This window comes from Coregonus lavaretus, assembly GCF_964263955.1.
Source record: "Coregonus lavaretus genome assembly, chromosome: 30".
Taxonomy (NCBI): Eukaryota; Metazoa; Chordata; class Actinopteri; order Salmoniformes; family Salmonidae; genus Coregonus; species Coregonus lavaretus.
In genome coordinates, this window is record NC_140017.1 from 12,149,530 (window position 1) to 12,289,929 (window position 140,400).

The 140,400-nt window shown below is 43.0% G+C and overlaps 6 protein-coding genes across 12 annotated transcripts; 5 read left to right on the forward strand and 1 right to left on the reverse strand.

The window, feature by feature from the left end:
- The first annotated feature begins 1,241 nt into the window (after positions 1-1,241).
- On the forward strand, positions 1,242-36,577 carry LOC311105458 (exocyst complex component 3-like protein 2). 2 transcript variants are annotated; one of them, XM_084147615.1, is made up of 13 exons: positions 1,242-1,335; positions 11,714-12,194; positions 12,312-12,532; positions 22,847-23,522; positions 23,870-23,984; positions 24,675-24,785; positions 26,900-27,000; positions 27,342-27,455; positions 27,953-28,088; positions 28,981-29,103; positions 29,315-29,470; positions 30,652-30,773; positions 35,282-36,577. In XM_084147615.1, exons 2-13 carry the CDS (start codon positions 11,734-11,736, stop codon positions 35,562-35,564), a joined length of 2,619 nt encoding a protein of 872 aa, XP_084003741.1. In that variant the 5' UTR covers positions 1,242-1,335; positions 11,714-11,733; the 3' UTR covers positions 35,565-36,577. The 2 variants fall into 2 exon arrangements, with proteins under 2 accessions (XP_084003741.1, XP_084003740.1); XM_084147614.1 differs by lacking the exon at positions 1,242-1,335 and adding an exon at positions 7,699-7,829.
- A 2,486-nt stretch (positions 36,578-39,063) lies between these two features.
- Positions 39,064-49,369, forward strand: LOC311106033 (tubulin-specific chaperone cofactor E-like protein). 4 transcript variants are annotated; one of them, XM_084148309.1, is made up of 11 exons: positions 39,064-39,258; positions 39,663-39,719; positions 41,173-41,291; positions 41,745-41,809; positions 42,923-43,156; positions 43,345-43,484; positions 43,680-43,861; positions 44,140-44,396; positions 44,629-44,755; positions 45,511-45,627; positions 46,156-49,369. In XM_084148309.1, exons 3-11 carry the CDS (start codon positions 41,287-41,289, stop codon positions 46,538-46,540), a joined length of 1,512 nt encoding a protein of 503 aa, XP_084004435.1. In that variant the 5' UTR covers positions 39,064-39,258; positions 39,663-39,719; positions 41,173-41,286; the 3' UTR covers positions 46,541-49,369. The 4 variants fall into 4 exon arrangements, with proteins under 4 accessions (XP_084004435.1, XP_084004432.1, XP_084004433.1 ...); XM_084148306.1 differs by having other exon boundaries at positions 42,983-43,156; XM_084148307.1 differs by having other exon boundaries at positions 41,221-41,291; positions 42,983-43,156.
- A 4,628-nt stretch (positions 49,370-53,997) lies between these two features.
- On the forward strand, positions 53,998-94,719 carry LOC311105459 (ubiquitin carboxyl-terminal hydrolase 2-like). 3 transcript variants are annotated; one of them, XM_084147618.1, is made up of 13 exons: positions 53,998-54,275; positions 56,358-56,475; positions 74,237-75,027; positions 89,062-89,112; positions 89,814-89,940; positions 90,065-90,176; positions 90,711-90,821; positions 91,040-91,104; positions 91,554-91,657; positions 91,779-91,938; positions 92,865-92,969; positions 93,058-93,178; positions 94,152-94,719. In XM_084147618.1, exons 3-13 carry the CDS (start codon positions 74,281-74,283, stop codon positions 94,234-94,236), a joined length of 1,788 nt encoding a protein of 595 aa, XP_084003744.1. In that variant the 5' UTR covers positions 53,998-54,275; positions 56,358-56,475; positions 74,237-74,280; the 3' UTR covers positions 94,237-94,719. The 3 variants fall into 3 exon arrangements, with proteins under 3 accessions (XP_084003744.1, XP_084003743.1, XP_084003742.1); XM_084147617.1 differs by lacking the exons at positions 53,998-54,275; positions 56,358-56,475; positions 74,237-75,027 and adding an exon at positions 83,961-84,589 and having other exon boundaries at positions 91,782-91,938; XM_084147616.1 differs by lacking the exons at positions 53,998-54,275; positions 56,358-56,475; positions 74,237-75,027 and adding an exon at positions 83,962-84,589.
- Positions 94,720-106,020: 11,301 nt separating this feature from the next.
- On the forward strand, positions 106,021-109,318 carry LOC311105868 (TLC domain-containing protein 3A-like). Its single transcript, XM_084148088.1, has 5 exons — positions 106,021-106,315; positions 106,961-107,044; positions 107,882-108,098; positions 108,280-108,378; positions 108,510-109,318. The coding sequence occupies exons 1-5, from the start codon at positions 106,197-106,199 to the stop codon at positions 108,807-108,809; spliced, it is 819 nt and encodes a 272-aa protein (XP_084004214.1). The 5' UTR covers positions 106,021-106,196; the 3' UTR covers positions 108,810-109,318.
- Positions 109,319-109,391: 73 nt separating this feature from the next.
- LOC311105869 (gem-associated protein 4-like) lies at positions 109,392-112,874 on the reverse strand. The gene is made up of 2 exons (XM_084148089.1): positions 112,783-112,874; positions 109,392-110,097 (listed from the first exon to the last, which is right to left on the reverse strand). The coding sequence occupies exon 2, from the start codon at positions 110,004-110,006 to the stop codon at positions 109,647-109,649; it is 360 nt and encodes a 119-aa protein (XP_084004215.1). The 5' UTR covers positions 110,007-110,097; positions 112,783-112,874; the 3' UTR covers positions 109,392-109,646.
- Positions 112,875-112,936: 62 nt separating this feature from the next.
- Positions 112,937-119,514, forward strand: LOC311105514 (tapasin-like). The gene is made up of 8 exons (XM_084147688.1): positions 112,937-113,272; positions 113,459-113,644; positions 113,760-114,038; positions 116,080-116,409; positions 116,691-117,026; positions 117,934-118,032; positions 118,183-118,199; positions 118,926-119,514. Exons 1-8 carry the CDS (start codon positions 113,227-113,229, stop codon positions 118,938-118,940), a joined length of 1,308 nt encoding a protein of 435 aa, XP_084003814.1. The 5' UTR covers positions 112,937-113,226; the 3' UTR covers positions 118,941-119,514.
- Positions 119,515-140,400: the final 20,886 nt, after the last annotated feature.

A 140,400-nucleotide genomic window follows, 5' to 3' on the forward strand; every position in this document is an offset into this window, starting at 1 on the left:
CATGTGATTAGTGAGCAATTTGTCTGTCCCTCATTTTAAAGTCAACCCTGTTACGTGAACTGAACTCTCGTTTTAATGTGGTGAAACTATTCCTTTTCAAATATATTTTTTCAAAATAAACATTGAACATCTAATAGTCAAACGATAGTGTAAAAGCAGGTGAGCTGGCTCTACTCTTTTTGGCCATGCTCTGGTGTTTTGTGGTGGAAAAATGAGCGGGTCGAAAATAACATGTCAACCCTGTTACCCATAGTTAGACAGGCTATAAATAAAAAAATCTAACACATTTGTGAAGCTTACTTTCAATTGACCCTCCCTGTTGCACACAACAAACTTCCAATCCCCCCATCACAAGGGGATTTACATCTGTTTTAAGATGAAATCATAGACCCTGTTACTTAATAGGCACTTACTATAGTCATTTTTATTATTTAACCTCTTGAGATGGGAAAACACATTTTTTATGAAGTTGAACATGTGCTCTTTATGACAGAATGTTAAACTTAGGTGAAATCCAATTATTATAATTTTTTACCACGTTACGCTACTCAAAAGACAGGGTATTATGTAGGCTGGACAAACAGTATACAGTAAAGGGTTAGAATTCCAAGTGCATTGTTCCACAGCATCAATACATCCTAAAGTCTCACAGACGCTCAAAGCACATAAACAAACATGGGCCTCAATCAAAGAGCGTACACATGAACTCTATGACCACATCCGTGTGTAGGTGTGTTCATTGCAGAATAAGTTCATAAACAAAGTGCAAGACAACAAGGTAACGGGAGAATTCTCCAAAACAAATCCTAGATCCGTTTCAGCTCCATGTGGGCTCGCTTCCATCCTGATAGCCGGTGGATAGGGCATAGGGGTAGCCTAAGGTGGGAGACTTAAAATAGATCATCTCTATGAGAGGGGTGATTCAACATACATATGGGTCTAAAGCAAACAAATAAATTAATAAACTAAATGAAAGTCTAGCCACAATAACTACTCCCCTTCTCTCTCTTAAGGCAATTAGTATAATCTGCCTCTCTCCCTGAGGGGCCTGTAGCTCGCTGTGGAGGAGGAGGCGGGGGGGGGTGGGGGGCAAAAATGGGATGGCCCACTTCCTCAGGAAAAAGCATCTTGCGCTACAGCCAGGAAATGGCCAACGCCAGCCCTGGAGATCCAGACGAGCCTCTGGAACAGAGAAGCAGGCATTACTTCTGAGCTCTCGGACCTATAAGGACACAGCCACTCACGCACACACTTCGACCAGTTACATGCCCGTGTGGCCCAGGGATGCCACTGCTGTGAGAACCACAGGGATCCTCTTCTTAACAACGTAACAAGGTAAGAGCTGGACTCTGGGCCTGGGTGACGCCATTTTAGACTTTTCATCTCAGTTTGATGTTGTCCGGGCGCCCCTGGTTTGGTTGGGATCCAGTCAGAGCTCCCCTCAGAGGCATGTGTCCTCACCCACTCATAGAGAGCAGGGCTTGGGTTCTGTATTGGTCAGAGCGGAGACCAATGAGAGACAAGTGAGCGGCGGTATTCAGTGGATAACATTCTGTTTGTTTTCTTCATATACCACTGTTGTTTCATGTATAGTCTGTATGGTATGTTTATGCATCTGTTGTTGTCTCTACTATAGCCTATAGAATAACATCATTTAAATACAACTTCTGCCAAGATCAGCATTTGTTAGCATGTATTGCAGCACTTTAAAATACATACAGGGCTCCAAAGCCTTGTGGATCAGGAAAAGCCATGCATAGGTAACTACATGAACATACATATACAGAGTGGATTTACTTAACTTTTAATCCCACATAGTGGACTACCCACAGTTGTTAATCTGTTGCATGTTTTTATCTTGCTCAGGACATTTTTTTTAAAAACTGAATTTCGTGGGTGAAGTTGTATCTTCGGTGCCGTTTTAATCAATGTTTCAATGGTATAAAAGCCTTGTTTGATGAGGTGTACTAAATTTGAACTACACTGACCAGTGTTGAGGGAGTAGCAGTCTGATGATTCATTGATGGTTATCGAAACGTCCATCAGGGAATCTCTGTTGTCGTCTGTATTGTTTATCCCTGCATGTTTGTGACGCACGCACAGTCACGGGAAAATCTAAAGAACTTTTTCTATAAACATTAGAGCAACAATGACAAAGTCCAAAGATTAATCATATGAACAGTAGCTTAATATAGGCCTACAGTGCTATGGCCAGTATAAGCCTTACTGTGAGATGTCTTATAGTGAGGCACCATGTAACCAGGGCACCCATTGTTCACTCCTTAATACAACTGTGGACACAGGTACACCTAGGCAATTAAAGTTAGGACAGTTCAAGGGAACAAGACCTGTTCCCACTATAATGTAAGAGTTTCTGTCTAGCCTAAATGATGCTACATGGTGTGATATAACATAATGCAGCAGTCAGTACAGTAATACAGTAGTTACAGCAGTCACAGTTCCTTATGAGAGATCATACCATGTTTTCAATCTATAAAGTGTGTTAAGTGGATAACTACACTGTTAAAATGGAGCGCTTTGCAACACCAAAACTAGTGGCAACTGAGCTGCCATCAACTTGAAGGAGACGGAACCTTAACTTTGCTGGAGTATTGAACACATAATCCTGAGATGTTTTGAAACAGGTGTGTTGTAACATCACTTAATCAGGTATTGAGCAACACCTTGCCAGGAGCACGACCATAAATGGTTGAAAACACTATTTCCGTGTTTAGTGCAGAATTAGATACCTTCTCTTTTGGTGTCGTTTCCTTTCTCTAATACTTCTTAACACCATTATGTTGTTTCAAATCCTGTCTAGTGCAGAATTAGATCACGTCTTCTGGAGTACTTTAATGTTTAACATTGATTTATGTATTTAATCATTTGTAAGTGTAACCCATTTTGGTAGGCATTGTTGACCACAGTGCTAAATTCTCCAGCAGTAGCTAGAGGTTTTACAGTAAGCATTGAAGGATACTGTATTTGCCTCCACCATTTGAAGTTGGAAATGTGGGAATGGGTCGTATCATCATTGAACGTCAATTTGCCTGACGGTTCTGATATCCATTCATCATGATTCATTACCCCTCATGGTACAACAAGCTGCTTAATAATACTAATATAGAAATCTAATTTTATTTTTTCAAACATGCATACAACATTGTGTATATAAGAATGTCAACATGTTTTGAATTACCCACAATTCTCTAAAAACAGAGTTATGTGGCAAGATAGGAAGTGCAAGCAGATTAAACCAGAGACTTCCAATGAGTTCAGTCACTCCATTTTCTCTATCTTTGGTTATCCTCATAAAAGATACTTACATTTTGAGCAACATATTAAGTTGGATTTATTCTTAAATGTTTTGGTAAAATAACATTCGCCCCAGAATCATATTTTTACAGTGTGGCTGTGTAGTTGAGTATGTAACATTAAAATGCAATTCCAATGTGTTTTGATGCTGCCTTTTACATGCACTGAAACCCCATAAAGTGTTTTCACAACCCTCTCTTAAAAACACCAATATTCTGATTGAAGAACCACTTTGGGTGTTTCAGAGTACTTCCATTCTGTTTTAAAACACATTCTGTGTATCATAACACTTACATTGGGTTTACATTCAAGCACCCTCCAAACACCAGATCTCAGGTTAAGTGCACTACTTTTCATGGTTTCATTACACAATCCTGGTGTTTTGAGTCTTTCTATTTTGACAGTGTACTATGACCAGTAAACAACAGCAACCATTACAAACATGACAAAAAATAGCAACTTATTTATCAACATTAGGGACAGGTATGGGCGGCAGGTAGCTTAGTGGTTAAGAGCGTTGTGCCAGTAACCGAAAGGTCTCTGGTTCTAATCCCTGAGCCGACTAGGTGAAAAATCTGTCGATGTGCCCTTGAGCAAGTCACTTAACCCTAATTGCTCCTGTAAGTCGCTCTGGATAAGAGCGTCTGCTAAATGACCCATTTATTTTTATTTTATATAGAAATGCCTGCCAAACTGAGGACATCATGGTCATTTTGCCAAGGTCAGCGGAACCAATGTCATGATTGCAAAATAGTTTAACTCAGGAAGGAAAAGCTTAGGCAGAGAGAGAAACATGGGATGTGTGGTTTGTCACCAAGCCATAATTATGTCACCAAGCCATTACAGCATACCCTTTGATGACGAAAATTGTTCTGTCAGATGCTTTTTTATCCACTTTTTCCTACAGTCTACATTACAATTGACTCGCCTGCTGAGTGATAAGCTAGCTACCTTCCTCTGCCGTCCACCTGAATTAGCATTGAATTAGAACGCTCTGAACCTCTTCAGGTCAGGGAACGAGTTTGACGTCTATCCGCTCCTCAGATGGTGAATCGTGAAGGCACCAGGATGCTACCTACTGCAGTCAGCGCAAATAAAGGATAACCTTAATTCCTCCTGTACTGTTGACTGTGTGTGTTTGAGTGGGACAGGAGACAGATTGATACACTGAGACTGATGAACCGAGGGCATTCAATAGGGGCCCTTCACTCAGTGAGGGGTGGTAGAGGTGCTCCGAGGGGGCTTCCCGTGGCCCGTGTGGGGCGATCAGTGCAGGATGCAGGCAGGCTATGATTGGAGCGCCCCCCGATGACCCCACACACAGGTGCTGCCTTGGGGAAGGTTACATAACCATGGCGACAAACAAGGAAAATGTCCTGATTGGCCAGAGAGGGTGACATGGTGATTTTTTCTGTTGAATTCACATTGAATTCACGTTAGTTAACAACTCAATCCAATGTAAATCAAAACTAGACGTTGAACTGACATCTGCGCCTTGTGTCATCCAGCCTTGAGTGGTTTGGCAGTGGTTCCAGGGCCATACCAGTGGTCTGTGGTTTTGGAGAAACACACACAGCCTGGGGTTGTGTGGACAGAGTGGTTTCTAAAGATTTTTTTTTAGTATCTTTTGGCTTATCTGAAGCAAAGTGTTACCTGCCCATTTGTCAAACATGTGAATGCAGATGCCACTGCATAATATGCATGGTTTGAGAATGTGAAAGTTAATGCAGATGATGGAACCCTTTTCTAATCACATACAATCTTGTTCGTTTAGGAATTCCTGAACCTCAGTGGTAGAGCTGATAAGTATTGAGCAACTAGAACTACCCTCATTGTGTTGCCTGTCTTTTCAATCTGCTGAGATGAGAAAGATTTGGAATCCATTCCACATTCCTAAAGATAACTCACTATCTAAAACCAAAATAATACTACCGCTGGCCCTTTAGGATCCAACATGAACCAACAGGTCTGCTGGGGGCCATTACGAAACCGTTGAAACTCTGCCAAGGTGAACTGATGTGACAGCTTGGGGAAAAGGATGGAGAGACAGAGAGAGAATGTTGCACTTAACAATGAAGAAGACAATCTTATGCAGTGCTATTTCCTGTTCCCTAAAACCTGAAATACACTCCATTTGCGGGCTCCTCTATATAGAAGCCAAATCACGCAGTGAAATAGCCACTCTGTATTCATAGCACGTCTTAGATGTGCTGCCAGTGGCTATGTTTCCTGTCCCTCTCACCACCCCCATGCCAATTAACAGGAACAGACCCGACTAGTAGTGTGCTCAGTGTTTCCACTCAGATAGATGCAATCTGTAATTGATTAGTTTGGCTGTTTGGGACAGGACATGGGAGGACTCACTCAATGGAATGCTGAAAGGTGTCAAAGATGATATCTTTCATTCCAACTCTCATATCCATGCAGTACATCGTCTCTTCTTACAACCACTGGAGCATGCAGAGCACCCTGATTCTGGCCAGAGAGACTATACAGAACTGTATCACGTTTGCATTTTAGTCAGTTAGCAGACACTCTTATCCAGAGCAACTTACATAAGCAATTAGGGTTAAGTGCCATGCTCAAGGGCACATCGACAGACTTTTCACCTAGTCGACTCGGGGATTCAAACCAGCGATCTTTCGGTTACAAGCCCAACACTCTTAAACGCTAGGCTACCTAACGGAAATGGTGTGCAATGCATTTAGTGACTTTCTCAAATATCTCAGCGAGGGTAAATCCATGCTGTAGTGCACAGGTGTCAAACTCATTCCACGGAGGGCTGAGCGGCTGCAGGTTTTCGTTCCTCCCTTGTACTTGATTGATGAATTAAGGTCCCTGATTAGTAAGGAGCTCCCTTTACCTGGTTGTCTATGGCTTAGTTGAAACCAAAAACACCAGGCCCTCCATGGAATGAGTTTGACACCCCTGGTGTAGTGTATCTTCATGCAACTCATTGGCCCTGACAAATAAGTTATGGCATTCCACCATGACTTGAGTACACAACTGTCCTTAAAGAACTGCATGCTAAGGTGACTGGTAGTGGCTACTCATTATTTCGGTTCAGAGTCTATGTCCGGCGGCAGCTCAGGTTAATCAGTATCACCATCCATTTTCAAAGTCAAAATCACTAAAAGTTGTATGCTTGTTTGGTGAGCGTTGTGCAAAAGACACTTACGAGAAACTATTGCTATTCTAAAGTGTCCACCAACTATAGAGAGTAAATATTTGTAATTCATGTGTATTAGACTCTCTGACTTGCCCCCATGACTTAACCTTGTAGAATGTTAAGATGGTTTCCAGGTCAGCCAGGCCGAAAGGGCACTCTCGGGACCATCCTTTGTTTATACATCAATACATCAGTGGCTAAGCTTTTCCCCAGTTGTTTACCGTGCTCTCAGCCTCCCAGGCTCAAACTGATTTCTCAATGTTTTACTGAGTGCCAGAATTTAGAGAAAAACTGGAGTTTGTGTAGTCTGTGGTGTTTCGTCGAACACGGCTCCAAACAATGGCGTCCTTATTGGCTGCCACAAATGAAATGTATCCTGCCGTGACGCATTCGCGCACAACTCCTATTGTATTTTTGAGAGTGAACTAATATGTATTTGAGTGACTTCCTTTCAGCACGTGCTGAGGCCGTTTGTTCTGTACAACTTACAGGCCAGTGAGTCCAGACAGAAGGGCAGAGACAGGCCATTGACCTGTTGAGGGATGTGTTCCATTCGTTCAGAAGGCACAAGGTGAACTTTTGCATTCAATCTTAATGGACATTTTCTCTTGGCAAAATATGTGTAGGGAGCCTATTAGGATTAAATGATAACTCTATGGCACCACCTACCCTACAATATCCATCATGGAATTTTGCCATCAATGCTCATTATGATAGCATCCTATTTATGTAGACTGCAGAGGGTGTCACTCTCACAGAACAGACAAAGGTAGGCTTGCATAACACAATAATGCAATGCATAACACATAATAACATTTCATCATGCATCTCTTTTGTGAATAAACTGTCTACATTCCTAATAAATCATCAGTTGGGATGACTGCCAGAAACTCATGACATTGGCTGATCATGGGTCATAATGTGACAGGTGAGGTAGCCTACTGTAGCACCGTAGCACCTGATTGGAAATTCAAGGGGAATCCCGTCTGTTTATTTTCTTCCATTACGCGGAAGTATACTATTTACTGGAAACGCGCAGAAAAGACAGCGTGGCATTACAAGTCTGTAAGAGAAAACGTATTAACTTGATTCTAACAGCAACTCTAGAGACCTTTGCGCGATGCCAGCGCTGCTGCTGCGAGTGACAGCGATAGGCGAGGAGTCCAGAAGCCAGCCCACAGAAAATAAAGGGTGGAAGCTTTACGGAACTTTCAGCAACGCACTGAGCTCAGCACTCTCTCACCTGACGAGACAACCTTATCTTGGTTTGTGACTAGTTCTAGGATTTCACTTTTATTTTGTATTTTTGGTGCATGTTTTTAATAAGCGAGCAATCATGAATCATGTAAGTAGATTAATCTGTTGTGAGTTTCTCTAACTGTTATTGGATATTCATGATGATTTTGTTACTAATGGACTGACACTGATGACATTGACAAATGGCATTAACCTACAAACAGTAGTGTCTAGGGAAATGTGATACATTTACAGGTTGTTATTGTATTAATTATTTTTCAGTGTTGTTATGTTGTGTATGATGAAACATAAAGTGCTATATTTTAATTGAAAGGTATTTGCAGAGATTACCTCCGATTTTCAGCTTTTGTGTTATATTTTTGTGGCAGTAGGCTATGACAAACTCTGGTCTGGGATTAGCTACAGATTGTAATACTAGACAATTTAACAAAACAAATGTTAAATCACATTATCTGGTGTTACAATCTGTAGCTAGTTTGGGAAGTGGCTCATTCCTGAATCTCTTGAAAATTATTGAGTTTATAAAGAGAGTCAAGTTCAGGGTTCTGCATTAGAGACTAATCTGATCAGTTAATACATAATATTTATTCTACAAAGGTTTGGCCTGAGACAACCTTTGCAGAATAAATATTATTTATTAACTGATGAGATTAGTCTCTAATGCAGAACCCTGAGCTTGACTCTCTTTATAAACTCAAGCATTTTCAAGAGATTCATGATTTATTCCACTCTCAGGAGAATTGAACTCTAAATGAGCTGACTGTGACATATTTTATTCCTGCAGAAGAAAATCAGGAAAGTTCACTTCTTTTTTGGAGGATCCCTATCCCCAAACTGTAGTTCTGCTCACAGACAGCCCTGTGTATTTAGTCATGGGTCTACCAGAGAACAGTTAACAATTTACTGCCCTAAATATGTTGAAATAAGGGACGTGTCATGGAAAAAACACAATCTTTGCAGAAGTCTTAAAGGGCACACATAGCAATTGTGTTAACTGTTGCAACTACTGAACAATGCTGAAATGATAGTGAGCTGCATTGCTTCATCCCTTAATATGATCCTGATGACTGATAAAGTATTAGAGCTCATTGTTCAAAGCCAACACTGAGATTGGAAGCCTTGATTGAGATGAAATCTGGCCCATCAAGGACATTGAAGGGCGAAATCACCTGTTGATTCATTTTTCCTCGTAGATGAGGAAATAATTGAGGAAAAAAACAGTCTTTCCAATGTAATCGTACTTACCCCTACAGGTATTTCCTATGCCGCTAACATGTTATATTGCATTCACATACCCATGTCGCCAGTCTCCATAACACTGTCACTCTCAGGACAGTTTCTGTCCTCAAGGAAAGTTATACAAGACCTTATGTTTTTGGGGACCTTCCAACAATATCTCCTCTAAGCACTGGCCTCAGGCCAGGATGGAGCCGGAGCGTAGCCCCTCATATCTGCCACATCTTGACGGCAGGCCTGGTCTCTCTGCAGTAGCCTGATGCCCGCTCTTTCCCTTCTGACCTTCATAGAAGAGACAAGATGTCTGCAGAGAGGGGACTTTGGACCCGGTGAAGTCTTTAATTACACACTATTGTGTTCAGTTCAACAGTTCAAACTTATTAAAAGCCTTTTTCTTAGTCTCTGGAATGTGAAATAGCTAGAGGTCTAGCCTGAGCGTCGGCTTACTCAAGACATGAGATTAAAGAGGGTTGTTTGTTGATATGGCTAATAAACAACACATTGGCATCATACATATCCAGCCAATCCAGAAGGACATGGTGTATAAGCTTTGGAAGTTTATCTTTGTCAAGAGAGATGAGACCTCCGATAGTGTGCGTAAACAAAACAGATATGGCTGGCCTGGCTGGTGAGTTGTGCCGTTGGCCCGTTGCAGAGGTGGAGGGGAGGGGACCTGTCCCTTTTGTCCGCTACTTGGTCCTGGACGAGACAGGAAGTGGAGTTAGTCTGGGAAAGTGGTCCCCGTATCTCCCCCAGTGATCTAACCGCTGCTTTCATAATGGCTGCTCTGATTAGGTTATAATTAGAGCAGGAATTGCAGTGTGGCTTTAGTAGCTGAGTAGATGAGGAGGTGTGGGAGAGCAGGGATACACAACAGGGAGGGCTGTCCATTGGACCACTTGTTACAGCGCTCTCATAAGCTTATCAGACATCCGTGTCACTGGTGTCACCAACTGTCGGCAATGCCACATGCTTACATAACTCGGTTTGTCAACATCATGCTTCATGTTGACATCCCTCTGTGAACATCTGTGAAATTGGAAAGCCATTGTTCATGAGGCTCTGTGTTTTCTACCAAAAGTAAAGGAAAGGCCTATCATTTGCTTTGCAGAACTATTCAGCATCTTTTTTGTTTCCTTGTTGTCATGCCGCTAGTTGGGCTTGATTCCTGTTGTTTGCTCATATGCGTTTTCTGAAAGTCATGACCTCATTAGTAAGGGTGTGTAATAACACATTTATAACCAGAGTCATGTACAGGCTTATTCGGTCACATCTATTAGACTCATATAGCCATTGTATTGGCTAAGTCCATGTTGTGTAGACAAAAATGAAAGGGTTCACTGTAATATCCCTTTCCACAAACCAGTCATCAGTTGAATGTCTCAGTCATAGCAGTTTCCTTTGCCCAATGGTTACATACCCTCTCTAGACAGGTGGGTCTTTTTCCAAGCCAGCGATCTGGTCTAAATAAGTTCAGCTGTGTATAACGCTCTTATACAGTATCACAATATTCTCAGTGTGGTTCCCCTGGAGGTTGGCTCTCTGATTGCACAGGGAAACCTTGAATGCTCAGCCCCCCACATGGAAAAAGCATCCAGACGCATTGTCATTCTAAAACACTCAGGCAAGCCACAAAACAATAGTTCCATAATAATTTGTGTAAAGCAAATCACGTTATTGTGAAACATCATAAATCAAGTATTTTTTAAATCTAATATGGAATGTGTTTTAGAATATGTTATATCCAAGCTTATCATTCATAATGTCTGACTTCGTTTTTAGTTTACCCAGAATTCATTCATGAATTTTCATTCATTAGAACAAAATCAATACGTTTTATGTTTGTATCAAGTATCAGTAGGAGTAGGTAGGAGAACATTGTAAATTGGTGAGCATAGGAGGTCTCTGAGTTTTCAATTGATCAGTTCAGGACTTCCCACTCAAATGTTCTCAGATGCCACTTTCAATTTCCCCAAAATAAGGCCACGGAAATAGTGGTCTCCATCATTTTCCCAAAGCTTGTTGAGCACACACACACACACACACACACACACACACACACACACACACACACACACACACGCACACGCACACACACACACACACACACACACACACACACACACACACACACACAGGAAGTGATTCAGCGTTGTCCCTTCCCCTTGTCATCAGCCGTAAATATCCCAGGGCGCTCGGTGTGGCAGGAAGTCCATTGAGAGGGACAAACATGTTTTCTTGAAAAGGGTCAAAAAAGTAGAACAAGGATCTGAAACCTAATAAAATAGGCCCAGATCCTGGACCTCAGCCACATGACCATGATAACATAGCACAATATTCACAACCGCCTTCCCACCCAAACGGAAGAAGGGTTAGAGTTTCCATGGTGATTCCTGTTTGGGTGGTAAGGCGGAAGGTTACCTGTTAATGTTTTATCAGATATACTCTTTATATAGAATGATTGCTGTTAACCATCCGATATCTGAACTCTCCTGTTACCCGACACAAGGGTGCGGCAGTAACATTGGGTGAACAGATGACTGTTATCTTAAACTGTATATCTGAGTTACTTTAGTAACTGTCCTCGTTATCTGTGTCAGAAGAAATCTAATCAGGTAGCCTACTAAAATGAACAAAGACAGATGTGTCACATACTGTACTATTATGGAAGCATCTCTTGGAAAGGTCCCCTGTAATCATTCCACATCTCTCCCTCCCCCTCTCTCTGTTCCTTAGTTTAACCCCCAAGTGGAAGCATGCCCATCCTCAAGAACCTCCCAGCGCGGCTGAAGGGAGGCAGCAGGGTGAACGGGGAGTTGGAGAATACGCGTGGCGAACTGATCCTTTGCAAGATGAGCCTGAACCTGAAATCCAGCCCCTTTGAGGTGCCCAGTGACAATGAGGAATGGGCTCAGGCAAACTCAATCCTGGACGGGGGCGCGCCACGAGACCGTAACCCCTTCGAGGACGAGGAGGATGAGAATGAGGCGAACGAGGGGAGACGTGGCGGCTCAGGGAAGAGTTCGTTCAAGGGCACCCTGGAACGCATCCGAGGCGTCTCCCCGCTGAAGACTCTGGGCAAGCTGGGCAAGGGGCTCCGTATGTCAGGCCGCAGTAAGGGCACTGCCACCCCTTCCCCTCAGGGGTCCGTAGCAAGCACCCCCACCTCAGAGAAGAAGAAGAAGGGCCGACGGAGCTCAGAGGGAAGCTTACTCAGGTACGAGAGGTGTAGAGAAAAGCTGTTGAGGAGTGGTTTAGTAGAGGATGTTGAGCTCAGCCCACATCTCCTATAACCTAACCCCTTAACCCTTAACTCACCCTCTTCTCCACACAGATTTGCAGGGAAGTGCAGGGAGAGCCTTCGCAAGGAAAGTCTGCCCAACGGGGAGCTCTGCTCAGAGAGCGAGGGGGGCGACTCTTCCAGCCGCCGGCTCTCCTTCATGAAGATGGTGGGCCTGGGCAAGCTGAAGAGGGAGTCCATGGCCGACCACTCGTCTCATGAAGAGGAGATGGTGGAGGTGGTGGAGGAGGTGAAGCCAAGGGAGCCCCTCTCAGGTAAGGACAGCTCTCAGTGGAGCGCTGGGCTACTAAGGATCAGCCAGTATGCACTGTGATCCACTCTGGGGTCTCATGATGACTTTCATTGACTGTTGATTGGTAACAGTAAGGTTATGCTATCTCACCATTACATTTGAGGAGGTAAGATACTGGTAAAATGAATGGAGATCGTGGCTGATAATAACCCAAACATTTAAACTGACATTTTGCCGTGGAATATATCACTAAATCACATTTTAACCAATGAGTAAAACCACAACAGACAGGGAAGCACTCTATGCAGGAAGTTAGTTGATAGTTATGGCCAAGGTTTACTTCAGTTCAGCTGGGCATTCCATGTGTCAGCCCCCTTCCAGTAAACAATAATTCCCGCCATAATCTCTGCAGTATGTTACTATTTTCACAACAGAGATTATGTTATCAATGTCTGGGCTATTTTTGGACACTTGGGAAACAATGGGAGAAAGATGGCGCTGGGATAGAGGAGACCAGGTCCAACTAGGCCACTGCTGAGAGATGCTGTCCATCCCAATGCAGGAGGACCAACCAAAGGGTTTCCCACACAAATGTTTAATGTAAGGTGGGGCTGTTGGGGCTTTATTCACTATTACTCTGGCCTTCCTCACCATTAAATATGTTCCGTTCCCCACCTTTGTTCATTAAATGGCATCTCCGGTATGAAAGAGTACAATTAACACATAAACCACATCGTGGGGTTGCTGGAAAATGGACTCCATTCTGCTTAGAATATCCAATGTTGGAAAACCATTTTTTTATTGAATGATTATTATACACTAATCATTTTCTAATGATAGGTCTACTAAATATGTGTAACGCACAGAACTTGATTCGGTGAGTCTGAACTTAACAATCTAGAGCTTAATGGTCGGGATAGTGTGTGGGTACTCAGTAATGGTATTCCACCATGTCAGCATGGCAAGAGATCAGCTTTCATGCTTATTACTAACAGGTTCTGCCTGTCTCTCGGTGTGAGGAGTAAAGATAAGGGTTATAGTGGTGGAAACAGAATAATAATAGAATGCAGAGGGCCATTAAACCAGCTTTACAAACAGCACATATAAACTGCTGAGAGCTCAGGATCAGACATGTTCACTCTGTGTCCTGGCCTTTCAGTAAGCAAGCAGTCCAAATACCATCTTATCACGCTCAAAATATCACTGAGATGTGTTGTTTACAGGCTGTTGTCTTCATGCCTCAATTGCTATGACCCAGAGGACACGTCACGCATTCGGATAGATCTTTAGATAGATGCTGCTTCTCCATGTTCATGCCATTTTACCTGCACCCCTTGGCCCCATGATGGATCTGAGACTAGTGAAGCAGGACAGAATGGCCTGATCGCCTTAGAAATTCAGCCATACAGGCTCTCATATCAAAGCTTTACACCATTACACCTCGCCCCGGGGATCCATGCATGAGTGCCGTACGGAGAGTGATGAAAGAGGGATCCACGGAGGAGGAATGGGATGCGTGCTCCACTCTGTGTGTTTCAACAATGTGTGTTATTTCTTGGGTGAACCCCCTAGCTGACCCACAGCGAAAAGGCCTTTTATTTGTTTATTTGACTGTGTTTGATAGGGAAAAACACGGCTCTTTCTGGCATTGTTCTCTCAGCTGTCAGCACAAACTGTTGCTGGTTTTTAGCAACCCCTTAAACCACAAAGACATGACCAGTAGGGAACTCTGGTTTCTTTCAGTCATAGCTTGTTAGATTAATTTCCTCATGCCACAAAACTGAAACTTAAAGGTCTTTTCAGGGTTATGTTGAGGCTGGTAAATATTTACACCATCATTTTCTTATTAAGACAAGATGGTTTAATAGCAGTAGCACAAACATTCTCACCAGGCCATTCCCCTGTAAAGAGTTGGGCCCTCCTTCAACATGGAAAAAGCCTTTGTTCCTTGAGGCTGTTTGTTTCTGGACTGGTCCTAAAAAAAGAGCCATGAGCTAAGGAAACAGAACGGACAGTGTATGTTTGCAGACATCGGTATTGTGGCGTTCATTACAGAAAGAAAACAGTCTGTGCTCGGCTACGTAGACTGTGTGGCTGTGCTTAAGTGTCAGGAAATACCTCAGTAATGGAGAGTGAGTGACTATTCAGACTATTTGCCTACTGTTTCATGATCTTCCAACCAAATATGCAGTGTGCTAATACTAAATGATTCAAGACAGAATATAGAAAAGGGAATACAGACATGAAAGATACTGAAACTAAGGACACATGTAATCATATGCGATACCACAGCACATCTTGCAACCCATCCGTGCCTTGAAAGTAAAGCAGTTAAATCTGTATGGTGTGAAAGGGCACAAAGCTATAGCAACCTCAACACTGCTCCCTGTACCTTCACATGGAATTTTCCCTTCAGTGCTCTTCCAATCAGATGAGTGTGGCAACCAACCTGGCCTCAGGTATTCAGAAAGCTAGGGTCGTATTACAACATATTCTGACCAAGCACTCAGCCCCTGTCCCAACCCAGCTCCCCCATCATCATCAGCCCTAGCTGGTGACCCAGCTAACATTGTAGCCATAATCTCTATGTGTCATAACCCTCTGATTGGCTGGGTGGGTCCACTTTGGGTTGAGTTTATAGCGGCCCAGACGGCATCCGAGAGCGCCTTGATAACAGGACCATATAGGAGGTGCAGGCCACGGCCTAGTGAATGATTTCCAGCCCTTGCCAAATGACAACCCCAAGGCCCCTGGACCATAAAACCATAACTAGCGCTGGCTCATGTCCTGCAGTAGCTGCTGTGAAAACTGTGTCCACATTGGGATCCTAGCAACAAATGGCTATATTAGCCGTGATGAAATGCATGCTGCTTCCTCTCATATTCAATATATGACCTTGAAACACACCAGTTGTAACACAGTCGGTTTCAAGTGTCCGTGTGCCAAAAGTGTTTTCATAGAAAAACAGTATGACGAGCAATCAGTTAGTCAAATAAAAAAATTAAAATGAAGCTGGGCAGAGCTGCCTTTTCTGCCAGAGTGACAACCCAGGGAGTGCACTTTTCCTATGATCTGATTAGTGTTTGTTTTGTTAGTGTCAGTCGAATGTCCAGAGCATTGAGGAGAAAGGGGAATCTGAGTGCAGTGAACTACTGACTCCCAGGATGAGTTAATGTGATCGGTCCCAGCCCTGCCTGGGTGTGTGCTGACGGGAGGGAGTGGCTGGGGAGGAGGCCTCTCTGTCTCTGGGCTTCCGCTCACTTCACATAGACGCCATGTCACTCTCCATCCGGAGGGACAACCAAGGCCTGGAGGGCTGGCCCAGGACCAAAGGCTTTCTCAGGACAGGGCCAGGATAGGGCCAGGCTCGCTTTGTTGTAGCTGAGCTTGGGATTGTGGAGAAAGGGATGGAATGAGAGGGTAGGAAGGGAAGGGGGGAACAGATTTGACCCAGCTGTGCCTGCAGAAATATGGGGGAGTTTGGTGAAGCTGTGGGGAAGTTGTTGGATGCTCCTCTGCTTATTTTATTTTTTGCTTTTGGAGGAAAATATTTATCTGCCTCACACACGCTGAGATGTGAAGGCAGGCAGGCTGCCTCTAGCCTGGTCCCAGATCTGTTTGGCATTGACAACGAACATAGCAGTTGGCTTTACTACAGCACAAACAGATAAAGGCTGAATAGGTACCAGAGAATGGGAGATGTTGAGGTTCTACAGCTCAGGTGTCCACATACAGTACCCATAGAAAGCCTGCAGAGGACTGAGGAGGTGGTGGGTGTAGATGGGGGTCTTGGATCTTAGAGATACAGTTTAAGGGGAACATGTGACGCTGCTTTGAATTCACTGGAGAGAGAACTGTGGCTTTGCAGTCCAGGAAGGAGGCTCATATTTTACTTCATGCTTGGCACCCCTGGACAATATAACCCTCTGTGCTGCTAGGCTCTGAACAGCATGACTGGAGAGCGTCTCGATGGCAGTTCTGCAGGTGCGTTCTTACCCTGCACAATTTGAAAAGAGAGTACACTACATATCTTGCTTAGTCAGTGCTTTTGTTTGAGTGAAGAATTTATTTGACTCCTTTTGGGAATAAAAAAGCCCAACATTTCCCCCTAAGGTCCTCAAGGTAAAGTTACATAATATGTGCCATAGCCGCAGCCTTCATAGATCCCATAGGCGGCCCTCGCAACATTATAACTTTTTTGGTTTGCACTGAGGAAGGGTGGTGCCACTGCTATACATTAGCTGTGTATGTTCCTTATGACAGGCTTAGGGGGAAAGTGCCTTGGAACAAAAGACCAGTGTTCCCATGTACTCTTTAGCTTAGCTAAGCGTCTGTGGAACTGCCCATTCCAGGCCAATCTGTGCTTTTAATGACTCCTGAATAGGCCATCAGATCTGTGCAGAGCCCTCAAACATCTGGCAATCCAGATCTGGTGTTGTTTCAAGGGGATACGTTATAGGTCTCTAAAAATCCTCCCATTTCTACTAAAAGTGAGGGCCACTGACTTCTCACCTTAACGTGGTGATTGCGGGCAGGCCGAGCCACAGCTTGACTAATCGTCCCAGTGGGTGACACGGTTATACACCCTCTGTGATGCGTCACCACCAGCCACGTCATGTCAGGTAACGCCCAGGCTGAGGGCTCTGTCTGGGGGGAGACAACCATCATGTGGAAGACGTGGTGTCTTCCTATCACAAGGGAAGGAGAACAGTCATTTTCCACCTCCCACTCTCTTTAAGGGAGATGTGCCTGGCTGCATTGTGTTTTATATTTAGATGTCCTTCCGCTGCATTGGCAGGCAACTTTGGCCATGATGGAGTGATGTTGGGGGGGACGGGTATGGGCGGTGCCATGGCGTCGCTGGGCGCTACTTCTCTTCCTCAAGCGGGACAGGGAAGGATGAGCAAGGTGGCAGGCCGGCAGCGGAGCGCCCCCGCATCCTCTAGTTCCTTTATGGGGACGGGGAGAAAAAACGGACAACTCAGCACTGCGGTGGAAGCCGTACGGTGCCCCGAACAGAGAGGGATGGTTATTTACACAGCTGATCTGTGACGCACCATAGCAGTGGTGCGATGTGCTTCGTATTCCTATAAGAGAGTCCCCAAAGTGGTGTCATGTCACCGCCCCAGACCCACACCTCCCTGCCCCTTTTCCTGGGGTCGTTGTGTTCAGTCACCACACCAATGAACTGTAGGAGGGGGAAATGACATCATTTCCTGCCATGCTGCTGGGCTGTGCAGGACAACAGCATGTGAATTGCTATCCGGCTGTCCAGAGACACAAATGACTTATGCAAGCAGATCGGGAGCCTTATTGGTTTGCCACCTGATGCTGAGACACACAGCAGCCCATTCACTAGCCGACAGTAAACAGACATGGCTGACTCCTCCTGCTTCTCATCCAACAGCTTCCTTCTCCTCCCAGTGCTGTGCTCATGCCCCAGTCACCTCACTTGGGCTGGGCGGTATGCAGATACAAGCATCTCCAAACACTCTAGGACACAGTGATTCAACACACTGACCTCTCTAATCACATCGTGTAATGACTGTAAAAACCTGACCTATTCCCTTGCACTTATCACACAGAATGTGTAAACAACTCTTTGAGTTTTCTTTTGAGTAAGCTATTGTAACACAATACCATTCCATGCATGTTACACAAGCAAGCATTCAATGCATGAATGTTTTTTGACAAACTGTAGTTAGTTGCTTTGAGTGGAGGGTTGGCTTTATAAAGGTGTAGTTGCACCGTACTCTGATAGCTTGGGCCAACAACTAGCTCACCGTCATAAAACTGAGTGGTTTATTGGTGCGGTAAAACCTGGAAATATATACCTTGACGTGTTCCTTGACGTATAGAGCTTAGAAGCTTTAAATATGTCTGTATTGAAATATGCATACTACTAGCTTTATTGCTTTGTAGATATGATTGGAGAGCTTCCTCCATCCACCATTCAGTTTCAGGTACTGGGAACACTTTCAGGTACTGGGAACACTGTTGATGGCTGATCTTTGGATTGGTCAGTTAATGAGCAACTTAGAATGTGAGACCGTTTTCCATTTGTCCTAATGTCCTCTTGAACTTCTGCTATGCTTTTGTTACCCACCAGATCCCACCATGCGGATAGAGGCACTTTTGCCAGCCAACTCCCATAACCACAATAAGTTAATCAACAAGTGTACTTTGCCATCAGATGAAAGCTGACTGAACTTTGGTCTGAAATGCCATCATAGTATACAGTTCATTGGGCCCTGGCATGAAGAGCATTTCAAAGCTCTCTGCTCTAGAAAACCATAAACAACTAAAGGGGTGTATTCCTGTAAAATGATGGTTTTGTTTAGCACATAAGACTGTTTATTGGAATGAACTATGTAAATGAATCCACAAAATCCCTAAAAAAGGGTCTGTTCCATTTTACACTTGCTTTCAGTAAGTGAGGTCATTTGAAAGGGACTCAAGGAGCCAATTACATTAGGGCAGCAAAACCACGGACTGAACCAAAGACATAAAGTTGGGCTTGGTCTCAAGGGCGTCATGCACCCATTATTTTAGAGGTGTCACGAAGTACGTGAGGTTGGAGGGGTGGAGAATTTTGCATTTTTCAGAGTTGCTCCCCTCCTCAAGTAACCAACACTCGACCCCTCTGACATCAGAAACTACAGACCGGTATTCCCCTGCACCTCTCTGATTCAGAGGGGTTGGGTTAAATGCGGAAGACACATTTCGGTTGAATGCATTCAGTTGTACAACTGACTAGGTATCTCCCTTTCCCTTTCTTTGAAGCTTTACAAAACTCTTGAGCGTGCTGTCTCTGACCAACTCTCTCACTATCACTCTCAGAACAATCTTCTTGACTCTAACCAGTCAGGCTTCAAGACTGGTGACTCAACCGAGACCGTTCTCCTCTGTGTCACGAAGGCTCTCCGCACTGCCAAAGCTAACTCTCTCTCCTCTGTTCTCATCCTCCTAGATCTATCCGCTGCCTTCCACAACGTGAACCATCAGATTCTCTTCTCCACCCTCTCAGGGCTGGGCATCTCAGGCTCTGCACACTCTTGGATTGCATTCGACCTGGCAGGTCGCTCCTACCAGGTGGCGTGGAGAGGATCTGTGTCTGCACCACATGCTTTCATTACACTCTTAGAAAAAAAGGTGCTAAGTATAACTATAAAGGGTTCTTCGGTTTGTCCCCATAGGGGAACCCTTTTTGGTGCTAGGTAGAACCCTTTGCATATATCATAAGGCCTTTCTTTGATGGCCTAGTTATACCCTAACACAGTGGCGTTAGGACACTGCTGGTTTACAGGCCACATCATGCCTGCAAGTCACATTAAGCTGGCTTGCAAAGTGATGTGTAATTCCTATTGGAATCCAGCCAGAGTTAGGATATCCAACAATTGTAACTTTTAATCACCCACAACCTGCATTCAGAATGACTGCCAGGGTAGGGAAGATTGAATACTGAGTCTATCTTAATCATCTAAACTGGAACAACCATCTCAGTAACGGGAGCAATAAGCCCAATTACTAACAGATTGGATTAGTTTAGAAAAATGTATGTTATTTACCTTTGTGTAGCATACAATTATTCAACCAATCAATGTATATGCAAAAACACAGATATTAAAACAAACAATTCTGAAAATCACCCTGCAATAGAGCATGCTGGGAAAATATGATATACAGCTATGGTTCTATGTACAACCCTTATTGCCTTCCAAAGTACCCTTCTTGCCTTCCAAAGAATAATTAAAACATCCTTTCTTCCAAAAATGGTTCTTAGGATGTTCTAGGTAGAACCCTTTGCCTTACAAAGAACCCTTGTCTTCCAAAAATGATTTTTCAGATCAGAATATTTTTTGGTAGAACCCTATCCCTCAGCAAATAACCCTTTTTTCTAAGAGTGTACTCTTTTCTCTCTACACTAAGTCACTCGGCTCTGTCATATCCTTACGTGGTCTCTCCTATCATTGCTATGCTGATGACACTCTCTGCGTGCCTGGCAGACATCTCAGCTTGGTCCACAACCTCAAGCTCAACCTCGACAAGATGGAGCTGCTCTTCCTTCCGGGGAAGTCCTGCCCGCTCCAAGACCTCTCTATCACGGTGGACAACTCCACGGTGTCCCCCTCCCAGAGTGCAAAGAATCTTGGCGTGACTCTGGACAATACCCTGTAATTCTCTGCAAATATCAAAGCAGTAACTTGCCCCTGCAGGTTCATGCTCTACAACATCCACAGAGTACGACCTTTCCCCACACAGGAAGCGCCGCAGGTCCTCATCCAGGCACTTGTCATCTCCCGTCTGGATTACTGCAACTCTCTGTTGACTGGGCTCCCCACATGTGCTATCAAACCCCTACAACTTATCCAGAACGCCACAGCCCGCCTGGTGTTCAACCTTCCCAAGTCACCCCGCTCCTCCGCACACTCCACTGGCTTCCAGTCGAAGTTCGCATCCACTACCAGACCATGGTGCTTGCCAACGGAGCAGCAAGGGGAACTGCCCCTTCCTACCTTCAGGCTATGCTCAAACCCTACATCCCAACCCGAGCACTCCGTTCAGCCGCCTCTGGTCTCTTGGCCATCCAACCCCTATGGGAGATCAGCTCCCACTCAGCCCAGTCAAAGCTTTTCTCTGTCCTGGAACCCCAATGGTGGAACCAGCTTCCCTCTGATGCTGGGACAGCAGAGTGCCTGCCCATCTTACGAAAACGTCAAATAAGACCCTACCTATCTTAAATAAGACATCTCAGTCAGTCTTATTTCCCAACCCTTACTGACTGTAAGTTGCTCTGGAAAGAGTGTCTGCAAAATTACTCAAATGTAAATGTAAACTTCATGAAATTGCTAGGTGGCTAGTATTACAGAAAAACAACAAAACATTAGCATTTTATTCATTCATCAAGGAATCAATCATTGCTCTGTGGTGCACTTTTGAAGGAACCACTTACTAGGGAGAATAGGGGGGGATAACTCTTTGCCTGGTTCAGTCAGTGTGCCCCCTCCGCAAAATACCGCTGACAGATCTTTTTTTATAAATAATTTCGATAAAACGTGGGCTTCAAAATGAAGTTAAGTAATTAATTTAACATCAGAAAAATCTACAAAAACTGGACAAATCTGAGGGCGCACATGCCCTTGTGCCCCCTATGGGTATGACGCCTCTACTTGGTCTTATCCTCTAGTTGACAAACATACTTCTCTGTGAACTGAATCAAAAAGGGCTATTAGACCTAAAGTACAGGCTTGGTTTTATCCTCTGGTTGACAATCAGACTTCATTGATTTTGACGGGCTGTGTTGCTCCTCCCAGTGTCTGGTGACTTCAATGGGAAATGGTCGACTTCATCACTGCTTTTAGTACTAATTTAAAAACTTTCTCTCAGACCACATCAGAGGAAGAGATGATGAGATCACCTCAATGGGTGAGGCTGGGCTCTAAAAGTCTACATGCACTTAAGGGAACTCTCTGAAGCCAAGATGGAGTTCCACAGGAAATACAATTTCTCCACTTCAATGCAAAGCACTATGTACTTTTATTATATACTATTCCATAGCTATGCTAGCCGAATAAAAGGCCTCAACCTGATAGAGAAGCGTCTAAGGAGAGGACAGTGAGTGGACACACGATTAGCCATTCTGTGGGAATCTAGGATGATTTATTTTTGGCACCCACATGTCGCTGATGGGATCTTTTGAAGTGTGCAACTGAAGTAGAGATGAAACTAACCCACCTCCAGAGAGATCGGTCTAACCATGTCCAATCTGCCCAGAAACAACAAGCCAAAGGGGACAAACAACATCTGTCTTTCAGGCCTCTGATACGGATAGGACCTGATGTGGGAACCTGTGTCGGAAGTGACACCGTGGCTCAGCCTTTAGCTTGACGCAAAAACAAACATAGCTCTTTGACACGTTTGTGTAGGTCTTGGATTTACATAGGACTTGATCCATTTGACCAGGTCGTGTGTTGTGTAGCATAACAGATAGACAGGTGAGGGTGCAAGACCACCGATCTTTCCATTAGGAAAGTGTCTCCATTCTACCTTATGACTTAATACAGCTGTATTGTCCCCTGTAGCTCTGTTGGTAGAGCATGGCGCTTGCAACGCCAGGGTTGTGGGTTCGTTTCCCACGGGGGGGCCGGTATGAAAATGTATGCACTCACCCTGGATCGGGGGGCCGGTATGAAAATGTATGCGCTCACCCTGGATCTCCAACACTCTGTCGCTCTGGATAAGAGCATCTGCTAAATGACTAAAATGTAAAATGTATTGCATATGCATGGTTTATCATGTGGAGTTGTATGATGCATTTTCCTCCTCTCTCCTTTAGTTCTAGAAATTCTGCAGCTGGTGACTAAGAGAGACCTGCTCCTGGCTGACACACACATCCTGGAGCTGGAGCAGGAGTGTAACGAGGCGGCCGCAGTGGCCCTGCCTTCATCGCCAGCAGGTGGTGCTGTCCCAGAGGACCTCACCAGCCCCGGGAACAAAGACGGCGGCAGGCGCAAAGCCAAAGACGTGGAGCTGCTGTACGAAGCCCTGCAGAAGGAGCTGTGGGCGGTGGTGCGTGAGTCGCTGCGCTCCCCCACGGCGGGGCCCAACCTGGGGCTGGTGGTGCAAGTGCTGCAGCAGGAGGAGCAGGCGGACCGGGACTGGGCGCAGGGTGAGGGGGCGCTCCCCGGAGGACCCAGACCCAGGCAGCTGAAGCAGCGGTGGAAGGAGGCGGTGGCAGAGGTAGCAAATGGGAGCCTGCCCCAGAGGAACGAGGCCCAGGGCGGGGAGCTGGCGGACTACCTGGACAGGGTGCGGACCCGGGTGGTGGAGGACCTGGGGGCGGCCAAGAGGAACGTGGTGCCAGTGTACCCAGAGGAGTACGAACCCTTCCAGGTGTACCTACAGAGCTACCACCAGGCGGTGGCCCGCAGACTGCAGAGTATCACTGACGACCAGCTGATGATCACAGATATCTACTCTCTGCTGGACTGGCTCTACAACATCTATAACAGGTGGGTGTCCATCCTAAAGGTTACTGCGTGTAGACTATTGAATAGCTCATTCAATAATTGTGTATTGCAACTTGTGATTTTACACATATCAGATTCTGGAAGTAGTAGAATTGAATAAAAAACAAGAAATTAGCAAAAGTATATAGCTAAATGTCAGGTTGTAACAAACTTGCATAAACCACAAACTTGTCAGAAATGGACGCATGTTACAAGGTTGTGTGATGTTATTATACATAATACTGTACATAAATACTGTTGATTATACTGTACATAAACAACAGTTTATTAGTTAAGTGTTACTGTATGAGTATGCCACTGACTCTGTCCTCCTACTGTAATCACTCCAGGGACGTCCTTGGAACAGTCAGCATGACGACGTCCTTCAACAGGTCCCAGCTGGGGCCGCTGTTGCCCTCGGAGACCGTGGACAAACTGGAGCTGGACTGCCTCAACTCTGTCAGGGTAAGGGCCGACCATTCACCCCTCACCCCCCGGCCCCCCTCATTTGGTGCACCCCGCGTCTCCCTACCGGCCTGAGGAAAGGGTGCACCTATGGTCCTTCCTGTCCACCTAAAGGGAGGGCTATCACTCCGACCAGTGAAGCCAATCAGTGCGCGGCGTCTCAGGGTCAGCTCGTGATTTTCCTGTCTGTAATGACCACCACACAATGGAAGCCAGACAACAGGCCATTTAGCTCAGGTCATTACGCAACTCACTTGCGAGTCAGGTCCAGGTGGGCTAAAGTACTGTAATGTGGGTTACTCTGTTCAGTGTTGGAGATCCAGGGTCCATGCATATAGACATAATAGTCCACAAGTAAATCCTGCAGAGGAAAAAGAGCACAGGGGTTATTGGCAGCGTGGCCTGTGGGCTGGCAATCAATCATGCCCCTGCGCGGTCACCCACCAATGGGAGGAAACCTTCACTTAAAATATAGGGGGCTGTTTACAAGGGGATAGCTGTTACTGGGGATATAGATCATAACAAATGAAGTCAGACCTACAGTATTATCTGTGATTCTACACCTTTTTCCATCTTGATGTCTTGATGGCATATTTTGATGGGAATATTTTGATGCTTTGTGGCTGTAGAGCTCACAGTGGTTCAGTGCATGGTTGAGTTGTGTCTGACCGCGGTCTGGTTGCGTTCCAGGAGAAGGTGACCACAGAGCTGTCTCAGGTGCTGGATGAGGAGGAGAAGCGTTGGATGGAGACGCTGCACATCGAGGAGTATCAGATCACACTGGCTCGCACCGTCATCCAGGTACGCACACACACACAGGGCTAGATATCAGGAGCTTATGTAAATAACTGATTTCTTCCCCTGATTTTGATGAGGCCGGTCAGGATTGTTTTGTATTGCATGCTAAATGTGGTCACATTGTATTTTGAGGATAAGCTCATCCATCTGGTGGAGCATAGAAAAACATGTTTCAAGCAGCAGCCAATACAGACACTTCTCTTAGAATTCCGTCACAGCTCACTGTTTGAGAGTCACTTGACTGGCCTCTAGTGGCCATTTTTTATTTATTTTTTATTTCACTTTTATTTAACCAGGTAAGCCAGTTGAGAACAGGCTCTCATTTACAACTGCGACCTGGCCAAGATAAAGCAAAGTAGTGCAATAAAAACAACAGAGTTACATATGGGGTAAAAAAATAAACATAAAGTCAGAAATACAACAGAAAATATATATACAGTGTGTGCAAATGTAGCAAGTTATGGAGGTAAGGCAATAAATAGGCTATAGTGCAGAATAATTACAATAGTATTAACACTGGAATGCTAGATGTGCAAGAGATTAGGTAGTTGGGTGGGCTAATTTCGGATGGGCTGTGTACAGGTGCAGTGATCGGTAAGGTGCTCTGACAACTGATGCTTAAAGTTATTGAGGGAGATAAGAGTCTCCAGCTTCAGAGATTTTTGCAATTCGTTCCAGTCATTGGCAGCAGAGAACTGGAAGGAATGGCGGCCAAAGGAGGTGTTGGCTTTGGGAATGACCAGTGAGATATACCTGCTGGAGCGCAGACTACGGGTGGGTGCTGCTATGGTGACCAATGAGCTAAGATAAGGCGGGGATTTGCCTAGCAGTGATTTATAGATGGCCTGGAGCCAGTGGGTTTGACGACGAACATGTAGTGAGGACCAGCCAACAAGAGCGTACAGGTCACAGTGGTGGGTAGTGTATGGGGCTTTGGAGACAAAACGGATGGCACTGTGATAGACTACATCCAATTTGCTGAGTAGAGTGTTGGAGGCTATTTTGTAAATTACATCGCCGAAGTCAAGGATCGGTAGGATAGTCAGTTTTACGAGGGCATGTTTGGCAGCATGAGTGAAGGAGGCTTTATTGCGAAATAGGAAGCCGATTCTAGATTTAACTTTGGATTGGAGATTCTTTATGTGAGTCTGGAAGTTGAGTTTACAGTCTAACCAGACACCTAGGTATTTGTAGTTGTCCACATACTCTAGGTCAGACCCGTCGAGAGTGGTGATTCTAGTCGGGTGGGCGGGTGCCAGCAGCGTTCGATTGAAAAGCATGCATTTAGTTTTACTAGTGTTTAAGAGCAGTTGGAGGCTACTGAAGGATTGTTGTATGGCATTGAAGCTCGTTTGGAGGTTTGTTAACACAGTGTCCAATGAAGGGCCAGATGTATACAAAATGGTGTCGTCTGCGTAGAGGTGAATCTGAGAGTCACCAGCAGCAAGAGCGACATCATTGATATACACGGAGAAAAGTGTCGGCCCAAGAATTGAACCCTGTGGCACCCCCATAGAGACTGCCATAGGTCCAGACAACAGGCCCTCCGATTTGACACACTGAACTCTATCTGAGAAGTAGTTGGTGAACCAGGCGAGGCAGTCATTTGAGAAACCAAGGCTATTTAGTCTGCCAATAAGAATGCGGTGGTTGACAGAGTCGAAAGCCTTGGCCAGGTCGATGAAGACGGCTGCACAGTACTGTCTATTATCAATCGCGGTTATAATATCGTTTAGAACCTTGAGCGTGGCTGAAGTGCACCCGTGACCAGCTCGGAAACCGGATTGCATAGCGGAGAAGGTACGGTGGTATTCGAAATGGTCGATGATCTGTTTGTTAACTTGGCTTTCGAATACTTTCGAAAGGCAGGGCAGGATGGATATAGGTCTGTAGCAGTTTGGATCTAGAGTGTCACCCCCTTTGAAGAGGGGGATGACCGCGGCAGTGCTAGTACCATGATTGGTACTAGCACTTTCCTGTACATCATTATCAGCATTCATGCATCAGTTGATGTTTCACAGATGCCATAAAAGAAAAAAGGAAGTGTCTGTTACACTTCACACATAATACACATTTGCCAACATTGTGTGTGTGTGTGTGTATGTGTGTATGTGCAGAGGCTGCAGGTAGATCTTGAGCAGTCAGCTGCCATTAACAGAAACCTGAGTTCCCGTGTGGCTCAGTGCAGTTTGAATGGTCTGGCCGACTTCCTGTACAGGTGAGAGGAACACACACTGTAGCATTACATACTGTAGAAGTCCTAGAACACACTGTATCATGACATATTACATACTAAGGCCTAGAACAAAGTCTCTGTCATCATTCAAATAATTAAACAGTATTACACAGGACCTAAGGCCTAGAACAAAGTCTCTGTCATCATTCAAATAATTAAACAGTATTACACAGGACCAAACCTATAGTTTTCTCACTGCCCGCTACATTTTATTTTGCAATAATGCTAGAATATATCAACGGGAATCAACCAGTTCAACTGGAATATCGAAAGGAACATCTCTATGAGACATTCTAATACTGTTAATATTGCTTAACTTCCAGCTTCCAAAGGAAAGTGGAGATGTTCCATGAGGGTCTGGTCAACATGGTTGGGGATAACGAGGATGGATATGTCTCCAAGACCATCGCCCTGGTCAACTGCTGCCCCCCTTTCAGGTAGGACTGTTGTAGCATTAGTAGGCTAGCCTGCATTGTGTTACAGTTGGTCCATTTCCCCAATAATGCCTGAAATTAAAATTCCACCCAAAAACTCTCTTTTGGTATTTGTTTTGCAGCTGGTATGATGCGTTTTGCATCATATGGTGCAAAACGCGGCATCATAGGATGCAAAACGCATCACACCGGTTGTATTTCTGTATTTTGAAAGTTATATATCTTGAAGACTTGACTGCTGACATGCAAAACATTTTGGGACTATATCAACAACGGACTAATGAAACAAATACCAGAAGATATGTTTTGGTGGAGTTTTCCTTTAAATACTATACTCAAAAACAATCCCCCCAAATGGTACATGTCAGCATTCAACTTTTCAAGTACAGAGCAAAAACTGCCTTGATGATGTGTTTTGCATCATAGTGTTCCTTAGAACATGCATAAACCATGTACGTGTACAATGTAGTCACTAGTCTGCTGTGACTGTGTGTGTGCAGGGGTTTTGTCCAGCGCTGTGTGCAGTGCGACCCTGCCATCAGTGAGGACTCAGCCAGGCGAGCAAATACTTCCCTGGACAGAATAGTCAACCAGGGAGTGAAGGTGCTGAGCGACAGACTGTATGAGCGCATAAGGGTGAGTGTTCTTAACACACACACCACATACACACACTCACACACAGGATTCATAAACACACCCATGGTCACAGCTTTCCAACACAACATGTAAACAACCTCACCCTCACACACACACAGCTATATCTTACTATACTTGTGAGGACTTTTTGGGGACCAACAATTGATTCCCATTCAAAATCCTATTTTCTCTAACCCCTAACCCTAAACCTTAACACTAAATCTAACCCTTACCCTAACCCTACCCCTAACCCTAATTCTTAACCTAACCCTAAACCTAACCCCTAAACCTAAAATAGCCTTTTACAAGTGAGGACCGGCAAAATGTCCTCACTTTTTTCCTCACAATTTTAGTTGGTTTACTATTCTTATGATGACCTCTGGTACTCACAAGTATAGTAAAATGTTTACACACACACACACACACACACACGCCCTCAAGCGTCCCTCTGTCTGCCATGTGTCCCAGAATATAAAGCACATCTTATCAGTGTTCCCCTCATGGCTTGCCCTCAAAGTTCTCAGGGATGTGCTGAGCATTTGAGGCACTAAAATAGCCTTTCCAATGTGACAAACATGGTTAAATAAGATTAGATTGGCAGCATGCCACATAGTTACTGGCAGGCTATGCAGTTCTGCTCCTCTTCAATAGCTGCCATAGAGACGGGCAGTGCCAGTCCTCCAGGGGCATAGAACCGCATGTCGCATCCTCTTGACCGAGCTGGGGATTTTTATGCTGTTGTCGTCGGGTAGGAAGTCACAATCTGTGGAAATCTTGGTCCAAACGACCCACACATCCTGATAGGAAGACACAAACCCAGTCGGGTGATTCAGTTAGCCATAAAACAGGGATCTGATCTCTCTCTCTCTCTCTCTCTCTCTCTCATATTTAGCCCTTCTTTGACAAGCTGGTGAAGAGGAAGTGGCTGAACAACACAGAGGCCTATGAGCAAATCGAGTCCCATATTAAAGAACACTTCAAGAAGTTCCGCAGGATGGACAGTCCACCCTATCAGGTACATGGCAGAGACAGCAAGTATGAGGGACGTGCTAAGATCCTCTGGCACAATGTATACTAATAACTCAAAGTTCTGTTACTGTTTTTAATTATAAGCAACAAAACAAGCAGTGAATGTTCAGGAGAAAACATATTTTTAATCGATTGACTGAATGGATGATTGGTTGATTGATTGATTGATTCATTTTATCTTTCCCTTACTCTCCCAGGTCCTGGTGGGAGAGGTGCATAGACGGGTTCTGATGGAATACCTGCGCTCCATCATGAGGGGGAGGATAATCTGCACGTCACTCAGAATGAGGAAGAGGCTGGTGGGACGACTGCGCGACGAGGGCAAGCAGATCAAAGTGCTCTTCAAGGATCTGGTGAGTCATTCTAGAACAACTATATCAGAGAACCGTAGTCAGATCAACAGTGCTGCCTGTGACACGACGCAACGAACAGTGTGTGTGTGTGCATGTGTGCATGTGTGTGTGCATGTGTGTTTGCACTCATGAGTGTGTGCCCATTACTCACGTTTGACTGGTATGTGGCCTGTCTGTGAGAGTTACTGAAACAACTCCAGATGAGTTCAAACAAAGGAGACAAGTGAAGAATGGGTACTGTAGCCAAGATAGAGATGGATGACCAGGCAGGCCGTATGCACAAGGGGGCAGTCACCTCACCCCTCACCCCTCACCCCTCACCCCAGCCCACTCCCTATCCTTCCCCCTGTGGCGTCCGCCCATTGCTCTAGATAAAATATCAGTTTGTCACCTCTCTTGACAACAGGATAGTGTTGTTTACAGACGAGTGGTCTGGCATCCTGCCCAGGGCCTTAGAAGCCCTGACCGGCCTTTGGGGTCGAGTGGAGGACCGGGATGAACCTCTGGTCGACCACACGGTTTAGTCCTCTCAGAATTACAGGGTCACTTTGATGCTCAGGTAATTGAGTTTACATGCTCAATACTGTCACTCTACTTCTAACCTTGGTGTTTTGGGTCTATGTTATCTGATGGTTCCCGCCAGTCAAACGAATGCGTGAACATCACCATTCTAGTTGTAACCATTAAGGCTTGAAATCACTTAATCTACTTCTGGGTTTAATCCGTTGCCAAGGTCATAGATTCCAAGGCATTGAGTCGGAGAATAGCCAGTTGACTTGTCATGAGCTGCAGAACTAGTTGAACATGAATAGCCCTGTTTAGACTGTTGTATCCTAATTTGTGCTGTGTAGATTATCTGTTATCACATCTCTCTCTCTCTCTCTCTCTCTCTCTCTCTCTCTCTCTCTCTCTCTCTCTCTCTCTCTCTCTCTCTCTCTCTCTCTCTCTCTCTCTCTCTCTCTCTCTCTCTCTCTCTCTCTCTCTCTCTCTCTCTCTCTCTCTCTCTCTCTCTCTCTCTCTCTCTCTCTCTCTCTCTCTCTCTCTCTCTCTCTCTCTCTCTCTCTCTCTCTCTCTCTCTCTCTCTCTCTCTCTCTCTCTCTCTCTCTCTCTCTCTCTCTCTCTCTCTCTCTCTCTCTCTCTCTCTCTCTCTCTCTCTCTCTCTCTTTCTCCCTCCCCTTTAGGAATCTTCCTCCTCCTGGCTGGACAGTGCTATCCCACACCTCTCTGAGATCATCCTCCTGGAAGACATCCCCTCCATCCAAATGGAGGTGGGGGTCCTGGTGAGGGAGTTCCCAGACATTCGGTAAGGAGCACAGGAGGCAGCGATCATCTATGCAGAATGATAGTCATATTTTCAGGACTTCCGTCGAGCGATATGAGTGCCAACATTTCCAAAAGCTTAGGTTGACTGAAACACCCCAAAAACAAACATGGCTACTGTTCTGTCTCGATTGTGGATGGCAAATGGTGAACTTGTTAAAAGCAAACAAGAGCTGAGTCGGTTCCTTATTTTTATGGGGAGCTGTTTGGCCGTCGCTGGCACACATGAAAGGGGGGAGGGGGTCTTGTCCGTTTATCCATCTCGGGTCCTGGGCGAAGACGAAGCAAAAACACGGACTTCCTGCCCAGGCGTGACAATGGTAGCTGTGTAGCATAACCTGGCATGGGCAGTCAGCTACTAAAGAGTCCCGTAGGAACACACAGGCATGAGGAGGCAGTCCTCAATGGAATCTTTTCTAAATTATGATTTGTCTCCATCCATAACTCATAACAGACCCGCATGTATTGTTTGGAATCTTGACTTGGATCTGGAGAATGTAACCGTTGACCTCTGGGTTCTCCCAGTTCCTTTTGAAAACAGAAACTGTACCGTACAATCCTTGACATATTGCATCAAGTATGTCAAATCCCTCTGTAAAGAACACACCTGATGCTGGCAACTGTGCCAGGCATTGACCCTTCAGAGCCTCATACTATCCTTTACACTATGTAGAATAATACCCTAATTGGTTTCACGACATAATTCGCTCCAAAGACCAATTGCAATCAACTGGTTGCATGTAACTGCTAGTTAATCCTCCATAGTAGCTAACAGAAAAATAAAGTTCAAATTCAAAACAAGTCAGGTTTCCTGGAAGCCAAGCTCCCCACCACTTTATCTATGTATTATTTTGGGTGATAATCGCTGGTCGTGGTGGGAAGTGAGTTTGGGCTCCATCATCAAAATCAAATCAATGTTATTGGTTGCATACACATATTTTGCAGATGCTATTGCGGGTGTAGTGAAATTCTTATGTTCCTAGCTTAAACAGTGCAGTAATACCTAACAATACAAAACAACACACGCAAATCTTTTTTTTTTTTAAGAAAGGAATTGATAAATATTCGAATGAGCAGTGTCAGAGTCCAGAATATAAATAAAGTGCCTTGCAAAAGTAGTCATCCCCCTTGGCGTTTTTCCTATTTTGTTGCATTACAAACTGTAATTTAAATGGATTTTTATTTGAATTTCATGTAATGGACATACACAAAATAGTCAAAATTGGTGAAGTGAAATGAAAAAAATAACTTGTTTCAATAAATTCTAAAAAATAAAAAAGGGAAAAGTGGCGCGTGCATATGTATTCACCCCTTTTGCTATGATGCCCCTAAATAAGATCTGGTGCAACCAATTACCTTCAAGAGTCACATAATTTGTTAAATAAAGTCCACCTGTGAGCAATTTAAGTGTCACATGATCTGTCACATGATCTCAGTATACAGTTGAAGTCGGAAGTTTACATACACCTTAGCCAAATACATTTAAACTCAGTTTTTCACAATTCCTGACATTTAATCCTAGTGAAAATTCCCTGTCTTAGGTCAGTTAGGATCACCACTTTATTTTAAAAATGTGAAATGTCAGAATAATAAGAATAATAATTATTTATTTCAGCTTTTATTTCTTTCATCACATTCCCAGTTGGTCAGAAGTTTACATACACTCAATTAGTATTTGGTAGCATTGCCTTTAAATTGTTTAACTTGGGTCAAAGTTTTCGGGTAGCCTTCCACAAGCTTCCCACAATAAGTTGGGTGAATTTTGGCCCATTCCTCCCAACAGAGCTGGTGTAACTGAGTCAGGTTTGTAGGCCTCCTTGCTCGCACACGCTTTTTCAGTTCTGCCCACACATTTTCTATAGGATTGAGGTCAGGGATTTGTGATGGCCACTCCAATACCTTGACTTTGTTGTCCTTAAGCCATTTTGCCACAACTGGAAGTATGCTTAGGGTCATTGTCCATTTGGAAGACCCATTTGCGACCAAGCTTTAACTTCCTGACGGTTGTCTTGAGATGTTGCTTCAATATATCAACATAATTTTCCTTCCTCATGATGCCATCTATTTTGTGAAGTGCACCAGTCCCTCCTGCAGCAAAGCACCCCCACAGCATGATGCTGCCACCCCCGTGCTTCACGGTTGGGATGGTCATTATGGCCAAACAGTTATATTTTTGTTTAATCAGACCAGAGGACATTTCTCCAAAAAGTACGATCTTTGTCCCCATGTGTAGTTGCAAACCGTAGTCTGGCTTTTTTTATGGCGGTTTTGGAGCAGTGGCTTCTTCCTTGCTTAGCGGCCTTTCAAGTTGTGTTGATATAGGACTCATTTTACTGTGGATATATATACTTTTGTACCTGTTTTCTCCAGCATCTTCACAAGGTCCTTTGTTGTTGTTCTGGGATTGATTTGCACTTTTCGCACCAAAGTACGTTCATCTCTAGGAGACAGAGCGGTATGACGGCTGCGTGGTCCCATGGTGTTTATACTTGCGTACTATTGTTTGTACAGATGAACGTGGTACCTTCAGGCGTTTGGAAATTGCTCCCAAGGACGAACCAGACTTGTGGAGGTCTGCAATTTTTTTTCTGAGGTCTTGGCTGATTTCTTTTGATTTTCTCATGATGTCAAGCAGAGAGGCACTGAGTTTGAAGGTAGGCCTTGAAATACATCCACAGGTACACCTCCAATTGACTCAAATTATGTCAATTAGCCTATCAGAAGCTTCTAAAGCCATGAATGGCAAATAAGGCTGGCTGCACAACCGATTGGCAAACGTACTGCAAACTGAGAAATCATGTGACTAAACTGAATAAAAAAAAGAAGAAACTACACTATGAAACAAATATAAATGACTATGGAGCACCTTAAATGAAATGTTGGGAAAAAAGGCAAACTCAGCTCCATCATTCATTGAATGAGATGGTTCATTCATTACAAAACCGACTGATATTGCCAAGTACTTTAATGATTTTTTCATTGGCAAGATTAGAAAACTTAGGCATGCCATGCAATCAATAAATGCAGACACTACCCATCCAAGTATATATGACCAAATTATAAAAGACAAGAATTTTGAATTCCGTGAAGTGAGTGTGGAAGATGTGAAAAGATTATTGTTGTCTATCAACGATGACAAGCCACTGGGGTCTGACAACTTGGATGGCCTGGAGATGGAAGCTGTTTTTCAGTCTCTCGGTCCCAGCTTTCAAGCACCTGTACTGTCTCTGCCTTCTAGATGGTAGCGGGGGTGAACAGGCCGTGGCTCGGGTGGCTGAGGTCCTTGTTGATCTTCTTGGCCTTCCTGTGACACCGGGTGCTGTAGATGTCCTGGAAGGCAGGCAGTGTGTCCCCGGTGATGAGTTGGGCTGACCGCACCACCCTCTGGAGAGCCCTGTGTCTCCTGAAGTCTAAGATTAGCTCCTTAATTTTGTCGACGTTGAGGGAAAGGTTATTGTCCTGGCATCACTCCGCCAAGGCCCTCATCTCCTCTCTGTAGGTTGTCTCGTCGTTGTTGGTAATCAGGCTCACCACTTTTGTGTCGTCTGCAAACTTGATGGTTGAGTTGGAGACGTGCGTGGCCACGCAGTCATGGGTGAACAGGGAGCACGCACCCTTGTGGAGCCCCCGTGTTGATGATCAGCGTAGCGGACGTGTTGTTGCCTACCTTCACCACCTGGGGTCGGCCCGTCAGGAAGTCCAGGACCCAGTTGCACAGGGTGGGGTTCAGACCCAGGGCCCCAAGCTTAGTGATGAGCTTGGAGGGCACTATGGTGTTGAAGGCTGAGCTGTAGTCGATAAACAGCATTCTTATATAGGTATTCCTCTTGTCCAGATGGGATAGGGCAGTGTGCAATGCGATGGCGATTGCATCATCCATGGATCTGTTGGGGCGGTATGCAAATTGGTGTGGGTCTAGGGTGTCAGGTAAGGTGGAGTTACCACCGTCCCAGGGCTAGGGCTGCTGTTAGTATTTATGGCTGGTTGTCATTCAGCCTCGTCGTGCTGCTCAGCCCGTGTCGCCACAGACAGGAAGCAGCTTCAAAGCAGCTCCTGCTTGCCCGCAGGGAGATTTCCAGAGGCCACGGTGTCGAATCGAAGGCCAGTCAGGCACCATCGAACAGGGACAGATGTTTTACTCATTTTGTGTGTGTGTTTGTAAGTGTGTGACACAACCATTGGGAATGTTCTCTAACTAACTGTATTTTGCTAACTCTTTTATCCAACTTTCCCTGTTCCTTAGTGACTTGCTTCAGGGCTGAATGCCCTCTCTATATTTTTGATGATTCTCTTTATTCCCACCCATATCATGTCCTTGTGATGGTTGACTCTGCCATTGCAGTGATGCAAGATACACTCTTCTCAAATCAACTCAATCAAGGCTTTATTGGCTAGATGTGGCCTATATGACAACTTTGTTGCATGTCGATTTTTATTAGTAGATCAAAACATGAGCTAGACTGAGCCCTCTTTCTCCTCCTCTGTTTGCAGGAAGAAACATGTGTCGGCCATCTTGAACATCCGTGGGATGACTCGGCAGACGGAGCGCCAGGAGATCCTGAACATCGTGAAGGACATTGAGAACAGTGACACCCTGATGCGGCTGTCCCGCGACCGCGCCCTCTTCTCCGAGGTGCCCGTCACATCTGAGGTGCACTGCCTGAACTTGGGCCTGAGCCGCATTGCCATCACTGCCTCCTCCTGCTTCTCCAGCCAGAGGCCGCGGCGTACCAAGAGAGCCCCGGTCAGCGAGGCGTACGACGACATGCTCTAATGGCTCTAACCACTCTGGAAACGTTCTGATGACTCAAGCAGACAGACAGCAGTTTAACAGCAAGTCACAATGGAGCTTGTTGTTAAGTCCTGCACATAGTGGCGATACCGGGGCGGACAGCACAACACATTGAGGAAGTGGAACAACACATGGAAAGAATAGCCATGTTGTGACCTTTCACCTTTCACAGCCACCTTGATAAAGAAAGTGTGATGACTGTTTCCATTGTGAGCGATATGCCTAGTCCTTGCTCATCTAGAGAAAGACTGGGAAAGAGTTTTCATATGTGCAACCATACGGAGAAAATATAAAAATACCAATTTAAGAGGACTTTGTGGACTTGAATCCCTGTGGGTTGTTGGCATTGACTCCTTTTGACAAAGGGCAGTGGAAAGAGACACAAGCTACCTATTGGGGAAGATTCTTAATACTCCACATAGGTGACTATGAGGGTTGCATAGGAACTATGGTTTAAATCAGTACTACTGATCAAGAGCACTGTTTGGAATAAATAAATAAATAAAAATGTCATATACAATCACATAACGTGCTGACATTGATATGGGTAAGGTTGGAGTCTGTTTTGTAGTTGCACATGATAAACGCTTGATCTACGGTACTACAACATTTTATTATCTATCATCTCTGTGGTGATTTTCATTGTATTTAAAATAATGATTCATGGTTTATTTTCATTTTGTGATATATAGTATATGGGCTAATGTATGTTGAGCAACTCAAGAGATGATTGAAGCCTGTGTAAGTGGATGAAATCATAACTCCCTATTTATGTACCAACCAATGAACTTATTTATTGTAGTGTGGTTTGATTGTCTTGTAGTCAATGTCAAATCCCAGTCAAATGAATGTATATTAATTTCAAGCTTGTGTTTTCTCCAGGTTTTGTCAAATGCTGAAACCCTGACTAAAATAATCTGACAGCCATCATCGAAGATAAAGATTATTTTCAGCTGTGTACTTTTACCTCTGTAAATTAAACAATTAATAATTACTATTATTCATGATTGTTGATAATTTAAATATTCTAATCCTCAGATAATTAGATTGATACTGCACCTTTGATCTTTTTTAAATCAGCCTTATTTTATTTTTCTAAATCAACAAGCAGACATTTTGGACTGAGACTACTCAACCTGTTCTTTGGTCACACACTGATTTAAAACGTTTCATCTGTTCACCCTGCCTCTGATGTTCCATAATTGTACAGCTGGATGTAATAATCTATCTGCCTTGAACTAATTAAATGAGAATAAACAACAACAGAGATAAAATATTTTGGCTTTGTTTTAAATGACCATTAAGGATGGGATATTGATGGGACCTCATTCCCAAATAATCTCTGTCTTTTGAAGGGCCTGATGTTTACTTTCCTCTATTTCATTGATGAGAGAGGGTTAAACCAATCATGTAAGGTTTTCCTTGACAGAGCTGAGCTGACAACTCCTGGGTAACCAGCCTGAATGGAAAACAAGGTTCACAAACAGATCTTACCATGCGCTGTCTGGATGGAGTCATCTGGCATGGCTGTTTTCTGGCCCCTAACTACAGGGTCACAAAGCTACAGCACAACTGTTGTGTGTAGGACTACATCTATTTCTGTTTTGCAATGCTATTTCTTTCTGTTTTGTTTTCCACCCATCCACCCAATGCGTTGTTGGCAAAGAGTCCCTCTCTCATTAGTCAGGGATGTTAGAGAGACGAGACTCAAGCTTGTTTTCCGATGGAAAACAGCAGGGTGGGTGCATGGGGTTAGGTGGTGTATTTGGGCAATGTGGAAAAAGTGGTTGGTTAGTTCAGGAGTGTAGGACTTCTAATAATGCTTACAGAGAAGCTTATTTTTCAGTAAACAGAGTTGCAAACTAATATGTTTAGTTGAGCCAAATTTACACCACTCAGTGGGAGGAAACTTACTGTAGTCGTTTTTTTCCCAAGAAGCTTTTCTGTTACACTTTCATGTAAGGTAACAACAGTAATTTACCACAACAACAAAAACAACAACAACCATATGAGCCCGCAGTGTGTTTAGTACACAGTGGTGGCCTTCCAGGCCCTGGCTCTCTTCTACTCCACCAGGGTAATGTCCTGGTCTCAGAGCATTTGTATTATTCTTTACGGTAAATCCATGACACTCCATTTAGTATGATATGTTCAAAACTTACATTATGTTCTGAATATGCTAAACGTATGGTATGTTACAAATTCCAATTTGTTGTGGCTAACATTAACTAGGTGGCTAATGCTAATGTTAGCTAGGCTAGGGGTTAAGGGTTAAGGTTAGGTTAAGGTTAGGAGTTAGGTTAAAGGATTACGTTTAGTGTTAGGGGAAGGGTTAACTAAAAGGGTTAAGGTTAGGGCAATATTTGTATAACTAACCCAAGATAGACCAAAGCCTGTCGTTTCCAACGGGCCACTTCTCCCAATGCAGGCCACTGGGCTTCCTCTCACCACAATATTTGGTAGTGAGTGGAAATGCCAACCGGATCCTTCACATTTATACATCATGTGAAATATCTGTCTCATTGTTCTATCTGTGTTTAGGGTTAGGGGAAGGGTTAGCTAACATGCTAAGTAGTTGCAAAGTAGCTAAAAAGTATTAAGAAGTTGAAATGTTGCTAATTAGCTAAAATGCTAAAGCTGTCCATGGTAAGATTTGAACATGAGTATTTGAGCATCTCGGATATACGTTTACTATGTTACGTCTAGTATGAGACCAGGCCAGTGGCGACCCGTCATTTTGAGCCCAGCACAACAAGGTGAGTCCAAAAATGTATTGTATGCTGCTGCATAAATTATGTTATATACCAGGGAGATATGTATACTGTAGCTAAGAAAGTAATACTAAGTGTATGTTGTGTAGTAAGATGTTAGTAACCCATGTGCCTCACCCTAATAATATGGTCTATTTACCCCTCTTAATTTCGACTACTGTTCTGACTTGGTGGTGCACATGTAGCCTATGACCTGTTTTAGAGAAATGTAAGAGCTTTCATTGTATGCTTATATGCCCCCTTTATTTATCCTACGGTTCTGACTTGGTGTACAGGAAGAACACTGTAAGAACGGCCCATGTTCTGAATTCTGTCGCTGTACATTTCAAAAGTGCTAAACAAATAGTTATATTGACTACATCCATCCTAGTTCGCTCATTAATGTCTTAATCGAAATTACGGATAGCCTCTTATCCACTCATCGTCTCCTTATGCCGTAGTTTGTACATCTCAATTGTCATTAGAAACCACATTTGTTTAAGCAAGTCAGCCATATCAGCTATGTTTTTTTTAAAGGCAGTAAATGCAGCCTGAATTAACTGTTTCGCTGCCAGACAAGGCTCCGCTGATAGCCAGGTGTAGCAGTGGTAAAATGTTGGGACTGCTGTTGGGACAGCTTTATGTAGGCCCTAACAGTTTGTGGGCACCGTTTGTCGCCGTTATAGTGCAATTAATGTATTGTTTAGTGTTGTGTTGTTTAGTGGCTTTGCTGGCACGCATCCCACTATTATTTATTTTTTGCCCCACCAAGATTTACATGCTAAAATCGTCACTGGACCAGGCTGAGATGTTCAGTAGAGAGGGCGCGAGCACAGTGACAGTAGTCTCCCAGTGGAGGACAGCACCTCTACGAATTGAACCAAAACAACAAGCTTCTCTACCAGGAGAGGACGCTGCAGGACACGGTAAGAAAGTGATGTACAGTCATGGGAATTTCAGTGACACCTGTCATGTACAAGTGACTGTACTAGGTTTTGCCCACAACTCCTTCAGTCAGTCATCAAACTTAATTAATCATTTGTATTTGTATGCAACAGCAAGAGGGGCAGGAAGTATATCCCTGAAAACGTTTTAGCAGAGATAACAACATGCAACATATTTATTCATCAAACAGCAAACTGTCAAACCTTTTGCATCATTACCAGTGTAAGTCTAGTCAACTATAGTAGCATTACCTATTACTGTAAATGGGTTATTATGACCAATTATGTATTCAGAGACATTTAGTATACTGTACAAAGCTGCGTATGCACGATCTAGGGAAAATATCCCGACGTTTCATGAATATACGTCATTTCCTGGATGACAGGGGGGCAATGACAGCTGGATCAACAACAAGACATTTACCCAGAGCAGGTTAATAAAGGTGAGTTTGGAAATGCGAACATATGAAATGTATATCTATTACTTTTGATTATATCTAGCAAATGCAATCGTATTATGACAATAGCAGTTGTGTCATGTTGATGCATTGTCTTTGCATTGGTCATTCAATGATGCTGACTGGAGTCTGGACCGTCTCTGACCATTCGTGGAAGAGAAGATGTAACGGAACGTTTTAGTTAGCAAATCTAGCTAGCGAATCGTACTAGTGTAATCGTAAATTACAAGCTAGCAAACCACTGATCCTGCAGATAACTAGCAGGTGAAAGCTACAGTCAAATTCTACAGAATGTTTACGAAATCACGTTGTTATCAGCCTCGACGTTTATCCTAGCTATAAAATACGTTTCACGCTTGACATATTTATTTTCCTAACGTAGCATTGTCCGTTCACGGTTCTTATTGTTTTGTGTTCTTTTTCGTGCTCGATTCGATCTGCACGTAATTGTCCCTGATATGATTGGCATATTATTAGCTAGCTCTCTGCAGTACTCATTATGTACATTTGCTGTACTGTAGCACTAGCTAGTATATCAAATACTTAATTTGAGAAATATCTGAGCTGTAAATTAGCTAGATAGCTGTGACAAGGATTTGGCAGGGATAGCAAAAACCTTATGTTTGGCTTGACAATTACATACATTTTATTGGCAATAGCACAAACAGATCTGAGACCAGGCTAACTATTCTCATAACCTATCTCATGACCATATCTGAACCTTTGTTAAAATATATGTAATTTGGTCCTTCTATTCCTTCTATTTTGACGCTAACAGCACCATAACAGTTTATGTGCCACTTGATATTCATCAGAGCCAAGCTATTCACAAAACATGATACAATGTCAGTGACATAGCCTAGCCAGGGTTCCCCAACTGGCAGGCTGCGGGTGATTTTATTTGGCCCCCCAAGTTTTCTGAACAAAATGTCCAACAGTTTTTTAAATGTTAGACATAAAAGACTAAAACCACCAGCAAATCAGCGCCAAGTGATTTTCATTTTGGAAATCTGTTCCAAAGTATTCTCACGCATAATAGAGAGATACAGAATATGTAATCATATCCAAATGTAAGCAAGGTTTAAAATGATTATGTTTCAGTCAAATATTATATCTGTTTTGGATCTTGCGGTCAATTTGCACTCTATAATTTATTTTGAATGATGTTCCGGTCCCCTGACCATCCGCTCAAAAAAAAAATTGGCCCACGGCTGAATCTAGTTGATGATCCCTGGCCTAGGCTATAGCCTAGTCAAACTGATAAAATGACTAGTTCTAGGCCTATTTACAATCTGAATTCCTTTCCATGCATATATGTATTTTACCTGGCCCTCAAAGTTATGCTTTAACAAGTCAACAATACATATATATTTATGTAGATTTCTTTAATGTCATTTGAATATCATGCATAACTGCGTATGGTTTGTTTTGATTCCAGTGTCTACTCTCACGTGGTATCTGCGTGTCCCTCCTGTTCACTTTGCAGCCCCTCACTGGAGAGAAGTCTGAAGGAGGAGGGCTCAGCCTCTCTGCCCCTGCCCAGCCAGCCACTATGGAGTAAGCACTGAGAATTATAGAGATATCATCTTTATAAATGTCCCATTATGGCGTCTGTGAGCGCACAGGCAGCGCCATCACAGATAGAACAAGGAGACAGATGTTTCATCAGATGTATAAATCAAATATGGTGAGGAGAAGAAGCCCAGTGGCCGGCAGTGGGAGAGTATGGAGCGAGATGGAACTGGGCCGACATTCTGCTGATTTTTCTCATCGAAGGAAAGCCAAATCTCAGTACAGTTTTATGTTCCAAAAAACAAAAAATCTGTTGCGAACAGAGTGCGCTAAGTTTTGTAGACGTGACCCTTTGCCAAAGTTTCAAAAAAATCGCATTGTTTGCAAGGACTGTTCAAAGAAGAGATTTGTACTTCCTTTTATACTGGTGTTACTTGCAAATCTGTCCCAACAGCACATGAATGTCCCTCAATTCCAAAAACTGTGTTCCTCTGACAGGCCTTCTCTGCAGAAACCCACAATGAGCTGTGATAGTGGACTGGTGGAGAGGAACATTGCTGGAGGTAAGACATACTTGTTACTGTAGTATCAATGTACTTTATACTACCTATTATTTTCCTCACACTCGTGTATGTTAATTAAATAGTTTTGCTCATATTAGTCAATAACCTAATAGTAACTTGTAAGTTTTGTACAATGATTAGTATAAGTATATTATGGATACTGTAATCTATCATTTCCTTTTATGGTTGTTGTAATATAACAAATATAGGCCAATTCCACTGTTTACTGTGACCTACACGTGCTGGTGAAGTACTGTAATATGATACTATTACTTTCATTTCAGTACAACCTCTACATTATTTATATAGCCAGCAGCAGATGGTGGTGTATCTAGGCCAACCTGCGAGGCGTTCAAAAATGTGTTGTTGTTTTTTCACAGTTGAATATCGTTGTTGTTGTTTTTTTAAGAGAAATTTCACCACTTAACAACCACACTCATCATCTCTATCGCCACCCCAATATCAACATATTTGAAAATGATGTGTTTCTATGTTTTGTAGTCAAACGTTTGCCTGCTCATAGTTGTTTAAAATCACATGATGCACACCAGATAATGTTTCCAGATTATGCCAAACTTTGCTTGTTCAGTTGGTTAAACATTAAATATTACGGCTAATTTGTCTTTGGTTTCGACAACATAATCAAGAAAAACAATTTGAGAATCACCGATATAGGCCTACCCTTTCCTCAGGCGTTCAGAGGGCTTTAAAGTTTAAATGGGAAAGTTTCACTGTGTTTTACTGATAAAGACTTTAGGACAGACAACTCCCTTCGTCACCCCCTTCCATTGTATTATCACTGAGCCTCCTTTTCATTCTTAAAGGGAAATACATATTATTATGCTCTGGCTGTTTTGTGTCCAAGTTATTTATATCAAGCAGCATCAACTGAATGACCATGTAAAAGGGTAACTGTTAACATGCCCGATTGAAATACTGTAGATGAAAATAGAATGTGTTGTATGTGAATAGCATACTTTTCAGTGAAGACTGGTATGACCATAACTGTTTAGAAGGTGAAACAGGTTAGGCTAGTGTCAGTGATGGCCAAGCCCCTCCGAGTGATTGGATGTGAGTGTGAAGGTGAATGACTTCCACTATTGTCTCAGCCTGCTGACCCTGCCAGGCTAACCTCTATGAGTGTTTGGCTCTTTTACCACTTCGGCGACCCAGCTGACCCAGAGGGGATGTGGGACAGTGGGGCCATGGATCCACCTGAAGAGGAGGGCCGCACCTTCATGCAGGTTCTCAGCGAGAAGTACAGCCCAGAGAACTTCCCGTACCGCCGATGGCCTGGCATGGGTGTGGTGGTAGTGCCAACTCTCCCACAGGGCTCGCCCATGAAAGGTGAGGACTTCAATATGATTCATCCACAGTTTTACCCATTGAACTCTGTTTTAAAAACACCATTGGCATCCCTGAGTAGTTTCCTTCCTCTTCAGCAGCTCAGTTAAGATGATGATGACGATTATGATGATTGAGCGGTGGTAGAGATAGGCCTGGTTTACTCAAGTTATTCTGCTCTCTCTCTCCAGATCGTTTGAACCTACCCAGTGTGCTCGTCCTGGCTGGCTGTGGAATCAGCCATGCGGGAGAGCAGAGAGAGATCGCAGCCTTCTGTGCCCACGTGATGGAGCTCGACCTGTCCCACAACAAGCTCCAGGACTGGCATGAGGTGGGTGGGCTCAACTAGGGTACTCTGCCAAGATGAGAAACATTGAGTACAAGAATTGGGTACATTTTATAGTAACTTTGTACATGAATTCCTCTACCAGTATGCAATCTCACCCATATCCTTGTAGCTAGTTACATGTATGTATGAATAATTATATTGAGGATGTCACACTAAGTTTGAAGCCACTCCTTTCAGATCAGTAAGATTGTGTCAAACATCCCCAATCTGGTCTTCCTCAACCTGAGCTCCAACCCGCTAAGTGAGGTTGTCTTGGAGCCTAGCGGTGCTAAGGCCTTTGCCCGAGTCCGACGCCTGGTCCTCAACAACACTCAAGTGTCCTGGAACACGGTGCTCGTACTAACACGGGAGATGCCTGAGTAAGATAAACCTTAATGATACACTGCTTTTAAACACCTTTTTATCAAAGGCAACTCTGATTGTTCACTTCTCAAGCCAGAAAAATGTGTTTTCCTAAGTCAGTGAGAGGGATTTTGTGTCTTTCTCGAGTATTGTGGATTGGAGAGAGTAGTGAGGTCTGTCATGAGGTCCAGGTTCCAGGCAGCCAACAGTACATTACAGTAGGAGCATTAAGAAAAGTTAATGGTCTAGATACTGAGCCCTGTGTTGCTCCCTGCCCTGCCCTGCTGTCCGCCAGGCTGGAAGAGCTATTCCTGTGCCTTAATGAGTACACCACCGTGTCAGCCTCTACTGTGCCCTGCCCCACACTGCGCCTGCTGCACATCACCGACAACAACCTGCAGGACTGGGCCGAGGTGCGCAAGATTGGCCCCATGTTCCCTGGCCTGGAAACTCTGGTCATGGCCAACTGCAACCTGAGCTCCATTCAGGACTCGGAAGACATGCTGCGGCACCTCTTCCCCAACCTACGCAGCATCAATCTGCACAACTCAGGTATCAACCAGAGCAGAGTCTATTGGGGTTGTGTCCTTGACTGGAAACTGTCCTTGGACTCCTTTCAGTTCTTGAGATCGATATTTGAAGTGTGTGTGTGTGTGTGTGTGTGTGTGTGTGTGTGTGTGTGTGTGTGTGTGTGTGTGTGTGTGTGTGTGTGTGTGTGTGTGTGTGTGTGTGTGTGTGTGTGTGTGTGTGTGTGTGTGTGTGTGTGCATGTGCGCGTGTGCCAGGTCTGAACCGATGGGAGGACATAGAGAAGCTGAACCAGTTTCCTAAACTGGAAGATGTGAGGCTGCAGGGGATTCCTTTACTGCAGACCTATACCAACACAGAGCGCCGGAGCCTCATGGTCTCACAGTAAGTTTCTCTGGGAGCTACTGGGTGTCTGAGGCAACCACACAGACCTCAACAGACAAATTAGTTAAAATATCTCATTTTTCACTGAGTATGGTTACATTCATACAATAATGCGATTATTGTGGAATGTCAGATGAATATAATAGTATGATTAAAATGTTTACATGCTTTGCAAGAAGAACAATTTCCCTAATAACCCTGTTTACATGGACATCTGAAATCAGGTTACCTGATGGCACTCTGATAAATGCAAAAAAATCGCCAATCAAAATAAACGTTCTACCACAGCGACCATGTTATTTTTGGGAAGCAATTTTCATTCTGAGTTCGGACATATAAAGTTTGTGAAAACTACTTCTAAGACGGATACATTCAGTTGATCCAAACTCATTTCACTCGCGCTGAAGAGGGAGGCTCACTCGGCTGGTGCTAGCACATGTGCAGATCAAATATACAGCTAGAATGCAGATTAAGGTGTTTACATGTCATAATAATTTGAACGATTATTCAGAAAAGCAGGTGTTTTAATCGGCGTATGCTTACTTCGATTTTGACCTTATGCCGATTATGATAAGCAGAGTGAGGTGTTTACATGACTAATGCATAATCTTCCTATTGCCATAATCAGTTTAATATCAAATTATTACTGTGCATGTGAACATACTCACTGTGACATTGCATTAACACACACACACAATACTGCAACAGTGCCATATATCTCTAGATACTGAAAAGCTCACCCTTCATCCTCGCAGCCTGCCCTCTGTATCATCACTCAATGGCAGTGTGGTGACGGACGGGGAGAGAGAGGACTCCGAGAGGTTCTTCATCCGTTACCATGTAGACTATCCAGAGGAGGAGCTTCCTTACAGGTATACAACACTCTATACTTCTCCTTTCACTGATCCAGTGAGACTGCATATATCCATTCAAAAGGATTTGGCACTTACTTAACTGGCTTAATTGTAGTATCAGGTGCCTATTAAAATGTGCACACTAAAAATAAAATCTTCATGTTCATTAAAAATAATTACTGTAACCTAACCATAATGTGAAACAGCTTAGTCTAGATGACTGTGGTATATGTAGTGTGTTTGTGTGTTGCTAAACCTGACTAAACCTGCCGTCCAGGCTCTGTCGTAGCCGGCCGCGACCGGGAGACCCATGGGGCGGCGCACAATTGGCCCAGCGTCGTCCAGGGTAGGGGAGGTAGCTCAGTTGGTAGAGCATGGCGTTTGCAACGCCAGGGTTGTGGGTTCGATTCCCACGGGGGGCCAGTAAAATAAAAAATAAAAAATCTAAAAAAGTATAATGTAAGTCGCTAACTGTAAGTCGCTCTGGATAAGAGCGTCTGCTAAAATGTAAAAATAAAATAATAATAATAATAATAATTGTCCTAGGTACCACTGCCTGGTGACCAAATACGGGAAGCTGGAACCCTTGGCTGAGATCGACCTTCGACCCCGCTGCCACGCCAAGGTGGAGGTGCACTGCGAGGACAAGGTGGAAGAGGTGAGTATCCGCCTGGACCAGACCGTGGCCGAGCTGAAGAAACAGCTGAGGACAGTGGTGCAGCTGTCGGCCAATCAGATGCGTCTTTACTACATCGACAAGGAGAGTGTATTTGGGCCAGAGGAGATGAAGTACCACACCAGAGCCCTCCACTCCTACAGTATCCAGGACGGGGACGAACTCCTGGTGGTGCCTAAGGCTGGCCGAGGGACTACCACCACTGTCAAACCACTATCAAACCTTAACTCCAAAACCTTAACTCCCCCACCATAGAAATATAATTACTAGAACGGTCCACCTATCATGGCACATTGACTTGAATGGGGATGCAGTTCTAGTAATTATATTTCTATGCTCATACCCTTCCCCATCCTAATCTTGTATGAAGAACTCCCTGCACCCCTCCTCACGCACATCCTATGTTTTACATTCAGTGTGGGACACACTATCAGGAATAACAGCGACTCTGACTGATTCTGACTGGCTTTGTTGTGTTTCACCTCACTGCACCACACATGCACACACACCAACTAATCACAACAAACGTGTCTTGTATGCTGCCCTCTAAAGGTGTGCATATTATGTGTGGCTGAGTCCCCTCTTTGTATTGGTGTAACACCTCTGCCCTTGACTCCTAAAAAGTCTATCTTCGGGGAGGAGCACAGGAGATATTGCAGAGTACAACCACTGTATCTTTTATCTTTAAGACAATCAATCTCCCATTGCATACCCTGTGGTATGCAGAGGATGTTGATGAAAGGATATGGTATACTGCTGTGCCACAGACTGTTTTGAGTGTACTAGGTTGATTGTACTGTAGCTAACTGAAGTCTTCATTGCGCTGTGTCATTCCACTTCCTCACAAGACCGAGCCATAGTTTTTTATGGGTTATTCTAAATTAGGTTTAGTTATTCTAAGTTTAGTTCAGTAAGATTAGTATTTTTGGAGGATACTTGATATTCAAACTCAAAACATGTTGAGTTTTCAAATTGTCTTTCTTTGTCCAGTTGTACCCTAGTGTTTTTAGGATATTGATGCCTCTGACTGAAATAACTGATGTACCATATAGTGCTGCATGAGAATGTCCTTTGCTAAGTATGTTTTTATGTAGTTTGTGTGGATCTTTCCATTGTCTGGGACCGTCCGTACATGTTAGGCCTAGATTACGTTTGAACACTTATTGACACGTTTGCTTCTGTGCCAGAGCCACAGTATCTTAGGTCTATTGCAGACAGAGACTTTGTGTGTTCACCAAAGATTTGTATGAACTGTGTACTATTCATTGCATTGTTGATGCATTTTCCTTGTGTGTAAAGAGGCTCATGCTTGGTGTTATTTTTGTCATTGCAAGGGCAAAGGTCAATAGCTGTTGTCTGGGACAGTAGAACTAAGGCATTGCTTGGTACTTCACAGCTGAGGGGCACCGCTACTTTAAATCTCAATTTACAGGCTGCTTGTTTCCCTGTTGTATCTTCATTTACATAATTTGTTGTATTATGTCATTGTCTGATTTGGAAGACAGTAAAGTATTGGAAAATGCACTTAGCAGAGCTACATTTCTCAAAATATTGGATATTAGACCATAGCAACATATTTCATACCGCTTGTTGTATTTATTTTGTCATTACTTCACAACATAGTAATAAGCAGTAAGGGTCCGTTAATTTCAGTAGGCCTAAACTTTCTATGTGGCTTAGATGGCTACTTGGTCTAATCTAGACGGCTTCCCTTGGTTAGTGAACCAATGTTTTAATGTAGTCAGTATTGCACTGGCAGGCACACTAATGCATTAATGTGAATATTGAGAGTGGCACTGTATAAAGGGATTAAGATTTAATCAAATATTAAGGAATAAAAAACATTCATCTGAATCTGGATCCGTGGCTCCATGTACATTTAGATAATAGCATAGGCCTAGATGTAATGGCTTCCCTTGGTTTCTGAAATAATGTTTTAGTGTAGGCAGTAGTCACCACTGCTAACAATGTGTGAAAATTTAGAGTGGCACCGTACAGTAATTAAAGGAAAATTGAATCAGCTATAGGCTAATGGTATGCGACAGTCATCTGAGCCTGTAACCATTGCTCCCTGAACATCCAGTTCTTACTGCAAGGTTTCCTTTTATTTCAGTTTCATCAGCATAAACATAGCACATTTAAGGATTCTGAATCAAGTTATCAACTTATATCTGCTAGAGTTTGACATGTTTGAAGTGCAGAAATGTGTAATTATTTGTATTTATAATATCTATTTTTTTATGTATTTATTTTTGTGTGATATGCTTTCCCTAGTAGTGTCAGCACACACTGAATTGATGCACTAGTTATTTTTAAGATCAATATGTTTTAGTGTAAAGGATCTGTTTGGCATCTATTCCAGGTCACCACCTCACTCTAGTCTGGGTTTAATAGCCAATGCTTTATAATTCATTAATGTGTTATTTGTTCCGGAGTAGTACAAATATTTATAGTTGTTGTGGGTTAGTGCCTATCCTGAACCGCAAATTATTTATAAAGCCATTATGCAGCTCCACAATAATCAGGTACAGTATATATATCTCCTGCTGTTCTATTGTAGGTATGAATCCTTCTGCTTATTCAACCTAACCTATTGTATTCTCATCATTGTGTAAAATATGGGAAGAAGAAAGGGATACTAAAGTAATGTACCACTTACTGTTGTATTGAAGGGAATGGGTTTACATGTGGCAAAATAATCTGAGCATTTCAGCCATTACAGGCTAGGTAAACCGGGCAGCTAGTTACAGTGAGGGAAATAATTCATTTGATCCCCTGCTGATTTTGTATGTTTGCCCACTGACAAAGTCATGATCAGTCTATAATTTTAATGGTAGGTTTATTTGAACAGTGAGAGACAGAATAACAACAAAATCCAGAAAAACGCATGTCAAAAATGTTATAAATTGATTTGCATTTTAATGAGGGAAATTAGTATTTGACCCCTCTGCAAAACATGACTTAGTACTTGGTGGCAAAACCCTTGTTGGCTATTACAGAGGTCAGACGTTTCTTGTAGTTGGCCACCAGGTTTGCACACATCTCAGGAGGGATTTTGTCCCACTCCTCTTTGCAGATCTTCTCCAAGTCATTAAGGTTTCGAGGCTGACGTTTGGCAACTCGAACCTTCAGCTCCCTCCACAGATTTTCTATGGGATTAAGGTCTGGAGACTGGCTAGGCCACTCCAGGACCTTAATATGCTTCTTCTTGAGCCACTCCTTTGTTGCCTTGGCCGTGTGTTTTGGGTAATTGTCATGCTGGAATACCCATCCACGACTCATTTTCAATGCCCTGGCTGAGGGAAGGAGGTTCTCACCCAAGATTTGACGGCCCCGTCCATCGTCCCTTTGATGCGGTGAAGTTGTCCTGTCCCCTTAGCAGAAAAACACCCCCAAAGCATAATGTTTCCACCTCCATGTTTGACGGTGGGGATGGTGTTCTTGGGGTCATAGGCAGCATTCCTCCTCCTCCAAACACGGCGAGTTGAGTTGATGCCAAAGAGCTCCATTTTGGTCTCATCTGACCACAACACTTTCACTCAGTTCTCCTCTGAATCATTCAGATGTTCATTGGCAAACTTCAGACGGGCATGTATATGTGCTTTTGTCACGAGAATTTCTATCTCTAATTCAACCTAAGCTTGAATCATTACCAGAGGTTGTAAGGCTCTGGTTTTAATCATAAATGATTCAAGGTCCACAACCAGCAAGAATGATCTGTATTTTTATTCATGGAGAGCTCTGGCGCCAAAAATCCATACATACTGTTTTATACCCCTTGACACACAAAGGCACTTTGCTCCGCCCACCTTTAGGAGGCTCTCTTAAACAGTTTCCGCCGTCTTCTTCACCCTGGAATGTTTAGTCCCGCCCCCCTCTGTTAGTGGGTTGCCACTACATTATAACTCTTAACACCGTTCACATATTTATACTGTATTTGGGGTGAAATCCTTTAGTCATTATTCTTAAAATACTAATTAATCTAACAGCTTTCTTGAGCAGGGGGACCTTGCGGGCGCTGCAGGATGTCAGTCCTTCACGGCATAGTGTGTTAACAATTGTTTTCTTGGTGACTATGGTCCCAGCTGCCTTGAGATCATTGACAAGATCCTCCCGTGTAGTTCTGGGCTGATTCCTCACCGTTCTCATGATCATTGCAACTCCACGAGGTGAGATCTTGCATGGAGCCCCAGGCCGAGGGAGATTGACAGTTATTTTGTGTTTCTTCCATTTGCGAATAATCGCACCAACTGTTGTCACCTTCTCACCAAGCTGCTTGGCGATGGTCTTGTAGCCCATTCCAGCCTTGTGTAGGTCTACAATCTTGTCCCTGACATCATTGGAGAGCTCTTTGGTCTTGGCCATGGTGGAGAGTTTGGAATCTGACTGATTGATTGCTTCTGTGGACAGGTGTCTTTTATACAGGTAACAAGCTTTAGGAGCACTCCCTTTAAGAGTGTGCTCCTAATCTCAGCTCGTTACCTGTATTAAAGACACCTGGGAGCCAGAAATCCTTCTGATTGAGAGGGGGTGAAATACTTATTTCCCTCATTAAAATGCAAATCAATTTATAACATTTTTCACATGCGTTTTTCTGGATTTTTGTTGTTGTTATTCTGTCTCTCACTGTTCAAATAAACCTACCATTAAAATGATAGACTGATCATTTCTTTGTCAGTGGGCAACCGTACAAAATCAGCAGGGGATCAAATACTTTTTTCCCCTCACTGTACATCGAAATTAGCATGATTCTAAACACCTGATATACAGGTAAAAGTCAGTAAATTAGAATATTTTGAAAAACTTGATTTATTTCAGTAATTGCATTCAAAAGGTGTAACTTGTACATTATATTTATTCATTGCACACAGACTGATGCATTCAAATGTTTATTTCATTTAATTTTGATGATTTGAAGTGGCAACAAATGAAAATCCAAAATTCCGTGTGTCACAAAATTAGAATATTACTTAAGGCTAATACAAAAAAGGGATTTTTTAGAAATGTTGGCCAACTGAAAAGTATGAAAATGAAAAATATGAGCATGTACAATACTCAATACTTGGTTGGAGCTCCTTTTGCCTCAATTACTGCATTAATGCGGCGTGGCATGGAGTCAATGAGTTTCTGGCACTGCTCAGGTGTTATGAGAGCCCAGGTTGCTCTGATAGTGGCCTTCAACTCTTCTGCGTTGTTGGGTCTGGCATTCTGCATCTTCCTTTTCACAATACCCCACAGATTTTCTATGGGGCTAAGGTCAGGGGAGTTGGCTGGCCAATTTAGAACAGAAATACCATGGTCCGTAAACCAGGCACGGGTAGATTTTGCGCTGTGTGCAGGCGCCAAGTCCTGTTGGAACCTGAAATCTCCATCTCCATAGAGCAGGTCAGCAGCAGGAAGCATGAAGTGCTCTAAAACTTGCTGGTAGACGGCTGCGTTGACCCTTGATCTCAGGAAACAGAGTGGACCGACACCAGCAGATGACATGGCACCCCAAACCATCACTGATGGTGGAAACTTTACACTAGACTTCAGGCAACGTGGATCCTGTGCCTCTCCTGTCTTCCTCCAGACTCTGGGACCTCGATTTCCAAAGGAAATGCAAAATTTGCTTTCGTCAGAAAACATGACTTTAGACCACTCAGCAGCAGTCCAGCTCTTTTTTTCCTTAGCCCAGGTGAGACGCTTTTCGCGCTGTTTCTTGGTCAACAGTGGCTTGACACGAGGTATGCGGCAGTTGAAACCCATGTCTTTCAAGCGTCTCTTGGTGGTGGATCTTGAAGCCCTGACTCCAGCAGCTGTCCACTCCTTGTGAATCTCCCCCACATTTTTGAATGGGTTTTTTTTCACAATCTTGACTAGGGCGCGGTGATCCCTATCGCTTGTACACTTTTTCTGACCACAGTTTTTCCTTCCCTTTGCCTCTCTATTAATGTGTTTGGACACAGAGCTCTGAGAACAGCCAGCCTCTTCTGCAATAACCTTTTGTGTCTTTCCCTCCTTGTGCAATGTGTCGATGGTCGCCTTTTGGACAGCTGTCAAATCTGAAGTCTTCCCCATGTTTGTGTAGGCTTCAGAACTGGACTGAGAGACCATTTAAAGCCCTTTGCAGGTGTTTTGAGTTAATCAGCTGATTATTTTGTGGCACCAGGTGTCTTCAAAATGTAACCCTTACACAATATTCTAATTTTGTGACACACGGAATTTTGGATTTTCATTTGTTGCCACTTCAAATCATCAAAATTAAATGAAATAAACATTTGAATGCATCAGTCTGTGTGCAATGAATAAATATAATGTACAAGTTACACCTTTTGAATGCAATTACTGAAATAAATCAAGTTTTTCAAAATATTCTAATTTACTGACTTTTACCTGTATGTGTGTTCCATGAGTTCAACCAGTATAGAGACTGTTTTCTGATTGTCTGCCTCCTGGATGTAACAATGCTGTCCCAATGTGCTTAGTACAGTACATGCAAATGTTTAGAAAAGGTATATCTGTGTGGCATAAATATAAGTATGGAACATGTATCATTCAATGATGGCTGTATGAGTTTATATGATTGAATGCAATTGAAATGGCAGATGAGCAGACTGATGTAATTCCTCTGAACTCCATATTAGTCACCTGTGTAGAGAAAGATACATACAAGAATAAATAGTAGTCTTCTTTCTACAGTGTAGCATTCAATTATTCTACTATTACTTTGATTGTGAGATGTTGAAGACTGATGCTGTCTATGCAGTCATTGCTATCAGCCTATTTCTTTGTAGGGATGGCTTATTATGAAGTTGTCTGTGGTATTGTTGCCAGTCCCAGTTGTCTTACCTTCCATTGCGTTAGGGGAAGTTACAAAAAAATGGCCCCATTTCAGCTCCAATACATTACAACAATGTAAATCCAAATAAATGTGGCATATCTTTTGAGGGCATGGGACTTATAGAGGTGCTGCTATGATAATGTTAAAGATTATGTTGGCTTCTAAACCTTTCTTTTCATGAGGCAGGGCAGGTGATAAAACATTCAATGACACATGATTTTAGATTTATGATTTGTATTATGTGAATTATCTGTGTCCCCCTGCTGAATTCCAAAAAAAGACAAATCGGTCGCTGCAGTGTGAGTAACTACACTGCAAATAACTACATTATTCTTATCAGCTTTGGTAGCTGTGAAACCAAGGGACACAAATGCACCTTTTCATTTATCTCATTGAACCTTGCATTAAACATTTGTTAAATATTTAATGGTGTTGTGTGTGTATTATGTGGTATTACTGAATTCCAAATCTAACATTTTGAAATGTCATAACCACTATCCTTATCCTTAACCATTAACATTTCTGTGGTTATTTGACCAGAGGGATAGTAGAACGTCATTGTTGTGACGTAACATGCGCTCATTATGACGCAACACTGCCCTCTTCTGGATTGTCGAGTTTTAACGTGATTCTTCTTCCCAGCCGTGTGTGGTCTTGGCCACAAACAGCAATCAAGGAAAGGCAAGTAAAGGGAGTCCAAGTCTACAACCCCACGGACGCAAGGGGAGTCGTGATAAAGAGAAAATTGTTTGCAAGCAGTTGTGTGAGCAATGTCAGATCAGATGTGAACGTGAGTGTGTGGACCTGAATCAGTGTGGGGGTCTTTTTCTCTATGTGCTGTTTACGTCCGTCACCAAGGTGATCATGAGGGAGGCGGTCCTCTGGTTTTACGTTCGCGGACAGGAATAAACCAATCCACTACAGCTATTTACTGAACTAACGTCACAGTTAAAGAGAACGGTCTGTTACTTGGTCAGCTAAAAACTATTCAAATACAAAGGCAGTGATAGCGAAAAGTAGATAGCTATTTTATCTGTCAAATATTATCGGTTCAGTATACCGATATTCAAAACTGTGGTCTAACGACGCCGATAAGCCAGCTAGAAGCCACTTTGGGGACGCTCTGCCTGCCGGACTGACAACAGACGGGATGATCTCGGACTGGGGGTGAGTGAAGAATGCAGTGGCCACTTGCCAGTGGCTGCAGGCAAACCTTGAACAGTTGATTTATTGCCACTCTGATAGTTTATATAAAATGTGTATGCTTTAATCTGTTAGTATGAATGCAGCTAAGCTAAAACTGGTGGTCTTGAGTCATATTCAGATGCTTAGCTATAAAACCCTCCGCCCCCTTTTATAAAAATACACGCCCGCGCTCTGACTCGTCCGCGCGCGTACTCTGATAACAAGTTAGCTAGCCTAGCTAGCCAACTTGCTTGCCCTGGAACTGGGAGTGGTACGTGGTTCTAGCCAACTGCTGCAGTATATAAACTCGGGAAGCTGCTAGCTCCTAGTGTACTGACTGTTAGTCCATACACTCTGCAAATTCATCACCCGTGAATCGATATAATTTATGAATTGCGATAGAAGTCAAAAAAACTTCTAGCTGACTTTTTAGGTCGTTATCATAGAGGCTAACTATCATTGAATTTGGCGCTGACAGTAGCTAACGTTACTTAGCTGTAACGTTACTGCTTCCTCGCCCCGGTACACCCACGCCCTGGCACTCAAAGTAGCTATCAGCTCAGGGTTTCAGCTTTCATCACTCAACTATCCATTATGTGATATGCATTTCAAACCAGACAATGTAATATTGCAGGAGAACTACCCCCATTCTTAAAACAGTCCTAACACAAGTTATGACTATAGCTGCCTGTTTGTATCCAAATGGTGTTATACACCCATTATAATCTAAATCTAATTTATATGTTTAATACAAAACTAGCCATGGTTAGTTGTTGATAAACAATATTTCAATTAGTCTGTTTCCACTTTTGGATGAAACTTATGGGGACATTTCACTGACTTCCATTCCTTGTAGGTTTACAATTAGATAACAGAGAGAGAACATCCCAGTGGTTGCTGCTGGCCTACACAGCGTGGCCTATTCGTGGCCTATAAAAAACCTTAATGCTAATCCTGTAAGAGCAAATTGGAATGCCACTGAGTGTTGAGTGACCGGTGGAGGTCATAGGCAACTGCTATATTTACCGTCTCTGTAACCTGATCTGTGGCATTCTGGATTGCTGTGCTCATACAATCCCTCCCTGGCTTCTCTCACTCTGGGGCCACAGCCTCCTTCCTATGCAGCACCCTACCCTGCCTGTCCGCTTGATACGCCACCGGTGAGCCTCTTCACCAATTTACACTTTGTTTCCCTTTTACAAGGGTACCTTTCTGTTATTTTACCTGTCAATCATTGTGTGTGTGGTGTTGGCTGTTTGTAGCCTAGGCCTACAGTTTGTTTATTTTGCTTATCCATCTTTTGTTTTGTTGAAGAGACAAGGGATAACATTTCTTAGAAAATCATCTTGAGACCTATTTATTCATTGGCAATTGTCTGTCGGCTGTGCTAGGCCTATTCATTGAACTCTGGCTGTGCCAGGGTTGTGGGGACGCAGGTCTGTTGGTATGGTGTGTTTGGACCATATTGGGATGCAAGTACTGGATTAGTAAGCTACTCAACAAGTACAGAATTTCTGAAACAGGGCTTGAAATAGGCAGGCTAAATCTTTTTTTCCTGAAACCATCTTTTCAAGGAAGATAATTTTTGTGGATTTGACAAAAAGCACTGAAGAATAGTCTACAGTCATTATGCATTTTTTATAGCTGAACCTAAAATACTGAGAACTTGTTGACTGTAGTGAATGATCACTTGGACCTATTTATGTGCCTTTCAAGTGATGCAGTTGATGAGGAGGCATGAGATGTAGCCTAGGCTACTTTAGGCTACCGGTAGATTGTTTTGTTATGGGATGTTTTGCTCTTCCCATAGAGCAGTCATAGAGCAGTGTTGTTTTAATGCAATTACATTTAATTCTGTGTAAATTGAAGATGATAATTGGACATTATCAAATCAATAATGTTATAAAATTAATGTTCTAATGGCTCAAAATCGATCTGCTAGCCTCATTGCAGTGGTATCCAACAAAGTCCACATTAGCTAGACTGCAAATCCATTGCCCAGGTAATGTCCACATGGCTGTGTGATGTCTGTCTCTCATATGATGTGTCTCTGTCTCCCCACAGGTCTGATCAGTGAGAAGTCCCTGTGACTGTGAATGGGTCTGTGAGGTACATTAGGATGAGCGGGCCCCACTCTGTCGCTGCCTGCGGGGACTGAGAGACACCGCTCTATACACAGCAGGTAGGAACAAACACACACGCACACACTGTCAGCAATCAGCATGCATCTCACAAACACAATGACAGGTAATACTTTCTCAAGGACTGATGGTACATTGGTACTGAAAATATGTTCAAAGAATGCAGTGGCTCCGACACTCACATAGACACGAGGCTTAAAGTGGCAATCAGCAGTTGCTACATCCATTTTTGGACTTATAAATTAATGATATGTACTGAATGATTCTTGAAGAATATACAGTGGGGAAAAAAGTATTTAGTCAGCCACCAATTGTGCAAGTTCTCCCACTTAAAAAGATGAGAGAGGCCTGTAATTTTCATCATAGGTACAAGTCAACTATGACAGACAAATTGAGATTTTTTTTCTCCAGAAAATCACATTGTAGGATTTTTAATGAATTTATTTGCAAATTATGGTGGAAAATAAGTATTTGGTCACCTACAAACAAGCAAGATTTCTGGCTCTCACAGACCTGTAACTTCTTCTTTAAGAGGCTCCTCTGTCCTCCACTCGTTACCTGTATTAATGGCACCTGTTTGAACTTGTTATCAGTATAAAAGACACCTGTCCACAACCTCAAACAGTCACACTCCAAACTCCACTATGGCCAAGACCAAAGAGCTGTCAAAGGACACCAGAAACAAAATTGAAGACCTGCACCAGGCTGGGAAGACTGAATCTGCAATAGGTATGCAGCTTGGTTTGAAGAAATCAACTGTGGGAGCAAATATTAGTAAATGGAAGACATACAAGACCACTGATAATCTCCCTCGATCTGGGGCTCCATGCAAGATCTCACCCCGTGGGGTCAAAATGATCACAAGAACGGTGAGCAAAAATCCCAGAACCACACGGGGGGACCTAGTGAATGACCTGCAGAGAGCTGGGACCAAAGTAACAAAGCCTACCATCAGTAACACACTACACCGCCAGGGACTCAAATCCTGCAGTGCGAGACGTGTCCCCCTGCTTAAGCCAGTACATGTCCAGGCCCGTCTGAAGTTTGCTAGAGTGCATTTGGATGATCCAGAAGAGGATTGGGAGAATGTCATATGGTCAGATGAAACCAAAATATAACTTTTTGGTAAAAACTCAACTCGTCGTGTTTGGAGGACAAAGAATGCTGAGTTGCATCCAAAGAACACCATGCCTACTGTGAAGCATGGGGGTGGAAACATCATGCTTTGGGGCTGCAAAGGGACCAGGACGACTGATCAGTGTAAAGGAAAGAATGAATGGGGCCATGTATCGTGAGATTTTGAGTGAAAACCTCCTTCCATCAGCAAGGGCATTGAAGATGAAACGTGGCTGGGTCTTTCAGCATGACAATGATCCCAAACACACCGCCCGGGCAACGAAGGAGTGGCTTCGTAAGAAGCATTTCAAGGTCCTGGAGTGGCATAGCCAGTCTCCAGATCTCAATCCCATAGAAAATCTTTGGAGGGAGTTGAAAGTCCGTGTTGCCCAGCGACAGCCCCAAAACATCACTGCTCTAGAGGAGATCTGCATGGAGGAATGGGCCAAAATACCAGCAACAGTGTGTGAAAACTTACAGAAAACGTTTGACCTGTGTCATTGCCAACAAAGGGTATATAACAAAGTATTGAGAAACTTTTGTTATTGACCAAATACTTATTTTCCACCATAATTTGCAAATAAATTCATTAAAAATCCTACAATGTGATTTTCTGGATGTTTTTTCCTCATTTTGTCTGTCATAGTTGACGTGTACCTATGATGGAAATTACAGGCCTCTCTCATCTTTTTAAGTGGGAGAACTTGCACAATTGGTGGCTGACTAAATACTTTTTTCCCCACTGTAACTTAGAAATGCCTCATGAGCTTAATTAAACTGTCATACCCCATCAGGACCCAAAATATAAGCTTGTTTGTAAACAAATAAATGTAAACAAACAGTATATAGCCTCAAAACATGGTTAAAACTATAATTAGTATATTATCGATGGTCAGTCCTTGCATCCATAGCAATGTCTATGAATTTGGAGAGTGGTTACATTTCTCCAACCCCACTTCTCAGCTTTTTGCCGAAACGGGTGGGGAAGACGCTTTGTTATTGTTTCTACTGCTGATTGCCGCTTTAAAGGAGACAACGTTTGAGTATTCAGTACAGAACAATATTTGACACAGTGGCACAGAGCACGGATTGATGGTGTTTAAAATAATAAGCATCTCTAATTGAGCTAATTCCTAGGCCAATGAATAAGGAATTAAGTCACTTACAGCAGAGATTGGAGCATCAATCACGCACACATACTGCCCTTTTTGTGGGTCACATTTAGCTAATGCTGATTTTGCTTTGTCATTATGGGGTATTGTGTGTAGGTTGATGAGGAAAAAAAAACAATTGAATCCATTTCAGAATAAGGCTGTAACGTAACAAAATGTGGAATAAGTCAAGGGGTCTGAATACTTCCCGAATGCACTGTACAGTACACTGAGTGTACAAAACATTAAGAACACCTTCCTAATATTGAGTTGCAGTGGACTCTACAAGGCGTTCCATAGGGATGCTCGCCCATGTTGACTCCAATGCTTCCCACAGTTGTGTCAAGTTGGTTGGATGTCCTTTGGGTGGTAGACCATTCATGATACACACGGGAAACTGTTGAGTTTGAAAACCCCAGCAGCGTTTCAGTTCTTGACACAAACCAGTGCACCTGGCACCTACTACCATAACCCGTTCAAAGCCACTTAAATCTTTTGTCTTGCCCATTCACCCTCGGAATGTCACAGATACACAAACCATGTCTCAATTGTCTCAAGGCATCTACACTGATTGAAGTGGATTTAGCAAGTGACATCAATAAGGGATCATAGCTTTCACCTGGATTCACCTGGTCAGTCTATGTAATGGAAAGAGCAGGTGTTCCTAATGTTTTATACACACAGTGTATGTCTGCATTATAGGAACGATTAATGGCTGCCTAACTCTGAGTAAAAACCTAGAAACCCCACTTTGCATATATAAATCAATCACAAGTTTCCAAATGAAAAACATATAAACCACCATCGCTTTTCCACCACTTTGAAATAGACATGTACCTGACACTCAACCGTCTCCTGCTCGTTACCGTACAATCAAATCACTGAAAAATCAAGGTTTTGTTTGTTGTCAAGTCCATGTCATTGTACACGAGATGTACAGTACCAGTATAAAATGTATATACACTACCAGTCAAAAGTTTGGACACACCTACTCATTCAAGGGTTTTTCTTTATTTTTACATTGTAGAATAATAGTGAAGACATCAAACTATGAAATAACACATATGGAATCTTGTAGTAACCAAAACCGTGTTAAACAAATCAAAATATATTTTATATTTGAGATTCTTCAAATAGTCACCCTTTCTTTGCCTTGATGACAGCTTTGCACACTCTTGGCATTCTCTCAACCAGCTTCATGAGGTAGTCACCTGGAATGCATTTCAATTAACAGGTGTGCCTTCTTAAAAGTTAATTTGTGGAATTATTTTCCTTTTTAATGCGTTTCAGCCAATCAGTTGTGTTGTGACAAGGTAGGGGGGGTATACAGAAGATAGTCCTATTTGGTAAAAGACCAAGTCCATATTATGGCAAGAACAACTCAAATAAGCAAAGAGAAACGACAGTCCATCATTACTTTAAGACATGAAGGTCAGTCAATACGGAAAATGTCAATAACTTTGAAAGTTTCTTCAAGTGCAGTTGCAAAAACCATCAAGCGCTATGATGAAACTGGCTCTCATGAGGACCGCCACAGGAATGAAAGACCCAGAGTTACCTCTGCTGCAGAGCATAAGTTCATTAGAGTTACCAGCCTCAGAAATTGCAGCCCAAATAAATGCTTCACAGAGTTCCAAGTCACAGACACATCTCAACATCAACTCTTCAGAGGAGACTGAGTGAATCAGGCCTTCATGGTCGAATTGCTGCAAAGAAACCACTACTTAAAGACACCAATAAGAAGAAGAGACCTGCTTGGGTCAAGAAACACGAGCAATGGACATTAGACCGGTGGAAAGTTGTCCTTTGGTCTGGAGTCCAAATTGGAGATTTTTGGATCCAACCACCGTGTCTTTGTGAGACGCGGTGTGGGTGAACGGATGATCTCCGCATGTGTATTTCCCACCGTAAAGCATGGAGGACGAGGTCTTATGGTGTGGTGGTGCTTTGCTGGTGACACGGTCTGTGATTTATTTAGAATTCAAGGCACACTTAACCAGCATGGCTACCACAGCATTCTGCAGCGATACGCCATCCCATCTGGTTTGGGTTAGTGGGTCTATAATTTGTTTTTCAACAGGACAATTACCCAACACACAAGGGCTATTTTACCAAGAAGGAGAGTGATGGAGTGCTGCATCCGATGACCTGGCCTCCACATTCCCCCGACCTCAACCCAATTGAGATGGTTTGGGATGAGTCGGACGGCAGAGTGAAGGAAAAGCAGCCAACAAGTGCTCAGCACATGGGAACTCCTTCAAGACTGTTGGAAAAGCATTCCAGGTGAAGCTGGTTGAGAGAAGGCCAAGAGTGTGCAAAGCTGTCATCAAGGCAAAGGATGGCTATTTGAAGAATATAAAATATATTTTGATTTATTTAACTACATGATTCCATATGTGTTATTTCATAGTTTTGATGTCTTAATAAAGAAAACCCTTGAATGAGTAGGTGTCCAAACTTTTGACTGGTACTGTATATATATACACAGTGGGGGGAAAAAGTATTTAGTCAGCCACCAATTGTGCAAGTTCTCCCACTTAAAAAGATGAGAGGCCTGTAATTTTCATCATAGGTCCACGTCAACTATGACAGACAAAATGAGAAAAAAAAATCCAGAAAATCACATTGTAGGATTTTTAATGAATTTATTTGCAAATTATGGTGGAAAATAAGTATTTGGTCAATAACAAAGGTTTCTCAATACTTTGTTATATACCCTTTGTTGGCAATGACACAGGTCAAATGTTTTCTGTAAGTCTTCACAAGGTTTTCACACACTGTTGCTGGTACAGTGGGGAAAAAAGGTATTTAGTCAGCCACCAATTGTGCAAGTTCTCCCACTTAAAAAGATGAGAGAGGCCTGTAATTTTCATCATATGTACACATCAACTATGACAGACAAATTGAGAAAAAAAAATCCAGAAAATCACATTGTAAGATTTTTAATGAATTTATTTGCAAATTATGGTGGAAAATAAGTATTTGGTCACCTACAAACAAGCAAGATTTCTGGCTCTCACAGACCTGTAACTTCTTCTTTAAGAGGCTCCTCTGTCCTCCACTCGTTACCTGTATTAATGGCACCTGTTTGAACTTGATATCAGTATAAAAGACACCTGTCCGCAACCTCAAACAGTCACACTCCAAACTCCACTATGGCCAAGACCAAAGAGCTGTCAAAGGACACCAGAAACAAAATTGTAGACCTGCACCAGGCTGGGAAGACTGAATCTGCAATAGGTAAGCAGCTTGGTTTGAAGAAATCAACTGTGGGAGCAATTATTAGGAAATGGAAGACATACAAGACCACTGATAATCTCCCTCGATCTGGGGCTCCACGCAAGATCTCACCCCGTGGGGTCAAAATGATCACAAGAACGGTGAGCAAAAATCCCAGAACCACACGGGGGGACCTAGTGAATGACCTGCAGAGAGCTGGGACCAAAGTAACAAAGCCTACCATCAGTAACAGACTACGCCGCCAGGGACTCAAATCCTGCAGTGCCAGACGTGTCCCCCTGCTTAAATCTTTGGAGTGAGTTGAAAGTCCGTGTTGCCCAGCGACAGCCCCAAAACATCACTGCTCTAGAGGAGATCTGCATGGAGGAATGGGCCAAAATACCAGCAACAAATACCAGTGTCTGAAAACCTTGTGAAGACTTACAGAAAACGTTTGACCTGTGTCATTGCCAACAAAGGGTATATAACAAAGTATTGAGAAACTTTTGTTCTTGACCAAATACTTATTTTCCACCATAATTTGCAAATAAATTCATAAAAAATCCTACAATGTGATTTTCTGGAATTTTTTTTCTCATTTTGTCTGTCATAGTTGACGTGTACCTATGATGAAAATTACAGGCCTCTCTCATCTTTTTAAGTGGGAGAACTTGCACAATTGGTGGCTGACTAAATACTTTTTTTCCCCACTGTATTTTGGCCCATTCCTCCATGCAGATCTCCTCTAGAGCAGTGATGTTTTGGGGCTGTCGCTGGGCAACACGGACTTTCAACTCACTCCAAAGATTTAAGCAGGGGGACACGTCTGTCACTGCAGGATTTGAGTCCCTGGCGGCGTAGTGTGTTACTGATGGTAGGCTTTGTTACTTTGGTCCCAGCTCTCTGCAGGTCATTCACTAGGTCCCCCCGTGTGGTTCTGGGATTTTTGCTCACCGTTCTTGTGATCATTTTGACCCCACGGGGTGAGATCTTGTGTGGAGCCCCAGATCGAGGGAGATTATCAGTGGTCTTGTATGTCTTCCATTTCCTAATAATTGGTCCCACGGTTGATTTCTTCAAACCAAGCTGCTTACCTATTGCAGATTCAGTCTTCCCAGCCTGGTGCAGGTCTACAATTTTGTTTCTGGTGTCCTTTGACAGCTCTTTGGTCTTGGCCATAGTGGAGTTTGGAGTGTGACTGTTTGAGGTTGTGGACAGGTGTCTTCTATACTGATAACAAGTTCAAACAGGTGCCATTAATACAGGTAACGAGTGGAGGACAGAGGAGCCTCTTAAAGAAGAAGTTACAGGTCTGTGAGAGCCAGAAATCTTGCTTGTTTGTAGGTGACCAAATACTTATTTTCCACCATAATTTGCAAATAAATTCATAAAAAATCCTACAATGTGATTTTCTGGAATTTTTTTCCTCAATTTGTCTGTCATAGTTGACGTGTACCTATGATGACAATTACAGGCCTCTCTCATCTTTTTAAGTGGGAGAACTTGCACAATTGGTGGCTGACTAAATACTTTTTTTCCCCACTGTATTTTGTCCCATTCCTCCATGCAGATCTCCTCTAGAGCAGTGATGTTTTGGGGCTGTCGCTGGGCAACACGGACTTTCAACTCACTCCAAAGATTTAAGCAGGGGGACACGTCTGTCACTGCAGGATTTGAGTCCCTGGCGGCGTAGTGTGTTACTGATGGTAGGCTTTGTTACTTTGGTCCCAGCTCTCTGCAGGTCATTCACTAGGTCCCCCCGTGTGGTTCTGGGATTTTTGCTCACCGTTCTTGTGATCATTTTGACCCCACGGGGTGAGATCTTGCGTGGAGCCCCAGATCGAGGGAGATTATCAGTGGTCTTGTATGTCTTCCATTTCCTAATAATTGGTCCCACGGTTGATTTCTTCAAACCAAGCTGCTTACCTATTGCAGATTCAGTCTTCCCAGCCTGGTGCAGGTCTACAATTTTGTTTCTGGTGTCCTTTGACAGCTCTTTGGTCTTGGCCATAGTGGAGTTTGGAGTGTGACTGTTTGAGGTTGTGGACAGTTGTCTTCTATACTGATAACAAGTTCAAACAGGTGCCATTAATACAGGTAACGAGTGGAGGACAGAGGAGCCTCTTAAAGAAGAAGTTACAGGTCTGTGAGAGCCAGAAATCTTGCTTGTTTGTAGGTGACCAAATACTTATTTTCCACCATAATTTGCAAATAAATTCATAAAAAAATCCTACAATGTGATTTTCTGGAATTTTTTTCCTCAATTTGTCTGTCATAGTTGACGTGTACCTATGATGACAATTACAGGCCTCTCTCATCTTTTTAAGTGGGAGAACTTGCACAATTGGTGGCTGACTAAATACTTTTTTTCCCCACTGTATATATAGGGCGGCAGGTACCTTAGTGGGTAAGAGCGTTGTGCCAGTAACCGAAAGGTCGCTGGTTCTAATCCCCGAGCCGACTAGGTGAAAAATCTGTCGATGTGCCCTTAAGCAAGGCATTTAACCCTAATTGCTCTGCTAAATGTAAATGTATATATATATGGGGGATTGGAAATGATGCAGACAATTACATTGATGGAAGCTACAATATATCTGCAATATTAAAGCTGATCAACCCCCTAAAAAATTTTATAATAATAAATACATTCTGATTTGCCCAACAAAGGACACCATAATTTCAACGTGTAGCTAGGTACTGTCATTCATCCATGGTTGATTGGAAGTTTAGAAGTAGTAACCATTAGCCCTTTAAATAGGATACCAAATGTATGATATTGATAATACACTTTTACCATATTTATTTTTGGGTGATTTTCAATTTTTTTGTGATTCTTTTTATCTGCTGTTACTTGCTTCATGGTTATCGAGTATAAGAAGGCTGCAGTATCAGTTCAGCTGTTATTTTATTCTGATTTATATAGCTTTTCATAGAAGCTTTTAAAAATCAGATTAATAGTGTTGTTTTTTCTAATTAAAACATTTGTATTGTGTATTCGTTTTGTGAGGGCTGCGAGGTGTTTACCAGGTTTATTTACCGTTAAATAGTATGCTTTATTTGAGTTTAACCTGTAGTTGTTGGCTCTCTTCAAAAGTAAAACCTCATAATCCTGCTTAAGTTCAGAAATGTTATTTTCTTCTTTACCTTGTAAAGATGTTTTATTTTTTTATGGTATTTTTCTAAGATAGTGATTTCTAACTCAGATTCTACTTTTGCAGAGTATGAGATTATCGTTCCCCTAATGTATGCCTTAAAAGCATCCCAAATCATGTCGGGTGTTGGCTTTTCTCTGTCCTCTATGTCTACATTTGTAATGGTAAAGGTCTTTATTTTTTAGTTTACATATTTAATACATTTCTGGTCTTGAAGATGCACTCTGTTCATTCTCCATATTCTGTCACTAAGTGTATTTTCTGTTGGTGTAATTAAGCATGATACAGGGAATGATCCCGTATCACTATATCATGGATTTTAGAACCCTGTATATTGTTGAGTGCATTTTTTTTAGAAAAAATCTGTAGTAAATTCTTAAATAGCTTTTCTTACTTTGAGAAAAAAAAGGAGTAGTCTTTTGTAGTTGGGAAAAATAATAATCTCCGGGTGTCCTGTAGGAGTTACTTTCAACTATTCCATGTTATTTAGGTAGTCTATGTAAATGAGTATGGAAGCTGATCAATGTCTAAATGTGTTGACATGATAGCTCAGCTGAACACAGCTTGTTCCCAAAGCTAAGCAGGGTACTTAGAGGTAGGCATCTGGATGGTAGACTAGTTCTCAATGAAATGCTACCCCTCATATACCAGTAGAAGTTGGACTGTGGCTTCACATTTTATTTTTTTATTTTTTTAGATTGATATAGCATGACGTTGAAACAATGATGTTGATTCAAACAAACCATTTTACTATCAACATTGAAAAAAGGTCAAATCAAATATGAAATTAAACATAATTTCAACCACCCAATTGAATATAGGATGAAAAATACTTGTCAAAGCAATTTGAACGTATACATAGTTCTGATGATTATGCTGAAATTAGATTGATGTAATAACCTGTTAATCAGGTTAAGTCAATGTATTTAAGTTGAAGTTTTACCCTAATTTCAATGTTTACAGCGCTGGTTGAAATGAGATAAACAACACTGGTTGACTTTTTTCAAATCCAATGTATTGTCCACATTACAATAAATTGACAATTTAAGTTGAAACAGCATTGATTCAACCAGTGTGTGGGTAGGCCCTCAAAGAAAGGCCTTTTGATATTTGTATTGTATTGTCATAAAGAGTTTAATTTTACACTGGGAAATATGCAAATATGGTAGAATAAATTATGAAGTTGAATTGTATGTTTGCTCAACCTAAAATGTAAACTTGAGTGAACATACAATTCAAATTCAGAATGTACAGTGGGGAAAAAAAGTATTTAGTCAGCCACCAATTGTGCAAGTTCTCCCACTTAAAAAGATGAGAGAGGCCTGTAATTTTCATCATAGGTACACGTCAACTATGACAGACAAATTGAGAATTTTAATTCTCCAGAAAATCACATTGTAGGATTTTTAATGAATTTATTTGCAAATTATGGTGGAAAATAAGTATTTGGTCACCTACAAACAAGCAAGATTTCTGGCTCTCACAGACATGTAACTTCTTCTTTAAGAGGCTCCTCTGTCCTCCACTCGTTACCTGTATTAATGGCACCTGTTTGAACTTGTTATCAGTATAAAAGACACCTGTCCACAACCTTAAACAGTCACACTCCAAACTCCACTATGGCCAAGACCAAAGAGCTGTCAAAGGACACCAGAAACAAAATTGTAGACCTGCACCAGGCTGGGAAGACTGAATCTGCAATAGGTAAGCAGCTTGGTTTGAAGAAATCAACTGTGGGACCAATTATTAGGAAATGGAAGACATACAAGACCACTGATAATCTCCCTCGATCTGGGGCTCCACGCAAGATCTCACCCCGTGGGGTCAAAATGATCACAAGAACGGTGAGCAAAAATCCCAGAACCACACGGGGGGACCTAGTGAATGACCTGCAGAGAGCTGGGACCAAAGTAACAAAGCCTACCATCAGTAACACACTACGCCGCCAGGGACTCAAATCCTGCAGTGACAGACGTGTCCCCCTGCTTAAGCGAGTACATGTCCAGGCCCGTCTGAAGTTTGCTAGAGTGCATTTGGATGATCCAGAAGAGGATTGGGAGAATGTCATATGGTCAGATGAAACCAAAATATAACTTTTTGGTAAAAACTCAACTCGTCGTGTTTGGAGGACAAAGAATGCTGAGTTGCATCCAAAGAACACCATGCCTACTGTGAAGCATGGGGGTGGAAACATCATGCTTTGGGGCTGCAAAGGGACCAGGACGACTGATCCGTGTAAAGGAAAGAATGAATGGGGCCATGTATCGTGAGATTTTGAGTGAAAACCTCCTTCCATCAGCAAGGGCATTGAAGATGAAACGTGGCTGGGTCTTTCAGCATGACAATGATCCCAAACACACTGCCCGGGAAACGAAGGAGTGGCTTCGTAAGAAGCATTTCAAGATCCTGGAGTGGCCTAGCCAGTCTCCAGATCTCAACCCCATAGAAAATCTTTGGAGGGAGTTGAAAGTCCGTGTTGCCCAGCGACAGCCCCAAAACATCACTGCTCTAGAGGAGATCTGCATTGAGGAATGGGCCAAAATACCAGCAACAGTGTGTGAAAATCTTGTGAAGACTTACAGAAAACGTTTGACCTGTGTCATTGCCAACAAAGGGTATATAACAAAGTATTGAGAAACTTTTGTTATTGACCAAATACTTATTTTCCACCATAATTTGCAAATAAATTCATAAAAAATCCTACAATGTGATTTTCTGGAGAAAAAAAATCTAATTTTGTCTGTCATAGTTGACGTGTACCTATGATGAAAATTACAGGCCTCTCTCATCTTTTTAAGTGGGAGAACTTGCACAATTGGTGGCTGACTAAATACTTTTTTTCCCCACTGTATGTTGGTTCAGCAATATGCCCAAATGTTGAGCAAATTCACAATCCTATTGCAGCTGGTTTCCTTACAATTGTACATTGAATAAATTTAGTTTTTTTAGTGCATAGCTTTGTGATGTAGACTAGGCTGGCATGGACAGTTTGGTGCGGTTGCCATTGGGCCCAGTTAGGGCTTTGGCGTCAGTGCGGCCCTCACAGACACCAGTCTCTTATCTGCTCACATTTCAGGGTAAATATAGCTTCCCCCTAAGATTCAGCCAACAAGGTACATTACGTGCGCTGATTTAACAGTTTTCCTATGAGCATTTATTTTGTAAGATGACCTTATATATATATATATATATATATATACATACACAGTGCCTTCAGAAAGTATTCAGACCGCTTTACTATTTCCACATTTTGTTACGTTTGTTGCCTTATTCTAAAATGGATTAAATTGGTTTTGTTCCTCATCAATTTTACACACAATACCCCATAATCACAAAGCAAAATCAGGTTATTAGCAGAAGAAGAAAATAGAAAAAAATGAAATATCACATTTACATACACTACCAGTCAAAAGTTTGGACACACCTACTCATTCAAGGGTTTTTCTTTATTTTTACTATTTTTTATATTGTAGAATAATAGTGAAGACATCAAAACTATGAAATAATACTTATGGAATCACGAAGTAACCAAAAAAGTCTTAAACAAATCAAAATATATTTTACATTTGAGATTATTCAAATAGCCACCCATTGCCTTGATGACAGCTTTGCACACACTTGGCATTCGCTCAACCAGCTTCATGAGGTAGTCACCTAGAATGCATTTCAATTAACAGGTGTGCCTTCTTAAAAGTTAATTTGTGGAATTTATTTCCTTCTTAATGTGTTTGAGCCAATCTGTTGTGTTGTGACAAGGTAGGGGGGGGGGGGGGTATACAGAAGATAGCCCTATTTGGTGAAAGACCAAGTCCGTATTATAGCAAGAACAGCTCAAATAAGCAAAGAGAAACAACAGTCCATCATTATTTTAAGACATGAAGGTCAGTCAATACGGAATATTTCAATAACTTTTAAAGTTTCTTCAAGTGCAGTCGCAAAAACCATCAAGCGCTATGATGAAACTGGCTCTCATGAGGACCGCCACAGGAATGGAAGACCCAGAGTTACCTCTACTGCAGAGCATAAGTTCATTAGAGTTACCAGCCTCAGAAATTGCAGCCCAAATAAATGCTTCACAGAGTTCAAGTAACAGACACATCTCAACATCAACTGTTCAGAGGAAACTGTGTGAATCAGGCCTTCATGATCGAATTGCTGCAAAGAAACCACTACTAAAGGACACCAATAAGAAGAAGAGACTTGCTTGGGCCAAGAAACACGAGCAATGGACATTAGACCGGTGGAAATGTGTCCTTTGGTCTGGAGTCCAAATTGGAGATTTTGGGTTCCAACCGCTGTGGCTTTGTGAAACGGATGATCTCCGCATGTGTATTTCCCACCGTAAAGCATGGAGGAGGGTTTATGGTGTGGGGGTGCTTTGCTGGTGACACCGTCTGTGATTTATTTAGAATTCAAGGCACACTTAACCAGCATGTCTACCACAGCATTCTGCAGTGATACGCCATCCCATGAAATATAAAATGTATATACACTACCAGTCAAAGGTTTGGACACACCTACTCATTCAAGGGTTTTTCTTTATTTTTATAATGTAGAAAATACTACAAATAAAGTGTGTCCAAACTTTTGACTGGTACTGTAAGTATTCAGACCCTTTACTCAGTACTTTGTTGAAGCACCTTTGGCAGCGATTACAGCCTCAAGTCTTCTTGAGTATGATGCTACAAGCTTGGCACACCTGTATTTGGGGAGTTTCTCCCATTCTTCTCTGCAGATCCTATAATATAATAATATAATAATAATATGCCATTTAGCAGACGCTTTTATCCAAAGCGACTTACAGTCATCTGTGCATACATTTTTACGTATGGGTGGTCCCGGGGATCGAACCCACTACCCTGGCGTTACAAGCGCCATGCTCTACCAATTGAGCTACAGAGGACCACATTGAGCTACAGAGGACCACATTGAGCTACAGAGGACCATCCTCTCAAGCTCTGTCAGGTTGGAGGGGAGCGTTGCTGCACAGCTATTTTCAGGTCTCTCCAGAGATGTTCAATCGGGTTCAAGTCCGGGCTCTGGCTGGGCCACTCAAGGACATTCAGAGACTTGTCCCAAAGCCACTCCTGTGTTGTCTTGGCTGTGTGCTTAGGGTCGTTGTCCTGTTAGAAGGTGAACCTTCACCCCAGTCTGAGGTCCTGAGCGCTCTGGAGCAGGTTTTCATCAAGGATCTCTCTGTACTTTGCTCCGTTAATCTTTGCCTCGATCCTGACTAGTCTCCCAGTCCCTGCTGGTGAAAAACATCTCCACAGCATGATGCTGCCACCACCATGCTTCACTGTAGGGATGGTGCCAGGTTTCCTTCAGACGTGACGCTTGGCATTCAGGCCAAAGAGTTCAATCTTGGTTTCATCAGACCAGATAATCTTGTTTCTCATGGTCTGAGAGTCTTTAGGTGCCTTTTGGCAAACTCCAAGTGGGTGGTCATGTGCCTTTTACTGAGGAGTGGCTTCCGTCTGGCCACTCTACCATAAAGGCTTGATTGGTGGAGTGCTGCAGAGATGGTTGTCCTTCTGGAAGGTTCTCCCATCTCCACAGAGGAACTCTAGAGCTCGGTCAGAGTGATCATTGGGTTCTTGGTCACCTCCCTGACCAAGGCCCTTCTCACCCGATTGCTCAGTTTGGCCGGGTGGCCAGCTCTAGGAAGAGTCTTTCGTGGTTCCAAACTTCTTCCATTTAAGAATGATGGAGGCCACTGTGTTCTTGGGGACCTTCAATGCTGCAGAAATGTTTGGGTACCCTTCCCCAGATCTTTGCCTCGACACAATCCTGTCTCGGATTGGACAATTCATGGCTTGGTTTTTGCTCTGACATGCACTGGGACCTTATATAGACAGGTGTGTGCCTTTCCAAATCATGTCCATTCAATTGAATTTACCACAGTTGGACTCCAATCAAGTTGTAGAAACATCTCAAGGATGATCAATGGAAACAGGATGCACCTGAGATCAATTCCAAGTCTCATAGCAAAGGGTCTGAACAGTTATGTAAATAAGGTATTTCAGTTTTTTATTTTTAATACATTTGCAAAACTTTATAAAAACCTGTTTTCGTTTTGTCATTATGGGGTATTGTGTGTAGAATGATGAGGAAAAAACAATTTTATCAATTTTAGAATAAGGCTGTAACGTAACAAAATGTGGAAAAAGTCAAGGGGTCTGAACACTTTCCGAAGGCACTGTACAGTACACTGAGTGTACAAAACATTAAGAACACCTTCCTAATATTGAGTTGCAATGGACTCTACAAGGTGTCGAAATGACTATTTGTTGTTACGGCACAGATACACAGGGATTGGGAATTGTTGGAGGTAAAAAAACATGTTGTAGACTTTCAGTATCTCAATCGGTGAAGTGCCATAGCTAAAGGTAGATAATAATATAGGTTAGTAGGTGAGGAACATTATATTGAGGTAAGTTAGCTAGCTAGCTAGCTCGTTTGAGTTACTGTGCCACGCTGTCCTGTTATGGAGGCCTGTCTTGATGCTTCTCTGTCAGACTCAGCGACTGGACTTTTTCAGTCGTTTCAGTTGAGGCGCAGCCCTTGTGACTGTTTTCAAATTGTCAGGTGATCTACTTAGCTATGAGAGCATGAGCATTTTGAAACCCTCTGCAGGTCTACAGTAGCCACAGAACCCACAGTTTACGTTAGCACAACACTTCTCACCTGCATCCCCTCCCAGCACTCCACAGAGAGTCCATGCTGATCCAACATTCAATGTCACGCTGGGTGTAGCATAGAGCGTTCCTGTGTCATCACACATTATATAACCCCTGTTAGGCTGAGAGATCAGAAGAACGCAATTACACTGTGATAAGCGGGAGAAGTAGGAATGGACAGACTGGGGGAAAGAGTGGCTCAGTGTGAGGTTTCGGGGTTTAGGCCCTATTCAATTATATAGCATACACCTGCTTGGGAATCACTGGATTTTGCGGGTAAAGATGGAAACAGGAATATATCCTCTTCGGCAATAAACTTGGATTAGGCCTATAGATTGAAAAGACTATCTACCCTTTCTATATGCTCAAGTAGAGTCCCATCTACTAGGCCTTAGGCTATAGCTAGATGGACCTTATATATCTGCAGGGCAAGGGAATCAGCAAGTCAATGGGATCAGTGCAACACCTGCTTTGACACTGAGATTGTGTGGCAGTCAAATGGTGCTTGTTGCCATGTAGTCATGGAAACCACAGTTTAGTAGAGCCTTTGGGGAGGCTGAAATGCATGGCAACCAGCAGATTTGTGTGTTTTGGTTTCAGAAGTGAATAACACAATTGTGCTGTGCTACTGTCATCTTACAAATGTCCATTTAGGCTGTATTCCCCATGGATGTTGTTTTCCTATTTTTTTAAGTGACGGCGCCAGGCTAGCCTGAACTTGTCTCAGTCAGGGCCCTCATTTATTGGACGAGACGCCTGCAGAAGCCTAAATTATGTTGTGTATGTTTATAGTGGGGGCAATTAGGAATGGGTAGAAGTAGTTGTCAGGGGTTGCAAGAACAAGCACTCTCTCTGTTTGTACATTCAAATAGACATGTCCAGGTTTGCCTTGCGGTGCAAATTGGCACGCACTGTCACTGTTATTCGGTAGTGTGGTGGAGGTAGTGTTCTATGTTTGTTATCACCTGTTCTCTTTGTATTTGACTGCCATTTGAAGACATTTCCCATGTGGCCAAAGTTGATACTGACCCTAGGTACCCTGTTGCCACATGCCAGGTCTGGCCACATGGACATCCGTTAGATCAGGTTTGCCTATTTAAACAACACATTAAGAGAGGTTGACTTTAAAACGTTCATCCCAGGGAAAACAGGGAATCACAAACAAGCTACAGTATGTCCGCCTACTCTAGGACCTAGGCGTACTGTTTTATTTATAAGCACCCTCTGCTTCTGTAGGGTGCATAAGCAGAGGCCTCTTATACCCACAAATCCACTGTGGGGTTTTGGTGAGAGCCTAGCTAAGCTGACCTAGCAGTAGTGCTCCAGAGCCTGAGTAGTCCGGCTGGGTCTAGCTAGCTGCACAGAGCTGTATGTCTTGGCCTGGCTCCAGTGCTCTGCCTACTCCAGATCCATATGCTGAATTATTGATGCCCCTGTGGCCTGGAATGAGAGAGAGAGAGAGAGAGAGAGAGAGAGAGAGAGAGAGAGAGAGAGAGAGAGAGAGAGAGAGAGAGAGAGAGAGAGAGAGAGAGAGAGAGAGAGAGAGAGAGAGAGAGAGAGAGAGAGAGAGAGAGAGAGAGAGAGAGAGAGAGAGAGAGAGAGAGAGAGAGAGAGAGAGAGAGAGAGAGAGAGAGAGAGAGAGAGAGAGAGAGAGAGAGAGAGAGAGAGAGAGAGAGAGAGAGAGAGAGAGAGAGAGAGAGAGAGAGGAGAGAGAGAGAGAGAGAGAGAGAGAGAGAGAGAGAGAGAGAGAGAGAGAGAGAGAGAGAGAGAGAGAGAAAAGAGACAGATTAAAGAAACAGGAGCCTCCCCCACTGAACCGAACACGGATCGGCAACACCAGATACTTTTATTTATTCAGACGCTGCACTACCTTGTTAACAAGAGCCCTGTCTCTCCTCAGGAACAGACTGTGCCACCAGAAACATTCAGTGCTTCGCTGAGGGAGACTCTCCCATTACAGGATTCCCAGGGGCGCGTTCAGCCGGCCACAACGTTGAGCTGTGCAACCCATCGCTACGACATTACATCACTTACCCAGCATAACTTTCCAGTTGGTTGCGTGAGCAGTGTTTCAGCGTTCTACTTCAGGTTGAATACTGATGACACAGCTGATATTGTGTAATATGTTCCAAGGAGGGTCACATGACGTTGCTTGTCGAATACTTGTATCCTGTACACGAGTAAAACCTCAGTCTCGAGCAATGAGCCATGCTATATTCAGCCCGTTGATAAATAGTGCACTCATATTTTAAGAGTTGGAGGATGGCCTAGTGACCTTTGGCATCCTACCTCTCTCATGATCAGATGAGACTAACCCATAAGACTAAGATGGAGCTGATCTGATATAAAATATACAATTAAATTTGGTGGTTATAAAGATTAAAATGTTGCTAAATACGTTTTCATTTGTGGAACTCAAGTTGTTCCCACTCACAGTCTGAAAATAGAAACGCACTGATTTCTGTTCTCTCTCTTGTCTTGCAGTCGATGCGGTCTTCCACCGCGTCACCTGTGCCTGAGAATCCAGTATGTCTCGCGTCTCCACCACCGCCAAGCGCTACACCGGCTCCTCCTATACCAGTGCCTATAGCTCGTATGGCTCCTCCCTGACGCCCTCCTCCCTCAGCTCCTACACCTCCGACCGGGACAAGCTGCCCTCCTACAGGAGCAACGCTGCCTCCTCCTCGGGCTACTCCTCCTCCAGCTACCTGAGCAGTGCCGCCAACCGCGCCCGCAACTACAGCACCTCCTTGGAGCTCGACCGGGGCCGGCCCATCCCCCGCACTGACCTCCTTAGCAGCAGCCGGCGCAGCGAGAGCCTGAGCCGCACCCCAGTGAAGACCTATGGCTCGTCGGGCCTGAGCGGGGGCTCCGGTTACTCTAGCTATAGCAGCTACTCCTCGTCCACCACGCCCAGCCGCTCCAGCTACCTCTCCTCGTCACCCGCCGCCTCCAGCATCTCCCTCAGCCGCCGGAGGTCGTCGAGCCAGAGTGATCTGACGCGGGACCTGTCGTCCCTGGGCCTCACCGAGCCCACGTCCCCCTCCTCCTCCTCCAGCGCCCTGAGGGGTTACCGGAGCAGGGCCAGCGATGTGGCCGACTCCTACAACAGCAGTCTGCAGAGCTCCAGCTATGGCCTGTCACACAGCTCCACACAGGAGGCCTTGAGCAGCAGCAGCCTGAAGAGCGGTGGTGGTAGCCGCTTCACCTCCTCATATGAGAGGAGCAACAGCAGCAGCAATGGACGATCCAGCTCCTCCACCAGGGACTCCCCGGTAAGACCAGTGTTCTTCTGTTTGCTCAACATTTTTCTGGGATCTCAGATTTAGCCTCTCAGGCCACTGACATGGCAGACTGCCACCATGTGGGGGCGCTCATGGTCAGTACAGGTGCTCTGCACTGTTACTGTACAGTACTAAGATCCTGTGTTGAGGAACACAGTCACTCACTGCCTTAGGGCAACAATAGGTGCATATGATAGGAACAGTGTCACACACTACACTGTATAAAGTAGGTCTTAGACAATTGTTTCAGTATTCATTCATACCGTATTGATGTATAAAATGCAAGCATGTCAGCTAGCTATATTAGGTCTATTTCCTAATTTTTTTTTTTATTAATCTCACAGAGACAACTACATGCTTTAAAAAATCTCCATGCCCCTGTATGTAAGATTGTAAACATTGATGTTGCCATAGCTCCCATAAGGTCTTCAGAAATGCCATTTCTCCCCATGATGATGAATCAGGAAGTTCCTCAGTGAGGCCGTAGCTATAGCCTGGTCCCAGATCTGTTTGTGCTGTATTGCCAACTCCTATGGGTCCTGCATGTTTGACGTGACAATGACCATAGGGGTTGACAAGGCAGTGGGACCAGGCTAGCCAAACAGGCTGTGTGTCACTAGCTATGTTTCCATTAACTTGTCCAGTGATTTTTTTGTCGACATTTAGAACGTTTGCATAGAAAACAGATTAACTATCTTGTGTCGATAAAAACAGCTGGATGTAATGAAAAAATTACCCATTTAGGCAAATTGCGTATTATTAACTTGGCGACAGCCTGTATGCCATCCCACCCATCATGTCTCAGGTAGCCCGCGAAAGCCAGCATGGATAGAATGCAATAATTCACTAATATTTGCCATATTCTAATAATTCTCATGTGCCAACGTATCGCCATGGTTCATGCCATGGTGAAACGTGCACCCCTGTAGATCTGAAATAATTGGATGGTGAAACTTGCCAGCCAACCAGAAAAGCAAGGCATGGCGAAGCAATTCAGGCCTTGAAAGTCAGGACAATCCTTGTCCTGCAAAGAAACATATTGTTGTTGAAATAATCGATTTTGCAAGCAGTAGGCATGTATAATTAAATATGGATTGGAGCTTATAGTTACGTGATTACATCACGTGACCCACGTACCTTCAAAAGTATTCGGGAAATCATCATTTATTCTAAAAATTGGTCGCAATAAAGAAAATGAGACAAAATAAAAATACACCCCTGTGGAATGGATAACAATGTGTCCTATATCTGCTGTTTCCATTAAACATGTCGCAATTATTTCTTTTACGACATTGCTTTTGTCGTATAAACCTGGGTCAATGGAAACCTGCTTACTGACTGTCACAGAGGCAGGTGTCCCATTGACTAGACTCCTTGTGTTCCCTCTGTGACGCATGGAGAGTAATGACATCTGAGGGAGTGGCTGGCCTGGCTATCCCCCTCTCCTCCTCCTTAGAGAGCAGAGTGTGAATTAACCCACTTACGGGATTAGCCCTCATTGCTGACCACTGTGGGAAGGAGAAGGAAGAGGACATTTGTTTCACAACCAGCCAAGTCGATCTCTTTGACAAGGCTGTTTTGTTGTTGGTATGGAGCTGCTTTCGCAACATCTATCACAATTAGCGTCAGGCTCAGGCAGGCAAAGAGGCGGTTGATGCGCTGTAATGAAACTTTTCAGTGAAGGATGCATCGAGGCTAACAGTTGTTTGCCACCATATCTGCATTACTGAAGACACTCACAGGTGGTATGGAATCTTCTCGGTAATTAACAGATATCAATCAGTGAGGGAATGAATCTCCTGGACGTGGAACAGTGCAACTGGGTTGCTTATTGGACCAAGAGGTTGAGATTTTGTTATTAATGTCACGGGAGGATTTCCTGAGCCCTGGGCTCGAATGTTCTCATCAAGTCATTTTAATTATCCTTCCTAATTCTCATAATGTTCCACCCGGACCGGTTTAGAGCAGGGAGTTTAACAATAAATCCCCTTACCATGACAGGAGAGTAGGCAGGTGCCCAGAGCAGGTGAAGTAAGGGCTAGGTGGGCATGTATGCGAACTGTGTGTGATAACTGTGATTGCGCTGTAAGGGGGTTTGATTTAGGAGATCGGGGCTTATAGTTCACCCCACTCTAGAAGATCAACTCAATCTCGCTCTTGAAAAAGAGGTTTCTAACCGCAAGGGTCTTTCCTGGTTAACTTAAGGTTAGCATAAATAAATATCTGCGCTGAATCTTCGTCCTGACTGTCAGGCATCCCTGTGGGCTGAGTCACAATGTTCTGTCAGCTCATCCACTCCAAGGGATGCAAAGAAAGCCTTTGTTCTTGGAATGGATCAGGAGGAGTTTTTATGGAGTCATGTTTTGAGGAATGTGTTGGGTCATGCCTCAGAGAAACCAGTAGGACCAGCAGCTCCTTATCAGTGTAGCTATCTCCCAGGCTGAGTGATGGAAGGTCAGGATGGAAGAAGAGAGGTTTTGTAGGTCAAGTAGATCATTCTAGGAAGACTGATTTTCTGCCCCTCCCTGCCCGCTCTCAAAGACATCTGATTATTCACCTCTATCTGATTGATAAACAAGATGTTGTGTTTTACACCGAAAGACAACTGGCCTAGCTGCCACGTCATCGCGCGCAGTTTGATGGAAACATCTCTTGTGGGAAAATGTTTTATATTCACATGAAAATCTGTCACCAATTAGAGGGAAACCTAGCTAATTATACCAATCTATCCATCAAATGTATTGTATAAAGCCATTTTCCCTTGTTAAGGTCAACAGCATCATGAAGTTTACCCAGTACCAGGACATTTTAGCCAAAAACCTGGTTGCCTCTGCCAGGAGGCTGAAACTTGGCCGCAAGTGGATCTTCCTGCAAGACAATAACCCCAAGCACACATCAAATTCCACAAATAAATGGTTAACTGACAACAAAATCAACATTTTGCAATGGCCATCTCAGTCTCCGGACTTGAACTCCATTGAAAACCTGTGGTTTGAAAAGAAAAGGGCAGTCCATATGCGCAGACGAAGGATATCAAGGATCTAGAAAGATTCTGTATGGAGGAATTTTGAGAGTTTTGTGAGAATTGTGGTAGTGACTGCATCACAACGTAAATTAAGGTTGGGTTTGTTTCAATCCTGCCCACATGCACACAGCTGGCAGCACACAAGTAATCATCAATTCGGACTGCAGCTGCCTATGGGGCTAATTCGGACCATTGGTAAATCACACAATGTACATCGGGACAATGTAAAATTAAAATTCCAATAGCTCCAAATTTCAATGACTTAAAAACCTCAAACCAATGATAAATTGTAGAAATTCGTATACAAATATTGAAAGCATTTAATGAAAAAAATAAAAGGTGTGCAATCTGAAAATATTGTCTCATTTATATTGTGTAATTTATTGGCGGTCCCTAATTAGCCCCGGAGATAGGCTATCCAAAGTCAAACCAACTTTGCCACGGTCGCACACCAGCCAGCTGAAGCTAAATAATTTGGCTAAATAATTTGGCTAACTCTTCCCACCTGCGAACACACCCAAGAGACACCCACATAGAACCACACCCCGAAACAAACTCACGTTTGAATTCAGTCATGGCCACTAGCATTTCTTCATGAACCAAATCTAAAACGAGGCCAAATCACCAAGTGCAGTCGCCCTTTAAGGGATATCAACAGACCATTTACTTCCTACCCTGAGACAAGGCTGAGTATAGCCCACAAAGATCTCCCCCACGAGCCTGAAGGGGCGCAGAACCGGACAGGAAGATTACGTCAGTAACTCAACCCACCCAAGAGAGTCGAGTATAGCTAAAAAAGCCTGGCATGAAGAGATGCGCTCTGCTAGGGACGGCATGGGAGAGCGCGAGCAAGCTAGTGACTCAGCCCCGTAATAAGGTCAGAGGCAGAGAATCCCAGTGGAGCGTAGGGTGGTTCGTCACTCCAATGTCTTGCCATTCACCTTCGCACCCCTGGGCCAGACTACACTCAATCACAGGACCTACTGAAGAGATGAGTCTTCAGTAAAGACTTAAAGGTTGAGACTGAGTCTGCGTCTTTCACATGGATCGGCAGACCATTCCATAAAAGAGGAGCCCTAAAAGGTGAAAGCCCTGCCTCCAGCTGTTTGCTTAGAAATTCTAGGAACAATAAGGAATCTTATTGACCATAGCATACATGTAGGTATGTACAGCAGGATCAAATCAGAGAGATAAGTACAAGCAAGTCCATGCAATGCTTTGTAGGTTAACAGTCAAACCGTGAAATCAGCCCTAGCCTTAACAGGAAGACGGTAGAGAGGCTAGCACTGGAATAATACTGTATGATCTCATTTTTGGGTTCTAGTCACGATTCTAGCAGCCGTATTCTGCACTAGCTTAAGTTTATTTTGTGCCTTATCCAGGCAGCCGGAGAGTAGAGCATAGCATTAGTCTAATCTTGAAGTGACAAAAGCATGGATTAGCTTTTCTGTGTCATTCTTGGACACAGTTTCTGATTTTTGCAATGTTACGAAGATGGAAAAAAGCTGGTCTTATATGTTCGTCAAAAGAGAGATCAGTGTACAGACTCAGAGTAACAACGAGGTCCTTCACAGATACTGATTCAAAGGTAAACTCAATGTATTAGACTGTGATAATGCCTAGTCAACTGAAAACATCCCTAATTAAGAACATCAGAAGTGGGTAGGATAACATGTGATTGGGTGTCACTGCCTGTGACCGTAGCAAGCTGCATTGTAAAATAGGCCTCAATGCCTATTATACTTTATGTCCTTGGGAGTGGATCAACATAGGCCTACATGCCTACATGGGATTTGTGTTCATCATCACAAAGCTGACTTACTGACGAACCATGGGAAAACATTGTGAAGGAAATGACCAGTTAGTCAAAACGAAGGCTTTTGTGACGCCATCCTGATCTCACATCATGCCATTTTAGGTAATCCAGCCAGGCACGGCCAGGCAAACGGTTTAATCCTAAAGCTCAGTGCTGCCTGCTCCAGCTGTTGCACACTACCCAGTGCCATGGGTTGTATTCATTAAGGCACACTGTAGCAAAATGTTCTGCAATGGAAAAACGAAAAATAGCGTTTCTTATCAGTCAAGTTCAGGTACTCCCCCCCTAATTCAGTTAGTGTTCTTCCATTTGGAGTGTAATGAATACGACCCCAATACACAGCTTCTAGTTACAACGAACAATGGCATCGACATTAGAAGTGGCACTGAGAAAAATAGCTAATTTATTTTAATCAAACCCCATGAACTCATGTTCCATGTCAAACTCACTGGTGTGGTGGCGTCTAACTCTAAACTCCCTTGTGGCAGTAAACTCCATCATCCTATCTTTTTACCCGGCACGAGTTGGCTGGCACAGTCCTGGACACAGTAATAATAACGCTGTGCAGCGCTGCACGTTCATGCACTGCCTACTGTTCTGTCTTTACACTGTACTATAGTCTAGGGTGGAAAAGCCTGGGGTTTTACAATGGAAGCAGCAATGGAAGCAGTTAAATGAAAATAGTTGTTTAAAAAGTAGGCCTACGTCATGCGAAGGTTTTGATCAGGTAGCCTAGCTTTTAAGCTACTTCTCGATCACCGTTAGCGCTAGGTTTTAGTTACATAGGCCTACTGTGTTCTATAACCGTTTCCCCTTTACCTCAGAGGGCTAGGAGGGGTTTTGGTTGGCTGAATTAGTGGACAGCTAATTACAACAGGTATTAACACACTTTCAGAACCATTGTACAACTCCTGTCTGATGGGACCCCCGGCGTCCCAATATGTGTCCGCAACTCCGCATAAGTGATGCCAGCCTATCACACGTGGGTGAAATATGTCTGCCGTTTGTCTCTTGGTTGCTTTAGCCTATGTCTAGACTCCCGTGGAACCAATGATATTTTTTTGCATGTCTGCCACCTTGTTCAGTCAGCTTCAGTAGCATAATGCTTTGATTAAAAAAATGAAACGCCAGTCTGGTCTGTGTAAGAGCTTTATTACTAAGCCCTCTGGAAAACAATTATCTATAACTCATTAGGCATTGTATTATTTCTGAGGAGTTTAGAGGTCTGGATTGTGAGAAATAGGTCCACCACTCAGCAAGCTGCCCATGATGATGTCAAACAGTAGCCTAACATTCACACTGCTCAACGTCAAAATCTTGATGGTTGTTGAATTTGAAGCCTTGGGGAGTGGATTCAAACAGTTCAGTGTGTAGGCAAACGGTATCTGTACTCTACTTGGCACTGAGAACAGCAGGTCTTTTGATGTTGGTATTTTAAGTGCAACGATGACCATTCAGAACGTTTTCCTCTGTTCCGTTACAGTCAGTGCCCGCAGAATGATTAGTAGACTAAATATCAACTGAAACAGAAAGTCCTTTTCATTAATGTTGTGTTCTGTACTTGAGTGATTGTTGCATTTAGCCTAGTTTCAAAACTTTGAAATGTAGCCTAGCTTTATATTGAACTACGGTATTACTTTCCTTTTGGTTGTGCTAACCAATTTGTGTGTTTACTTAAACAAATTATTCTCCTTGATGTGCCCTTATCTAGGAAATGTGGTTGGCAGATGTTCATTGATCAAATTTGTAATGATTTTCCTAGCTAACCAGGTCTTTATCTCAGAAGTCAAAATACAATTTCTTTGTCGGATTTTGTAGTTTGCTATCCTTTAGGATCTGTGTTTTCTTCCATCTCCCCTGAAGGTGGGATTGTTTCATATACACACACACACGCACGCTCAGCCTGGTGAGTAATGGAATGTGTTCCTTGGCTGTTTGTTGTGTACACATGCTAGGTCACAAGACTGAGCTGGGGACATATTGCTCTCTCTCTTTCCCATTTAGCCTACACATCACTTCAATGAAACCCAGTAAGTACAGCAATATTCCTCCCCTCTTGACTCACATGTGTCTTGCTGCCTATTGATGTTTTTTATAAAAAATAAGATATATATATTGAACCTTTATTTATCCATGTCCAAACAAGACAGCAGTAGTAGGGGGGAACAATGTTTCAGACAAATATCAGACATAACAACTTACAGACCCAGACACCATGAACAGAATTTAGACGTAGACGACACATACATTACAATGATAGAAACATACAAGCGTCATAGACGCAATGCTCATGGCGTTTAATAAAGTTAGTCTAGTACAATTTAGCTCAGTTGAGGATGAGTCACGTCACAGCCAGCAATGCTTTTGGTAGGACATGTGAATTTACTGTCAAGTTGCTTCTAGATCAGGAGCACATCACAATTACAGAGGAAGACATTTCTAAAGACCAAAGGCTAAAGAAGCAGCTGTAGCAGCATGAAAGCTTTGGGTCATTAGTCTATAATCTATGCCAGTGTTATTACATTTTAGTAGACCTATTTAGTAGATCATTTCATATGGAATCAAGGTAATAGTCTAGGTAGCCTATATAGGTAGGCAGGCGTCTTGGCAGCAGTCTGCTGTTCATATTAGGCCTATACTCATTTCTGTAGCCGTTATCAGACTGACTGAGGCTGACTTGAGTTGATGGCTGATGATGTTTAGACCTTCATCTATGTTTAGTCATGTTCACTCATGCTTCATAATGTCTTCTGTTTACCAATCCCCTTTCTTGGCAGACCGCTGCTCTATGTGTGACTGGTTTGGGGAAATGTAATTCTGATCTCCTCAAATGTAATAGGCAACATCATTGCAATTACAATTAGTACGCTGTACTTTGTCATTTGTTAGGTTTTAAGAGAGGTGGTGAAATTGAAATGGACTGATGGAATTTGAGCTGCATAAAGCCATCTGTATTTTCCCACTCACTTTTTGAGTCCTAATAAATTAGGGTATTTTTAGACTTTGAGCAAGTGCGGTGAGCAACAATATTGAGTGTTGAAGCCTGTAAACAAGCAAACATGTTTGTCTCTCATAGGTGAGAGTTCAGAGCTAACGGTGCTAAATGTGTATTACCGAGGGTTAAACTGTAGTCAGCACTTAGTTTTATTGATTAACAGCAAATTGACATCGGTTTGGCAATTAATTATATTTGTTGATGTTGCATGAGGAAAACATGTTCTAGCCTCCAATCTGTTTTACCATGTTGTAAAACCTCACCTTTGGTACTGAATGTAGCTCAGATATGTTAGACCTACCTTATTCTCCTATTCCAGAGAAGGAGCTCTTCTTTACTAGGAATTTACAAAAGGCTTGATGGCTGATCCTGATGTTCCTCCCCATCTGCCACAACGCACAGAAGAGTAAGCCTACTTTAACTGCTGAAGCCATCACAGTTTGACCTTCAAATGGCCTGAAAACCTAATGCTGTGTCTGAGTCGCAGGTGTCAGAATGACAGTCTTCCTCTGTGAAGCTAACTATGAAGAGATGTATTATTACAACAAGATTATTACAGCCATGGTCAATAGCCTAACAGATAATGAGCATGTAGTAGTAGCCTACTCTCCCCAACACGATATACTGCCCCGTGTAGCTCAGTTGGTAGAGCATGGTGCTTGCAACGCCAGTGTTGTGGGTTCGATTCCCACGGGGGGCCAGTATGAAAAAAATAAAATAAAAATGTATGCACTCACTAACTGTAAGTCACTCTGGATAAGAGCGTCTGCTAAATGACTAAAATGTAAATGTACTCCAATGAAATGTAGTCCTGCATTGAAATGCATGGGTCTCACACTGAGTAGCCCTTTAGAAAGGACACATATTGGACAGCGAAGGTGTTGTATCTCATTGCTTGATGTATGGACAACGGGAATGAATGTTCCACCGGTGTCCTTGGAAGCACCATTCGAGTAATAAGCATAAGCTTAATTCGTAGAAACGTGAATGGACAACTCTGACCGTGTTTGACGTCGGAGAGGTTTGTGGCAGCGGCTGACGTCAGTAGTACTAAGCCGAAAAGAGGCGGGTCTTCGGCGTTGTAAAACGATGGAGAGGCAGTGTACATTTACTTCTGAATCAGCCCTATGATTGATTATTGCACGAGTGATATTTTTGTGATTTGCGTATACTGAAGGTCTTCGATTTATGGAATATATAAGGGAGAAAATAAGGCATTGCTCAGTCTGTTTTCATTACGAAACTATTGAATTAATGTATTGTTTATGTGTTTTTTCATGATATCAGGAGTCCCAGTCTGGTATGTATCGCTTGTAAATCGAGTGTAGGTGAATGGCTCGGTTTTTCATGACAACCGCAAAAAGGAAACGAACAAGATCGATCAAAAAATACTAATATATTCGTAAGGTAGGCTACACTTTCATACAAAGATTCTGCGACATATAATATCAGGAGAACGAGCGCAACTCCCGGTGAATCAAGAGTGCATCGGCTCTATCTGCCTGATACGGGCAGAGCATCAGAACACACCCGTAGCCGACTATCTCAGAGAGTCATCATGCCCAGCATAAGACAGTCATACACGGTGACCGTACCCGAAGAACGGCCGGCCTCTGCTTTCCCGTTTTTGAAGCAAGAGATGCGGCGGAAAAGCTCGAGCATGTCTGGCTCGGTGCTGGTGTCAACCTTTGTAGGACTTCTCATTAATCAAGCCAAGGTAAGACGAGAGCATATATTCGCACCAAGATGATCTATCGAATGCTTGTTTGCGTATTAGTTACAGTAGTAGATGTGTTGTTAATCAATAAGGATCTAGGAGGCTTGATGTTGCGTTTCCTGGAGGAAAATCACTAGGGGTTCTTCTACACATCAGCATTGACAGCGATATAGCGTTGCAGTCACTCTAGCAGTAACCTTAACCTCCGTTAAGCCTCTATGGAGGATCAGTATTCTGGCAGGTCATTAGACCAGTTATATAATCTCGAATTAATCTTACTCCATAGCCGGCATTTGCTTGTATATTGAATTATATTACATAGACTAGTCATGTATCAAAATATATTTAGAATGGATATTTTTATTATTTTTTATTATGCAACGATTGTAATATCATGAGGCATTATGTCCCAGCCTCTCGCTATTTTTATCCATAATTCCATGTCCATAGAGAGAAACAAATCAAGGTAGAATTGTTGGTCAAGGGGTCTATTTTCAGACTGATGCTGAAGTCATCTGACATACATTAGTGAGCTAATGGTGTTTATGGATCTAGCAGTGACTGAATAACTCGTTGGCCACCTAAACAGTTATCCACTATAGTCTAATGATTGATGATTTTATTAGAACCTTGATGCTTCATTGATCATCTTCAATCATCTGAGTTCCTCCTAGAGAATGTGTATTGTATTGAATGCTTCAATGAATAAACTCATTTGAAGGAGCGGAGTGACATGACTGAAAGTATACCTGGCTACGCTATCCTTGGCTCCCAGGCTTCGCTCACATGAGGTGAAAGCCTGTGGCAGACGCTAGTACCTGGCTATCACAATGAAGAGTGTGTTTTTTCAGTTGTCCCTCAAATGTTTTATCTATGGATCATATTAGGTCTTGTAAGGCTTTTCTATAACCTGTTTTGAAAGGAGGGAAAGTGTTCCTATTGTTTCAGTGCATTATCTTGGTCTTGAATAGTCAGAGAGACAGTGGATATAAAAATACATTGATTGAGCTGGTCCATGACTGGTCCATGACTGGTCCATGACTGGTCCATGACTGGTCCATGACTGCTCAGTCACTCCATGTGAAGACAGTTGGTGGGTTGCTGTTGTTGTTTCCTAGCAGAGGCCAGGCACAGGAAGGTCAGAACACACTGTACTCCATCTCCAGCAGCTCTCACTCAACAACACAACACTGCTGCCAGCTAATGATTATAGCGCATTCCATGGAGCAAGGTGGAACTGTGTCAGGCAGGCCAGGCCTACTCAACCCATTCAGGGCACAACTTGTACCTGGCTGTTTCATCATGAGATAGTTCAGCTCTGTATCAATGTCAGTGTCTGCCAAGGGCCACAGAACCCAAAACACCAAAATACCAACAACAACAGATAACATTTCAATCAAATGCCTCAGATTGATAGCGTGGAGGCAGCGATCATGTTTTGTGTAAATACATTGAGAATGCAAGGCAGTTAATTAATCAGTCTCTGTGTTATGTGAAAACTAGGCCAAATTTGTACCTGTGCCCCCTGTAAATAGAATGACTGTAGACTAGAGAATCGACTAGCTACAGTTTGAACCAAACACTGCCTATTACCTAATGCCCTCCATCATGCCTTTCAACTCATCACCTTTTTGTGGCAGCTGCATGCGGATGTTGGCCTATTATTAACGCATCATATTCTGTAATGGATGTGCCTTGGCATGTTGTAGCTAGCTAGACCATAGCCTAGTCCCAGAGCTGTTGAAGTGTTCTGGCATGACAATGGCCATAGGAGTTGGCAAGACAGCCTGGGACCTGCGGGCTAGCATTCAGACACAGAGAGAGATTACAATACTTGCTTTATTGGTCCATTTGTACAGATATTCTTTATTGTTTGCCCTCACAGTACCCAACCTGACACACAACACAGGCTGGGAGCAGCACAGAGGCAGTATACAGGGATATTGAAGCCGGTAACCCTGCCGGATCTGCAGATTTTCCCGAAGGCAGCTCGGGAGTTTGAACCGGCAACCTTCTGGCCACAGGCCCGCCTCTCTAACCTCAAAGCTACCGCCACCCCTTGACGTGTAGTATCCATCCACACTCACACATTGGTCACAAGCTTACTGCATAGAGTTGCTCAGCACTCACTGCTTAGAATAGCTGTCAATACAGTTGCACTGTGGTGTAGGCCTAAATGTAGGTTTAGGCGGCAATGGACAGAGAATTCATTTGACCAACACAATTTGAACCTTAAACCCATTTGCCAAGCTTTCACAGTATTTATTTTCAATTTGTGTGCAATGTGTATTCTGGGGAATCTAGAAGAAGTATGTTCTCGTGACAGTTGGTCCGACCAGACAAGGCTACTGTCTGACTGGGATCAGGACAGAATAGCATCCTCTGCAGTGCTATTTAGGCCTATTCTTCCTCTGTTGCCTCAGGCTAGAACTTTGTCACCCAAAAGGATCACCCAGAAGCCTACAAATCGAGATCATTTCCAAATTAATTAGTATGTTAGGCAAGATTGTCGCTAATGATGTTGCATTCGGCATAGATCTATTTTTATGGTGAGAGCGAGGCCCTTGAGAGGGAGCGATTGATTCCACGTGGGAAGAGAATGTTGTAAACTTCCTGACAGGGACACACACACACACACACACACACACACACGGTGATTCGTGCACAGCTATGATGATTAACAGCAGCGGGCCTCTTGCATGTGCCAGGGCTAGTCACACCACTGAAGACTAGCGTTCCATAACTAAGTTTATCATCAAATGTTAATGAAAAATACATTTTCAAAATGGGTGACACTGATTCATCTGTTACTAGTCCAAAGAAGAACACTGGTCGGCCAGTCAGTTAATCAGTAAGTCACACTAAAGCCCTTGCCAGATGTTGTGAGTGTGACCAAGTGCGTTTGTGATGTCATATTGTCCTCTAGCTTGTTCGTGTAAAAATAGCATTCCCTTGGCGAGAGGCTGTCAGGATGACTTCTGCAGTGACAGTCACACCGCTCTGACAGCAACCAGCCAATGAGAACGTGGCAGCAAGTTCTAAAGGAAAGGTGCTATTTTGGGCTCCGATTATATTACTCAGCAAAGTACGGCAAATTGTGACGTCATGGGGCTCGTTCTGGAAAACTGTTCTGGAGGTGACAAACGGTGTGAGTTTGTTATTAGCATTATCAGTGGTCATCCAGTATGATACTTGCCTTGCAGCAACCTAATAATCTGTCCTTCCTCCTGAAGTGTAGCCTACACTCGCACACTACTTCCCACAAAAGTAAAAGCAAGTTAACCAATAACTGACAACAGGAAGTGTTTTGTTCATGTGGTCGCGGACTAATAAATCGCTTTATTTTACATTGGAATTGAGAAAGGAGGATTTAGATAATCCTGAGTTAATTAAACTGTTGGATGGGTTTTTCTGTTCTGTTGGGAAAGGGGGACAGATGGCATTGGGTTATTTATATAATAGTAAAATGCTACAGTCTGTCCAAGTTTGTGTTCTCATAACTACATAAGCTGGAAACACTACACACTGGCCTGGTTGAACTCCCAGATATCAGGAGCACATGGGTGTGTGTGTTTTTCACTGTGTGTCCTGTGGTGGTTGGTCACTCCTGTGGTCATGGGTAGGGACTAGGGAGGGAGGCTAAATGAGCCAGCCCAGAACAGAACATGCAGGTGAGAGTTACTGGAGAGTTTTAGTCAGGGTCACTTCAGTGTTATATTGAGTTCCACTGGAAGCTGGATCAGGTTTCCTCTCCTGTGCCCCAGCAGCAGATCTGTGCTCTACATCAACCCATAAAAACACCATTGTGAACGTGTTTCTGGCCTGTCTGACTTTGCATGAACCGTTCTCTACCTACCCCAGTCTCCCTTCCGCTGGTCTAAATGTGGGGACTGTATCATTGTGATGAGGCCTTATGTTCACTTATGTTCAAAGTACTAAGCCTAAATAATTGATTGCAGCATTTCTACAAAGGCTATAAGGCATAACCCATTGCATTCCATATTAAAGAGAGAGGCTAGGCCCTGCTGTACTTAATGTAAAGTTTTGTACACAGTCAGAATGGTGCTTTGTTAATTCTTTACGTTACTACGCAATTATAAAACGACTGAACTTATATAATTAAACTGCAGTGACGTCAGTCATTTTATTTTCTACAAAGCCCTTATTCTACAATTGTAGACCGTTATCCACCTTAAAAGCCTTTAGGCTATTGCTAAGCCAAGATAGTATAGAAAACACTGCACATCTGAGGTGTGCGCATACGTCGTGATTCCCTCTGTATTGAAGCAGGCCCAGGCTAATGTTTGACAAAGAATATATCGATCTTTACATCTCATAGCGTTTATAGTAGCCTAACCTATGATAGAAAGGCCCCGTTTTCTGAGGATGGCCCATGTTTATCGCACATGTCCTTTGACCGTAGGCCCATGTGAAGATCACATTCTCTCACATGCTTTTCTTCTTCTCCCTAGAACTCCAAGAGTGCCCAGGGCCTGGTGGGCCTACGGAACCTGGGAAATACCGTGAGTAATGGCCTGGGTGCACACACACACACACACACACACACACACATCATATATTTACAATATATTTAGGGCTCTATTCATGTGTATTGTGTAATATACTTTGAATATTGTCAGTGTACCGAAAATAGTGTAATTCACATCTCCTATCCTCTGCCATCAGCTTAAGGGCTGTGTTTTGATATCACTAACACATTCCCTTAGCTGAGAGTATTTGCCATGCTATCTCATGGCTCTACAAACAGGAAGGGAGGGAACAGGGGAGTGGGGCATTTGCCACGCAACAGGGAGAAGGATGGGTCCCAAAATAAACTGTCTACTTCCACTGTGTACAGTAACCTTATCAGGCTGGGGGACTTGACTGTCTCTCTCTCCCTATCCCTGCTACCTTCCATTCACTCAGCCCAGTGTTCCTTGTTTTCCCCATGCTAGCACGTGAACATGTGGCCGCGCGATGTTAGCTGTTCCTCTGTGCGTGCGTGTATGTTTGAGGAAATATAGAAAAAATAACTCCAGCAGACACGATTTCACCTCTGCACGTTTGTCTTTAACATTGAAAACGTTGTCAAATTGTGTATGCAGGAATTATTTTTTATATTTTTTTCAACAATCTCAGTTTTGGAGCTGTAACTTCCTGCACCACAAACAGCATGGTAATGTGTGTGTTACCCCTCTTCTAAAGACTGTGTGTGTTCCTACAGTGCTTCATGAACTCCATCCTGCAGTGTCTCAGCAACACGCACAACCTCCGGGACTACTGTCTGCACAACTCCTACCGACGCGACCTTAACAAAAACAGCCGCACCAACACTGGAGCACTCATGGAGGGTGAGATAGCTAGCCTAGGTCCCATACAGTTAATGAATGCTGAAAATAGTATTTACCATCCAGTCTCCCATTTTACAATGTGGGAATGTGATCTATCTTCTTGTTTTCCTGGTTGTGCTTCTAGAATTCGCCAAGCTCCTCCAGACCATGTGGACGTCCTCGAGCAGCGAGGCGGTCGGCCCCTCAGAGTTCAAAACTCAGATCCAGAGATATGCCCCCCGATTCGTGGGATACAAGTACGTGTTGTTCCTCAACTAAATATTCATAGAGGCCACCTCTGAAATGGCACCCTATTCCCTATATAGTGCACTACTTTTGACAACAGCAGAGCCCTATTGGCCCTAGTGAATATTTGTGCACTTCATACAGATGTAGGATCTTAATTTGAGCCTGTTTGCTACAGCAGGAAAATAATACTGCAGCAACAGGAAATGTGAATTATTATGTGGATTATAATTAAGACATTTTTGTAGGGGTTGATACATTTTTCGTAAGAGAAAATCAAGTCAGAAATTTCAAAGTGGAAATGACAAACTTCAGAAGCGTTTTTAAACCTCAAATACAAGACAAGTTTGATATTTCCTGCATTACAGGAAAAGTTCTCCTGCAACAGGGTGACCACATTATGATCCCATATCTGTAGGGAATAGGTTGCCATTTCAGAGGCACTCCAAATCGAATAACTTTGTAGTATCAGTAATGGTTTTGTAGATGATTTTCCAATGCGTCAAAAAAATTACCTGTCTGTCTGTCTGTGTCCCTCCCTCCAGCCAACAGGACGCCCAGGAGTTCCTGCGTTTCCTATTGGACGGGCTGCACAACGAGGTAAACCGGGTCACGGTGCGGCCGCGGGGAAGCATGGAGGACTTCGACCACTTGCCGTGAGTGTTGCTCTCCTCTCCTGCTCTCTCTCTCTCCATTAACTACCATGGGACTATGGTCTAGAGAATGTTAACTGGGAGGGTAGGGTACAGCTAGGGCTGCAGCACGTCCCATAGTATGCAGTCAGTGGGTGTGGAGGCGTGACGCCTCGAGGGTTTACAAGAGGCTTTAACTGAATACTGACACACCCTCTCCTGTCCGGTCGTCCCTCCCACAGTGACCGAGAGAAAGGGGAGAGAATGTGGAACAAGTACCTGGAGAGAGAGGACAGTAAAATAGTGGGTAAGGGCACGCATCAACACCCACAGGGGTTAAGTAACACTGTGCTGTTAATAAATAGTGTTTTCTGGTCATGTGTAGTCTGTTGATTGATGTAGTGTGTGTGTGTGTGTGTGTGTGTGCACAGGTTGGTATTTATTGTCATGAATCTTTCCCTGGAGGAAGCTCTGCGGAGTGGTCACTAGCTGGCACTGGCACGAAATCATAAAATCAGATTTTAAACCTAACCTTAATCCTAACCTTAACCACACTGCTAACCCTTATACATTTTTTTGAACGATATAGCTAAGCAATTTTGACTTTGCAGCTGGCCCATCTAGCGGAAATTGCTCGGTTCTGCCTCCAGGGCAAGATTCATGACAAATGCCAACCTGCACACGTGTATGTGTCTTTGTGTCTTTGTGTATGTGTGAGGGGGTAGTAATGTTCTCTCTCTGCCCTGCCCTCCACAGACCTGTTTGTGGGTCAGCTGAAGAGCTCGTTGACATGCAGCACATGTGGCTACTGCTCGACTGTCTTTGACCCCTTCTGGGATCTCTCTCTACCCATCGCCAAGGTCAGTATCAACAATGCACACTAGCTTCCTCCCCACAGTATTTTACATTCACTGTTCACCAGACCCACATACAGTCCCAGCATTTTATGTAACCTAATGTGCTGTGTGTCTATGTGTCAAGAAGGGCTACGGAGAAGTGAGTCTGATGGACTGCATGAGTCTCTTCACCAAAGAGGATGTGCTCGACGGCGATGAGAAACCAACGTGCTACAGGTGTAAAGCCAGAAGAAGATGCACAAAGAAGTTCACTGTACAGAAATTCCCCAAGATCTTAGTGCTTCGTATCCTTTCTCAAGCTGTTCATATTTTTGGGCTGCATTTGTCTGATGGTACTCTATCCCATTAGATGTTGTAAAGGAGAGAGGAGTTGGCTAACACCTGGTCCCAGATCTGTAGATATGTGCTTAAGCTAACACATCATGTATGAGACAATGGTAGTCAGAGGAGTTGGTTATGGTTAAACTAAAGCACACAGATCTGGGACCAGCCTAGAAGTGCTCTCTGTTGCTATATAGGCTTGCCTAAGTGTTAATGTACAATACCGGTCAAAAGTTTTATAACACCTACTCATTCAAGGGTTTTTCTTTATTTTTAAAATGTTCTACGTTGTAATAATGGACTGTCGTTTCTCTTTGCTTATTTGAGCTGTTCTTGCCATAATATGGACTTGGTCTTTTACCAAATAGGGCTATCTTCTGTATACCACCCCTACCTTGTCACAACACAACTGATTGGCTCAAACGCATTAAGAAGGAAAGAAATTCCACAAATTAACTTTTAAGAAGGCACACCTATTAATTTAAATGCATTCCAGGTGACTACCTCATGAAGCTGGTTGAGAGAATGCCAAGAGAGTGTGCAAAGCTGTCATCAAGGCAACGGGTGGCTATTTGAAGAATCTCAAATCTAAAATATATTTTGATTTGTTTAACACTTTTTTGGTTGTTTAACACTTTTTTGGTTACTACATGATTCCATATGTGTTATTTCACAGTTTTGATGTCTTCACTATTATTCTACAATGTAGAAAATAGTAAAAATAAGGAAAAACCCTTGAAAGAGTAGGTGTTCTAAAACTTTTGACCGGTAGTGTATGTATGTGAACCTTCATATGAAACCCACTCAAGGTTCCATATGAAGCCTGTCTGTGTATTTACGGACGCTTCCTCCCTACACTGCTTTTTCCTTTACCCACCCACTTGTCCAGATCTGAAACGCTTCTCTGAAGCACGGAGAACCAGCAAACTGTCCACATTTGTCAACTTCCCCATGGAGAAACTGGACCTCAGGGAGTTTGCCTCAGAAAACAGCAGTGAGTACCATCGTCTGTCGAGTAGAATCGTCTGACAATAGCATTGTACTGATTCCTCTCTCTTTTTTCCTGTCCCTTTCCCCCACAGTAGATGCAGTTTATAACCTGTACGCAGTGTCCAATCACTCAGGCACGACCATGGGCGGCCATTACACAGCGTACTGTCGCAACCCCACCTCGGGAGAATGGTACACGTTCAATGACTCCAGGTATGTCTTTCCCTCTCCCTTTATCACACTACACTACCCACAAGGCTTTGCTAGCAAACCATACTGCTCAGAACTGAGCTCATTTAGGTTGAATCGACTGGAAATCTTAGAACACTCTAAATACTCCTGCTTAGAACATTCAAGCACTCTTCCACCTCACTCCATACACTGTGTACATCCCTAATGGCACCATATTCCCTTTATAGCGCACTACTTTTATCCCTAGTCTGGTCAACAGTAGTGCACCACTATATTCAGTAGGGAATAGGATGACGTTTAGAATGGACTACCACAGTGTAGGACCTGTGTGTAACAAATGATTTGCCAGGCCTCATGTTGAGAGTGCTAGAGCAGAGATTGTCAGGGAGAGGACGTGAAGAGCCTGTCTGTCTGTCGGTCCTGCTGGCTGGCTACACACCATTCACCCAGAGCTACTTACTTCCTTAATAACAGTACCTCCCCGTAATTCTGTCAAGTGTGCAGTAGCCTACCTCCTCCCTCTCTCTGCCTCCCCCTCTTCTTCTCGCTCTCTCACCTCTCTCCCACTCATTGCCTCGTGAGAGCCTATCTGCTTCTCTCGCTCTCCCAGCAGCCACCTGTCTTCTTTCCCAGTTCCTCCGCTCTCATTCATTATGCAGTTCTCTCTCCCCCTCTCTTTTTCCCCTCCCTTTCCTCCTTTAACCTTCTCTATGTTTAATGCACAGTATGATACTACCCACGCAATGTTACTCTAAAAACTCCCTGCCGTAAAACTAGTACCATTGTTAGATGAACAACCGTCTGAATACACCATCCATTTTCATGGTTTTGTGACATAATAGTTGAAGGGAACCTCAATATGGTCGTTCCCAGTTCAACATAATAACATTGCTATAATAACATTCTCAATTCGTGTTGCTCGTTACACCGATATAACTGTCTCAACATTGCAGCTCATTCACATGCATCCCTCCCTTCCACTCTCCCCTCACAGAGTAACGCCAATGTCCTCCAGCCAAGTGCGCAGCAGTGACGCCTACGTGCTGTTCTATGAGCTGGCCTCCTCCTCGCGGATGTGAGGGCCTCCCGGAGGAGGAGGGCACTGCGGACGGAGGGAGTCAGGGCCATTAGGACTAATCACATACAAGAGGCTACTACTCCCGCCTCCCCAACTTCATCCACAACAGAGAGAGGCTACTTTAACTGCTGGACGTCCACCCTCAGACTATGGAAACACTACAGGAATCTGTCATCTTTGCTGTTGCCGTTCAACCCAGCCCTCCTCATTCCACTCACTCTCTCTACTCTCTGTTGCCTCGCTCTCTCGCTCTGCTCTTGGGGAGCAGGGTGGTCGGAGGAGTCGGCCTGTGCCTGTGTGTGTCTCAGAGAGTGTGTGTGGGTTAGGCTAACACAGGGAAGCATCTCCAGGCAATAAAAACCAAGTGTCTCCGAAGTCCCTCTCTCTATGCACTGCAACAAACCAAACTCTCGTCCCGACTGCACCTTCTTCTCTTCTTCTTGTTCGAGATCGCCTCAATATTAAAATACATTGTTTCAATTAGGATTTTTGTTTTGGATTTTCTTGTTGATTTTTGTATTGGTATTACCACCATCAATCATCACGGTGGAAGATTAACTGAACTGTGTTGCGGCAGCGCCCCCTGCTGACGTGTTGGAGTAGGACAATATGGCGCCGTCTGAAATTCTTCTTACCACTGCTCACACAAACCAGAGTGGCCCCTCTTGCCTACACACTGCAATGTCTCATCCCAGTTTCTCTTTTCAGTTGTTTACAGTACTACTCTGCCCTCTCGCTCTCTTTCTTTCTTTGTCCTGCATCTTCCTCTCTGAAGGTGGGGGGGGGGGGGGGACCCAGGTTGTTCAGAGGATGCCCTGTACCTTGTGTTATTTTTTCAGTGTGGCTGCTACTGATGTTTTAAAGTGCTGTGAATGAAAGGACAATCCAGTACGAACTAATACTATTCATCACAATCATGTCAGTATGGATTTGTTCATCCTCAATTGTCATGCCATTGAACAACATGGAAAGAATGTTTTGAAAAAAACACTATATCTGTCTATTTTTATATTCTGATGCAATATAGAGAATGTACTATACAGTGGTGCTGAAAAGACCCGTTACTGTTTTCAGTTCATTTAACAGGTGAAGGAGAAAGGCTCTTAATTATGCTTACAGGTGACTTCCATGTGAGAGTCATACTTTTTAACAGTGGCAGTCAAAACACATGCATTTATTATATATATAAATTAATTTAAAAAAGTGGCTTTTAGTTTCGCATTTCGTGTTGTGTTCATGTTAAATCAGTTATGGGTTATATATATTTTACATTACAGACACAAGAGTGACATTGTGCTGCCAAGGCACATAGTCCTTACAGACCCTGGATGCCTGTGCATGTATTTTTTAATATTCAGGTTATAAAATACCTAGCTTTTATTGGGGCGGATAATAGAGCAAACAGTACTTCACCTACATTTGATTATCATCTAAATCTATTATATAGGCACCCTATGTTGTGGCTTTAAAATGGTCGCAGACCGTGGTTGCAATGGTTTATTGGTTATAGCATGGTGCCAACTCCACCAGTTTTATGGGTTAAATTCCCGCTTGGTTAACATACTGAATGTGTCACTGTCAATGTTGACAGTTCTGTAATCTCATTCACCAAACACTTCCTCCCAATGCCCATAACAAAGATATTGGTAACGTCCCCTTTCAGCTGCTATACACAATTAGCCTGGGGACGAGGTTAACAGTTCTGTTGCTATGGATAAAAGCGTCTGCTAAATTACCATATTGATAACAAACCACCAAGTTCATCCAATGTTGTAAGTCCACTTGATTGACATGTATTCTAAAATGATTTCCCTGTATTTAGAACCGCCCCCTCCTCCTCCTCCTCCTCCTCCTCCTCCTCCTCCTCCACCTCCCCCTCCCCCCAACCATTCAACACTTTGTTTATGGGAATCCCAGACTTGCCTCCTGGACTGACGTGTTGATCTGTTAGCTCAGGCCTATTTCTGTAGCCTATGGATTTCACTGTCCTGCCGAGGGCTGATACCATGTAAGTACAACACCCAGGAATAGTTCTGCTCACTCTACCCCCTGGTTACAATGGATGACATCCCTCAACAGAGAATACTGGGAGGAGTCATTCTTAAATACGTAATAGGATGTTAATCATACAGAATAAGAAGGAAGAAAAGTTGTATCTCTTTTGCTTGAAATATATATATATATATATATATATATATATATATATATATATATATATATATATATATATATATATATATATATATATATATATATATATATATATATATATATATATTAGTATATTAGTATATTCACTGAGTATACCAAACATTAGGAACACCTTCCTAATATTGACTTCAACTGGATTCACCTGGTTAGTCTATGTCATGGAAAGAGCAGGTGTTCCTAATGTTTTGTATACTAAGTGTTAATTGACTTGAATCGACCCACTTATGACACGCCTGGTTGGTTGCATATTAACTAGAACAGCTTCTGAAGAATTGTAAAGTGTAATTTGGAACGGTTATGAATGCTTTGGGCATGACTGGGCTACGATACCACTTATCATAGGGTGGGTTTGTTATACAAATAAATGGCTACTATTAAAGCAAATGGGAGGTACCGTCTTCACAATGTACCAGGTTGGAGAAGAGAAGAGATTTTCTGTTATCGCCGGAACGTAAGTCATCGTGAACACGGGAGCATGGACTTGGCTGTTGCAATCTACTGCACTTCTCAATTGTAACAAAGAATGGCACGTTCAAATGGCAGCTCACAGTTTAACCACTCTCGTTAAGTCTGACTGTTATTCTATTCTTGTATCATTAATAGTGCCACACATGCATTAGCTATAATAAGATCATACGTTGTTCCTCAAAATGAAAGCATAAATAGATATAAAAATACGTTTGAGGCGCGTTTAACTTTTTAACTCCCTATTAGGTAAAGACCCATGTATTTCAAAGCTGACCCTGCTTTTACTTGGAGAGACTGAGTGGAAAGAGCTCAGTAGGGAACACCATATTGGGCAAGAGGGAATTTCATACAGGGGTAATGACAACTCACAGCTCCAAGAGGAAGGGCACTGTTGCTGGAAGACAGGTGACGGTGGTGGACACGCCTGGATGGTTCAAGCCCTGTCCCTCTGTTCCCTGAGGCTCCATGCCATCCTCCTGCTGGTCTCTGCCACATGGGACTTCAGTCAGGGAGAATGGAGGACCATCTGAGGCAGATCCAGACCCCTATCTGGCAGAGAGCTATAGTGCTCCTCACCCACGGAGCTGGGATACCAGGAGGAACCACCGTCGAGGAACACATCCAAAGGAAGGGCAAGAGTCTGCTGTGGCTTGTGGAGAGGTGTGGGAACAAGTTCCATGTTCTGGACAGCCAAGCCAGGGACAAAGAGGTTCAGGTCCAATTGCTGTTGGAGAAAATGGATAGGATGGTGGAGATAAATAGCCGCCCAAGGGAAATACAGGAGAGGTTGTACAGCCAGGTGAGAGAGAGCTTAAGGATGGATGGAGGGAAACAGCAGGGAGAGGACATGGACATTCTTGTCATGCAGGACATGAGGACAAGGCAGAACCAGCAGGTCACAGCAGTGGTACCCATAGGTAAGTGCTCTGCTCTCACAAGGCTCAATGATGAGCTGGGGTGTAAAATTGCATGTTTGTGGCAAAGGTTAAAGAACACGATTGCAAATAGAGAACATTAGGCTACTTAGTAGCATTGCATAATTGCACAGGCTATATTGAGATGTTTTTGTTTCTTTCTGACAGAGACATCCAAACGTAGGCCAGCTGCGTTTGGCCTTGTGCTGCTGGGAAGAAGATTTTCTGGGAAGAATTCAGCAAGAAATACCATTCTTGGCAGACCAGAGCAAAAGAACAGTGCAGTGTGTGGTGGGACAGGGAGAGGTGGAAGGGAGGACAGTCACAGTGGTGGACACTCCCGGTTGGAGTCTCTACGGTCTGTCCAACCCGAAGCAGGTCAGACTGGAGATGAGGCAGTGCATCCCTGTGCCCCTATGGGGTAGTTAGTATGTTCCTCTTGGCCATACCTGTTGACTACTTCTCAGAGAAGATAGGCGTGCTGTGGAGAAATAGCTGAGTGTTTTGGGTGAGGGGGTATGGAGAAGCACCATGGTGCTTTTCACCTATGGTAATGAGTTAAGAGGCAGAACCATTGAGAAGCACATTGAGGAGACTGGAGGCTGCTGGGGAAGTGTGGTCACAGGTACCACATCTTAGATAACAATATTAAGGGCGACCTAACCCAGATTCTTGAGCTGTTGGAGATTGTGGAGCAGCTGTAGATACTGGATCATTCACCTCTGCTGAAAACACCCTGTTATATGAAATGTTTTAAATTATACATTGATGTTATTTGCGATAAAATTATTTAAAGTATGTTCTTGTATGGCCTAATCTAAAACAATGTTTGTTTTCTCTGTATCCAGTCAAATAACTTAAAGGTCCGGTTCAGTCAAAGACGTAATTTTAATATATATTTCCACACGAGGTTGGAATAATACTGTGAAAATTATGATAACGCCCTTTTAGTGTAAGAGTTGTTTGAAAAGACCACCTGAAATTTCTGCCTGTTTTGGTGGGATGGAGTTTGGGTATTTCCATGGTGACATCACCATGCTGTAATTTGACTTACCTTGATTAGACTATAATTTGGTTCAAGCCCTGTCCCTCTGTAAGTATACCAACACAAGCTTTACATTCATAAAATGTGTCGAGTAAATTGCCACAGTAGATTCTCTCTGGTAAACGAGGAAATACCTACAAATCAATTTCAAAGGAATTGATAGTTGTCAAATAGTTGCATCTGTGCTTAGTATGCTCAAATATTAGGTTTACTTTACACCGAACATAATACCACCAGGGGGCTAAATAGTTTTGAAAAATGTTGGCAGCAAACAGTGCAGTCAACATTCAGTTTTTCCTGTGTTTTGTATCACATTGTACAACAGCTGATGAAACTAACACTGTAAAAGTGAATGTGATCAGTGTTCCCTGATAGTTGCTGGTTGAAATACCATCAACACAGGAACTTCTAAATCAGCAGGTTTGCATGAGCGGGAGTTTTGTCTTTCCATGGTGACATCACCATGTGGTAAATTGGTTAATAGAGTACCACAGTACGAGTCATAATACCCATAAAATCTAGCGGTCAAACAAGGAAATGGTTCCAATCATTTTTCTACCATTCATTTTTCCCATAGGGGATTTTAGAAACATTTAAAATAAGGGCTGTGTTTCGTGTAGGCTTACCCTGGCGTGACGTTTTGATAACCGTGTAAATCTCTCTAGGACAAGGTGACTTTTATCAATATATTCCCCTGTATTTACTCCCCAAAAATGAAATGCTAATTAGCTGCTAATGTGGCTATCATAAAGAACTACAAATGCCACTATGATCTGGACGAGACTGCCGAATCGAGGCAAAGGTAAGAATCTCTGGATTAACTATCTAATGTTAGCTACATTTAGTAATGAATAAATTGGCAATTCTGTGAACTGTCTTGTGCAAGTTTTAAATGTACACAATCCCTGCTAGCAAAGGTGTCAGCTAGAGATGACGTGAAGGAGCTTGCAGGGATTTGTAGTTTTGCATGATGTCTACTTTGATGCTAATTACCATTTTTCGAATCTGATAATAAATTGAGCTGAATATATTGATAAGTCACCTTGTTCAAGAGAGATTTACATGGTTATCAAAACGTCACGCCAGGGTAAGCCTACACGAAACACAGCCCTTATTAAGTGTTTCTAAAATTCCCTATGGGAAAAATGAATGGTGGAAAAATTATTGGAACCATTTTCCTGTTTGACCGCTAGGTTTTATGGGTATTATGACACCTCCGCTGTGGGGCTCTATTGACCAATAACAAAGAGTTCCAAACCTCTCTGCCAATAGCAGTTAGATTTCAGTTTTTCCCTCCCCAATCAGACCATTCCCAGACAGTCCTAGCAAAATTCATACTTGAGAAATAGTTTTTTGCCAGAAATGATTTGATAATGATATAAAAACAGCTGCGTTGGGCCTTTAACACCAACATCAGCTTTAGGGAGCGGTAATTTGGTGGCCAATACAGGTTGCAATTGAGATCAGCTGCACATATTGATGGTTTAATGAGAGATCACCTCGAGACAGTGCTCAATGTTAGTTGCAATTGACCCTGTAGACCTCTGTGGTTCTCTACCTGCTCACTCATATTTCGAGCTTGTGGCTGGTTAATGCAAATGTATTATGTTGGCTTGTGGCACTGTATTTTTCCCAGGGCTGTTCTTCATAACCAGGAAACTGCTTAAATCAGCTTTTAAAAGTTGGAATGATGCAGATGTGGTTGCGGTCAGTGAAAGGTAGGCTTTATTGCATGAATAGTTACGTATGCATAACCTAGCTATTTCTTGTCCTTGAATGACTTTTAACTAATAATTGACAACATGTATTTGAGTGAGTGTTTGAACTCCTGATCATTCTATCAGAACCAATAAAAAAAAAAGTATTTGTGCAATTTCATGGCCTTATCGTATCTCATCTGTTCACAAGGTTGCTGTCCTCTGTCCATGCCACTCCACTACTATTGTTGGGTTCAACATTGCTACTGCCTCCAGTGATGTGATGTCTGACAGGTAAAAATTAATATTTGGATTATTGCCACTAAACCAGCAATCATCACGTGTAGTGATTGAGTGATCTCCTCCCTTCTCCTCTGAGTGGGAATTTAACCAGTGATACTTTGTTTGGCAGCTGAGTGCACTACCACCACTGCCATAAAAACAAGCGTTTTTGGGACAGAGGCCGTAGTACACTCAGATACAAGACTGACATGTACAAATGCCCATCACCAGAGATCTCTAGAGGCTAAACTGAGTACAACTTCCCACCCTACTGCAGGCAGCACAACATCTTAACACTAAGTCACATCTTAACACTGTGGTCAATTTACACAACCACTCCTTATCAGCAGGGTTTTGCTGTGTTTATTTCCTTAGTGACTGAAACTGTACCTCAATTATTCATAGTCCTCCATACATGATCATCTCATACCAAACACTGTATTCACATCACAGGGCACAGGTTATACATTAGAATGGGAAGGCTTCTAGGTGCACTGTGCACTAGCATTAGTATTATATAGCCTTATTAGCCTACACATGATATCTGACTAGTCAGCTGGCATTGATGATCAGTTTATGATGCATTTTGTCATCGCTCAAGAATGAAACTTTATGATACTTGCCTCAATACTCCAAAGTTGCACTTGGTGGAGGAATATGATTCAGTGATTTGATAGGGATGAGGCCACATTTGGTTGTATTTTTAGTGGTAACTAACACTACAAAAATTAAGTGGATATGTGCTCACCTTCATCATGATCCTTATGTATGTCACCTTCATCTTTAGCCACAGACTGTGTGGTTTGGCGCTCCTTGCATGTCTTATATCTACACCATGTATCTGAGTAACTACCACAGTCAAAAGGTCAAAGGGCACGAGGCGTACAAAAAGCACTCCCTTTTTACCATCAAGCTGTTCCTCCTCCGGCATCCCCTGCTGGTGGTCCATCACATGGTCCTCCTCACGGTCTTCATGCCCATCACTCTGGTGAGGAAGGAGCACAACAATTACTGTACAGTAACTTTAGTTCTTTGTAGTCCTCATGCGTTACGTCAGCAGTTTATATATTTTTTTACTGCATGATTTAATTGATTTCATGTCAATTGTTTACGACGCATGTGACAAATAACATTGGATTTGATGACAACACCAGGCAGCTATTGCAAGTGTACCCATGAGTTGACCAGTCAAATTGCCAGGATTATAGGCTCCAAGCCTGTTCTATTCATTCTGATGTCTATGCCCATGAGTTTACCGGAATGAATACACCAGAGGTAGAGAATGGTGCTGTTCCAGGTGGTCTACATAGCAGTTACACTGCAAGCAGCCACCAATGATTGCATGACGTTACTGATGGCGTTCCACATCATCACACTGCCATCATTATGCTAGCTAAAGTTAGTTGCAAAGTTAGGCTGAAAAGTTTTGCCACCAGCTCCTCCTTGGTTGGTTTTTCAACCGGTGCAATGTTGGGAGTTAGGTCTGGTGTGTCAACTTTGTATATGATCAGTTTATCTTCCCGCCGCTTGATAGCCTGCTGGACCAATCGGGTTTTAAAGTTCAATTTCTTCTGTTCAAACACTTATCTACCTAGTTCTTGGCCTGTTTGGAATACTTCACATGGCTTCTGGATCTACTGAAAGATGTGTAACAGAATTACAAACAAAATGTAAATGAGTCCTAATTAGTCTTTCCTTGCATCCTCCTGAAAAAGTATTGGAGGAGGCATGAGTGGAGGAACATTGGGTCCGCTCTTTGAGAAGGGTGTGAAAAGGATACAAAGATAGAAGATGTGAGAAATTGAACAAAGATAAAATCCAAGACTGTATGGTTCAATGTCCTATCCTCATGTCTGTTCCACCACCCATCTCCTTCTTACATTCCCTCCCAGGTAGGTAGAAACAAAGAGTGATTGGTGATGTTGTCTGGTATAAAACAGAGAGTCAGTCATTGCATGTAAATTCAGGGCATGAGCTGATATTCTAAATGTTTTAATTTAAATAATGTAAGGTTGGGTTAGTTTGTTGTCATTACAACTCACGCACCAACTACGGCCAGAGCCATATATTTATTTATATGGCTCTGTCTAGGGCTGTGTCCTACTCATGGACCTTAACTAGGGCAAGTAATTTTATGCAATCAATAGCACTACAGAAAACTGATGCCTAGTATAAAATAATATACTATTTATTATCAGTAACGTTATAATGAAAAAGGGAATTGCGTCACAAAGCTAAATAAACAAAGCAGTCAGTAGGACAGGATAACGTCACCGTCACAGAGGTAGCTAAGCTAAAAACACCACAAATGAGTTCAGTGAATGGCAAAAAAATACCGTTATAAATTACTTTGTGGTTACTAGCTACAGGTATTAGCAACTTAGCTAGCAACATACCTTGAATGGTTGGAGCTTTCCCGTCTATGGCGGAAAGACGGTGGGAGCAGAACCCGGTTTCAACCGGTCCCTTTTGTAGTCAGTGGCCACAAAGTGATCACTGGACACGGTCAACATCCAGCAGGTGAATGACTTCAGGCGTCGTATCGACACCATAAGCACAATGCTCCATCGCGGTCAGTAAAAGAGTGGAAATGTTTAGTGTATTTGTATCTCAATGCACTTTTGGCCAACTTCACTCAGCTTCTTGACTACTAACGTTATTCGACTTACTTTACTTCAGCCTCGCTAGCTACCATCTCTGTTTACTTCATTTCGTTCTGATTTCCTTCCTTGAAGAACAATAGTAAGACGCTCATTCGTCCCGCCTAATGTAATTATCCATTTTAGAACCACGAAGAAGAGTATCTACCGGGTTACATACTATATGGAAGATCTTTCCGGTCTTTGTTTTTAATACTTTTTACATTAAACACCACATTTATTTGGCAATTCAATGCCTCGACACCAAACGTTGTTTATGTAACAATAAATACACCGTTTTTAATACATTTTTAGGTAATTTCGGGAAATTCTGCATTTTTATATAAAAATACAGAAATCGAAATACTCAAACAATGGACCTAAAAACGGTCTGGGGTACTGCCAAACAGCCAAGTAAGTGTTGTAAAGGTCCCAAAGTATTTTTGAGTGAAGTTCCCCTTTAACTAAGTAAGGTTACTTGTTGGTGGCCCTTATAACTAGCTGGAGCAATAGGCTTTTACTTTCAAAACAGCTAGCACACATCCTGTTGCAGCCCCTCCTCTCAACGCCGGCATCGTCTCTGTTCATTCGTTCAATGATGTGGTCGACATTAAAAAATAAATAATCATGCAGTCGAAATTATTATCCGTTTTAGCTGTTTAAATTCGGACCAAATGTTTAGTTTGAGGGGAACTGTGTTATAAATATCCAGCAGCACTTCGTACTCCGCCTATTCCATTGCCCCCAATGCAAATCGCTATATATGAAATACATATTGGGTTATAGAGAAAACACGTATTTGTGCTGAGGTAAAAGTGTGGTTGGAAGTAGGGTCTGTAGAATCTATATCTGGTGTCATTTCATGTGAACTACTTTTGACTAGGGCCCATGGGGAGGAGAATAATTATTTGGTTTGACCTTACTCTAAAACGTTATTTGGCCTTTTTTTTGATGCCCCTACTGTACCCCTCCCGTTGCTGTTTAGCTAGTGGTGGCTAAAGTTAGCTGGAGTTTGTAGTAGCTGTTTGAATAATAACAGGTTTTATCCAGGCTTCTGGTAAAAATCTATGAATTTGACATTCCTAACATCACACACTCACAACAACACCCTGTAAGACTGTCAGTCTGGTCCAGCCAGCATTGAACGTTGCAATGGAACGGGAATGTCTGTCATTCTAATTCTACAACGTCTCCATTCTATTATTCTACAGGAGAGGTGATGGAGCACTAGCTAAAGCCTGAAGGTCTGGAGGGGAGATAGAGAAGATAGGATGATAGGAGAGGAGTTTCTGTATTTCTGGAAGAACAAGACAATGGAATGGATGGAGTCTAAAGGCTGCCCCTTGATAGCCTGACCAGTCTACTATCTGGTCCGTCTTCTCTAGTCTTTAATGACAGGCTCTAGTGGCCTAACCTCGGACCTCTTCTAGTGTAGGGTTTCTTGTGTAAAAGGTTACTATAATGGTGGAATTTTCGTAGTGCAAATTAATTGTCAAAGCGCAAATATTGGGCTTTGACATGCACTGCATCTTAGTACTTGAGGCGTCACTACAGATCCCCTGGTTCGATTCCAGGCTGTATCACAACCGGACGTGATTGGGAGTCCCATAGGGCGGCGCACAACTGGCCCAGCGTCGTCCGGGTTTGGCTGTCATTGTAAATAAGAATTTGTTCTTAACTGACTTGCCTAGTTAAATAAAGGTAAAATAAATACTGTTAACCTCATAATAGTCTGGCCGTAAGGCTCTGGTCTAACGTAGTGCAGGGAACAGTGCCATTTGGGAGGCAGCTATGAATTCCTTAAGGTGTCTTGTGTAAGATGGTCCTTTATGTACAGGTATACAAACTGTTGTTTTAACACTCCGTATTCCTTAGTCTCCTGTGAAAATGACATCCAGATATAGATTCTACAGACCTTACTGAGTACTTCCAATCCCACTTTAACCTCGGCACAAATAATTGTTTAAAAAAAATCTTTAATCAAATGTTTTCCATATACTGTGTATTGCACATGTCAAACTCATTCCAAGGAGGGCCCAGTGTCTGCGGGTTTTCGCTCCTCCCTTGTACTTGATTGATGAATTAAGGTCACTGATTAGTAAGGAACTCCCCTCACCTGGTTGTTTAGCTCTTAATTGAATGGAAAGACTAATAACCAGCAGACAATAGGCCCTCCATGGAATGAGTTTAACACCCCTGGTGTATTGCATTGGGGGCAATGGAATAGGTGGAGTACGAAATATTTAGACCACATTCCCCATAAAGAGACCCTACTTATAAGTACTTCCAACCCCGCTTTTATTTCTGCACAACAACAACAAAAAACATTATTGTAAACCAGTCTCAACATAATTTTTTACAAATTAGTTATTTTAAATACCATATTTTATTGTTTTCATAAATATTTCTCAATGTTTTCATATAGTCCTTGTTGCATTTGCACAATACAAATGGTCATTGATTAATTGTAATACGTTTTTGAAATCGACATTGCAATGTTTTGAAATGTGGGCTTTTATTTTGAAGGTTTCCTCATTGAAAAAACAGGAAAGTCTCCGCACACTTCCAGTCAAATGCAACATTATTTTAATAGTAGTTGAGCTCAGCTACAATTAATCTGCATATGCAGTGTGAATACCCGCAAGTACGGTTCTCTTCCTGCTTCCTCGTATTTCGACGGTACAGCTGGTTAATGCGAGTGTATCATGTTTATGTTCGGTTGTGGTACTGTATTTTTCCCAGGACTGTTCTTCATATCCAGGAAACTGCTTAAATCAGCTTTCAAAAGTTGGAATGATGCAGATGTGTTTGCGGTCAGCGAAAGGTAGGCTTTATTGCATTAATATTTCCTATGCATAACCTAGCTAGTTCTTGTCCTTGAATTACTTAACTAGTAACTGAGAAAAGGTATTTCAGTGAGCAGATTTCTAGTTTTATCAAAACAACTCCGGAGATCAATCTATCAGAACTGAACCACAACCTGGATTTACAGGAGACATTTAATATGCCGATTCTCCTTTAAACCCAGGAGCCATTCAACATGCAATTCACCAGCCTTTCAAGCTTAATCATGTCAAAATACGTTCGGTACTTACCAAAGAATGCAGTTTCAGTGAATAACTATCGTCATTAGAGCCTTCACGGCCGATGGACTTCGAAAAAAAGGTCTAAATAAAGTTATATGCAACCGGAAAAATGCCTGAAAATAATATTATTTTTGACCAAGTGTGCATGGGCCAAATACCTCTTCGTTACCTCGTGCAATATTAGTAATGGAATTAAAATGCACGAAATAAAGCGGATCTAGAGATATACTATAACGTACCTTATTATCTACTTAACCCTTTAACTGGCACACCAATAAATACATAACAATTTGTTTGATATTTTAAATTCATTTTAGAACTAATGAAAAACCAATTGTGTGCACTTTCATATCCTCATCTCATATATTCCATCTCATCACAAGGTTGCTGTCCTCTGTCCATGCCACTCTGGCTACCATTGTTGGCTTCATAATTGCGACTGCCTCCAGTGATGTGATGTCTGACAGGTAAGAATTCCTATTTAAATGATTGTCATTAACCAGCAATCATCACGTGCAGTGATTGAGTAATTTACTCCCCTCTCCTCTGAGTGGGAATTTACCCAGTGATACTTTGTTTGCTGGCTGAGTGCACTACCACCAGTGCCATAAAAACGAGCTTTTGGGGCAGAGGCAGTAGTACACTGATAGATACAGGACTGACATGTACAAGAGCCTATCACCAGAGTTTTCTCTAGAGGTTAAACTTAGTACAAGCTTTTAAGGTCATGAACAGTCAATTTGACTGTAGGGTCTCAGCAAATATAATTAAAAGTTTATCCTATTTATCTATGGCAAAGATACTTATGTTTCCCCTTTCATCTGTGTCTGGGGTTAGCTAGTTACTGGCTAGCTAGGGCGAGCTCATGAATATAAGTTTCCTGCCCAGCCGGTCTTTTCAAACTTCCTGATAGTTAGCCATGAGAGGAAAAATGACTAATGAAATTTTTAGCATTTCTATCCAAAACAAATATTATGGGTGATTTATTTTAGTCACTCAAAATATTATTTTACATGGGAATCAGAATAACTGTTCGGGACCTTTTTAAATAAATGTAAAAATCCAGGTCATGTGACATGATTGACCAAAACACAGGGCCATATTGATATTATTTAGCTCAAGTTGAATTGGGTTGAGGAAGAGGATGCAGTGTTAAAAAAGATATATATATATACTGTATATAAGGATGAGGCCAAATTTCTATTTGTTTCACTGGTTAAATTGTCAGTTTTAACTCGCACACATCCAGTGTAATTGCTTACTTTAGTCATGATTCTAATGTACCGGTATGTCACCTTCTTTAGGCACAGACTGACCAATGAATTTGTGTGGTTTGGCGCTCCTTACATGGCCTTTGATATCTACGCTATGTATCTGAGTAACTACCACAGTGAAAAGGTCAAAGGGCACGAGGCGTACAGGAAGCACTCCCTCCTTACCATCAAGCTGTTCCTCCTCCGGCATCCCCTGCTGGTGGTCCATCACATGGTCCTCCTCACGGTCTTCATGCCCATCACTCTGGTGAGGAAGGAACACAAACACTACTGGACAGTAACGTTAGGTCTGACGTGTTACATCGGCTGTTGAAATTTGTGACTATAGTCCAGTTTCTGTTATTGAGAATCTGCCGTGTCCTCCTCAAGCTGGGCTGTGCTCAATGAGTTAGTGTTTAATATTCATAGTGCTGAGTTTTTTTTCTCAGTTCCTCAGGACAGGTCTAGGTGGAGACTTCTTCATTGGCTGTTTCTTTATGGCAGAATTCAGCACTCCCTTTGTCTCATTAGGAAAGGTTCTGATCCAGGTAAGGCCACATCCAGATTAATAAACCCCTTTGTTTTTTAGTTGTGCTTTAGGAAGTCTGTTGAGCATAGTATGAATTGTACTATAACTCGCTGTACAATCAGTAAACATTCCCAATGTTTTCCTCTCTAGTTGGGACTAGAGGACTCATGGCTTCACAGAGTCAATGGTGTGATGGTTCTGCTGAGTTTCTTCACCTGCCGTATCCTGCTCTTCCCCTACATGTATTGGGTGTATGGTCAGCAGTACACCATCCCCTTCCACAAAGTGCCTTTCCATCTACAGCTCCACTGCAACTTAGCCAACCTAACCATACTGGCACCTCAGATCTACTGGTTTGTGCTGCTGTGTCGCAAGGCCTATCGCCTCTACCTGCGTCAGACTAGGTCAAAGGGTCAACCTGCTCACAAAGATGGCTCAAAAACAGATTAGAGATGCCATCTAATTCTGTGGTTAGCAACATGTAATGTCAATTATGCTTGCTTTGATGCTTGTCTTCCATGTCATGAGTTATTTCAATCCTTGCCTCTGAAGGAACGGTTTGTGTGGAATTTAGGACCTGCAACTGCCTATGAATACAAAACGACTGGTATTTATAAAAATTCTCAGGGGTCAGACATACTGTGTTATAATGTCTGTTCTATTACTATGTAGCTTGTGCAGGAAATATTTCGTGATTTTGAATTATTCTTTCTACCTGAAAGAGTTTGACACTGGCTAATCAGGATAACTTTATCCCCAAATTATTTTTCATAGTTAACTAAAATATTTAAATATGTTGCACTAGAAAATACAGATTTGACATAGACAAATGAAATAGAGGTGAAGCACTGAAAGACCAAGCTTTTTGGTCAAGTTGTAACCCTTTCTTGTGTTCTAGTGTGGATGATCAAAGTTTGTTTCAATATGTAAGTTTTGATTTAATAAACCATTGAAAGACATGCAATTTGTCAGTTTCATTCAAAATGTATTTTATTTTAACACAAGGTCAGAACACTTATTTGAGGCTGGGAACAATAAACCTTCATTCAAGTGCTGTCTTAAAGTACATCAACCTGAAGATGACAGCTGAGCAATTTTCTGATGCAACACAGCCTTCATCTCGGCGCTCTCCAGGTTGTCTGTGATTGTGGTGAAGAAGTGGCGAGTGTTCTCGGTCTCCAGGTGGGAGCTGCTGCTGGGGTGGGCGGCCAACACTGCCACGTAGTGGGTCAGGATCTCCAGGGCACACAGGAACAGGGACTCGCACTGCCCGCTGGGCATCATCACCTAAACGTGCTGCACATGGCAGAAGAGCTGGCTCAGTACAAACAGCACCTCCTGGCTGGCGGTGTTGGTAGCTGTCCTCTCTTTGGGTGAAGTGGAAGTGTTGGAGGAAGACTGTGACAGCTTTCCCCTCAGGGACTCTATGACCTCCCTCATGGCGCTGACGTACAGCCGCCCCACGTGGGCCCAGCCCTGTCCAGGCAGCCAGTCTTTGCAGCTGGAGTCACAGAGCAGCTGGAGGTCATGCAGCATGGACAGACGCAGCTCGCAGGAGAATGCCCACAGGTCCAGCAGGGGGAGAAAGTCCACATACTCCAGAAAGTAAGGCACGTGGAGCCAGCCTGAGCGGAGCAGCTCTTGCATGGCTCTCAGCAGCGTGCCCCAGGGTAGGGTCTGTGACACGGCCACCAGCAGACTTGCGCTTGAGCCTTTTACTTTAGGTTTGGTCAACCAGCTTCAAACAGAAGTAAAAACTATAAAAAACATATTTCACAGCAATTTAGTACAATGATTCCCTAAACTATCCAGTGCTTGTTTTCTGAAATTGAGCGAACAGTGCAGAATTTAAGCAACCAGGAAATGACAGAGCGATTTCTACATTGGCCACTTGACCCGATTTCCACTAGATAACACAGCCAAAGTCAAAACAGCTTTCCCATGTTGACATGGCAACATCAGATACTGCTCTGGCAGAATAAATCAATACACGAATATCATAGCCAATCACAACAGTGGAGGGTAAGTAATACTGTGAAACACACCATCATTCCACTATTACTGCAGATATATTATGGATATTTCTGAAATTACAATGCAAAAATTCTTAATAAACATGTGTGGCACCTTTTAAATGGTCACCTCTATTCTATTATCTATATTTCTATGATTTCAATAGGTTTCCTATGGATGATTAACAGTATAATTTAAAACAACTGATATTCCCATTCAAGTCAACATTCTCTTATGTGTGGACCTCCAACCACCTTTGTGGTACCATTTGAAAGTTGACATTTCAACGTATTAGTACATTATCAGCCAAAACATGACAACCACCCTGTATTCAAGAGCATGTTGTGTCAACCTACGGCAGTCACAAGACTACCTCAGATGATGTAAAATAGGGTGTAAGGTACAACATGTGAATATGACAGTTATTATTATACATTTTTAAAAAGTAATTATAAAATAGTTTGACAACCCTGTTTTGTAAACTTTTAAGTGATATCAATGTCAACCGTTTATTTAAAAACAAATTGTGATGAAGACATTCGGAAAGTATTCAGACCCCTTGACTTTTTCCACATTTTCTTACGTTACAGCCTTATTCTAAAATTGATAAAATAGTTTTTTCCATCAATCTACACACAACCCCATGATGACAAAGCGAAAACAGGTTTTTAGAAATGTTTGCAAATGTATTAAAAGTAAAAAAACAGATACCTTATTTACATAAGTATTCAAACCCTATGCTATGAGACTCGAAATTGAGCTCAGGTGATTCCTGTTTCCATTGATCATCCTTGGAAATGATTTGGAAAGGCACACCTGTCTATATAAGGTCCCACAGTTGACAGTGCATGTAAGAGCAAAAACCAAGCCATGAGGTCGAAGAAATTGTCCGTAGAGCTCCGAGACAGGATTGTGTCGAGGCACAGATCTGGGGAAGGGTACCAAACATTGAATGTCCCCAAGAACACAGTGACCTCCATCATTCTTAAATGGAAGAAGTTAGGAACCACCAAGACTCTTCCTAGATTGGCTGCCTGGCCAAACTGAGCAATCAAGGGAGAAGGGCCTTGGTCAGGAGGTGACCAAGAACCTGATGGTCAGAAACTTCCAGAAGGACAACCATCTCTGCAGCACTCCACCAATCAGGCCTTTATGGTAGTGGCCAGACGGAAACCACTCCTCAGTAAAAGGCACGACAGGCCGCTTGGAGTTTGCCAAAAGGCACCTAAAGGACTCTGACCATGAGAAACAAGATTCTCTGGTCTGATGAAACCAAGATTGAACTCTTTGGCCTGAATGCCAAGCGTCACGTCTGGAGGAAACCTGGTACTATCCCTACAGTGAAGCATGGTGGTGGCAGCATCATGCTGTGGGGATGTTTTTCAGCGGCAGGGACTGGGAAACTAGGATCGAGGGAAAGATGAATGGAGCAAAGTACAGAGAGATCCTTGATGAAACCCTGATCCAGAGTGCTCAGGACCTCAGACTGGGGCAAAGGTTCACCTTCCAACAGGACAGGGACCCTAAGCATACAGCCAAGACAACGCAGGAGTGACTTCGGGACAAGTCTCTGAATGTCCTTGAGTGGCCCAGCCAGAGCCCGGACTTGAACCTGATCGAACATCTCTGGAGAGACCTGAAAATAGCTGTGCAGCGACGCTCCCCATCCAACCTGAAAGAGATTGAGAGGATCTGCAGAGAAGAATGGGAGAAACTCCCAAAATACAGGTGTGCCAAGCTTGTAGCGTCATACCCAAGAAGTCTCGAGGCTGTAAACACTGCCAAAGGTGCTTCAACAAAGTACTGAGTAAAGGGTCTAAATACTTATGTAAATGTGATATAAGTTTTTTATTTGTAATACATTTGCAAAAAAATTTAGAAGCCTGTTTTTGCTTTGTCATTATGGGGTAGTGTGTGTAGATTGAGGGGGATTAAACAAATTAATAATAATAATAATTCCATTTTAGAATAAGGTTCTAATATTTTGCCATTCAGGTCCAAAAAGTCACTTTCTGAGCACTTATACAATGGGCAAATATGTATTAAAGGTTAAGTTCAAATCAAAAGTAGTGTTGTCAAAAAGTGATTCAATTCAAATGGTTTTACCCCAACACATAGCAACACATTTCACTACAGGTACTACTGACAGTAAATAATGTGTATTCACAGCTAGTTCTGCAAATACATACAGCTAACATGTTATAGCTATAAACAAAGAAAATGCATTCAGCTCAAATCTCATAGCTATCTTGAGTCATCATTGTGTTTGGGTGAGGCGCAGTTTAGCCTTCAAATGTCCTTTCTTTCATCCACTCTGGACGCAATTGCACGTATACATTTTTGTTCAATTAATTATCCTACTAATTTTAATAAAAAGACAAGTAAGTTAATACTTTAACTAGATACTTACTTGCAAAGGCGATATTACAAGAAACCAATCAAAGAAACGTGTAGACTTTTTTCCCCGATAATTCAAAACAACTCGTTGTCCGCATCAACGTCACGTGGGATGGATTTTTTTTTTTGAAGAGCGGCAAAATGTATTTTCATGACTTTACAGCGACACTCATGGTATGGATGTATAGGGGGGGATTGTTTAGTTGCAGTAGCATGTTTTGGTTTTAATATTGTTTTGTCTCGTAGTTTTTAACACTTTCCTCCTAATTCACATATTATCTGATATTAATTTACTATTACAAGCCATTGTAAAAATTGAACGTTAACATGTCTTACAGACAGCTGCACGAGCAGGTTCTATATTTTTTCACTTGCTTCAAGTTGCGTAAATGAAAGTGAAAGTTCTTGGAGTCCGAATGGCACAGGGAAAGATAGCTCCAGAAGACAGTTTTGTAACATGAGTTTAAACGTCAATATTGTTCTCTGTTTATTTATCTGTGCAGGTAGGCTACTTTATGACCTATTTTTGCGAGTATATCTCTTTCAGCTGATGGTTTCACGCATGCTGTGCTCATTCAGAGTTCTTATGAATGGATTATTTGTTAGCCTATAATTATGATTGATTTTTAAAGGTGAAGTTAAATTTAAACTCTCATTGTGATTATTCTACTTATTCATCGATTTGACAGAGGTGCCAGGAATCCAGTCTTTCGAACAGGTGCCTTGGCTGCCCTGTCAGCTGGTGGATGAACGTGTCAAGTTCAATGATGAGGGACATGCTGAAACCCAGTACCAACACAGAGACGCTGGGCTGCAGTTTGGTCATCCAGGGGACAGTGCTTTGAACCCAAATACCATCACCTTCCTTGTAACAGGTGAATAAGAGAAACAGCAAAACAAATGTCAGATTTGGTTATGTGTTCTACAGTGATGGTTAATGTTTGGTGTTTCAACACTGAGAGGTGCTCTTCAAACCGTGTGTGTGTTCAGGCTCTAAGGTGGACATGAGGAAGTACATTGAAGGGGCAGTAGTGGAGCACCAGCTGCAGTGTGAGATCCGCAGGTACAGCACGGAGGGCATCCATATGCGTTGGCCAGGTTTAGGAGCCCAGGAGCACGACATCTGGTTCACTTGCACCTTACGGCACACCGACGGCCTTTTTGTCATCACCAGCTTCCTCAGACACACCCCTGCCACGCCCACACCTGGCCAGGCAGACTACCGCAACTGGGCCGCCATCGCAGACAGAGAGACGCTAACCACATCAAGTAATGGAGACTTTTCATTCTGTCTATTTTTATGCAGTAGATCACGTCAAACTCATTCCACGGAGGGCCGAGTGTCTGCGAGAGTATGCTTGATGATGAATTGATTAGTTGAATCAACTGTGTTAGTGCTAGGGCAAACATGTACACCCCTTGGGAAGCACAGCTCTAGTCTGTGACAATGTCAGTGTTTCCTTTTATACCCTTGTTTATTTACTTTAGGTAGTTATCTTGTTATGATCTACAGTGAGGGAAAAAAGTATTTGATCCCCTGCTGATTTTGTACGTTTGCCCACTGACAAAGACATGATCAGTCTATAATTTTAATGGTAGTTTTATTTGAACAGTGAGAGACAGAATAACAACAACAAAATCCAGAAAAACGCATGTCAAAAATGTTATAAATTGATTTGCATTTTAATGAGGGAAATAAGTATTTGACCCCCTCTCAATCAGAAAGATTTCTGGCTCCCAGGTGTCTTTTATACAGGTAACGAGCTGAGATTAGGAGCACACTCTTAAAGGGAGTGCTCCTAATCTCAGCTTGTTACCTGTATAAAAGACACCTGTCCACAGAAGCAATCAATCAATCCGATTCAAAACTCTCCACCATGGCCAAGACCAAAGAGCTCTCCAAGGATATCAGGGACAAGATTGTAGACCTACACAAGGCTGGAATGGGCTACAAGACCATCGCCAAGCAGCTTGGTGAGAAGGTGACAACAGTTTGTGCGATTATTCGCAAATGGAAGAAACACAAAATAACTGTCAATCTCCCTCGGCCTGGGGCTCCATGCAAGATCTCACCTCGTGGAGTTGCAATGATCATGAGAACGGTGAGGAATCAGCCCAGAACTACACGTGAGGATCTTGTCAATGATCTCAAGGCAGCTGGGACCATAGTCACCAACAAAACAATTGGTAACACACTACGCCGTGAAGGACTGATATCCTGCAGCGCCCGCAAGGTCCCCCTGCTCAAGAAAGCACATATACATGCCCGTCTGAAGTTTGCCAATGAACATCTGAATGATTCAGAGGAGAACTGGGTGAAAGTGTTGTGGTTAGATGAGACCAAAATGGAGCATCAACTCAACTCGCCGTGTTTGGAGGAGGTGGAATGCTGCCTATGACCCCAAGAACACCATCCCCACCGTCAAACATGGAGGTGGAAACATTATGCTTTGGGGGTGTTTTTCTGCTAAGGGGACAGGACAACTTCACCGCATCAAAGGGACGATGGACGGGGCCGTCAAATCTTGGGTGAGAACCTCCTTCCCTCAGCCAGGGCATTGAAAATGGGTCGTGGATGGGTATTCCAGCATGACAATGACCCAAAACACACGGCCAAGGCAACAAAGGAGTGGCTCAAGAAGAAGCACATTAAGGTCCTGGAGTGGCCTAGCCAGTCTCAAAACCTTAATCCCATAGAAAATCTGTGGAGGGAGCTGAAGGTTCGAGTTGCCAAACGTCAGCCTCAAAACCTTAATGACTTGGAGAAGATCTGCAAAGAGGAGTGGGACAAAATCCCTCCTGAGATGTGTGCAAACCTGGTGGCCAACTACAAGAAACGTCTGACCTCTGTGATTGTCAACAAGGGTTTTGCCACCAAGTACTAAGTCATGTTTTGCAGAGGGGTCAAATACTTATTTCCCTCATTAAAATGCAAATCAATTTATAACATTTTTGACATGCGTTTTTCTGGATTTCTTTGTTGTTATTCTGTCTCTCACTGTTCAAATAAACCTACCATTAAAATTATAGACTGATCATTTCTTTGTCAGTGGGCAAACGTACAAAATCAGCAGGGGATCAAATACTTTTTTCCCTCACTGTATGTGTGAGTTCAATGTTCATGTAAATTGTCAAATACTTCTCTCTCCTGAAAGTCTGAGTCACATATACTGTACAGTATGTGTATGTCACACACATCAGAATAAGACCCTAGCTATAACCTCCCTTTTTCTAAATTCCTCCCTCTCCCTCCTCTTCACCGTATGCCCCCCTTCCTGCCCTGCCTTGGCTGTGACCTTTGTCTGTATAGCTGTGATGGTAGTCCTCACCCGCTCTCCCACTGTGCGGGTGGGCCTACTGAAGCAACAGAGCCTCCACTGTCAGTTTGACGTGGACCACAAGGCAGCCGACCTGACAGTGGAATGGCGTTTTCAGCGACACAGCGAACACACCACGCTCTTCAGCCACTCCAGCCGCTCGGGCCAGACGCAGGGGGGCGGGGTGGCACTTAAGGGCATCGGTAGGGGCGACGCATCCCTGATGCTCCCCCTCACCAAGCAGAGCAGCGAGGGGACGTATGTCTGCTTTGTCTCAGTGGCTCCGCTGTTTGGTAGACATGACATCGCTCTGCACATCTTGGGTAAGGTGGAGGGGTTAGGGGTCACGGAACTTGAGGCAGATACATTTAATTTTTGAAGCTTTGCTCTATTGTTGAATATTGAAAGGATAAACAAATGACTATTATTATTACCTGATACACATATACACATTTATGAATATGTACATCTCTATGACATGATAACCATAATAATATAACCATAATAACCAATTAAAGGTGTCATGGACTGCCATTTTGATCACCTAGTATATACCACCAACATCCTCATTGTAATGCCAGTCATTTCTGACATCGTCCCTCAGAGCCTCCTCGTGTGTCCTTGAACGTAGACTCTACCATCTCCCTGGTGGACAGGGGGGAGCAGAAGGTGGTGTGTGAGGCGGAGGGCTACTACCCCCTGGATGTGGAGATAGAGTGGTTCAGGGAGCCCAGTGGTGGAGGTGGAGGCCTCCTACCAGAGAAACTGGACACTGTCCTGTACTCCAGCCACCGCCACCACCGGGACGGGACCTACTCTCTGTCAGCCTTCTTCCTGATCCACGCTTCCCTGCATGACTCAGGCTCCAAGTACTTCTGCAGGGTGTCTCACAGCTCCCTGCGCATGCCCATCCGCAAGAGCTTCACCCTCATCGTCACAGGTTAGGTGGTTTAGGAACTTACCATGAAGTTTTAAAGTAAAGGTAGTTTTCTCAGGCACGGTTGAGTACCTTAATACCCTTGAATGAAAACCAATTTGATTACGTACAATGATACAGTATGCGTTCATACACATTTCTGCAGATTTACAGAAGCATATTTTATACATTTTATAAACACTGAGTATACCAAACATTAGGAACACCTTGCTAATGGTCGACCCCCACCCCCCTTTCCCACAGTTGTGTCAAGTTGCCTGGATGTCCTTTGGGTGGTCGACCATTCTTGATACATACAGGAAACTGTTGAGCGTGAAAAACCCAGCAGCGTTGCAGTTCTTGACCATACCACATTCAAAGCCACTTAAATATTTTGTCTTGCCAATTCACCCTCTGAATGGCACACATACACAATCCATGTCTCAAGGCTTAAAAATACTTCTTTACATTTTAGTCATTTAGCAGACGCTCTTATCCAGAGCGACTTACAGTTAGTGAGTGCATACATGGGGAAACGAACCCACAACCCTGGCGTTGCAAGCGCCATGCTCTACCAACTGAGCTACAGGGGACTATTAACATGTCTCCTTCACTTCATCTACACTGATTTGAAGTGGATTTAACAAGTGACATCAATAAGTTATCATAGCTTTCACCTGGATTCACCTGGTCAGTCTGTCATGGAAAGAGCTCTTAATGTTTTGTATGCTCATTGTATATAGTCTACAGAGCATATTGATCCAAACACATACTAAACTGTATGCAGTACCAATTTATGGCCACTTGATGGCAGCCCCAGTATGTATGGCCACTTGATGGCAGCCCCAGTATGTACTGTAGTATGCTATGAAAGGAGAGTATACTACAAAAACTGCATTGACTGATACATTTTGTTGTTGTGTTTTATCAGAGTTTGGCAGTTGGAACTTTGTGCTGTGGTGGTTGATCTTTGGATTCATCCTGGTCATGGTGGCCACTTTGTGTGTGATGCTACCCCGCCTGAGCTCAGGTGAGCCTTTCTAGTTCACCAGAGACCCTGTCCTTTACCTTTAGTCATTGCCAGGTTAAGTTTGTTAATGAGCTCACCCAATTGGGATATTTCTCATTGTTGTTTGCTTGTTAGGACAACCTTTGAACTTTGAATGTTTTTCTTTCACAGCAAGAAAAGCAAACAAGGTGGGTACATCTTCATACATAACGTGTGTGTTTCACGTTTTATTAGTTGTATATACGGGATACGCATGGTATACATCATCCAACGAAATGCTTACTTGCAGATTCCTTCTCGACAATGCAACAACAATAATAAATAATAAAAGATAAGTATATGAACATAAAGTAAAAGGCAGTAGAATAGAATAACATTTTAGCATAAGTATAATACAGGAAGGCAAAATATATAGTCCAATATTTACACATGTACTGGAGAAGGGGGGATGGGGGCAGTGTATAAACTGAGCAGTATATTAAGAGTCTGGTAGCAGCAGTTGTGATGTGTGTGTAGCATGAATGTAGGGTTGTCACGATACCAGCATCGTGATACTCAAGAGGTATCATGGCAAGGAAATAAAACATGAAGCGGACTCAATTTCCTGTGGAAAACAGTCCTAATGTTGGAAACAAGCAGCCTTATGTTGTCACCCAGAATCACATGTTTATTTTCCAAGCTATAGCACACAATATTTTACATACAGTAGTTTTGTTTTTTTAAGGACTAAAGAGTTTAGTCTGCTTTGTGTTTTCCTTTTTGCCATGGAAAATCCGGTATCGTAGTATCGCGATACTGGTATCGTGACAACGCTACATGACTGTATACGTGTGGTTGTGCATGATTGAGTGAGTGTGTGTGAGAGAGAGACTTCCCTGATCGTTGTGTGTGTGTGTACTGTGTCTCCTGTTCAGAGAAAGCCCTACTGAGAGAACATACCAGAGTGGCCATCTTCTCTTCATCTCAGGACTTCTCTATCAGGTGGTTTATTTTCGGGGATGTGGGTATATTGTGTGTCCCTCAAGTAAATTGTTTCCCCTGATTCTCCCATTATAAAAGTACAGTAAATACAAATATAGAAAGGTTGATCATGTATTTGTAATTCATTAGGGAAAGAGAGACTATCCCACAAGGTCATAGTACTGCTCTATGATAATACCACTCTAAGATTGTGTAAGGTAGCTTAATTTTGCTATAAAAATACTTGACATGGAATAATGATTAATTTGATAAAAATGCATGATAATGTTTGATATGAAAAAGATGCATTAGGAAATTGATTTGTTTGAAATTGTTTAAAATTGCAAACCAAGGGCACGGATGATATGTGTGAATATACTTTTTTTTTCATTTGTATTTAATAATTGCTGTTGTGTTTACTGTTTTCGCTCTAGAGATTTCTACTAAGTTAGAGGGTCAGAGAGAGTGTGATGTCAAATTCAATCAAGCTTTATTTATACAGCACATTTAAGACATGGAATGCAACACAATGTGCTTCACAGGAAAAAACAAATAAAAACAATGAAAATAAAAACAGAAATATTTACTACACAACAAGCGTAAGAGGATAAAAACCAAAAGAAAAACAGAATAACTAAAAAGCACCCTAAGGAAAAGCAAAGCTAAAAAGTTGTGTTTTAAGATCTCTTTTAAATATGTCCACAGTTTTGGCCCCCCTCAGGTTCTCTGGCAGGCTATTCCAGAGGCTGGGGGCATAATAACTAAAGGCTGCCTCTCTATGTGTTTTGGTCCTAGGCTCTGAGGGACCTATTGGGTACATAACTTAAAAGCATGTCTGACATGTATTGATTGGGGTGCACAATCATGGATTGATTTAAAAACCAATAGAAAAATCTTAACATTAATTCTAAAACTCACAGGCAGCCAGTGCAGAGACCTTAAAACCGCTGTAATATGTGCTCTCCCTCTGGTCTTGGTCAGTACCAGTGCTGCAGAATTCTGTAGGTTTTGCAGTTGACCAATGGCTTTCTTGGGTAGACCAGACAGGAGAGCATTACAGTAGTCAAGCCTGCTTGTAATAAAAGGATGCGTCTCTATGTCTTAGCCTGAGAGAGAAACAGCCGCACCTTGGCAATGTTCCTCAGGTGGTAAAAAGCTATTTTGGTCACATTCCTAATATGTGATTCGAAATTGAGTTCAGAATCTAAAATTACAACTAGGTTTTTTACCTGGTGTTTTATCTTTATTGCCCGTGAATTAAAATGTGCGGCCAGATTCTCTCTCTGTGCTTTGGCTCCAACAATAAGTACCTCGGTCTTGTCTTGATTAAGCTGGAGGTTAGCTGAAGTTGTGAGCCATCCAAGTATTTAAATCACTAATAGTCTAATAATTTATCCGTGGAGCTAAAATCCTTTGGTGACACAGAAATGTAAAGTGAAAATCAATGCTGTGCTTTCTGATAATGCTGCCAAGAGGCTCTCTGTTTTGATGTGGCCTTTTTCAACCTTACTGGAGCTATAGCATCAATGGTTGTCCTTAATTTGCTATTACAGTTATCAACTAAATCATACAAGAGGAAGGCAGAATAGGTGATGGAGTATTGTTCCTACACTCAATTATATCTGTAGCAACTTCAGAGGTAAGACAGCGTTTCTTAATAATCCTTTCAGTATTACCCTGTGCTATGGTCAACAAGGTAGGAAAAAATACACAGTGGTGATCAGATAAATCAACATCAACAATAGAGAATATGTCAATAGAAAGCCCCTTCGTAATAACCAGGTCCAGAGTATGGCCGCAGTTATGGGTGGGCACAGTAACATGTTGGATAAAGCTAAAAAGATTCATAAATTCAATGGCCTTGGAGTCAATCTCTTTGTCAACATGAATATTAAAATCACCCAACACAATGATTTGATCTTAGTTCTCAAGGACAATCGTTCAGAGAAATCCGTAAAGAAAGTGGGGCAGTGCTTTGGTGGCCTATACAGGGTTATGGTCAGCACTGTTGGCTGACATTTAAACATTATAGCATCATGCTCAAAAGACCCAAATTCTCCAAAATGTAATGTCCTTACAGCTGAGAGCATTAGTAAAAATAAAGGCTGTCCCCTCACACTTACACTTTTCCCCTTTTCTGATAGAGTATGAAAAGCTGTAGTCTGATGCGTTTGACACACTATTGTCTGTCTTCTGCTGAAAGCCAATCTGTTTCCTAGCTGGAAGCCTCAGAGGCTTTGGAGTAATCTTGGTTATAAAGTCTTTAGTAGCCTACATATGGAGAAATACTGTGCCAAAGCCCCATCTCTCAGTTTCTACATAGTTAACTTTACCATAAACACTTCACTCTGGAATGGCAGCTGTTCCCAAATGGCACTTGGTACATCCCCCCCTTTATCCCGTCCACCAAAGTCCCCGCTCACCCTCACCATCACCCTCTCTCACACTTATTCAACCCCTCATTCACTTGCCTGCTTTTCCACTTTCAATGTTATATATATACTCAAGTGAACCTCCATACTCCATATTCTACCATTCACCTAGGCATTGAAGAGATGTCCCATATCCCATCCAGAAAATGACTTGATTTTTCAGTGTGTCGCGCCACGGCACAAACGGTGGGTCTTGAGAAGCAGAGCTCCCCACCCCAGCACTTCATTTCGCCCAAGAGTAGATCCTCAGTGGCTGGCTCTGGGTCTACAGTCAACAGACAGGCAGGCACTGCAGAGCTGGCCAGTGGAGTGCATGCCAATGCCCTGCTAGTGCCAATGCCAAGCCATACCTCTGGTCTCTAGTGTTGGCACGTGGAGAGAAGTGTGGCTCTGGAGAGGCTATCATTGCAGAGTCAGTGTAAAACTGCATGCCTGGTGGGTCAGGAGTCAGCTAAGGGCCAGGCCTCCGCTGCGTCACACAGCCCAGCTCAGAGCTCCACCAGTGGAAAGGGTTGTAATGGGATCTGGGGGCTCAAGCATTCACAGAGTAGACCCACGGGTAGTTCTAACTGAGCATCTGCTTCCTGTAAACGATGATGATGCACAATCTGGGGTCTTACTGGGGTCAGGATTGGTTGTGGTCTAGGTCCATTATCCATTATAGTCAACTATTGTTGTGGGTTACATATTTAGTCCCTCAGAAGGGCTCCATCGAATATAAACTGGGAAAGGAAAGAGACGGATTTGGATGGTAACTTCCCTTCAGTAAATATTTCTGGATGAGTTTCGGAGATATACTTCTTCATCAAAGGGATTGTAAGAAAATGTAGGTGAGCTAGTGTATTTGTAAAAAGTGTTCATGCCAATTGTTGACAAGCATGCACCTGTTAAGAAACTGTGAGAACTGTTTGAGCTCCCTGGATTGATGGTGAATTGAAAATGTTTATGGTTCATAGAAATTATGCAAAAGAGGTGGCAAACAAGTCCGGCTGCTCAGCTGATTGGTTGACATACTGTAAATTGAGAAATGTTGTGTCTAAACTTAACAAAAATAAGAATACATTTATATTACCACACAAAGATAAATGACATAAAACACAAAAATACTTTGAAGTACCTTAAATGATATCATGGGCAGAAAACCCAATTAATCTCCATTGTTCATTGAAGTTGATGGGTATAACAAAATCTTTCGATATTGCCAATCATTTCAATTACTATTTCACTAATAAAGTGGAAAAACTCAGAAGTGAAATGACAACATTGAACAGTGAACCATCATATCTTTGCATAAAAGATCTAATAATGAAATAGAAGGAGGTGGAAAAACGATGGTTATCCATCAATAATGATAAGCCACCAGGTATAGACAACCTTAATGGGAAACTATTGAGAATGGTAGGGACTGTATTGCCACCCCTATTTGATATATCTTTAACCAAAGCCTAAAGGAGTGTGTGTGTCCACAGGCGTGGAAGGAAGCTAAAGTAATTCCACTGCTTATAAATAGTAAAGCACCCTTTGCTGGCTCACTGGCTCTAACAGCCGCCCAATCAGTTTGCTGCCTGTTTTTAGAAAACTGATGGAGAGGATTGTTTGACTAAATCTTTCAGAGAACACGACTTTCAGCATGCATATAGAGAAGGGCACTCAACTTGTACTGCACTAACTCGGATGTCTGATGATTAGTTAAAATAAATGGATAATAAGATGATAGTTGGAGCTGTATTGTTATATTTCAGTGCAGCCTTTTATGTTATTGATCATAAATTGTTATTGAAAAAACTAACTTGCTATGGCTTTACATCACCTGCCATCACATGGTTGGAGAGTTATTTATCCAATAGAACCCAAAGAGTGTTCTTCAGTGGAAGCTTCTCTAACATCAGATATGTACAGTGCGGTGTCCCTCAAGGCAGTTGCCTTGGGCCACTACTCTTCTCTATTTTTACAAATGATTTGCCACTGGTCTTACACAAAGCTAGAATGACTATGTATGTGGACGATTCCACACTCTACATTTCAGCACCCAAAGCCAGTGAGCTCACTGAAATTCTAAATAAGGATTTACAGTCAGTATCATAATGGGTGATTAATAATAAACTGGTCTTAAATACATCTAAAACTAAAAGCATTGTATTTGGTTCAAAACATTCTCTAAGACCTAAACCTCAACTGGAGTTGTACACAAAGGGTGTGACCATTGAGCAAGTTGAGGAAGCTAAACTCCAAGGTATAACATTGGATGGTCAATTATCATGGGCAAGTCATATTGACAAAGTTGTTGTGAAGATGGGGAGGGGAATGTCTGTTATAAAAAGATGTTCTGTGTTTTTTACACACAAATCAACTGTACTAGTTGTTCAGGCTCTGGTCTTGTCCCATCTTGATTACTGTCTGGTAATATGGTCAAGTACAGCAAAGAAAGACCTAGCAAAGCTGCAGCTGGCTCAAAACAGAGCAGCACACCTTGCCCTTAAATGCACATACAGAACTAACATCAACACTATTCATGTCAGTCTTTCCTGGTTGAGGGTGGACGAGAGATTAACTGCTTCTCTCCTAGTTTTTATCAGAAATATTACTGTGACGAAAATTCCAGATTGTCTGTATAATCAAGTAACATTTAGCTCAGACACCCATACATACCCCACAAGACATGCCACCAGGGGTCTCTTCACAGTCCCCAAGTCCAAAACAAATTCACGGCAACACACAGTTTTACACAGAGCCATGATCGCATGGAACTCCCTTCCATCTCCAATTATTCAAGCAAACAGCAAAATTACCTTTAAAAACGGATTAAAAACAACATGGAATGGTGGGGACTGTGAGGCGGGACACATGCAAACACACACACACACTCTAACACACACATTATTTTATTGTTTGTATTATTTTTTCGTTACATTGTTGGTATATCATTGTATTTAAAATTTGTGTGACTGTCTATCAGTGTATCAGTGTTTTGTTACTTGTCATGTGTTGTGTTTTTTGTGGACCCCAGGAAGAGTAGCTGCTGCTTCTGCAAAAGCTAATGGGGATCCCAATAAACAAATAAGTATACAGAAGAAAACTCAACTGGAGGAGTCAGTCTGTCAGGGATAAACATTCGCCAGAGTTTAGGCGGGACCAGTTGGAAGGGCTGTTGAGTTGCCCTCAGACCTGGTCCCCTGTCTACAAACAGTCTGCCCTGGAACCAATGGGGCCTCTATGCTGCTGCTGAAGGGGCATGTGTTGTGCCCCCTGGCTTGATCACATATGCCAATGGAAAACAAACAGCACTAGATCTCACTGGGAGGTGGACGAAGGGAGATGGAGGCTTGTAAAATAAAATGAAAGCTAAGGCAGAAGAAACTGTGCTTTTGTTTTCCAGTGCAGTGCCAGACTTGGCTTTCCTCCAAAGTAGCCACCTGTGAACCTGCTGGTGGAGTGTAAAGCTTGTTCTGGGAGAAAAACACTAATTATAAGGTAAATGATGGTAAATGTGCTGGTAGAGTAGCTTTACCGGAGGGTGAAATCAAGGTTCAACAAGAGCAAACAGATAGGACAATAGGAAAGGAACAGAAACAGAAGGAGTTGTGCCAGTTGGCTAGGATTAAACTGACTTCATTGAACATCACTTGCCCAGTTTTTGAGACAAGGGCAAGTTGGGTCTAGTTTAAGACCACAGGCACAGTAGCGGTTTCGCTTGAGCTCAGGTATGCTACTTGTGCAATCCCTTTGAATGCCACAGATGTTGTTATACTAAATAAACAATTTGCTCAGGATAAGACCTTAGTGTCTATAAGACGCTGCAGACGTCATGTGTACAAAAAGCCACAGCATTTTACCTCCCCTCATAAAATAAACTTGCTTCTAGTATCCTTAACCGTTTTCATATGTCTGGCCTGGCCATAGCCTTTGTCTCATTTTTGGCCCCTTGTGCATCAGTCTCTTTGTTTCTGTGGTTGATAGTCTGACCCTCCTCTCCATCCCCTTCCATTGCCTTGTCTCTTTTCATCAACTTGTGTTTGAGTATGTTTGAACATTATGTCACACACAAGGTGCGAGTCTGCCCTCTATGTGACAGGTAGTGACCCTGTTGCCATGTTGTCTCCCTGCAGACCTATGGAAAGCTAGCCGGGTGTAATGTCGAGGTGAAGACCAGGGAAAGTCCACCCGTGTTAGAACTCAGACACTCCAGGTTTAGCTTACCACGCCTTGTGATGAAACCACAGTCCACACGCTAACTGGCACTAACTTAATCACCATCCATGCAGAGCAAGTGGAAAGATGTGTGTGTGTGTGTGTGTGTGTGTGTGTGTGTGTGCGTCTGTCTGCCTGTCTGCGTTCATCTGTCTGTGGCTGTTCTCTTATAACCCAACACTCATTGCCCTCTCCTCACGAGTAATCCCACAGTTTTATATTCTCAACTCAATTTCCAGCCTGTGTCTGCTGGGACCATTTTCTACTTATTACTGTATGTTCTATATACAAAATACCATCTGCTCTTATTATGCAGTCTAGAGAGGATAGAGTGAACTTGACTGCCCTCAATGCCCCATCCTAATTCAGCTTTCTGACCTATTGTGAAGTTTCAGAATAGCATTGTTGACTAGATAGCAAGAGCAAGATATTGTGTAACACATAGAGATTGAACACAGTCCCAGCCAAAGGATCCTCCTCTCCCAGTGCTGCTTATCCACCCATCTCTGGGCTGGGTCATGTTGCCTGAACTGTCCTCACCCAGACCTGGGTTCAAATACTATTTTAAGTCTTTCCAACACTTTGAGCATTTGCTTTAGCCTGCCTGGAGTGCCAGATGGGTGGGTTTCACAGTTTTGCGACTGTTCTATTGGTTAAATTGCACCAGGCAAGCTCAATCAAAGGCAGCTAAAGTAATTGAAAATATATCAAATAATATTTGAACCCAGGTCTGGCCTCAACAAGTGTGTAATAAAAGGTATAAATACAAGCAGCAGCTTGGAAAAGATGACGTCATGTGAAAGACTTGTATCTTGGCACCTCAGCAAACAAGATACAACTCATCATCGTCTCCCAAAGTACCAGCAGCTTCCCCCTCCTCTTTCCTCTCTGTTTGCCTTTCCCTCCATTGTCTTCTCTCTTCTTTCATTAAGAGCTAAATAAATCAGTGAAGAAGCCTAGCACCACTAGGACTGTGTTCCAGAGCTAGGCATGTCCAGTTGCTCTCTATCCCTCAGTGTTCTGTTTACACATCCTATCATTACTCACTGCTAGTTGTTCAGCAGGATCCACTCTAAGTTTTCTGTATGTGTATAGTCTTCTGTGGGAATCCTCTACTTCCTGGAGTACCAGATGGGGTGGGTTTCACAGTTTTGCAACTGTTCTATTGGTTAAATTGCACCAGGCAAGCTCAATCAAAGGCCGCTAAAGTAATTGAAAATATATCAAATAATATTTGAACCCAGGTCTGGCCTCACCAAGTGTGCAGCAGCTTGGAAGAGATGACGTCATGTGAAAGACACATGCATGCACTTTTTTCCTTCATGTTGAAACATTGTGTAAGTGGCTATAGTATGATTCAAATAGCTTTCAACAGCTAAACATGAAGTTTGATCATAAAAACAACCGTCATAGCATAGTTATGTTATGTGGGCCAATGTGAGTATGAGTATGAACTCTCAGCAGCTAGTTAGACCATAAGAGGCTTCAGTTTCTGTGAGATTTTACCTAGAAGTGAATGTGTTTTGTATGGCTCTAAGGCCAGGCTGAGAAGTTAAACTGTTAAGGACACCATGATTGATAGGAAGTGGAGATGGTGATGGCAAGCATTTGTTTTGACTCCTGAGACTTGAGATACACATTTCATGTTGAGTAACATATTTGTAGCATTTAATGCTCGGACTGTTGACATGTTTGTTTACATGGAAACTGAAAGGGATATACAGTATGTGTCTGTTATGGGACTTAGTCCCCCGAGATTGAGTGGTAATATAACTCCTGTGGGGGGTAGATGTCTGAGTGCTCGTTAGTGGGCTATATTCATCCAGGATCCAGTGATAAATGAGAGGCATCCAGACAGACACAGGGGAGGGAGAGGGGCAAGCAGAGGGATCACATTATAAACATTATCCTCGTAACCATTTATTTGGTGCATGTTGCTGGCTTGGTTTATGTCTGAAATGGACACATATTCCCTATACACTGAGTACAAAATATTAGGAACACCTGCTATTTCCATGACATAGACTGACCAGGTGAATCCAGGTGAACGTTATGATCCCTTATTGATGTCACCTGTTAAATCCACTTCACTCAGTGTAGATGAAGGGGAGGAGACAGGTTAAAGAAGGATTTTTAACCCTTGAGACAATTGAGGCATGGATTGTGTATGTGTGCCATTCAGAGGGTGACTGGGAAAGACAAAAGATTGAAGTGCCTTTGAACAGGGTATGGTAGTTGGTGCCGGTTTGATTGTGTCAAGAATTGCAACAGTGCTGGGTTTTTCACTCTCAACAGTTTCCCATGTGTATCAAGAATGGTCCACCACCCAAAGGACATCCAGCCAACTTGACACAACTGTGGGAAGCATTGGAGTCAACGTGGGCCAGCAACCCTGTGGAACACTTTCAACACCCTGACGAATTGAGGCCGTTCTGAGGGTGAAAGGGGGTGCAGCTCAATATTAGGAAGGTGTTCCTAATGTTTTGTACCGTCAGTGTATAATGCACTGGTCAAAAGTAGTACACAGTGAATAGAGTGTCATTTGGGAAGTCTGGCCTTGGCCTCCCTGTCATCTCACCAGTTTTGTAGTGGCAAATACAAAAAAGTTATTGATGCCACTTACTAGTGACCTGGGGATAATTCCAATGCGCACAATATTTTTTTTTTTTGAGAAATCCAATAATAGGTTTAGTCCATTTATTTTCCTTATTTTCTTAAATCATTGTCACAAACAAAAATAGTACGATATGATGCGGTTGAAAATTGTCTGTGCATTCAGGCACACTAGTTCCCACCCACACAATTATTTTTTATTTTACCAGGTAAGTTGACTGAGAACACGTTCTCATTTACAGCAACGACCTGGGGAATAGTTACAGGGGAGAGGAGGGGGGATGAATGAGCCAATTGGAAGCTGGGGATGATTAGGTGGCCGTGATGGTATTGGGAATTTAGCCAGGACACCAGGGTTAACACCCCTACTCTTACAATAAGTGCCATGGGATCTTTAGTGACCACAGAGAGTCAGGACACCCGTTTAACTTCCCATCCGAAAGACACAGGGCAATGTCCCCAATCACTGCCCTGGGGCATTGGGATATTTTATTTTAGCCCTCCAACACCACTTCCAGCAGCATCTGATCTCCCATCCAAGGACCGACCAGGACCAACCCTGCTTAGATTCAGAGGCAAGCCAGCAGTGGGATGCAGGGTGGTATGCTGCTGCCCCAAAATATAAATATCTATTTTTCTTTTATAAAGAAGAATTTTAAAGAATCTCCAAATGTGTGTGTGTGTGTGCACATGTTCATTTGCATGCGTGCATGGACCTGTGTGTCAAGATTTTGATTGTATGACTTAATTTGCCCTTTTCTTTCTTTAAGAAAATGCTGTACCTCAGGAACAGTGGTAGTGTAACAAGACCGCAGATGTCCAGTAGACAGCATATTATGACATTTCAGAAAGTGTCGAGCAAACGTACGTTTAAAAAAATGCATGGTATTGTAACTACTACCCAACAAAGGAAGCAAGGGATCAGTTGACGAAAAGCGAACGGGTGAATTTGACAAAGTTGAAGGCCGAGGTCATTTCCCAGCCCTTGCAGTCATGTGCGAGATCTCTAATAGCGTCATTTTAGTGGAATCCAGAAAGAACAAAACCCTGTGTCCAAACATTTACATTTGATGTATTTAGTCTTCATAATCATCGTCCTCCATCAATTTTGTCTTAAAAAATAAAAATCTTAGTGCAAATGTAGACACATTTAAAAGACCTAGCTAGTCGGGTGCTAAACAGGTAAGTATAGAGATGAAATAAATAGAACACAAACATGACAAAAGCTCCTACAGCCCCCTATTCCCTGTGTAATGCACTGGTCAAAAGTAGTGCACTGTGAATAGGGTGCCATTTGCGACGCACCCTATGTGCTCAGTCATCTCGCTGAGTCTGGCCTTGGCCTCCCGGTACCTCTGTCATCTTGCCTGTTTGAAGAAGCCATTCGTAGTAATTACCATCTGACCATTTTCATCATCGCAGTTTTGCTGAGGACTGATCTGAAGTCATGGTCCATATGGGAGTAGATTCTACCAGGACTTGCCAGGAAATGTGGCCAGGTTTTTCCTCACTCCTCGGCACATTGCACCGATTAAAGAAGAAAGTTGTCCGCTGAAAATGTATCTTCTAAAACTCGCTTGACGCCACAAGCTTGAGTGATGGGGTTTACTTCCAAAAAGTCATTTCCCTATATAGCCATACTATAATTTAAAGGCAGACATCAGTAGGCAAACTACTATTTAAGATGAATTCATATTGAAGGATGATTTAAGCGACGAGGGACAGAAGTTGGAAAACCTCATGATGTCATCACGTCAGACATCATCCTTAAACTTGCTGGAACTGTAATTGAGACTGAGAGTTGAGGTTTGGTTTTATAACTGGTATATAGATAGATAGAATGTAAAACATTATTAACCCCCAAAGGACAAATTTATTTAATTTGTTTGTGGGCCAATGTGGAGGTCAGGATCAGACCACCTCCCCTAAAGCATGACACAGGAAAGGTGAGGGGGGCAGATTCCCAGCCAGTAAAACACCCCGAGTGGAAATGTATGTGTGTGTGTGTGTGTCCTCCTCTCCTCTACCCCTCAGCGGGTTACTGTCCTATCCATCCCCTGGCTGCAGCAACAGGAAGTGAGGTCATGCAGACAGTGTTTTATCAGGCCTTCAGGGAGCCAGTAAATCAGTTATGTCTGTGTGTGTGTGCTTGCACATGTACATGTGCAGTCAGGGCATTTGGTGCATGACCCCAAAGGGTACATTACGCTCTATGTAAGTACTCTGAGTGTGAGAGTGTGGGCCTCTCTTAGCAGCAGAGATCTATCAGTTATGCGGTAGTATGTGGGAGTCCTCTACTGTTCTACAGTGAATTATCTTGGCACCTCAGCAAACAAGATACAACTCATCATCGTCTCCCAAAGTACTAGCAGCTTCCCCTCCTCTTTCCTCTCTGTTTGCCTTTCCCTCCATTGTCTTCTCTCTTCTTTCATTAAGAGCTAAATAAATCAGTGAAGAAGCCTAGCACCACTAGGACTGTGTTCCAGAGCTAGGCATGTCCAGTTGCTCTCTATCCCTCTGTGTTCTGTTGACACATCCTATCATTACTCACTGCTAGTTGTTCAGCAGGATCCACTCTGAGTTTTCAGTCTATGTATAGTCTTCCAGAGACTAAACATGAACAAATCTGATGTTTTTCACTCTTAAAGTAAAATATAGGACCATTTTTGGGGTTTAACAGAGGCTGAACCAGCCAACTCAGAGGCTGCTCGGAGACTGGTTGGGTTTCTTCCCCATCCCAAAGCTGGTATAGGTCTACCAGTGTTGCCAGATTCTACTGACACTTTCTAGCACAATCAGAACCAAAATCCTGCACAATCCACTAAAAACTAGCCACATTTTAACAGCTTGCTCTGTGAGCTGGTTGGGCGGGGTTTGTCTGTTTTCTTGCATTCCATTTTTTTTAAAGGTGTGAAACTACCCAATCTGGCAACACTGAGCTCTACCTCCAGGACCACCAGTGGTAGTGAGGGTCTGGGGAGGGGGGAGTAGAAAGGGGCCAGGGGTGGACATGGAGGGGAGGAAGCAGAGGGGGTTGGGGTTACTGGTGCTTCTTCATTTTAACAGAGGTGTGGTCTCCTTGATGGCTTTCTCACACTCCTCTCTCTGGACTATTGAGAACATTAGGCCCTGATCACTCCCCCTTCCTTCCTTTTCACTCCTCCTCTCAGACCAACAGCCCTTTTCCTCTGTGTTGGTCTTCAGCTGTGACAGACGCACAGAAGGGTGTCACCCCTCCTCTAAAAGCTCAGACACACCGGTAGGATTGTCAAACGTTTGCCTGCCGACAGTACTTAGCACCTCTGAACAGAGTGTTGGCAGTCAATCTCTTATGTGTCCACACAGCAAAGACCTTGGAAGTCGTCAGCCACTCAACCTTGTTCAAATACTCCAAACCAAAAGGTGGCAGTAGCGTTGTTTGGCAATGCATATATGTGCGTATTGCTTATGGTCTAGCGACTACTTGTGGCGGGCCGGGCGCATGCATACTGACTTCGGGCGCCAATTGTACAATGTTTCCTCCGACAAATTGGTGCGGCTGGCTTCCGGGTTAAGCGAGCAGTGCGGCTTCGCAGGGTCGTGTTTCGGAGGACGCACGTACTGGAGTTGAAGCGATGGGACAAGATTGTAACTACCAATTGGGGAGAAAAAGGGGTAAAAAGTACCAACATTTAAAAAAATAAATAATGTACATGATACTGCAACAACATTTCTCCATGGGGACAATAAAGTCAGTAAAGTAAGTACCTATCGGCAGTGTTTCATGCTTAACAGCCCCACCATAGACACAGTGCACTGCACCGCTGTCTGACCACTGGGCTTCATCTCTGTAGAAACATCTAATTCAGACCTAAGTCATGTAGAAAGCTCAGTGATGTGGCAGTAACCGGTAAAAACCCATTCCTGTATTTCATTACAAACTGTAGTTTATTGTAAAATTTCAGATTAGTGTTTTTCTAGTCTGGCTGGGCTAGAGGCTGGAGCTCTCACCTGTGCCACAGACAGATGTCATGTGTTCATCATACTCCCCCACCACACACACACACACACACAGGTGAGCTGAGGCACATCTGTCTTAGAGTAATCACTCTCCTCCTCAGCAACACTTTCATTAGGAGTTGGCCTCGTGCGCACACACACACACACAAACCATTGGATCCACAGCAACTCAAAAGCCTTTTCTGGGAGTGTGAGTGAGGAGGGATCTTTGGGTTCTCTGCCTCTCCTAGCAGCCTGTCATTCATCACTCAAGCTGTTTGCTAACTCTACTTCATGCGTTGCCAAAAGAAGTAGGGTCTGTTTGTGCTCAGACAATCCTACATTTCACACACACACACACACACACACACACACACACACACACACACACACACACACACACACACACACACACACACCATTCACCTGCACTGCACAGGCCCCAGAAGCACTGAGAATACTGGGCTTCAATGGGCTCTCAGTCACTGCAGCAAATAGCTAACGCCATAATGAAAGGTTTTTAATAGTAGCTGTTTTCCCCTGACGTGTCTTTGTCAAACTGTGGAAGTTTATTTAGTGGTGAAAGTCACGCTCAATCATTTTAACGTTAAACTATCTCAGTAACTAGTAGGTTCACTTCAGGAAGGGGTGTTTTGGAATGACACCATCCATTATATGGTGTGCAAGGACTGAACACTCGTTGGTGCACTACAGAATGTACCAAGATAAAAGGAGAGATTGTGGGTGTCTTTATGCCAACAAGGTGTGATTCCAGAGTTTCTACAGTGTTAAGTAGCCTTAGGTACGTTAAGGACCTATCTTGTGCCTCCTCGTCACAGCGCTAGTGTGTCCTCAAGCAACTCAGAGAGAGGGAGAAGCTGAAGGGTTTTTAAAGTGGACAACTTCAGCGAAAAACCATTCTCTTTTTTCATGAGTGTTCCAGAGGACAGACCTTCATTGCCAGGACAAATAGTGATGTTGTTTCCAAACCACACTTCAGGGTCTTTAAGTGAAAAATGTTAGTCTTTGACAGATGGACAACCTTACTTGTCCTGCTGATTTCTCTCTATGTCAGTGTGTGTGTGTGTGTGTGTTCTTAGGGGCCCTGGGGGCACAGAAGGGAGAGGGTGATGTCATGCTGAATCAGGGCCTGTCTGGCTGCCAGAGGAGGGAGGCCTGAGAGAAGGTTGTGATATAGGAGAGCAGATTGTGGGGAACAATTGATGGATATGACAGAGATGTATTTTGGCTCGGCCTGGGAGTATGACATCAGCACTGTTCACTTCCTTGAGAATCCATCATCACTGAAGTATCGGTTTTTGTTGAAGCTGCACACAGACTGATAGCAATTGGCACACGGGTAAGGTTCAGCGTGTGTGGTTCAGTGTGTGTGTGCGCATGTGTGTTCCTGTGTGTGTGTGTCACGGTCTTTCACATGCAATCCAGCTCTTACAATTACATCCAGCCTCTTGGAGACAGTGGACTGAGAGTACACAGTGTGTTTATATTAGGGGCTAGTCTGTTTCCCCCCTTTCCCCTAGTGCAGGCCTAAGGAGGTGACTCATCTCTCATTCATGATTTGCCACTTTCCACTGAGCCTGTGTGTGTCTGGTCATTGTCTTTTCCTGTCTCTGAGGATATCTTAAACGTGGTGAGTATTTGTATTGATTGTGAGGATGACAGAGCGACACGGTGTGTGTGTGTGTGTGTAATGGACGTCACGCTGCATGCTTAGCGAGTACCACTTCCTCCTGATTCAGCTCACATCGAGGCTCGAACCCCGGACCTCTGCTTTGCTAGCACACATGACCGCCCTCCCGAAGCATCTTACCGGTCAGCAGGCACCGAAAAGTTAACAATTCAGCTGCGCAAGTGACCACACTCCATGCGCTACACGTGCATGTGTGTTTGCATGTCAAATCAAATGAAATCGTATTGGTCACGTGTGAATACAACAAGTGTAGACCTTTTTTTGTGTGTGTGTTTGCATGAATGTGTGTGCATGTGTGTGCCCACATCTGTGTGTGTGTGTGAGGATACGGGAGGTATGGCTCAGCCCATCCCGACTCTAGAAGCGGGGGGGAACAGGGCTGTAATTATTCGGAGCCAGTGATCTCAGGAGGTTGGCTGGGGTTTGTGGAATGTGCCCCCCTCTGCTCCTCCTCTCCTCCACTCCTCCAGGTCTCCCAGACAACCGGTATCTCTCTGATAGCGTATAATGCAATACTAGTCCACTTGTCTTTAGGCTATGTATGGAGGATATGTGACAATATTTTCCATTTTAGATTAAGTTAAACTCCCCTATAGGGATTTGATTATATTTGTCACCTTCTCATGCACTGCGTAGGGGGATGTTCAGTGTAGAGAGTGTTTTACAGGGTTGGGGTTATGCATCCAACCTCTCAATCCACCTCATCACGGGATGTCTCTGCACGTACCTCAGAAACTGTGCCATAAACAGTAAACGCTAGTAACATTAAATACATTTTATTAGGATACTTCCCCGCTCTCTCTCTTTCTCACTCTTCTCTCTCTTTCTCTCTTCTCTACACTCTTAGAAAAAAGGGTTCCAAAAGGGTTCTTCAGCTGTCCCCATAGGATAACCCTTTTTGGTTCCAGGTAGAACCCTTTTGGGTTCTCAAAAGGGTTCTACCTGGAACCAAAAGAGTTCTACCTGCAACCAAAAAGGGTTATTCAAAGGATTATCCTATGGGAACAGCCGAATAACCCTTTAAGGTTCTAGATAGCACCTTTTTTCTAAGATTGCGTCTCTCTCTCTCTCTCTCTCTCTCTCTCTCTCTCTCTCTCTCTCTCTCTCTCTCTCTCTCTCTCTCTCTCTCTCTCTCTCTCTCTCTCTCTCTCTCTCTCTCTCTCTCTCTCTCTCTCTCTCTGTCTTGGCTCCATGTGCACTTAATTAGATTTACTTTGAAGTAATGATGACATCATTAGCTGCCTGTTATTCTTTTTGGTCTGCATATCATCACATCCATGCAGGCTTTTTTTCGGGGAAACCACAGCACAGCCGATGTGGTAAAGAGAGAGAAATTGGCTTTTGTTTCGGAAGGATCAGTAGGTCAACAGGCTGTCTCGGTGGTCGAAAGCCAGCAGGTATTTTACATTTTCCCAGGAGACAGGAGAGGCATCCGGGCATTCCTTCACTCTCTTCCTCCCTCCCTCTGTCCATCCCTCAGTCAGACGTCTGGGACACGTTCAGTAGGCAAACATTATGGAACATTGCCGATAGAAATATAATGAATAGAGCTGATGTGTTCCCTTACATATCAGAGAGGCATGTTTGTTCATATACAGTATTTCAGTCTGAATGTTCCACAATGTTGTGCCCTGCTGAGCGCATGCAGCTCTGTGCCTGTATTCACAAAGCATCTCAGAGTAGGAATGCTGATCTAGGATCTGTTTTGCCTTGTAAATCATAAGGAATAAGAGGGGGGACCTGATCCTAGATCAGCACTCCTACTCTGAGACGCTTCGTAAATACATGAAGACAAAGAGGTGCTTGCATGGCATTTGCTCTGGCTGAGGAGGGCTTGTCTAGTTCAGAGACTAGTGCTGGCCTCCATGTGGACACTGGGCATTGTAATGGGAGTTTGAGTGCAGAGAGAAAGAGAGAGAGTGGACAGACATGTTTGTGTACAATAGTGTAGTGACGCAGCCCTGCTCTGTGGGCAAGCTTCAGCGCTCCTTGTTAATGTTTACAGCTCAAAACCATCAGTTGGAGGGGTGGGGAGGAGAAATGACAGGGGACATAGGAATGTGGTTTAGCCTGGCACCCTCTGAAGAGATTAATAATGTTGACAGTACACGCCGATTACTATCCTTACTAACTTAATCTTAATAGGCAGACTACGTAAACATAAATGGTACCGTAGATCTGTATTTATACTATGGGCACCGATAGTTAACGAGCAGCAATAGTTCGGGTGCTTGGGTTTTTCTGTCACTGGTTATTTGGCCAAATCACGATTTAGCAGGTGTTAGCATCTTTTGAATTTCAGAAAGGGAGGGGACATTCGGCCCGTAGACTTGCCTGCAAAGAGAGAGGGTGGAGCTCCTCGTTCTGGTTCTGCTCCTCGTTCTAGCATCGCTTCATCTCTTCTCTTAATACATATGGACCCAGAACTTAATTAAGCAGCTGCCGAATTACGTGAGACTTTAGTTCTGGGTTAACTGAGGTTATTACTAACTTAATGAATCAACTGTTTTGATAATATGTTGACTAATATATTGAAGTGTTGATGTCAAGAATAGAATAGCAAAGGTACTGTAGCAACTGACCTGCTTCCAGTAGTCTGAGGTCAGAGGTCACTATACTTTACCCCTCACAAAACACAACCTCTTTCCTCTGTCCTCTCTCACTGATCCCCAGGCTGACATGGAATCGAAATCTTGACTATTTCCGCTCATGCTACTGAATCCATGCTATGTTTCACTATTGTTTTACTAATAGTGTGGACTCGGTTAACTGAAACTCTGTATAAAGACTGGATGTAGCACAGACAGTATCTCTGGATCCCACTGTCTGTAAGAAGTGGGGTTGGTAATGTATGACACATATTATACAGCAAGTGTCATCATGTGATATGGGTCCCAACACGATTCCCTGAAATGAAGGTAGTGCAGAGTGTAGGAACAGGCGTGTGACACTGCATGTGTCATGTTTTTCTTGTCTCTCTGACTTCCTGCTTTTGTCTCACTACTACTGGATTACGCAATACCTAACCTAAGCTGGTTATCGCTATCGGGGATCTCAGTTTTACATCAAAGAGCCCTTTCTTCAGCAGCCCGGTGAGGTCCAGAGCTGAACCACGAACCACAAACATCCGTTCATTTCGTCAGGCACCATGCACTACTCGCACTGACTTCATTGGGCCCCTCACTCTCCATACTACACTGATAAGGCTGAAAGCAAACAGAAGCACAGCAGACTAGAGTGTTAGAGGGTTAGGGATTCAGGTACAATAACAAACACTTGTTGTGGATAAGCAGAGCACAACAAAGTCTGTGAACTCCCTTGGTTCGTCCCACTAATCACGTCCGACTTTTACGACCTGAGCAGAGCTGAGCGGCACTGCAACAGGGCTGACGTCACCCCAGGAGCTCAATCATATTTAGTAATTATGAAAACACTGAAAAAAGAAGCTGCTCTTGCCCCAGCAACTCAGGGAGTGAGAGACATTGTTTGGAGAATGGCAAGTGGATTTTAATCATTTCCAGTCCACTAATTCATTTTCAAGTATCGGTGAAGTAAATGTACACTGCTCAAAAAAATAAAGGGAACACTTAAACAACACAATGTAACTCCAAGTCAATCACACTTTTGTGAAATCATACTGTCCACTTAGGAAGCAACACTGATTGACAATACATTTCACATGCTGTTGTGCAAATGGAATAGACAACAGGTGGAAATTATAGGCAATTAGCAAGACACCCCCCAATAAAGGACTGGTTTTGCAGGTGGTGACCACAGACCACTTCTCAGTTCCTATGCTTCCTGGCTGATGTTTTGGTCACTTTTGAATGCTGGCGGTGCTTTCACTCTAGTGGTAGCATGAGACGGAGTCTACAACCCACACAAGTGGCTCAGGTAGTGCAGCTCATCCAGGATGGCACATCAATGCGAGCTGTGGCAAGAAGGTTTGCTGTGTCTGTCAGCGTAGTGTCCAGAGCATGGAGGCCAGTACATCAGGAGACGTGGAGGAGGCCGTAGGAGGGCAACAACCCAGCAGCAGGACTGCTACCTCCGCCTTTGTGCAAGGAGGAGCAGGAGGAGCACTGCCAGAGCCCTGCAAAATGACCTCCAGCAGGCCACAAATTTGCATGTGTCTGCTCAAACGGTCAGAAACAGACTCCATGAGGGTGGTATGAGGGCCCGACGTCCACAGGTGGGGGTTGTGCTTACAGCCCAACACCGTGCAGGACGTTTGGCATTTGCCAGAGAACACCAAGATTGGCAAATTCGCCACTGGCGCCCTGAGCTCTTCACAGATGAAAGCAGGTTCACACTGAGCACGTGACAGACGTGACAGAGTCTGGAGACGCCGTGGAGAACGTTCTGCTGCCTGCAACATCCTCCAGCATGACCGGTTTGGCGGTGGGTCAGTCATGGTGTGGGGTGGCATTTCTTTGGGGGGCCGCACAGCCCTCCATGTGCTCGCCAGAGGTAGCCTGACTGCCATTAGGTACCGAGATGAGATCCTCAGACCCCTTGTGAGACCATATGCTGGTGCGGTTGGCCCTGGGTTCCTCCTAATGCAAGACAATGCTAGACCTCATGTGGCTGGAGTGTGTCAGCAGTTCCTGCAAGAGGAAGGCATTGATGCTATGGACTGGCCTGCCCGTTCCCCAGACCTGAATCCAATTGAGCACATCTGGGACATCATGTCTCGCTCCATCCACCAACGCCACGTTGCACCACAGACTGTCCAGGAGTTGGCGGATGCTTTAGTCCAGGTCTGGGAGGAGATCCCTCAGGAGACCATTCGCCACCTCATCAGGAGCATGCCCAGGCGTTGTAGGGAGGTCATACAGGCACGTGGAGGCCACACACACTACTGAGCCTCATTTTGACTTGTTTTAAGGACATTACATCAAAGTTGGATCAGCCTGTAGTGTGGTTTTCCACTTTAATTTTGAGGGTGACTCCAAATCCAGACCTCCATGGGTTTTTTTTATTTTTTTTTATTTTTTTTTATATTTTATTTTTATTTTTTTTGGGGGGGGGATGGATCAGCTTAATATTGCAGATAGATTGTATCTTCTATCAATGTAATTGTCTGCATCACTTCCAATCCCCCATGTTTTTTTTATTTTTTATATATATATTCCCCTTTATTACTTTTCAACCCCACCATCCTTTCCCTACTTGGAGTAAATTAGTGAACAACAACGCCCAGGCCTCTACTTCCGGTCTATACTTACTATCTACACCTTATGGACAGAGTTAATTTTACAATAATTCTATATCTATATATATATATATATATATATATATATATATATATATACATATATATATATATATATATATATATATACATATATATATATTTATTTATTTTTTTGCTCCTGAACTTCTTCTACTCTCAACCTCTCCGATCATTTTCATGATGTCCATCCGGTTTGCTTCTAAATGCCATATCTTTCTAACTGTGCTCTTTCCCAAAAGCTCCCAACATACAACCTATATACTTATTATGGACACAGTATGCTTACATTATTAGCTATCTTTGTTATTATTTGTTGTTATTTGTTATTAGTCCCATCCTTCAACTCTATTCAATACCTCCCATCTATCTCTTAACAACATCCATATAGGATTTCTATTTGCCATATATATTTCAACCGTACTGTGATGTTTTACAAAAGTTCTGAACCTTTCTATTCTCATTGCTTCTACAGATTGTGAATTAAAAATAAACATTTTTGCTAAAAGTATTATTATATTATTGATTGATTGACTATGACTTTTCAGATCACCCAGTAATGCTATCTGCAAGGTTAGTTCCAGGTAAATATTGCAATCCTTTAGCCATTCCTGGACCTGTGTCCAAAAACAAGCTACAAATGGACAGAACCAAAACAAATGATCTAATGATTCTATCTCTTCACAGCAAAATCTGCAGAGCTGGGAAGATTGTATCCCCCATATAAATAACATTCTATTGGTAGCAAGAATTTTATATAATAATTTAAATTGAAAGATTCTAATTTTTGAATCCGGTGTCGTTTTGCGTGTCAGTTCATAAACACTATGCCATGGGATCGGTACGTCAAAGATCTCTTCCCAACTATTTTGCAATCTATATGGGACGGCTGTCAATCCTTTGGTCCTTAAGTGAAACTGATATACTTTTTTATTTATCACAGTTTTCCTTAACCAATTATGTTCTTTAATGCAAGGCCGACAGACAAGTTCCTTACTTTCTCCCCCTTCAACTTTCCTCTTCCACTTTTGCGGTAAGGCTGCAATTATTTGGTTGTAATTTTGGGTAGAGCAGACATTTCCATATGTTTTTGTTAGCTGCATGTGCGACCTCCATGGGTTGATACATTTGATTTCCATTGATAATTTTTGTGTGATTTTGTTGTCAGCACATTCAACTGTGTAAAGAAAAAAGTATTTAATAAGATTATTTCATTCATTCAGATCTAGGATGTGTTATTTTAGTGTTCCCTTTATTTTTTTGAGCAGTGTATT

What these genes read in the sequence shown, in the direction of transcription:
- LOC311105458 (XM_084147615.1), top strand. Translation starts at nt 11,734, where the DNA reads ATGCCCATCCTCAAGAACCTCCCAGCGCGGCTGAAGGGAGGCAGCAGG. An exon ending in CTCTACAACATCTATAACAG is followed by an intron (nt 23,523 to 23,869) that starts GTGGGTGTCCAT and finishes TAATCACTCCAG; the next exon opens with GGACGTCCTTGGAACAGTCA. An exon ending in ACTGCCTCAACTCTGTCAGG is followed by an intron (nt 23,985 to 24,674) that starts GTAAGGGCCGAC and finishes GTTGCGTTCCAG; the next exon opens with GAGAAGGTGACCACAGAGCT.
- LOC311106033 (XM_084148309.1), top strand. An exon ending in ACAGGGCTCGCCCATGAAAG is followed by an intron (nt 43,157 to 43,344) that starts GTGAGGACTTCA and finishes CTCTCTCTCCAG; the next exon opens with ATCGTTTGAACCTACCCAGT. An exon ending in CGGAGCCTCATGGTCTCACA is followed by an intron (nt 44,756 to 45,510) that starts GTAAGTTTCTCT and finishes TCATCCTCGCAG; the next exon opens with CCTGCCCTCTGTATCATCAC.
- LOC311105459 (XM_084147618.1), top strand. Translation starts at nt 74,281, where the DNA reads ATGTCTCGCGTCTCCACCACCGCCAAGCGCTACACCGGCTCCTCCTAT. An exon ending in CCTCCACCAGGGACTCCCCG is followed by an intron (nt 75,028 to 89,061) that starts GTAAGACCAGTG and finishes TCTTCTCCCTAG; the next exon opens with AACTCCAAGAGTGCCCAGGG. An exon ending in CCCCGATTCGTGGGATACAA is followed by an intron (nt 90,177 to 90,710) that starts GTACGTGTTGTT and finishes CCCTCCCTCCAG; the next exon opens with CCAACAGGACGCCCAGGAGT.
- LOC311105868 (XM_084148088.1), top strand. Translation starts at nt 106,197, where the DNA reads ATGTTTATGTTCGGTTGTGGTACTGTATTTTTCCCAGGACTGTTCTTC. An exon ending in AGTGATGTGATGTCTGACAG is followed by an intron (nt 107,045 to 107,881) that starts GTAAGAATTCCT and finishes CACCTTCTTTAG; the next exon opens with GCACAGACTGACCAATGAAT. An exon ending in TAGGAAAGGTTCTGATCCAG is followed by an intron (nt 108,379 to 108,509) that starts GTAAGGCCACAT and finishes TTTCCTCTCTAG; the next exon opens with TTGGGACTAGAGGACTCATG.
- LOC311105869 (XM_084148089.1), bottom strand. Translation starts at nt 110,006, where the DNA reads ATGCAAGAGCTGCTCCGCTCAGGCTGGCTCCACGTGCCTTACTTTCTG.
- LOC311105514 (XM_084147688.1), top strand. Translation starts at nt 113,227, where the DNA reads ATGAGTTTAAACGTCAATATTGTTCTCTGTTTATTTATCTGTGCAG. An exon ending in CATCGCTCTGCACATCTTGG is followed by an intron (nt 116,410 to 116,690) that starts GTAAGGTGGAGG and finishes ATCGTCCCTCAG; the next exon opens with AGCCTCCTCGTGTGTCCTTG. An exon ending in CTTCACCCTCATCGTCACAG is followed by an intron (nt 117,027 to 117,933) that starts GTTAGGTGGTTT and finishes GTGTTTTATCAG; the next exon opens with AGTTTGGCAGTTGGAACTTT.